This window comes from Capra hircus, chromosome 26 (assembly GCF_001704415.2).
Source record: "Capra hircus breed San Clemente chromosome 26, ASM170441v1, whole genome shotgun sequence".
Classification (NCBI taxonomy): domain Eukaryota; kingdom Metazoa; phylum Chordata; class Mammalia; order Artiodactyla; family Bovidae; genus Capra; species Capra hircus.
Genome location: NC_030833.1, coordinates 34,861,067 through 35,005,245, shown reverse-complemented (window position 1 = coordinate 35,005,245; position 144,179 = coordinate 34,861,067). Strand labels below are relative to the sequence as shown.

At 39.7% G+C, this 144,179-nt stretch overlaps 1 protein-coding gene and 1 pseudogene across 1 annotated transcript; one reads left to right on the top strand and one right to left on the bottom strand.

Moving 5' to 3' along the window:
* LOC108633308 (cytochrome P450 2C31-like) lies at positions 26,842-76,792 on the bottom strand. Its single transcript, XM_018041111.1, has 9 exons — positions 76,600-76,792; positions 69,679-69,841; positions 67,962-68,111; positions 62,639-62,799; positions 50,258-50,434; positions 49,168-49,309; positions 48,061-48,248; positions 29,514-29,655; positions 26,842-27,467 (listed from the first exon to the last, which is right to left on the bottom strand). Exons 1-9 carry the CDS (start codon positions 76,765-76,767, stop codon positions 27,286-27,288), a joined length of 1,473 nt encoding a protein of 490 aa, XP_017896600.1. The 5' UTR covers positions 76,768-76,792; the 3' UTR covers positions 26,842-27,285.
* On the top strand, positions 129,166-140,135 carry LOC102171759 (annotated as a pseudogene).

Genomic DNA, 144,179 nt, shown 5'->3' with positions numbered 1-144,179 from the left:
CATTGGAGTCCAAGAAGGAGAAAGGTAGGCAAAAGGAGTGAAGGATTTACTTAAAGAAATAATGGCTAACAGCTTCTCAAACTTGGAGAGAGATTTGGCTATTCAAGTTCATGAAGCAAATATATCACCCCAAAACTTCAATAGAAAACAATCTTCTCCAAAAACATGTATAATGAAACTACTTAAAATCAAAGATGAGAGAGCTTTAAAAGCAACAAGAGAAAACATATTTCTCTTAGAAAAGGGACCCAACCTTAAGGCTATTGAAATATTTCTCAACAGAGACCTTGCAGACCAGGTGATAATGGGATGATACATTCAAAGTTCTAAGAACAACAACCAAAAAAAAAAAAAAACTGCCAATGAAGAATGTTTTACCCAGTAAGGTTATTCTCCAGGAGTGAAGGCAAGATAAAGAATTTCCCAGTAAAAATAAACACAAAAGTAAACAAGTGGGGCCTGATTAAACTTAAAAGCTTTTGTAGAGCAAAGGAAACTATACACAAGGTGAAGAGACAGCCCTCAGAATGGGAGGAAATAATAGCAAATGAAACAAGTGACAAGGATTAATTTCCAAAATATACAAGCAACTCATACAACTCAATACCAGAAAAACAACCCAATCAAAAAGTGGGGGAAAGACCAAAACAAACATTTCTCCAAAGACGTACAGATAGCTAACAAACACATGAAAAGATGCTAAACATCACTCATTATTAAAGAAATTTAAATCAAAACTACAATGAGATATCACCTCACACCAGTCAGAATGGCCATCATCAGAAAGTCTACAAACAATAAATGCTGGAGAGGGTGCGGAGAAAAGGGAATTCTCTTGCACTGTTGGTGGACATATAAATTGATACAGCCACTATGGTAGACGGTATGGAGATTCCTTAAAAAAAAAAAAAAAAAACCTAGGAATCAAAGCACCATATGACCCAGCAATCCCACTCCTAGGCATATACCCTGAGGAAACCAAAATTGAAGAAGACACATATGTCCCATTGTTCATTGCAGCACTATTTACAATAGCTAGAACTTGGAAGCAACCTCGATGTCCATCAACAGATAAATGGATGAAGTTGTGGTACACACACACAAAGGAATATTCAGTTCAGTTCAGTTCAGTCGCTCAGTCATGTCCGACTCTTTGAGACCCCATGAATCGCAGTACTCCAGGCTTCCCTGTCCATCACCAACTCCTGGAGTTTACCCAAACTCATGTCCATTGAGTCACTGATGCCATCCAGCCATCTCATCCTCCGTCGCCCCCTTCTCCTCCTGCCCCCAATCCCTCCCAGCATCAGGATCTTTTCCAATGAGTCAACTTTTCGCATGAGGTGGCCAAAGTATTGGAGTTTCAGCTTCAGCATCAGTCATAAAAAGGAATGCATTTGAGGCAGTTCTGATGAGGTTGATGAACCTAGTACCTATTATACACAGTGAAGTAAGTCAGAAAGAAAAAGATAAATACCGTATACATGCATATATAGAGAATCTAGAAAAATGATATTGAAGAATTCATTTGCAGGACAGCAGTGGAGAAACAGACATAGAGAATAGACTTATGGGCATGGGGAGAGGGAAGGAGAGAGTGAGATGTATGGAGAGAGTAACATGGAAACTTACATTACCATATGAAAACTGGATAACCAATGGGAATTTGTCGTATGTCTCAAGAACTCAAACAGGGGCTCTGCATCAACTTAGAGCTGTGGAATGGGGAGGGAGAAGGGAGGGAGGCTCAAAAGGGAAGGGATATATATATACCTATGGCTGATTCATCTTGGTTTGACAGAAAACAACAAATTCTATACAGCAATTATGCTTCAATTTAAAAAAAAACAAAAACATTTTAAGTAAAGTGTAAAAAAAACAAGATCCTATTATATAGCAGAGGTAAGCATATTAACAAAAAGAAGAGTTTTCCATAAAGTAAAGCTGGGGGAATTTATCACCACTAAATGTGTCTTACAAGCAATTGTGAAAGCACAGCAGATAAACCATCAGCAAAACAAAAACAATCTAATGAATAGGAAAAAATAGCTGCAAATGATATTACCAATAAAGAGCTAATGCTCAAAATATATAAACAAAGAGAACAAGAGCGAAAATAAACAAACCTGACCTGATTAATCTTAAAAACTGTTGCACAGCAAATGAAACCATCAACAAAATGAAAAGGTAATCTACAGATAGGAAGAAAGTATTTGCAAATGATATGACCAACAATAGGTTAATATTCAAAATATATAAAACAATTTATACAACTTAATATAAAAAACCAAACCAAATCAAAAAGTGGGCAGAAGATCTGAACAGTCATTATTACAACGACACACTAGCACATAGGGAATTGATTACTGGCTAGATTGCTCTCTCACCTTTTGATTCCCCCTCTTCTTCTCCTGGTCACCTATATCTCTCTCCTCCCTCTTCTCTTCTCCATGTAACTCTGTGAACCTCTCTGGGTATCTCTCAGTGTGGAGAATCTTTTCACCATTAACCTAGATGTTTTATCATCAGTGCTGTATGGATGGAGAAGTCTTGAGGTTACTGTAAGGATAAGACTGAAAAGCAGAGGCAGGAGACTTAAGCCCCAAACCTGGGAACAGTAGAGAACTCCTGACTCCAGGGAACATTAATCAATAAGAGCTCATCCAAAAGCATCCATATCTATACTGAAACCAAGCTCCAACCAAGAGCCAACAAGTTCCAGAGCAAGACATACCACACAAATTCTCCAGCAACGCAGGAACAGAGCCCTGAGCTTCGATATACAGGTTTCCCAAAGTCACAACAAACCCACAGACATCTCAAAACTCACTACTGGACATTTCATTGTACTCCAAAGAGAAGAAATCCAGCTCCACCCTCCAGAACACTGACACAAGCTTCCCTAACCAGGAACCCTTGACAAGCCACTTGTCCAACCCCACCCACAGAGAGGAACCTCCACAATAAAGAAGAACCACAAACTGCCAGAATACAGAAAGGCCACCCCAAACAGCAATCTAAACAAGATGAAAACGCAGAGAAACATTCAGCAGGTAAAGGAACATGATAAATGCCCACCAAACCACACCAAAGAGAAGGAGATAGGGAGTCTACGTGAAAAAAATTTCAGAATAATGATAGTATGAATGATCCAAAATCTCGAAAACAAAATGGAGTTACAGATAAATAGCCTGGAGACAAGGATTGAGAAGATGCAAGAAATGTTTAACAAGGACCTAGAAGAAATAAAAAAGAGTCAGTCAATAATGAATAATGCAATAACTGAGATCAGAAACACTCTGGAGGAACCAACAGTAGAATAATGGAGGCAAAAGATAGGATAAGTGATGTGGATGATAGAATGGTGGAAATTAATGAAGCAGAGAGGAAAAAAGAAAAAAGAATTAAATGAAATGAGGACAACCTCAAAGACCTCTGGGACAATTTCAAATGCCCCAACATTCGAATCATAGGAGTTGCAGAAGAGTAAGACAAAAAGAAAGGCCATGAGAAAACACCTGAGGAGATGATAGTTGAAAACTCCCCTAAAATGGGGAAGGAAATAGCCACCCAAGTCCAAGAAACCCAGAAAATCCCAAACAGGATAAACCCAAGGCAAAACATCCAAGACACATATTAATCAAATTGACAAAGATCAAACACAAAGAACAAATATTAAAAGCAGCAAGGGAAAAACAACAAATAACACACAAGGGGATTCCCATAAGGATAAGAGCGGATCTTTCAATAGAAACTCTTCAGGCCAGGAGGGAATGGCAGGACATACTTAAACTGATGAAAGAGAAAAACCTACAACCCAGATTACTGTACCAGCAAGGACCTCATTCAAATATGAAAGAGAAATCAAAAGCTTTACAGACAAGCAAAAGCTCAGAAAATTCAGCACCACCAAACCAGCTCTTCAACAAACGCTAAAGGATCTTCTTTAGACAGGAAACAGAGAAAAGGTGTATAAACTTGAACCCAAAACAATAAAGTAAATGGCAATGGGATCATACTTATCAATAATTACCTTAAATGTAGATGGGCAGAACGGCCCAACCAAAAGACAAAGACTGGCTGAATGGATACAAAAACAAGACCCCTGTGTATGCTGTCTACAAGAGACCCAACTCAAAACAAGGTACACACACACACACTGAAGTGAAGGGCTGGAAAAATATACTTCATGCAAATGGAGACCCTAAGAAAGCAGGAGTAGCAATACCAATATCAGAAAAAATAGACTTTGAAATAAAGGCTGTGAAAAGAGACAAAGAAGGACACTACATAATGATCAAAGGATCAATCCAAGAAGATATAACAATTATACATATATATGCTCCCAACATATGAGCACTGCAATCTGTAAGGAAATGCTAACAAGTATGAAAGGAGAAATTAACAATAACACAATAATAGTGGGAGACTTTAATACCCCACTCACATCTATGGATAAATCAACTAAACATAAAATTAGCAAGGAAACAGGAACTTTAAATGATACAATGGACCAGTTAGACCTATTTGATATCTATAGGACATTTCACCCCAAAACAATGAATTCCACCTTTTTCTCAACTGCGTATGGAAACTTCTCCAGGATAGACCACATCCTGCACGATAAATCTAGCCTTCAGTTCAGTTCAGTTCAGTCGCTCAGTCGTGTCCGACTCTTTGTGACCACATGAATCGCAGCACCCCAGGCCTCCCTGTTCATCACCATCTCCCGGAGTTCACTCAGACTCATGTCCATCGAGTCAGTGATGCCATCCAGCCATCTCATCTTTGGTCATCCCTTTCCCCTACTGCCCCCAATCCCTCCCAGCATCAGAGTCTTTTCCAGTGAGTCAACTCTTCAAATGAGGTGGCCAAAGTACTGGAGTTTCAGCTTCAGCATCATTCCTTCCAAAGAAGTCCCAGGGTTGATCTCCTTCAGAATGGACTGGTTGGATCTCCTTGCAGTCCAAGGGACTCTCAAGAGTCTTCTCCAACACCACAGTTCAAAAGCATCAATTCTTCAGCACTCAACCTTCTTCATAGTCCAACTCTCACATCCATACTTGACCACAGGAAAAACCATAGCCTTGACTAGACGGACCTTAGTCGGCAAAGTAATGTCTCTGTTTTTGAATATGCTATCTAGGTTGGTCATAACTTTTCTTAGTAAATTCAAAAAAATTGAAATCATCTCAAGCATCTTTTCTGACCACAATGCAGTACGATTAGATGTCAATTACAGGAAAAAAACTATTCCAGCATATGGAGGCTAAACAACACACTTCTGAATAACCAACAAATCAGAAGAAATCAAAATATGCATAGAAACCAATGAAAATGAAAACACAACAACCTAATGTAGGAGATTTCTGGAGATTATGAGTGAAATGACATAAAACAAGACACACATACAAGAGACAGACACCACTCTGGCCAGAGGAAAAATAATAACTGCACAAGCAAGCAAGCTCACGGTCTATTTTTATATAGCCCCCCGGGGCAGAATTCCAGACTGTATGACCAAATTTGTTCAGTACAGCGCATGTGCATAAATGTTATCATACAGCAAAAGGGAGTGAAATTCCAGCTTACTGCGGAGTCTGTCCAGAGCCCTTATCACAAGAAGGGAATGTTCACTTATTTGCAAGGGACCATTAATCTCAAGGCTGTGTCCGTCTCCTTAGCAGAACATCCTGTTTGCACCAGCACATCTCCACTTTCCCTATTGACTGCATTAACCCTTCATCTCCCCCTTTTTTATTTTATTTAAGCCCTCGAGACATTTGTATCTATGTTCTGTAGAGCAAGGTGTAAAGCTGTAGGCGGCCAACCTCCAGCCTCGCCAGCCCCTCTTGAGGCTGTGCCTGTCTTAGGTTGCCCTCCTCTGAGGGTCTTACCCGTCATTGGCTATCCAGCCACCTTTTGGGGGCTAGGCGGAATCTCTCTAGATGATGGGCATCTAGAACTCTTTTTATTTATATGTCTCAGTTAATTTCTTGAAGGACTTATGTTAAATGGTACAGGTGTTATACAAAACTGAGAAGAAGTCCAATCACATTTCAACACACTTCGTGTAGATAAAACAGCTAATTGATCTCCAAGCCAGGAAATGGTATGCTGAAGATTGAGCACGTCGGTAGCAAGTTGTGTATCCAAATCTCGCTGTTCTTGTCATAACAAATGAGAGTCTTTATGCCAGTCCCGAACCAAATCAGCTATTTGAATTCCTTGGTGTAACGCAAGGTTTGCCATCACTGCTGTTGCAGTTACTGACGCAATTGCTAGAATCGAAGCAATGACCACACCAAGCATACGTCGAGATCGATGCAGCAAAGTCTGTACAGCGGTTACTAGATGAGAGACAGCAAAAGAATCTGACCATGGCCTAGTCAGATTTATAGGCAACCATACTTCTGTCCAAGCTTTAACAATTACTAACAAAAAATTGGAGTTACAGGCTCGTTTTTCAAATTCTTTCCACCAAGACTGATTTACACATTGAGTTAGATTACAATAATCACATGACACAGACTGCACAGTATCATTCCAGGTCCAATTCCCATATAACAATGCAAAAGGATATTTTACACATGCCATTGTGCAATAAGATTTATTAACATGTAAATTAACATAGAATGGACCCGAAGAGTCACCACTGTCCAAATTATAGTTTCCTGACCAGATAGTGAGATTACCAGAAACTGCCCATAGTTTCCAAATATCCCTTTGAATGTGTGGATATCCCTGCAATTGTAATTGAGGAGGGACAAGTGCAAATTGCTGCCATTTAATTGTTTCATTCTCATTACCCATTAAAGTGCTATTTGCACGATGCCACCTAAGAGATTTATTTGACCATTTTTCTAAGAATTGCCCATAATCTGGACTCCAATCTACAATGATAGACCCAGAATAATTCATGACTTTAAAGGGTCGATGACCTCGGCAACATTCCCATTCCAAAGATTCTAGAGAAGAAGAAGCAAAAGTTAACATTTTTGAACAAAGGGATCAGCCATTGTTGATTTTAATCAATCTTGCTGGGGTCCAAAACCTGTAATTATTAACAGAAATGAAAGCATACCCTCATCCCAGATATATTAATGATGCTGGGGTCCAGCCTTTCTCTTTATCTTTATACCAAATAGGCGTATTCAAGATCTTCTTGTCTTCTTTTTTCCCTTGAAAATGCAACTCTGCTGCTGATAGATTTCCCATGCTCCAAATATTCAAAAAATTTAGGGTAAGTAAGGTTTTATTCAAAATGTCTTTAGGTTTCATAAATCTCTCCTGTTCCCCCTTTTTTATTTTTTCAAGATATTCACGCAAGGTACGATTAGCTCTTTCAATGATAGCTTGCCCTTGACTAATATAAGGAATACCAAAAGTATGAGTTATATGATATTGGGATAAAAAGTGAGCTAATTTTGCAGATTGGTAGGCAGGTGCATTATCAGTTTTCAATTCAATTGGTAATCCCATAACTGCAAAAGAAGATAACAAATGAGTAATAACAGTGTCAGCCTTTTCAGAATGTAATGCAGTGGCCCATTGAAAATGTGTATACATATCTATAGTATGATGCACATATTTTTGTTGTCTGAAAGAATAAGTGTAAATTACATCCATTTGCCATATTTGATTTCCTTGTTGTCCTCTTACGTTGACACCTGGTGAGGTAAACGGTAAAGCAAAGGGTGCACATATGGAACAAGAACGAACAATATTTTGAGCTTGTTTTTGAGTAATAGCATGAGATTTCTTTAACCCTTTGGAATTGGTATGCTGTAAGAGATGTTCTTGTTTTGCTGCTTCTATAGGATAAAGTAAGGCATCAATTGTAGCATTTCTGAATGATAAGGGTCCAGGAAGGGTGGAATGTGCACGAATGTGAGTAAAGAAAATTAATTCTGAATGCTGCAAGAGCAATTGTTGTACTTGGTAAAACAATTTATCAATAGCTGTTTTAAGGGTCAGTGGAAGGGAGACATGGGGAAGCTGTAGGCAAGGGAGAACAGCATATCGAGAATCTGAAACAATGTTAATAGGAATTTGGGGAAAATCTTGTAAAACTAAATAGATAACCCACAATTCAGTGGGCTGTACAGAAGAAAATGAGTGGGGAAGAACCTTAGAACTTTCCAGGGACCAATATCCAGCAGTATTTTTATTTGCATCTGTAAAAATAGTGGGTCCCTTAACTGGAACATCTGAAATTGGGGATAAAGATATCATAGAGTTAGTCCGGAGAAAATCAATCAATTTAGAAGACGGATAATGATTAGAAAACTAACCTGGAAATGAGGCAAGAGAAAACTGTATTGGAGGGTTCTCAATGGTTGCAACTTCATAACTGGAAGGAAGAAGCTAGAAAGCAGGCTCAGATTAATGAAGGACAGAATCCCTCTGGTCCCCTCAAGGATAAATTAATGGGAGAGGGCCATTATCAGGCTTTAAGAGGACAGGGTCAATACTCTGATCAGGAGCTACAACAAGTCCACCAGGTCTTTTTACGAGCATGTCATCGTGTGGTGCTTACTGGCCATGCCTGGCCCTCCTTTGTTAAGACAATGCAAGGCCCCAATGAGCCATATACTGATCTTTTAGCAAGATTGAGGATGGCTATGGAAAGAGCTATAGGGAGGGATGAAATTTCAGAGATATTATTACAAACTTTAGCATTTGAGAATGTAAATACTGAATGCAAGCGTATACTGGGGACTTTTCCTCCTTGTCCTTCTGCCATCCCGCCTACCCCAACCCTTTTTGGCTCTTCCTAATGAACGAACAGGAGGATTGGGAAGTACTGGGTGACATATATTTTGGGAAATGCTTATCAAAGATTCTCGCCCTATTCTCTCCTTGATTATACAAGGAAAAAACTTTGAGGGACTAATAGACACAGGGGCAAACATTTCTCAATCTAATGGAATGATTAATTTGCCTTTTCCCAATGATTCCAGCATAGCCAAAACAAAGGGAGATTGAGGACCATATTGCGCTACTGCAGCTTTAAGATCTTTAAAAATTTTATATTCCAAAGGAGTGTATTGAATACTTATCACATTGCCATCTTGCTGTCTCTGGATGGGAAATAATTGTGGAGGATCAATAAAACCACTAAGGGGAGCAGGCAAGTCATCATCATTAAGCATAGACAAAGGAAAGGAGAACTGACAATGTGCCCTGCCCCACATCGGGTTGACCAACCACAGTGGGGAGAAGAGAAGCATAAGGAGGAGCAGAAGGCACAGATTTCTTCTCCTCCCTACTGGATCTCCACCATTCCTGAAATAGATGGGTCATTTCTTTAATCTCTTTCCCCTCCTCTGACGAAACTGAAGAAGCCTCTGATTCTGATTCTGAACTATCAGATGTTTCACCATTTCCAGAAGGAGGCTTACTTGTATCCTTACCTTCAGGCAATGCAGAAACCCCACCAACGTTTGGCACATCCTCATAAATTGTTTCTTCCTTCATTGAAGCATTAGATTTAATCTCATTATCAGTAGATAGCAAAGTCAAAGCCTGTATTACAGCATTACATAAAGTCCATAACTTCAAAGGGATCACATTACCCTTCTGATGTTGTTTTTTTAATTTTTTTGAATTATTTTCCATTTCTTCAAATTTAATTGTAACTTAGTTTGATATTGAAACCAATGACAATATTGCTCCACCAAGCGAAAGAGCTCACTCAATCAGCAAGTCGAGGCCTTAACGCCTATGTAGTGGAGAAGTCCTTTGACTAACTCCATGTACATGAATTCCCCTAGCAATTCTCCATGATTTTCTGAAAGTTCCCCTGCTAGGGTGAGGAATTCCCCAAGATTTTCCAGAAAGTTCCCCTGCTATGGATTTAAAATCCCCCCAGGGTTACTCACCCTTTCGGTTTCACTCGAGCCCCACGTTGGGCGCCAGGTGTAGGAGATTTCTGGAGATTACGAGTGAAATGACACAAAACAAGACACACATACAAGAGACAGACACCACTCTAGCCAGAGGAAAAATAATAACTGCGCAAGCAAGCAAGCTCACGGTCTATTTTTATATAGCCCCCCCCCACCCCGGGGCAGAATTCCAGACTGTATGACCAAACTTATTCAGTACAGCACATGTGCATAAATGTTATCATACAGAAAAAGGGAGTGAAATTCCAGCTTACTGCAGAGCCTGTCCAGAGCCCTTATCACAAGATGGGAATGTTCCCTTATTTGCAAGGGACCATTAATCTCAAGGCTGTGTCCATCTCCTTAGCAGAACATCCTGTATGCAAGCAGCACATCTCCACTTTCCCTATTGACTGCATTAAACCTTCAAACTAAAACCTGTGGGACTCTGTAAAAGCCGTGGTAAGGGGAAGGTACATAGCAACACAGGCATACATCAAGAAACAAGAAAAAAATCAAATAAATAACCTAACTCTACACCTAAAGCAACTAGACAAGGAACAAATGAAGAACCCCAGGGTTAGTAGAAGGAAAGAAATCTTAAAAATTAGGGCAAAAATAAATGCAAAAGAAACAAAAGAGACCATAGCAAAAATCAACAAAGCTAAAAGCTGGTTCTTTAAGAAGATAAATAAAATTGACAAACCATTAGCCAGACTCATCAAGAAACAAAGGGAGAAAAATCAAATCAACAAAATTAGAAATGAAAATGGAGAGATCACAACAGACAACACAGAAATACAAAGGATCATAAGAGACTACTATCAGCAATTATATGCCAATAAAATGGCCAACTTGGAAGAAATGGACAAATTCTTAGAAAAGTACAACTTATTAAAATTAAACAAGGAAAAAATAGAAAATCTTAATAGATCCACCACAAACATGAAAGCAAAACTGTAATCAGAAATTTTCCAGCAAACAAAAGCCCAGGTCCAGATGGCTTCACAGCTGAATTCTACCAAAAATTTCGAGAAGAGCTAACACCTATCCTACTCAAACTCTTCCAGAAACTTGCAGAGGAAATAAACATCCAAACTCATTCTATGAGGCCACCATCACCCTAATACCAAAACCAGACAAAGATGCCACAAAAAAAAGAAAACTACAGGCCAATATCACTGATGAACATAGATGCACAAATCCTTAACAAAATTCTTGCAAACAGAATCCAACAACATATTAAAAACATCGTACGTCAGGACAAAGTGGGCTTTATCCCAAGGATGCAAGGATTTTTTGATATATGCAAATCAATCAATGTAATACACCACAATAAAAAATTAAAAGATAAAAACAATTTAATTATCTCAATAGATGAAGAGAAAGCCTTTGACAAAATTCAACATCCATTTATGATAAAAAAAAAATCCTCCAGAAAGCAGGAATAGAAATAACATACCTCAGCATAATAAAAGCTATATATGACAAACTCACAGCAAACATTATCCTCAATAATGAAAAATTGAAAGCATTTCCCCTAAACTCAAGAACAAGACAAGAGTGCCAATTTTCATCACTACTGTTCAACATAGTTTTGGAAGTTTTGGCCACAGCAGAGCAGAAAAAGAAATAAAAGGAATCCGAATTGGAAAAGAAGAAGTAAAACTCTCACTGTTTGCAGATGACATGATCCTCTGCATAGAAAACGCCAAAGACTCCACCAGAAAATTACCAGAGCTAATCAATGAATATAGTAATGTTACAGGATATAAAACTAACACACAGAAATCCCTTGCATACCTATACAGTGACAATGGGGAAACAGAAAGAGAAATTAAGGAAACAATTCCATTCACATTGCAACTAAAAGAATAAAATATTTAGCAATATAGCTACCTAAAGAAACAAAAGACCTATATATAGAACACAATTTTAAAAAAAAAAACCTGCTGAAAGAAATCAAAGATGACACAGATAAATGCAAAAATATACCATGTTCATTGATTGGAAGAATCAAAATAGTGAAAATGAGTACACTACCCAAAGCAATCTATAGATTCGATGCAATACCTATCAAGCTACCAACGGTATTTTCACTGAACTAGAACAAAAATTTTACAATTTATATGGAAATACAAAAAACCTTGAATAGCCAAAGAAATCTTGAGAAAGAAGAATGAAACTGGAGGAATCAGCCTGCCTGACTTCAGGCTCTACTACAAAGCCACAGTCATCAAGACAGTATGGTACTGGCACAAAGACAAAAATATAGATCAATGGAACAAAATAGAAAGCACAGATATAAATCCATGCACTCATGGACACCTTAACTTCAACAAAGGACGCAAGAATATACAATGGGGAAAAGACAATCTCTTTAACAAGTGGTGCTGGGACAACTTGTACAACAATTCTTTTACAATCATTTGTAAAAGAATGAAACTAGAACACTTTCTAACATCATACACAAAAATAAACTCAAAATGGATTAAAGATCTAAACGTAAGACTAGAAACTATAAAACTCCTAGAGGAAAACATAGGCAAAACACTCTGACATAAATCACAGCAGGATCCTCTATTACCCACCTCCCAGAGTAATGGGAATAAAAGCAAAAATAAACAAATGGGACCTAATTAAACATAAAAGCTTTTGCACAACAAAGGAAACTATAAGCAAGGAGAAAAGACAGCCTTCAGAATGGGAGAAAATAATAGCAAACAAAGCAACTGACAAAGAATTAATCTCAAAAATATACGAGCAGGTCCTACAACTGAATTCCAGAAAGAAAAACCAAAAAACTGACCTAATCAGAAAATGGGCCAAGGGACTAAACAGATATTTCTCCAAAGAAGACATACAGATGGTTAACAAACGCATGAAAAGATGCTCAACATCACTCATTATCAGAGAAATGCAAATCAAAACCACAATGAGGTGCCATCTCACGCTGGTCAGAATGTCTGCTATCCAAAAATCTACAAACAATAAATGCTGGAGACGGTGCAGGGAAAATAGAACCCTCTTACACTGTTGGTGGAAATGCAAACTAGTACAGCCACTATGGAGAACAGTGTGGAGATTCCTTCAAAAACTGGAAATAGAACTGTCATACGACCCAGAAATCCCACTGCTGGGCATACACAACGAGGAAACCAGAATTGAAAGAGACACGAGTATCCCAATGTTCATCGCAGCACTGTTTATAATAGGAAGACATGAAAGCCACCTAGATGTCCATCAGCAGATGAATGGATAAGAAAGCTGTGGTACATATATACAATGGAGTATTACTCAGCCATTAAAAAGAATACATTTGAATTAGTTCTAATGAGGAAGATGTAACTGGAGCCTATTATACAGAGTGAAGTAAGCCAGAAAGAAAAACACCAATACAGAATACCGATGCATATATCTGAAATTTAGAAAGATGGTAATGATAACCCTGTTTGTGAGACAGCAAAAGAGACACAGATGTATAGAACAGTCTTTTGGACTCTGTGGGAGAAGGCAAGGGTGGGATGATCTGAGAGAATAGCATTGAAACACGTATATTATCATATGTGAAACAGATCACCAGTCCAGGTTTGATGCATGAGACAGGGTGCTCAGGGCTGGTGCACTGGGATGACCCAGAGAGATGGGATGGGGAGGGAGGAGGGAGGGGAGTTCAGGATGAGGAACACATGTACTCCCATGGCTGATTCATGTCAATGTGTGGCAAAAACCACTACAATAGTGTAAAGTAATTATTCTCCAATTAAAAAAAATTTTTAAAAAACAAAGACACACTAAAAGCTAACAAGATCATGAAAAGATGCTCAACATTCTTGATTAATAGAGAAATGAAAATCAAAACAATGAGATATCTCACACCTGTCAGATGGCTATCATCAAAAAGACCACAAGAAACAAATGGAGGAGATGTTAAGACGTAGGAATGTAAATTGGTGCAACCACTAAGAAAAATATCAATAGTAAAGAAGTTCCACACAGAGCTAAAATAGAACCAGCAATTCCACTCTTGGGTATTGTGTTGTTCAGTCACTAAGTCGTGTCTGAATCTTTGCAACCCCATGAACTGCAGCACGTCAGGCTTCCCAGTCCCTCACTATCTCCTAGAGTTTGCTCGAACTCATGTCCATGAGTCAGTGATGCCATCCAAACATCTCATCCTTTGTTGCCCCCTTCTCCTTTGGCCTTCAATCTTTCCCAACATTCATTCCCAGTGGAAAATTCGGAAAGAGATGGGAATACCAGACTACCTGACCTGCCTCTTGAGAAACCTGTATGCAGGTCAGGAAGCAACCGTTAGAACTGGACATGGAACAACAGACTTGTTCCCAACAGGAAAAGGAGTATGTCAAGGCTGTATATTGTCGCCCTGCTTATTTTACTTATATACAAAGTATATCATGAGAAATTCTGGGATGGATGAAGCCCAAGCTGGAATCAAGATTGCAGGAGAAATATAAATAACATCGGATATGCAGATGACACCACCCTATGGCAGAAAGTAAAGAAGAACTAAAGAGGCTCTTGATGACAGTGAAAGAGGAAAATGAAAAAGTTTGCTTAAAGCTCAACATTCAGAAAATGAAGATCATGGCATCTGGTCCCATCACTTCATGGCAAATAGATGGGGAAACAGTGGAAACAGTGGCTGACTTTATTTTTCTGAGCTCCAAAATCACTGCAGATGATGATTACAGCCATGAAATTAAAAGATGCTTACTCCTTGGAAAGAAAGTTATGACCAAACTAGACAGCATATTAAAAAGCAGAGACATTACTTTGCCAACAAAGGTCTGTCTGGTCAAGGTTATGGTTTTTCCAGTAGTCGTGTATGGATGTGAGAGTTGGACTATAAAGAAAGCTGAATGCCAAAGAATTGATGCTTTTGAACTGTGGTATTGGAGAAGACTGTTGAGAGTCCCTTGGACTGCAAGGAGATCCAACCAGTCCATCCTAAAGGAGATCAGTTCTGGGTGTTCATTGGAGGGACTGATGTTGAAGCTGAAACTCAACACTTTGGCCACTTGCTGTGAACAGCTGACTCATTTAAAAAGACCCTGATGCTGGGAAAGAGTTAAGGCAGGAGGAAAAGGGGGTGACAGAGGATGAGACGGTTGGATGGCATCACCGGCTCAATGGACATGGGTTTGGGTAGACTCCAGGAGTTGGTGATGGACAAGGAGGCCTGGCATGCTGTGGTTCATGGGGTTGCAAAGAGTCAGACATGACAGAGCGACTGAACTGAAATTTCCCAGCATTAGGATCTTTTTCGAGGAGTCTGCTCTTCATATCAGGTCACCAAAGTGTTGAAACTTCAGCTTCAGCATCAGTCCTTCCAATGATTATTCAGGGCTGATTTTCTTTAGGATTGACTGGTTTGATCTCTTTGCAGTCCAAGGCACTCTCAGCAGTCTTCTCCAGCACCACAATTCCAAAGCATCGATCCTTTGGTTCTCAGCCTTCTTTATGGTCCAACTCTCACATGCGTACATACATGACTACTAAAAAAGTCATAACTTTGACTCTATGGACCTTTGTTGCCAAAGTGATATTTCTGATTCTCAGTATGCTGTCTAGGTTTGTCGCAGCTTTTCTTCTAAGGAGCAAATGTCTTTTAATTTTAAAGGACATTAAAAATTCTCCACTCACCGTCTGCAGTGAGTGAGCCCAGAAAAGTAAAATCTGTCACTGTTTCCACCTTCCCCCCATCTATTTGCCATGAAGTGATGGGACTCGATGCCATGATCTTAGTTTTTTGCATGTTGTGATTTGGGCCAGTTTTTTCACCCTCCTGTTTCACCCTTACCAAGAGGCTCTTTAGTTTCTTTTCACTTTCTGCCATTAAAGTAGTATCATCTACATATATGAGGTTGTTGATATTTTTTCCTGGTGATCTTGGGTATATATTGAGAATAAATGAAAATCCTAATTTGAAATGATACATGCACCCCAATATTCCTAGCAGCACTATTTACAATAGTGAAGATTTGAAAGCAAGCCAAGTATCAGTCAACATATGAATGAATAAAGAAGACTTAGTATATGCATATAATGGAATATTGCCCAGTCATAAAAATAAGGAAATTCTCCCAATTACAGAAACATGGATGGACATTAAGTCAGACAAAGACAAATACTATATGATAACCATTATATGTGGAAACTAAAAAATAATACAAACAAATGTATATGTACAACAGAAAGAGACCTACAGATATATATACCAAGCTGCTGCTGCTGCTGCTGCTGCTGCTGCTGCTAAGTCACTTCAGTCGTGTCCGACTCTGTGTGACCCCGTAGATGGCAGCCCACCAGGCTCCCCCATCCCTGGGATTCTCCAGGCAAGAACACTGGAGTGGGTTGCCATTTCCTTCTCCAGTGCATGAAAGTGAAAAGTAAAAGTGAAGTCACTGAGTTGCTGGGGGCCAGCGTGAGGAACTCGGCCCATGGCAAAGGTCATAAGGAAGGAGGCTTGGCATACGCAAAGGTGTGATCAAGCCTCAGGAAACCCCCTGTTCCCGAGCATCTAACCCCAAAACCAGAGTACTTTACGGGGGGCTCTCCCCCATAACCGTTTCTCTTGGAGAAGGAGTAAACGTGCAGCTCAAAGGCAATAAAAATTCCTGGGCATGACAAGAGTGTTTCAGCTTACGGACTCCTCTAAAGGTTATCTAGCCTGCCTGTATAAGTTCGTCCAGCCACATGTGATTGTTTGCAGCCTCCCAATCTGAGAGGCACGAGATGTTTTAGACTTACTAAAAGCAAATTCTTTGGGGGAGTTAGAAATTGCTAGCATAGTGTGTTGGTTAGGAATTATATTGGTGAAGGGTTTTTTCATTTGTTGTGTCAATAATTGCTGCTAATTCCCTGCTCTGGGTGGGAAAAGGATGTTTCAGGTCAAACCTCTCTGCTGACAGACTAGCTTGTGTGACAGGATTATCCATACTCCTGCCACATGATTGTTTACTACCTCTTAACCAAGAACAGCACAGAGAGTTTTGGAGTATTTTGAGAGTCTTAATTAGCATAGGGCTGTTTCTTCTTGTTGAGTCAATGATTACCGCCAGGCCTTCATATCCTTAGGCACCTGGGAATATATTAATCAATGTATTTGGAATATAGCAAAGGAAATATAGTTTTTGATGTTAGCAATACTAGACTTTTTGAGTTAATGGATTTTCTCTTTTGTAATAGATCACTGTGCTTTGTTATAAATCACTGTGTCCTTGCTATGTAAAAATGAAACTTTATCATATCTTAAGACTAAATAGATCTTAAGGGGAGCATTGCTGAAAGGATTTTCATTTGTTGGGCTGATGTTTGCTGCTAAATCTCCATGTTCCCTACCCTTATAATGAATATAACTAACATATAGGATAAATAAGTATTAACCTTTAAGGCTAATCATGTTAACCTTGGGTTAAATAAATTCCTTTCTTGATTGTAACTCACTACACCCTCACCCTATAGGAATGTAACTTTATTTGGAGGGTGGTGCCTGGTTTAAGAAAAAACACCCTTGGAAGAAATAAGTTTTTTGGTTATCAGAAAGAAAGGATCATAAAATGTCAGCAGGTCTCACTCATGGCCAGAAGATGATGTACCTTTGTTATACGTTTATGTGAAGCACCTGATTTTGATAAAGGACAGGACTGCTGACTCCCACGTGATTCCGTATTCATCCCTATGTGTAACAAAAGGTATATAAGCAAACCCAAAAATTAAGAAATCGGATCAGTTTCCAGAAAGACTGATTCCCTCATGTCGCTTCTTTCTTGCTCCCATTTTTCTGACTGAATTCCCATCTGGAGCATGAATGCTATTCCACGTAATCCAGTTATTCAGCCTCTTTTTCTCCACTAATCTTCCTACTACACTATCCCTTTCTAATCTCTCTATATCTGTGATTAAATATGTATTTTCCCAAAGACACCGACTCCGTCCCCCCACCTTCGAGTCACCCTGGATCCACCGGGGCTGGACCCTGGCATTCTCCAATGCATGAAAGTGAAAAGTGAAAATCAAGTCGCTCAGTCATGTCCAACTCTTAACGACCCGATGGACTGCAGTCTATCAGGCCCCTCCATCCATGGGATTTTCCAGGCAAGAATACCGCAGTGGGTTGCCATTGCCTTCTCTATCTACATATGCTACCCCAATGTTCATCACAGCACTGTTTATAATAGCCAGGACATGGAAACAACCTAGATGTCCATCAGCAGATGAATGGATAAGAAAGCTGTGGTACATATACACAATGGTGTATTACTCGGCTGTTAAAAGGAATACATTTGAATCAGTTCTGATGAGATGGATGAAACTGGAGCCAATTATACAGAGTGAAGTAAGCCAGAAAGAAAAACACAAATACAGTATACTAACACATATATAAGGAATTTAGAAAGATGGCAATGACGACCCTGTATGCAAGACAGCAAAAAAGACACAGATGTGTATAACGGACTTTTGGACTCAGAGGGAGAGGGAGAGGGTGGGATGATTTGGGAGAATGGCATTGTAACATGTTATCATGTAAGAATCGAATCTCCAGTCTATGTCCGACACAGGATACAGCATGCTTGGGGCTGGTGCACGGTGATGACCCAGAGAGATGTTATGGGGAGGGAGGTGGGAGGGGGGTTCATGTTTGGGAACGCATGTACACCCGTGGTGGATTCATGTCAATGTATGGCAAAACCAATTCAGTATTGTAAAGTAAAATAGAAAAAAAAAAAAAAAGACATAGCAAAAAAAAAAAAAAAAGACCTACAGAAAATAAACCCAAAACAATTAAGAAAATGGTAATAGTATCATACATATCAATAATTACCTTAAATATAAATGGATTAATACACCAACCAAAAGACATAGACTGGCTGGGCAAATGAAAACATGTGCATGTATGCACTTCCACTCACCACATCACCCTGCTTGACTCCCCAAATTATATGTAATTATTTTACATTGTTAAGTTAACCATGTTCCCATTATGGCTTGCAATTGTAATTATCTTTTACTTTTTATCTGGCTATTGATTGTGAAAACTGATAAACATCTTTTACTATTGTGATTATGTAACTATTACTCACTTAATACCATTGTATCATGACTAGTCAACAGAAAAATAACAGAATTCTGTATCACCAAAGCTACCATTTAACAGAAAAACCTGTAATCACTTTAAATAAAAATAAAAATAAAAAATAAAATGGGCAGACGTTCTTATATATGAAATCTGAGAAGAAATTTTATGAATGAGCTTACGAACAAAACAGAGACTCACAGAGAAGGAACTCATGGTTACCAGAGGAAAGGGTTAATTAGAGAGTTTGGGATGGACATGTACACACTGCTATATTTAAGATAGATAACCAACAAGGACCTATGGTATAACATATGGAACTATGATCAATGTTTTGTGGCAAGCCTGGATGGGAGGGGTATTTAGAGGAGAAGGGTTACAGTATATGTATGGCTGAGTCTCTTCACTGTTCATCTGAAACTATCACAACATTGTTAAACAGCTATAACCCAATACAAAGTAAACAGGTTTTTTTTAAAATAGGCAGATGATCTGAACAAATATTTTTCCAAGGAAAGTTTCCAAATGGCTAGAGTAAATCATGAGAAATGCTGGGCTGGAAGAAGCACAAGCTGGAATTAAGATTGCCAGGAGAAATATTAATAATCTCAGATATGCAGATGACACCACCCTTGTGACAGAAAGTGAAGAGGAACTAAAAAGCCTCTTGATGAAAGTGAATGAGGAGAGTGGAAGAGTTGGCTTAAAGCTCAACATTCAGAAAACTAAGATCATGGCATCTGGTCCCATCATTTCAAGGGAAATAGACGGAGAAACAGTGGAAAGAGTGTCAGACTTTATTTTGGGGGGCTCCAAAATCACTGCAGATGGTGACTGCAGCCATGAAATTAAAAGAATCCCTGGAAGGAAAGTTATGACCAATCTAGATAGCATATTAAAAAGCAGAAACATTACTGTGCCAACAAAGGTCCATCTAGTCAAGGCTATGGTTTTTCCAGTGGTCATGTATGGATGTGAGAGTTGGACTGTGAAGAAAGCTGAGGGCCAAAGAATTGATGCTTTTCAACTGTGGTGCTGGAGAAGACTCTTGAGAGTCCCTTAGACTTTAAGTTGATCCAACCAGTCCATCCTAAAGGAGACCAGTCCTGGGTGTTCATTGGAAGGATGATGCTGAGGCTGAAACTCCAAAACTTGGGCCACCTCATGTGAACAGTTGACTTATTGGAAAAGACCCTGATGCTGGGAGGGATTGGGGGCAGGAGAAGAAGGGGACGACAGAGGATGAGATGGCTGGATGGCATCAATGACTCAATACACATGAGTCTGGGTGAACTCTGGGAGTTGGTGATGGACAGGGAGGCCTGGCATGCTGCGATTCATGGGGTCACAAAGAGTCGGATACGAATGAGTGACTGAACTGAACTGAACTGAACAGGTTTGTAAAATGATGCTCAGCATCCATAGTCATCACGGAAATGCAATAAAAAGCCATAGATAGGCATCTCCTCATACCTGCCTTAATGTCTATGATAATTTCGGAATAATTGTGGTAATCATTCTCAATGTATTCATATATAAAACCATTACATTGCACCTTAAATATGTTCTTTTCTGCTTTTTATTCTGGCATTCTTTCTCTTTTATTTCCATAAGTTTTCATCATACTTGCTATTTTAAGATAATTCCAATGCATAGATTTAACAGGTTTTTCTTTCTATTTGTCTACTTTTTATCTTCATACTTTTGTGTACATCTTGTTTTTTATGTCTTTTTTTTTATTTTTCCCTTGATAAAATATTAGTATAAAATACATGCAGTAAAGTGTATTATCCTTAAGTGTACATTTTGGTGAATTTTCACATATGTGTACACCTTCCTAAGCACCATCTACATCTAGAACATGGTCCTATACCACAGGAGGCTCTCTCACTTCCTTTTCCAGTCTCTCTACCCCAGAAAATCAATCACTTTTCTGACTTCTCTCAATGAAGGTTAGTTCTACCTATGCTGCTGCTGCTACTATGTTGCTTCAGTCGTGTCCGACTCTGTGCGACCCCATAGACGGCAGCCCACCAGGCTCCCCCACCCCTGGGATTCTCCAGGCGAGAACACTGGAGTGGGTTGCCATTGCCTTCTCCAATGCATGAAAGTGAAAAGTGAAAGTCAAGTGGCTCAGTCGTGTCCAACTCTTAGCAACCCCATGGACTGCAGCCTACCAGGCCCCTCCATCCATGGGATTTTCCAGGCAAGAATACCGCAGTGGGTTGCCATTGCCTTCTCCATCTACATATACTAGAAAAGAACAGAAACTGAATCTTACAGCATATACTTTTTGGTGTCTGGACTCTTTCATTTAACTTCATCTTGGGGATTCTTCCATGTTTCCGCAAGCTGCAGAGCAGTGTCTTTTTTTATTGATGGCAGTATCCTATTCCATGAATGTGATGTGATATATTTACCCACTGTTATGCTAATAGACACTGAGTTGATTCCAGTTTGGAGCTACTATAAAGAAAGCTATTGTGAACACTTTTTTCCATGTGTGATCTTAGATACAGAGTGACATTTTTCAAGGATATACAGCTTAAAGCCCTTGGGCTCCAGGACCAGGCAGATATTTAGCTTTAGAATATATGATTCAACATTTCAAGGTTTTGAAACAGTTTATCCTCCCACCAAAATGTATGGTAGGTCTAGTAGTACCACTTCCTCATGAATACTTGGAATTTTCAGGACTTTCATAAAATTCTGGTAGGTACATACTAGTAAACCATTGTGATTTTAATTTTTATTTCCCACATAACTAAAAATATTGAGTACCTTTCTTCATATTTATTGACCATATGGATATTCTTTTCTGTGAAGAATTTGTTCAAACATTTTGCCCATCTAAAAAAATATCTGAATGGAAGACTTTCATTTTACTGATGTAATCTGGATGTAAGTCCTTCATTGGATTTATTCAGTGTAAATATTTCTCCCAGACTCTGGCTAGTTTTTTGATGATATTAAATGATATCTTTTCCACACCCTCTCCAGCATTTATTGCTTGCAGATTTTTGGATCGCAGCCATTCTGACTGGTGTGAAGTGGTACCTCATTGTGGTTTTGATTTGCATTTCTCTAATAATGAGTGATGTTGAGCATCTTTTCATGTGTTTGTTAGCCATCTGTATGTCTTCTTTGGAGAAATGTCTATTTAGTTCTTTGGCCCATTTTTTGATTGGGTCGTTTATTTTTCTGGAATTGAGCTGCATAAGTTGCTTGTATATTTTTGAGATTAGTTGTTTGTCAGTTGCTTCATTTGCTATTATTTTCTCCCATTCAGAAGGCTGTCTTTTCACCTTGCTTATATTTTCCTTTGTTGTGCAGAAGCTTTTAATTTTAATTAGATCCCATTTGTTTATTTTTGCTTTTATTTTCAGAATTCTCCCTCCTACACTGTTGGTGGGAATGCAAACTAGTACAACCACTATGGAGAACAGTGTGGAGATTCCTTAAAAAATTGCAAATAGAACTACCTTATGACCCAGCAATCCCATTGCTGGGCATACACACTGAGGAAACCAGAATTGAAAGAGACACATGTACCCCAATGTTCATCGCAGCACTGTTTATAATAGCCAGGACATGGAAACAACCTAGATGTCCATCAGCAGATGAATGGATAAGAAAGCTGTGGTACATATACACAATGGAGTATTACTCAGCCGTTAAAAAGAATTCATTTGAATCAGTTCTGATGAGATGGATGAAACTGGAGCCAATTATACAGAGTGAAGTAAGCCAGAAAGAAAAACACCAATACAGTATACTAACACATATATATGGAATTTAGGAAGATGGCAATGACGACCCTGTATGCAAGACAGCAAAAAAGACACAGATGTGTATAACGGGCTTTTGGACTCAGAGGGAGAGGGAGAGGGTGAGATGATTTGGGAGAATGGGAATTCTAACATGTATACTGTCATGTAAGAATTGAATCGCCAGTCCATGTCTGACGTAGGGTGCAGCATGCTTGGGGCTGGTGCATGGGGATGACCCAGAGAGATGTTGTGGGGAGGGAGGTGGGAGGGAAGTTCATGTTTGGGAACGCATGTGAGAATTAAAGATTTTAAAATTAAAAAAATAAAAAACATTAAAAAATTTAAAAGAAAATTAATGAAGGAAATACCAATAAAATATAAACTTTAGTTAATAATAAAAAAAATAAATGATATCTTTTGAAGAAGAGGAATTTTTAAATTAATTTAAATAAAGACCAATTTATTGATCTCTTGCAATTAGTGCTTTTTGTTCTAATTTTGTTAAGAGTTTGTCAAGTTCAAAGTCATAATGACTTTCTCTTATGTTTCACAGCAGAGGCTTTATAGTTCTATTTTTCATACTTATGTCCATGATCCATCTCAAATAATTGTTTGTAAGCAACTTGTAAGAAACAAGGTGACTTTTTTCCTAATATTCATTTTATCTAGCATTAAGATTATTCTTTCCATTCTAATTAAGTAGCACTATCACATGGTCATATAGGTGTGAGTCTGTTTCTAAAGTTTCTTCTATTCTAGTGTATTTCAACTTGTTATTCTTGTGCAAATACCATATTGTCCTAATTATTATAGCTTTAAACTAAGTCCTCATATCTGGCGTAAGTCTTCTAACTTTATTCTTCTTTTTTCTTGATTATATTGATTATATTAGCTTCTTTGTATTTCCACACAAATTTTACATCAATTGATCAATTCAGAAGATCTAATATTTACTGAGAATTCATTGAATCTCTACATTGACAGAATTGACACTTAAACAATATTGATTTTTCTAAATTTATGGACATGGTATAACTCTATATTTGGGTATAATTTCTCCCAGCAAGGTTGTGAAATTTGAAGGATTGAAGTCTTTCACATTATTAGATTCAGCCCTAGATATTTGTGGGGAGTGGTTAGCTTATTTCATCAATATCATTATTTAATTATTTGATCTTAGTATAAAGCAATACAATTCATTTTTCTAATTCATTTTTTTTATTAACCTCATAGCCAGTTCTCAGGCCACTCTACTTTGCCATGAGCAGTGTACTTCTATTACATCCTCAGGTGTAACACTCTCAAGTTCTAAGGAGGACATGCTTCACAGTTTCCTTTGTTTATTTTTGTTTAGCAGCTCCTTGGAACTCACATAAAGTTTCTATTCTTTGTCATATATGTCCACTAAAGACCACTCAATTAGCTTAGTGCTCATCTAATAATTGGACAGATATTTCCTTACTAGTTTTAGGAGCCAAAACCGCACCTGCTATTTGCAACATACTTTTATATATATGTTGGAGCATGCCTTCAACATGCATCCAGGCACTTTATAGTTCTGCTGTATCCTTCACTTGCTTCTTGCACAGAACCTCCAGGTTTGCCAGAGGTGAGAGTTTAGGGTCTTCTCCAGTCTTTTCAGAACAATTGTAGATTTCTAATGTCTCAGGAGGGCACCCCAGGTGTTGCTAGTGGTAAAGAACCTGCCTGACAAGGCAGGAGACATAAGAGATGAGGGTTCAATCCCTCGATCAGAAAGATCCCCTGGAGGAGGGCATGGCAGTCCAATCCAGCATTCTTGCCTGGAGAATCCCATAGACAGAGGAGCCTGGCTGGTTATAGTCCTTAGGGTTGCACAGAGTCAGACACAACTGAAGTGACTTAGCACGCGCACACACACAGTGTCTCAGGAATTCATCAGGTTTTCAAAGCCTTCCATGAATATCTCATTCCTCAACTTTTCCTTTTAAGCTTTTTGGTTAGTGTACTGATTTCTATAGCTTCAGGCATCTACAATATTCAAAAATTGCCCCTGATTTTTTTCAACAAATGTGTCTGTGGAAAGGTTGTTCATACTGGGAAAGTTCTGAGATCAATCCTGAATATAGTCTTCCAGAGTGACCACAAGCATGTCAAATAATAATGATTCTCTGGGAACAGGATTTTGAAGGAGTTCCATCTCCACTCACTGCCTTCTGCTTGTGGCTGATATATTATTGATGATTTTCACCATGATTATAGTCTGTAGCTTTTCAAGGCTACCTCAAAGCTGGGAAAGGGAATAAGGCAAAACATGGCAAACCTCACTGTTATTACTGAGGTTTTTCCATTTTCGTGAAGAAACACTCCGCAGATTGATGCACGTCTTGGCTAATGGCCAAAGATCTGAAAAAGCAGACCTGATAATTTTTACTTGTGCTTTCATTGTTATATATCAGAGAGAATTATTAGAAGTGACTACTCCATACCATATTTGCTGACATCTTTCGGTCTAATTTTGAAAGGAAGTAATGAAAAGTGGATACTCCTACTTTTTCAAACTTACGGGAAATGGGTTCAATATTTCACCAATAATGAAAATAGTTTCTAGGATTTTTGAAACATCTTTTTTCAAAATTTTTCTCAATTTACAAAGAATGTATATCATAAAAAATGTTGACCATTATCAAATTTTGTACATTTACTGAGAAGGTCACTTGTTCCCTCAGCTAGGTTTGTGTCTATGCTACACATTGTACATCAAATAATGTAATCATAACATGGGGCTCGGGTTGACATTAGTTTTCTCCTGCAGAAAGTATGTTCCAGTAAGAGGAAAATGTTTAGGGGTGAATCAATGTATTTTAAGCAATGTTTAAAATTACTTAAAGATGAACTCTAGTCTTATAACTACTCTCCAACTTCAGGATTATTCTTAAGGCTTGTTTGCAGATCTTCATAACCTTCAGGCTTCAGCTGAAGTTGGAACATTTACTCGATCCTTCTTACTTGGTAAGCTCTAGACTCCAATTTTTTTTCCTATGAGCCCCCAGAAACTTCCAAAAAAATTTTTTTTGGTTTCTAAAGCTCCTACACAACATTTTATAGTCACCCATTCAGACTCTCAGCTCCTGATTTCAAATCAACAATCACTTCAAAGGTAAAATCACATCAAATAACAGGCTTCTTAATATGGATTTCCCAAACCCTCTGCTTTCTTGTCCCCAGAAACCCTCACAACTTTGAACACTCTTCCCTGCTGACAAATGTATATGTACATAGAAAAATACAGACATAAATATAGATGTTATATCAAGAAGGTTCTGGTCATTGCAATTTTATATTATTTGTAGATGATAAAATTTCCTACTTGAAAAATCCATGAAAGGTAACTAAAGTTACTAAATCTACCAAAGAATTCAGTTCTCAGCATATAAAATTGTTCGGTCAAATAGTCTTTCTATTACAGTCATGGCAGAAAAATAAAGAGATACATACTTTTTAGGGTATTATTCTTCAGTATTGATGAAAAAAAATGCACATATATGTGCAGACACTTCACTGCTAGCAAACTATCCCAAAGAGATAGTACAGGAATAATAAAAGATGTATGCAGGTAAGAACATTTCTACATTAACAAAAGTTCAAAATTAATCTAAATATCCTTGAACACTAAGATAATTTTTAAGATTTTTATAGGCATGAAATATGGTATTATGAGATACATTTATTTATATAGATTGTGAAAGTACCTGTTACTATAATCTAATGTCACCAAGAAGTCAGAGATATATTATAAATAATTCATACATACCCACAGAAACACACATGTATATTTCTCTGTGTGTTCAAATATAACCATAAATACATATTATTTTCCTTCTTTTTTGCTTTAATATGTCTGTATATCTGTAACTGGGTCTATGTGTGGGTCTGTGCTTAACAACTAGAAAAAAGAGAAAGGACAGCCTTGAAAATAACCAGCAAATGTAATTTTTATCTCATGTTATTCCCTCTAGCTGGAGCAATCTTCCCCTGCTTTCTTCCTGCATGTATGTATGTATGTGTATATATATATGTTACATATATAAAAACATATACATCACACATATAATTACACTTTAATGAACATTGAAGAAAACAGAAATTATACATGCCAAACTGTCAAGAGATTACTCCCCTGAAGGGAAAATAGCAGTAAGAGATGAGTATATTATACATATATATTTTTAACACATGTGATAATTTTCTACTCTAATTTTTAAAAAAAATCAAAATATGACATTTGTAAGGTATCTTTTGGCTGTAGATGAGATATAGCTTAAGATCTCAGTATAGAATTACAAAAAAACATTTTATTGAAGACAAAACAATGAACTGTATTTTGCAAAACTTGAACCAAATCTTAAAGAAAATCAGAAGAGACAGGGCTCAGGAATGTCACTCCTGACATTAAGGGAGAGGTGGACCATCAAGGGCAAAGAGCATCAGCTTGTGTAGACAGAGCTGGAGAGGCTCATTCTGCGATCTGGCAGCAGCCCTTTCTTCAGACTGGAATGAAACAGACCTCGTAGAAGTGTGGTAGAGAGCCCAACGCTTTCAGAAGTGGTGTAGTGTCAATATTCTTCGGATCAACCAGAGGTTTCAAGGTAAAATGCTGTAAAATGCTCACCAGAAGTAAAAACAGCTCCATGCGGGCCAGACCTTCTCCAGCACAAACTCTTTTTCCTAAAAATGAGACATAAATGAAATATTCACATAATTCTCATTTGACCTAGTGCCCAGGGAGGTGTAGATAAATATGAAATGAAAGACAAGAGCAAATAGCTAAATAAACTAAGGAAAGATGATAACCAATGGCTTTTCCTATTTACACCAAAGTCTGATCTGCTTCGTTCCCTCAGAACATATTTCTGTGTACATTCTATTCATTTTTAAAAATCTGTTCTGTACACCCATGTTGGAACTGCTTTCCTGAGTGTGAGCTGTGACAATTTTCTGTACTCACACACACACACAGATATACACAAACACAAAGACATATACACACAGAGACCTATATACACACACTTGCTCATCCCAATCGGCCTGAGACACACTGTACATTTTCATCTACCTCTAACACAGGTCTCAACAACAGGTTTAATTCTCCTCATCTGATTCCTAAAAATAATCTTTACCTTGCCATGTCCCTGCTTTAACACTATTTGAAGAGTTTACCACTATCAGGTATAAAAAGAAATGTCACAAACTAGACACAAGTATTACTACATGTTCAGAAATCCCCAGACACATAAGCTATTTCAAGTGTTAGGAATTTCCAGTCATTCCTCCAACTGAAATACTCGTCCCCTCAGCTCTGCCAGCTGAGATTCTCTACATCCTTCTAGATCCACCGCAGGCGTCATTTATTCTACACAAACTTCTTTGATCTATTCAGGCAGATATAATTTACTCCTTCACTGGTATTCCACAAGATTTATTAATGCTTCTAGTACAGAATATTTCACATGAAATCATAATTATTCCTCTGTCCCCACACACTGGAATATAAGCTCATAAGGTAAAGCCTTAGATCTTATAATGGTAGCACAGTGTCAAGACAAAAGCAATCCCACAAACCCTGTAAATTGAGCAGAAATCTTGAGCAGGCTCATTATGCAACAAGGGATCCAAAATTCAGGAAGAAGATAAGGAGATTAGCAGGTCTCTATGCGATGACCTCTGGGCATTGTTCACAGTCTGGGGATGTTTCTCCATCTTCCCAGATCCATTCTGTTTGTTTTTCTTTTGCACCTACTCTGTGTTTAGGAAGTTGGTTTCTTTGGGATGCATAACCCCAGTAGTTAGTTACCTTCTTCACTGTGTAAACTCAGAGGATTAAACATTGAGAAGGTTAGAGTATGCCCTCCCTCAGTGCCAGCCTGTTGGGCCACAGTTCCAGCAGTGGCTGTATTCTCCATCCTACAGACCCATCTCCTGCTGAGGCAGCCATTCTCTCTTCGCCAAAGATCTGCTTGGGTTCCAGCAACACCCTCCTTCTCCCGACCCGTTCAACATAGGAGGGTAACATTGTCCTACTGATGCTCATCCCTGAGTACCTGACCACTCCATGCCACTTTCCTTAATTGTGTCCGCACCTCTGAAAACAGTCTCTTCATTAAATTGTCTGAAGTATCCTACCTCTTTCTTTCAGGGACCCTGACAAATTAAAGGAAAATACTAAGTATAAAATATTTCTTCCTGCAAGAAAACTTCCTTTATCTTCCAACTACTCTGCCCTCTACCCTGGCCCTCAAAATGCAAGATTCAGGAGCTTCTCTCTCTAGGAGCCCACAGAAACACTTTGAAGAGTATTTTCTCTCTGGAGTATCCTTGCCTTTAACCTGCATTCCTCTTTCTTAAAGGAAGGATGCATCTGTTACTCACATTTGTATCTCTGGACATGAGTGAGCACGAGTCTACTACATATAAGGCATGTAGACTACATTCAGTGAATTCACTTCATTGAGTGAACTGACTTCTCAGGGCAGGGGAGAAAAGTCACAGTGGAACTAGACATCTAGGAGGAGCTCCTAGAAGACTCAGCAGTGGGTAAGAGAGCAGAAGTCAGGAAATACAGCCTCCAACCAATGAGAAATTATCTGCACTTTGGGAATGGTGCCTCTGGCCTCATGCAAATGACAATTTGTCCAGCCCAGACTAGCCTCCATGCAAAGCCCTTCCTTCTCTCATTTCAACACTGAAGTACAGACAAAAATGAAGCATGCTTGCCTGCTGAAAAAGCCATGAAGTAGTCACTCTTCTTAAAGTTACCACTTTTATCCAGGAAGTGACCAGGATCAAACTGCTCTGGGTTGGGAAACTCCTTGCCATCATGCAGGACAGAAGTCAGAGATGTTAATATGGTTGTGCCCTGAGATAAAGAGAAACAGATTAACTGTATTTTAAAAATGGTCATGGAGCTTGAAAAAAAAATACCTTCTCTAAACCTTTCCTCTTGTAGATGAGATGACTGAGGCACACACACAAAAAATTATTCTTTTCATGTCAGAGAACAAATTAATGACCAAGCCTGTGCTGTGCTTAGACCCTCAAGTCATGTCTGACTCTTTATGACCCCATGGACTATAGCTCACCAGGCTCCTCTGTCCATGGGGATTCTCCAGGCAAGAATACTGGAGTGCCATGCCCTCCTCCAGGGGATCTTGCCAACCCAGGGATCAAACCTAGGTCTCCCTCATTGCAGGCAGATTCTTTACTGTCTGAGCCACCAGAGAAGCCCAATGACCAAGACTAACAGATCTTAAATTCTATAATGCCAGTTCAGGGCACTGTTAAAACCTGACTCCAAGATAATCTTCTCCAGCTTGTAGCCTACCTACTGTGCTTGCTTTCCAGTAAATTAAAGGAGCTGCATTTTTCTTGATCAAAAAAAAAAAAAGTCATATTGTTTAAACGTGCTGATGTCACTTAAAATCTAACTCTCTTTGGAATCAAATATGGCATCTTCTTAAAAACTATATGAGTGGCCATATTTTTGACAACTATTTTCTTCTCCTACTAAGATGAGAAACTGGTATGCATACCCTCCTCCTGATATGTTTTTTCAATGTATTTGTTGAATATTCTTCTGGAAGTCGGATGGCATTTCTGGTTTCTTGTAAGGTTTTCCTAAACTCAAAGATACCATGTAACATGATGATTTAGAGTTTAGTTTTTAGAATCAGTTGAACATTTTTCTCTGCTAAATCAATCTTCATGACTATAGGCAAGTTTTTTTTTTTCAAGCATTTGCATGCCTCATTTTCATCACAAGTAAAACATAAACAGGGAATTCCTTGGTGGCTACGGTTCCATCTGTAGCTTAGGTTTAATCCCTGGTTGGGAAACTGAGATCTCACAAGTGGCTCAGCATGCCAAAAAAAGCTAAAGTGACAACAACAACAAAATAAATGATAAATTTGCATTATTTTATTATATAATGAGGTAATATAAGAAATACTTTTTAAACAGAGGTTATTACCACAGGCTAAAATGCTCAATAAGTAGAAATTTTGCTACTGTTATGATAACAATGATTTTATTCACAGTATCTTGGGATCATAATACTACAGAGACAAAATTCAAATTCAGATTCATCTGAATGCCTTCTTGTATACTGTATGGCCTTTCCAAATACATGATATACTTCCCACTCCAAAACGTCATGAATTGAAAGATGGACTGTCATTTCCATGTGGGCAAATAAATAAAAGAATCAAGATTGCTGGGAGAAATAAAAATAACCTCAGATACGCAGGTGACAACACCCTTATGGCAGAAAGTGAAGAGGAACTAAAAAGCCTCTTGATGAAAGTGAAAGGTAAAAAACTGACTTAAAATTCAACATTCAAAAAACTAAAGTCAGGGCACCCAGTTCATCACTTTATGGCAAATAGATGGGGAAACAACGGAAACATGACAGACTTTATTTTCTTGGGCTCCCAAATCACTGCAGATGGTGACTGCAGCCATGAAATTAAAAGACGCTTAGTCCTTGGAAGAAAAGCTATGATCAACCTAGACAACATATTAAAAAGCAGAGACATTACTTTGCTGACAAAGTTCCGTCTAGTTAAACCTATGGTTTTCCCATAGTCACATATAGAGTTGGACCATAAAGAACGTTGAGCACCAAAGAATTGATGCCTTTGAACTGTGGTGTTGGAGAAGAATTTTGAGGGTCCCTTAGACTGCAAGGAGACCAACCAGTCAATCCTGAAGGAAATCAGTCCTGAAAGTTCATTGGAAGGACTGATGTTAAAGCTACTTTGGCCACCTAATGCAAAGAACTGACTCATTCAAAAAGACCCTGATGATGGGAACAACTGAAGGCAGGAGGAGAAGGGGATGACGGAGGGTGAGATGACTGGTTGACATCACCAACTCAATGGACATGAGTTTGAGCAAGCTCCAGGAGATGGTGATGGACAGGCAGGGCTGGCGTGCTGCAGCCCATGAGGTCCCAAAGAGTTGGTCGTGAATGAGTAACTGAACTGACTGGAATAAAGGAGAAACTGAAGTTTCAGTCTTTCCGGAACCTCTTTGTTATGACACAGCAACTCCTGTTTTTCTGACCTGGGTGGGCTTAGAGATATGCCCTGAGCATGAAGTACAGGAAGATAGTATGGCCACAATACAAAGGTTTTCATATAAAGTTAATAAGTGACAAAAAATTTATCCTGGATGATGGGACCATCTGTTGCTGTTTAGTCGCTGAGTTGTGTCTGACTCTTTGCGACCTCGAGGACTATAGCCTGCCAGGCCACTCTGTCTGTGAGATTTCCCAGGCAAGAATACTGGGTTGGGTTGCCATTTCCTTCTCCAGGGGATCTTCCCATCTGAGGAAGATGGGACCATCTACTTCAAGGTATAACAGAGTAACTGCTTTTGAGTTGCCCTCACAAACGTGAAATATACATAAATACAGAGAGGAGGACTTCCCTGGTGGTTCAGTAGTGAAGAATCTGCCTGCCACAGGACATGGGTTTGATCCCTGGTCCGGGAACATCCCACATGCTTTGGGGCAACAAAGTCCATGCACTACAACTACTGAGCCCACATGCTCTACGGCCTGCATGCTGCAACAAGACAAGCCATTGCAATTAGAAGCCCAGGCACTGCACTAGAGACTAGCTTGTACTCACTGTAACTAGCAAGAACCCACACGCAGCAATGAAGACCCAGTGCAGCCAAATTAGATAATACTTTCTGAAGTCTACGGGGGAAAAAACATGAATTAACAGCTTTCCAGCATTGAACAAGAAGCAATCCAGGATTTTGAACTTTAATAAAGAGGAATTGATAGGCCCTATATTCACTCCTAATATACTTCAAAAACATTTTCCTCCTAGAGTGCAGGGAGGTGGCAGCCAAGCTAAGTGGGACCCTTTCTGAGCTAAGGAGACAGAGATCAAAACCTGATGCCTACAACTTATGAGGAAGGACACAAGTCAGGAAGAATCTATAAACAGGGAAGATCTCAAAAGTATACAAGACTATTCTCTATACCTTCATGTCTGTGGGTTGGGCAGCTTCAGGACCCCAATTAGAGTATGACTCCTGGGGAGGTGAGAACTGAAGGTGGATACCAGATACTGTACAGTGATAGAGAAGTTGAGGTTCCAACCCAGTGAGAGTGGAAAGAACTTTCCTGGCAACTCAGGTTTTCTGTCATGATTGATCCCTCAAATTCTAAGTTGTTGGATTAGTGAACCCACCCTGGACTATGGGTCATGCCCTAAGATTAAATCAAAAATTGAAATTAAATCACAGTGACAAACAATTATGGTAAGCTTAAGAGACTAAAGGACATCTGTCAGTAATTTAGCTGCCTATCAAAATACATTTCAGTGCCTTTTAATGAAAGGGTAATCCAGACACCCATAAGACATCATTCAAAATGTTCACTATACAACAGAAAATTTAAAATAAATGTGAAATGAAGGAAATGTGACCCAAATTTGAAGGAAAAAGAGCCAATAGAAGTAGAACCCATATTATCCTAGATATTAGAATTATCTAAGAACTACACAAGAACTACAAACCGTCTATCGTAAGTATATCCAAGTTCTTAAAGGAATAATTAATAACAAAAAATAAATGAGAAATCTCAACAGAGATTTAAAACTGTAAAAATAAAAATTCTAGAAATGAAGTTTTTACTGGATTGATTTAAAAACATTAGAGACTGCAAAAGAAAAGATTAGTGAATTTAGAGACATATCAATAGAGTAACAGCTGAGAAGCCCCTACTGGAAGAACTTTCCAACAGACAGTAATTATAAACTGTGAAATACACACAAACACACACATTCTGCAAGGTAGCCAAAAGCATGAAGATACTGAAGTGTAGAAAACATATGAGGAGAGAAAAAGATACTGGGTGAGTTTTCCATTTTAAAGATGTTATCATGAGGACAGGTCTCAGACAACAAAATATTGAGTGACTACAACATGGCCATAAGCCAAGTCTCACTGCTTTAAAGAATCAGTGACAACATTCACTGTACCTACTGCACAGAAACGAAAAAAAGGGGGTGGGGGGCGGGGAGGTAATACCATAAAAGAAAGAGCCAGAGAAGAGGACCCTTAAATTCCCTATATGAAATATCCCAGATCTCTGACAATCCTATAAGCCTTGAAATACATGTGGAATAAATTCCAGATAAGTACCCTAAAGTAAAAAAAAAAAAAAAAAACCTAAATTTAAAACTCAGAACTTTGAGTTGAGAACATAGTTAACCACCTGCTAAAACAAGCAAATGAACAAAGCTTGATGTTCCTCAAAGGACATAAATGAATCAAGAGTCCCTATGATATATCATTAAAAATATATAGGACAAAATCCAAAATAATTAGACACACATACATACAAACACACACACGCCAAGAAAATGTGACCCATATACAAGATAAAAAGAAAAACAACAGTAACACTAAGATAACAACAGTGATAATCAAATAAACAGATAAGAATTTTGAATCAGAGTCAAATCTTGAATTTATAATCATAACTGTTATATTCAGGGAAATGAAAAAATGTCTCAACATTAAGCAAAATATTAATGAATGAATGACCAAAATATAAATTGTAAAGAGAACCCAAATGGAAATTCCAAAACTAAAATTTATGGTTGATTATATTAATTATTAAATAAGCTTTACAATAGTTTGAAAGAAAAAGTGGTGAAGCAGAAGATAAATAAATAAAACTTTTTTCAGTCTGGAAAAAAGGAAAAAATTGAAAACAAATAAGCAACCAGAACCTAAGGAACTTTTTCAACAACACCATAAGGAGATTGGAGTACTAAAAATAAAGAAAAGAAAAGAAGTAAGAGAGGATGGGCAAAAAAAATTGAGAAAATAATGAAGAAAATGTAGACATCTACAATGTAGACAAATAGAATAAATAAAAACAAAACCAGACTTAAACATAAATATATTGTAGTTAAAATATAGTCGAATACACAGAGAAAACTTGAAGGCAGTCAAATAAAAATGGCCCATTACCTACACAAGAACAAGAATTCAAATGACTGCTGACTATTCATCAATAAAACTAGATTCCAGAAAATAGTAAAATGATAAAACTCTTAGAGGAGGACATAGGCAAAACACTTCCTGACATAAATCACAACAGGATCCTCTATGACCCACCTCCCAGAATACTGGAAATAAAAGCAAAAATAAACAAATGGGACCTAATTAAAATTAAAAGCTTCTGCACAACAAAGGAAACTATAAGCAAGGTGAAAAGACAGCTTTCAGAATGGGAGGAAATAATAGCAAATCAAGCAACTGACAAAGAACTAATCTCAAAAATATACAAGCAACTCCTCCAGCTCAACTCCAGAAAAATAAACGACCCAATCAAAAAATGGGCCAAAGGCCTAAACAGATATTTCTCCAAAGAAGACATACAGATGGCTAACAACCACATGAAAAGATGCTCAACATCACTCATTATCAGAGAAATGCAAATCAAAACCACAATGAGGTGTCATTTCATGCCAGTCAGAATGGCTGCGATCCAAAATTCTACAAGCAATAAATGCTGGAGAGGGTGTGGAGAAAGGGGAACCTCTTACCCTGTTGGTGGGAATGCAAACTAGTACAGCCACTATGGAGAACAGTGTGGAGATTCCTTCAAAAACTGGAAGTAGAACTGCCTTATGAACCAGCAATCCCACTGCTGGGGTTACACACCAAGGAAACCAGAATTGAAAAAGACACGTGCACCCCAATGTTCATCGCAGCACTGTTTATAATAGCCAGGGCATGGAAGCAACCTAGATGTCCATCAGCAGATGAATGGATAAGAAAGCTGTGGTACATATACACAATGGAGTATTCAGTTCAGTTCGGTTGCTCAGTCGTGTCCGACTCTTGGCAACCCCATGAATCGCAGCACTCCAGGCCTCCCTGTCCATCACCAACTCCCAGAGTTCACTCAGACTCATGTCTATTGAGTCAGTGATGCCATCCAGCCATCTCATCCTCTGTCGTCCCCTTCTCCTCCTGCCCCCAATCCCTCCCAGCATCAGAGTCTTTTCCAATGAGTCAACTCTTCGCATGAGGTGGCCAAAGCACTGGAGTTTCAACTTTAACATCATCCTTCCAAAGAAATCCCAGGGATGATCTCCTTCAGAATGGACTGGTTGGATCTCCTTGCAGTCCAAGGGACTCTCAAGAGTCTTCTCCAACACCACAGTTCCAAAGCATCAATTCTTCGGCACTCAGCTTTCTTCACAGTTCAACTCTCACATCCATACATGACCACAGGAAAAACCATAGCCTTGGCTAGAAGGACCTTACTCAGCCATTAAAAAGAGTATATTTGAATCAGTTCTAATGAGGTGGATGAAACTGGAGCTGATTATACAGAGTGAAGTAAGCCAGAAAGAAAAACACCAATACAGTATATTAATGCATATATGGAATTTAGAAAGATGGTAATGATAATCCTGTATGCCACACAGCAAAATAGACACAGATGTATAGAACAGTATTTTGGACTCTGTGGGAGAGGGAGAGGATGGGTTGATTTGGGAGATTGGCATTGAAATATGTATAATATCATATAAGAAACGAATCACCAGTCTAGGTTCAAGGCAGGATACAGGATGCTTGGGGCTGGTGCACTGGGATAACCCAGAGGGATGGTATAGGGAGGGAGGTGGGAGGTGGGTTCAGGATTGGGAACACGTGTACAACCATGGCGGATTCATGTGATGTATGGCAAAACCAATACAATATTGTAAAGTAATTAGCCTCCAAATAAAATAAATAAATTTAAATTTTAAAAAATGAAAAGAAAATAGTAAAATGAAATATTCAAAATACTAAAGTGAAAAAATTTATACTCAATTAACACAGTAATCTATATCCAGATATCCACCTGTTACAAACAAAATTTTATTGGAATACATCCCTGCCTATTTCTTAAAGTATTATCTATGGTTACCTTTATTCTACAATGGCAAGTTGAGACCACATGGTCCACAAAATCTGTATCACTACTTGGCCTCTTAAAGAGATGTTTGAAACCCTGTTTAGAGCAATAATTATAACACTAATGGCAGCTTTATCATATACATACATATTATACATGTGATAACTTTGGTATAAAGGTAGAGGAACAGGTTAAATAGTCATATATGATTGCAGTGTTCTTGTATTTTTTAATTTAATAGTTTAATTTTAATAAGATTGTAAAAATTTAAGAATATATATTGTAATCTCAAGACAAATCATTTAAATAATAGTTCAATGACAATAGATATTTACAATCCTGAAAAAAAAAATCTACTAATCCAGAGGAAGGCAGGATGTGAGAAGCAGAGAGATATAAAAAAGAGAGACAAACAAACAAAAAAACTATTATTTAAAAATACAGTTATTCCCAAGAGAAGACAGTAAAGGAGGAAGAGTAGAATTATGAACTTGGTGGATAAGCAGGATACAAATGATGAATCTGCAAATATAAACCCACCATATCAGTAATTATATTAAATTGCAATAAACTAAACACTCCAATTTTAAAAGTAGAATGCACTTAATAGACATATAAGGACAATCAATCCAAAAGCAATAGAACACATTCCCCTCAAGCACACATGAAACATTATCCAGAATAGATCATATGTTATGGCACAAAACAAGTATTAACAAGCTTTAGAAGACTGAAATCATATCAAGTATATTTCCAAACAAAATGTTAAAAATTGAGAAATTAATTATAAGAAAACTGGAAAATTCACAGAGATGTGTATATTAAACAATATGCTATTGAACAATCAAAGGATCAAAGAATAAATCAAAAGAGAATCAAAAAGTACCTTGAGACAAAAAAAAAAGGTAAATATGGCATACAAAAACTTGTGAAGTCAGGAAAAGAAAGAGAAAAGTTCAGTGATAAATGCCTACATTAAGAAATGAGAATGATATCAAACAAGCAACCTAACTTGACAACTCAAAGAATTAGAAAAAGAAGAAAAAACAAAGCTAAAGTCAGCAGAAGGAAGGAAATAGAAATAATAAAGTAAATAAAAGAAACAGAGAACAATAAGAAAAAAAGAGAGAGAGAGAGAGAGACTAAGAGCTGGCTTTTTAAAGCCACAAACAAAACTAACAAACCTTTAGCTAGACTTACCAAGAAAAGAAGAAATAAGACTAAAATAAGCAGAAATAAAAGAGAAAACATTATAACTGATACCAGACAAATACATACAATCATAATAAACTATTAATATAATGAGCCATACTTGAACAAATTGGAAAACTTAGAAAAAATAGATTCTTAGAAACCTACAACCTATCAAGAAAGAATCATGAAGAATTAGAAATCTGAATACATGAATCATGAGTAAGGAGATTGAACTGGCAATCATACACTCCCAAAACACAAAGTGCAGGACGAGACAGTTTCACTGATTAATTCTACCAAATATATAAAGAGAAATGAATAGCAATTCTCAAACTCTTCCAAAAAATACAAGAGGAAAGGCCACTTCCAAACTAACTTTGAAAAGCCAACATTACCCTTCTAAACCAAAAAGAATATTATCTGAAATGAAAATTATAGGCCAGTATCCTTGATATCTGGTTACATCACTGCATGGCTAATAGAAGGGGGGAAAGTGAAAAGAGTGACAGATTTTGTTTTCTTGGGCTCCAAAGTAACTCACTGCAGACAGTGACCACAGCCATGAAATTAAAAACCACTTGCTCCTTGGAAGAAAAGCTACGATAAACCTAGACAGCATATTAAAGAGCAGAGACATCATGTGGCCAACAAAGGTCCATACAGTCAAAGCTACGGTTTTTCCAGTTAATTATGTATGGATGTGAGAGTTGGACCATAAAGAAGGCTGAGTGCCAAAAAAATTGATGCTTCCGAATTGTGCTGCTGGAGAAGACTCTTGAAAAGTCCCTTGGACTGCAAGATCAAACCAGTCAATCCTAAAGGAAGTCAGCCCTGAATATTCATTGGAGGACTGATGTTGAAGCTGAAGCTTCAATACTTTGGCCACGTGATTTGAAGAACCAACTCATTGGAAAAGAAACTGATGCTTGGAAAAACTGAAGGCAAAAGGAGAAGAGGACAGCAAAGAATGAAATAGTTAGTATCACCACCTTAATGGACATGAATTTGAGCAAATTATGGGAGATGGTAAAAGTCAAGGAAGAGTGACGTACTGCAGTCCATGGAGATAAAGAGTCAGACACGACTTAGGGACTGAAAAATAAGAATCCTTGATAAACATAGGTGCAAAAATCCTCAACAAAATATTAGCAAACTGAATTGAAGAATACAGTAACAGGTGGATTTATGAGCAAGCTGGATTTATTCCAGGGATGCAAGGATGGTTCAACATGTGTAAATCAACTGGTGTGATAGAACTCATTAACAAAATGAGGAATAAAAATCATAGAATCCTCTCAGTTGATTCAGAAAAAAAAAAGCATTTGATGAAATTCAACATTCATTTATCATAAAAATTCTCAACAAAGCAGTATAGAGGGAAGGTACCTCAACCTAATACAAGCTATATATGGCAACCCAACAGTCAATATGATAACAGTGAAAAGGTGAAAACTTTTCCATTAACATCAGTAAGACAAAATCACCACTTATATTGAACAGAAGGAGTCAGGGTTTGGGAAAATTTTTCTTTTTTTTTTTTTTACTTTACAATATTGTATTGGTTTTGTCATACATCGACACGAATCCAACATGGGTATACACGTGTTCCTCATTCTGAACTGCCCTCCAACCTCCTTCCCCATACCATCCCTCTGGGTCATCCCAGTGCACCAGCTTAGAGCATCCTGTATCATGTATCAAACCTGGACTGGCAATTCATTTCCCTTATGATATTATATATGTTTCAATGCCATTCTCCCAAATCATGCCACCTTCACCCTCTCCCACACAGTCCATAATACTGTTCTATATATCTGTGTCTCTTTTCCTATCTCACATACAGTATTATCGTTACCATCTTTCTAAATTCCATATATGTGCGTTAGTATACTGTATTGGTGTTTTCCATTCTGGCTTACTTCACTCTGTATAATCGGCTCCAGTTTCATCCACCTCATTAGGACAGATTCAAATGTATTCTTCAAATGGCTGAATAACACTCCATTCTGTATATGTACCACAGATTTCTTATCCATTCGTCTGATGATGGACATCTAGGTTGCTTCCATGTCCTGGCTATTATAAACACTGCTGCGATGAACATTGGGGTGCACGTGTCTTTTTCAATTCTGGTTTCCTCAGTGTGTAACCCCAGCAGTGGGATTGCTGGTTCATAAGGCAGTTCTACTTCCAGTTTTTGAAGGAATCTCCACACTGTTCTCCATAGTGGCTGTACTAGTTTGCATTCCCACCAACAGGGTAAGAGGTTCCCCTTTCTCCACACCCTCTCCAGCATTTATTGCTTGTAGAATTTTGGATCGCAGCCATTCTGACTGGCATGAAATGACACCTCATTGTGGTTTTGATTTGCATTTCTCTGATAATGAGTGATGTTGAGCATCTTTTCATGTGGTTGTTAGCCATCTGTATGTCTTCTTTGGAGAAATATCTGTTTAGGCCTTTGGCCCATTTTTTGATTGGGTCGTTTATTTTTCTGGAGTTGAGCTGGAGGAGTTGCTTGTATATTTTTGAGATTAGTTCTTTGTCAGTTGCTTGATTTGCTATTATTTCCTCCCATTCTGAAAGCTGTCTTTTCACCTTGCTTATAGTTTCCTTTGTTGTGCAGAAGCTTTTAATTTTAATTAGGTCCCATTTGTTTATTTTTGCTTTTATTTCCAGTATTCTGGTAGGTGGGTCCTAGAGGATCCTACAGTGATTTATGTTGGAGAGTGTTTTGCCTATGTTTTTTTTTTATTTTTTTTTAATTTTTATTTTTACTTTATTTTACTTTACAATACTGTATTGGTTTTGCCATACATTGACATGAATCCACCGCCTATGTTTTTCTCTAGGAGTTTTATAGTTTCTGGTCTTACATTTAGATCCTTAATCCCTTTGAGTTTATTTTTGTGTATGGTGTTAGAAAGTGTTCTAGTTTCATTCTTTTACAAGTGGTTGACCAGTTTTCCCAGCACCACTTGTAAAAGTGATTGTCTTTGCTCCATTGTATATTCTTGCCTCCTTTGTCAAATATAAGGTATCCATAGGCGTGTGGATTTATCTCTGGGCTTTCTATTTTGTTCCATTGATCTATATTTCTGTCTTTGTGCCAGTACCATACTGTCTTGATGACTGCAGGTTTGTAGTAGAGCCTGAAGTCAGGCAGGTGGATTCCTCTAGTTCCATTCTTCTTTCTCAAGATTGCTTTGGCTATTCGAGATTTTTTGTATTTCCATACAAATTGTGAAATTACTTGCTCTACCTCTGTGAAAAATACCATTGGTAGCTTGATAAGAAGTGCATTGAATCTATAGATTGCTTTGGGTAGTATACTCATTTTCACTATATTGATTCTTCCAATCCATGAACACGGTATATTTCTCTGTCTATTAGTGTCCTCTCTGATTTCTTTCACCAGTGTTTTATAATTTTCTACATTTAAGTCTTTAATTTCTTTAGGTAGATATTTTTTAAGTATTTTACTTTCCTTTGCAATGGTGAATGGAACTGTTCCCTTACTTTCTCCCTCTATTTTCTCATTATTAGTATATAGGAATGCAAGGGATATCTGTGTGTTGATTTTACATCCTGCAACTTTACTATATTCATTGATTAGCTCTAGTACTTTTGTGGTGGAGTCTTTAGGATTTTCTATGTAGAGGATCATGTCATGTGCAAACAGTGAGAGTTTTACTTCTTGTTTTCCAATTTGGATTCCTTTCATTTCTTTTTCTGCTCTGATTGCTGTGGCATAAACTGCCAAAACTATGTTGAAAATTAGTGGTGAAAGTGGGCACCCTTGTCTTGTTCCCGACTTTACAGGAAATGCTTTCGATTTTTCACCATTGAGGATAACATTTGCTGCAGTTTTGTCATATATAGGTTTTATTATGTTGAGGTATGTTCCTTCTATTTCTGCTTTCTGGAGAGTTTTTATCATAAATGGATGTTGAATTTTTTCAAAGGCTTTCTCTGCATCTATTGAGAAAATCATATGGTTTTTATGTTTCAATTTGTTAATGTGATGTGTTACATTGATTGATTTGTGGATATTACAGAATCCTTGCATCCCTGTGATAAAGCCCACTTGGTCATGGTGTATGATCTTTTTAATATGTTGTTGGATTCTGTTTGCCAGAATTTTATTAAGGATTTTTGCATCTATGTTCATCAGTGATATTGGTCTGTAGTTTTCTTTTTTTGTGGCATCTTTGTCAGGTTTTGGTATTAGGGTGATGGTGGCCTCAGAGAATGAGTTTGGAAGTTTACCTTCCTCTGAAACTTTCTGGGAGAGGTTGAGTAGGATAGGTGTTAGTTCTTTAAATTTTTGGTAGAATTCAGCTGTGAAGCCATCTGGACCTGGGCTTTTGTTTGCTGGAAGATTTCTGATTACAATTTCAATTTCCGTGCTTGTGATGGGTCTGTTAAGATTTTCTATTTCTTCCTGGTTCAGTTTTGGAAAGTTGTACTTTTTGAAGAATTTGCCATTTCTTCCAAGTTGTCCATTCTATTGGCATATAATGGCTGATAGTAGTCTCTTATGATCCTTTGTATTTCTGTGTTGTCTGTTGTAATCTCTCCATTTTCGTTTCTAATTTTATTGATTTGATTTTTCTCCCTTTGTTTCTTTTTTTATTTTTATTTTTTATTTTTTACATGTATTTTATTTTTTATTTTTTTAATTTAATTTTTACCTTATTTTACTTTACAATACTGTATTGGTTTTGCCATACATTGACATGAATCCACCACGGGTGTATACGAGCTCCCAATCCTGAATCCCCCTGCCACCTCCCACCCCACAAGCAACTTATGCAGCTCAATTCCAGAAAAATCAACGACCCAATCAAAAAATGGGCCAAAGAACTAAATAGATATTTCTCCAACGAAGACATATGGATGGCTAACAAACACATGAAAAGATGCTCAGCATCACTCATTATCAGAGAAATGCAAATTAAGACCACAGTGAGGTACCATTTCACACCTGTCAGAATGGCTCTGATCCAAAAGTCTACAAGCAATAAATGCTTGAGAGGATGTGGAGAAAAGCTAATCCTCTTACACTGTTGGTGGGAATGCAAACTAGTACAGCCACTATGGAGAACAGTGTGGAAATTCCTTCAAAAACTGGAAATAGAACTGCCATACGACCCAGCAATCCCACTGCTGGGGTTACACACCGAGGAAACCAGAACTGAAAAAGACACGTGCACCCCAATGTTCATCGCAGCACTGTTTATAATAACCAGGACATGGAAACAACCTAGATGTCCATCTGCAGATGAATGAATATGAAAGCCGTGGTACATATACACAATGGAGTATTACTCAGCCATTAAAAAGAATAAATTTGAATCAGTTCTAATGAGATGGATGAAACTGGAGCCGATTATACAGAGTGAAATAAGCCAGAAAGAAAAACACCAATACAGTATACTGATCATATATATGGAATTTAGAAAGATGGTAATGATGTTCCTTTGTTTCTTGATGAGTCTGGCTAATGGATTGTCAATGTTATGTATCCTCTCAAAGAACCAGTTTTTGGCTTTGTTGGGTTTTGCTATGCTCTCTTTTGTTTTGGTTTGGTTTGTTTTGCATTTATTTCTGCCCTAATTTTTAAGATTTCTTTCCTTCTACTAAACTTGGGGTTCTCTCTTCCTTTCTTTTCAAGTTGCTTTAGGTGTAACATTAGGTTATTTATTTGACTTTTGTCTTGTTTCTTGAGGTATTCCTGTATTGCTATGAACCTTCCCCTTAGCACTGCATTTACAGTGTCCCACAGGTTTTGGGTTGTTGTGTTTTCATTTTCATTCTTTTCTATGCATATTATGATTTATTTTTTGATTTCTTCTGTAATCTGTTGGCTATTCAGCAGCATGTTGTCAGCCTCCATATGTTGCCATTTTTAATAGTTTTTCTTCTGTAATTGAGATCTAATCTGACTGCATTGTTGTCAGAAAAGATGCTTGGAATGATTTCAATTTTTTTGAATTTACCAAGGCTAGATTTATGGCCCAGGATGTGATCTATCCTGGAGAAGGTTCTGTGTGTGCTTGAGAAAAAGGTGAAATTCATTGTTTTCGGGTGAAATATCCTATAGATATCAATTAGGCCTAACTGGTCTATTGTATCATTTAAAGTTTGTGTTCCCTTGTTACTTTTCTGTTTAGTTGATCTGTCCATAGTTGTGAGTGGGGTATTAAAGCCTCCAACTATTATTGTGTTATTGTTAATTTCCCCTTTCATACTTGTTAGCATTTGTCTTACATGTTGCAGTGTCCTTATCTTGGGTGATTAGATATTTATACTTGTTATATCTTCTTCTTGTATTGACCCTTTGATCATTATGTAATGTCCTTCTTTTTCTGTTTTCACAGCCTTTGTTTTAAAGCCTATTTTATCTGATATGAGTATTGCTACTCCTGCTTTCTTTGGGTCTCTATTTGCGTGGAATATCTTCTTCAAGCCCTTCACTTTCAGTCCGTATGTGTCCCCTGTTTTGAGACAAGAGACAACATATATAGGGGTCTTGTTTTTGTATTCATTCACCCAATCTTTTTTGGTTGGGGCATTCAGCCCATTTACGTTTAAGGTAATTATTGATAGTATGATGCCATTGCCATTTAATTTTTGTTTTAGGTTTGAGTTTATACACCCTTTTTGTGTTTCCTGACTAGAGAAGATCTTTAGCATTTGTTGGAGAGCTGGTTTGATGATGCTGAATTCTCTCAGCTTTTGCTTGTCTGTAAGCTTTTGATTTCTCCTTCATATTTGAATGGGATCCTTGCTGGGTACAGTAATCTGGGCTGTAGGTTATTTTCTTTCATCATTTTTAGTATGCCCTGCCCTTCGCTCCTGGCCTGAAGAGTTTCTATTGAAAGATCAGCTGTTATCCTTATGGGAATCACCTTCTGTGTTACTTGTTGTTTTCCCCTTGCTGCGTTTAATATTTGTTCCTTGTGTTTGAACTTTGTTAATTTGATTAATATGTGTCTTGGGGAGTTTCGTGTTGGGTTTATCTTATTGGGGCTCTCTGGTTTTCTTGGACTTGGGTGATTATTTCTTTCCCCATTTTAGGGAAGTTTTCAACTATTATCTCCTCAAGCATTTTCTCGTGGTCTTTCTTTTTGTCTCCTTCTTCTGGAAATCCTATGATTCGAATGTTGGGGTGTTTGACATTATCCCAGAGGTCTCTGAGATTGCCCTCATTTCTTTTAATTCATTTTTCTTTTTTCCTCTCTGATTCATTTATTTCTATCAACCTATATCCTACCTCACTTATCCCATCTTCTGCCTCTGTTATTCTACTTGTTCCCTCCAGAGTGTTTTTGATCTCATCTATTGCATTATTCATTATACATTAAGTCTTTTTTATTTCTTCTAGGTCCTTGTTAAACCTTTCTTGCATCTTCTCAATCCTGGTCTCTAGGCTATTTATCTGTGATTCCATATTGATTTCAAGATTTTGGATCATTTTCACTATCATTATTCTGAATTCTTTATCAGGTAGGTTCCCTATCTCTTCCTCTTTTGTTTGGGTTGGTGGGTATTTATCCTGTTCCTTTACCTGCTGAGTATTCCTCTGTCTCTTCATCTTATTTATATTGTTATGTTTGGGGTGGCCTTTCTGTATTCTGGCAGTTTGTGGAGTTCTCTTTATTGTGAAGGTTCCTCGCTGTGGGTGGGGTTGTACGGGTGGCTTGTCAAGGTTTCTTGGTTAGGGAACCTTGTGTCGGTATTCTGGTGGGTGGAGCTGGATTTCTTCTCTCTGGAGTGCAATGAAGTGTCCATTAATGAGTTATGAGATGTCAGTGGGTTTGGAGTGACTTTGGGCAGCCTGTTTATTGAAACTCAGGTCTGTTTTCATGTGTTGCTGGAGAATTTGTGTGGTATGTCTTCCTCTGGAACTTGTTGGCCCTTGGGTGATGCTTGGTTTCAGTGAAGATATGGAGGCGTTTGATGAGCTCCTGTTGATTAGTGTTCCCTGGAGTCACGAGTTCTCTGTTGTTCTCAGGATTTGGACTTAAGACTCCTGCTTCTGGTTTTCAGTCTTATTTTACAGTAGTCTCAAGGCTTCTCCATCTATACAGCACCGTTGATAAAACATCTCTTTCCAAAGACAATGGGCTGCTTTTCTGGGTGCCTGATGTCCTCTGCTGGCATTCAGAAGTTGTTTTGTGGAATTTACTCAGCGTTCAAATGTTCTTTTGAATTTGTTGGGGAGAAAGTGGTCTCCCCGTCTTATTCCTCCACCATCTTAGGACTGACCCCCACAGTTCAGGAAAATTCTTCTTAAGATGTAAGAGAATTGGGTATGTTTAAATGCTAATGGAAAGGAGCCAACAAGGAAGGAGAGAATAAAGAAAAAATGAGAATGATTATTTGAGGAAGAATGCTCAAACTATCACACAATTGCACTCATCTCACATACTAGTAAAGTAATCCTCAAAACTCTCCAACCAGGCTTCAGCAATGCATAAACTGTGAACTTCCAGATATTCAGGCTGGTTTTAGAAAAGGCAGAGGAACCAGAGATTAAATTGCCAACACCTGCTGGATCATTGAAAAAGCAAGAGTTCCAGAAAAACATCTATTTCTGCTTTACTGACTACGCCAAAGCCTTTGACTGTGCAGATCATAATACCATGGAAAATTCTGAAAAAGATGGAAATACCAGACCACCTGACCTTCCTCTTGAGAAACCTGTATGCAAGTCAGGAAGCAACAGTTAAAACTGGACATGGAACAACAGACTGATTCCAAATAGGAATAGGAGTACGTCACGGCTGTATATTGTCACCCTGCCTATTTAGCTTCTATGCAGAAGGAAGGAACATCATGAGGAACACTGGGCTGGAGGAAGCACAGCTGGAATCAAGATTGCCAGGAGAAATATCCATAACCTCAGATATGCAGATGACACCACCCTTATGGCACAAAGTGAATAAGAACTAAAGAACCTCTTGATGAAAGTGAAAGAGGAGAGTAAACAAGTTGACTTAAAGCTCAACATTCAGAACACTAAGATCATGGCATTCAGTCCCATCACTTCATGGCAAATAGATGAGGAAACAATGGAAACGGTGGCAGACTCTATTTTGGGGGGCTCCAAAATCACTGCAGATGGTGATTGCAGCCATGAAATAAAAAGACGCTTACTCCTTGGAAGGAAAGTTATGACCAACCTAGACAGCATAATAAAAAGCAGAAACATTACTTTGCTAACGAAGGTCTGTCTAGTCAAAGCTATGGTTTTTCCAGTAGTCATGTATGGAAATGAGAGTGGGACTATAAAGAAAGCTGAGCACTGAAGAAATGATGCTTTTGAATTCTGTTGTTGGAGAAGACTCTTGAGAGTCCCTTGGACAGCAAGGAGATCAAAGCAGTCCATCCCAAAGGAGATCAGTCCTGGGTGTTCATTGGAAGGTCTGATGTAGAAGCTGAAACTCTAGTAATTTGGCCACTTGATCCAATGAACTGACTCATTCGAAAAGACCCTGATGCTGGGAAAGATTGAAGGCAGAAGGAGAAGGGGATGACAGAGGATGAAATAGTTGGATGGCTTTACTGACTCAATGGACGTTAGTTTGAGTGGACTCTGATAGTTGGCGATGGACAGGGAGGCCTGGCGTGCTGCAGTCCATGGGGTCACAAAGAGTCAAACATGAATGAGCAACTGAACTAAACTGAACTGATTGAGTTGGTGACAATAATATTACCCTGAGGGGCTGCATGGTCTTCCAGAAGGGATCAGTAGCTCAAATGCAGGTAGCGAGGAAGAAAACTGTTGCATTAGACTTTTGACAAGTGAAACAGGGAGGTGCTTACTGACTGAGTGGTAAAAGTAATAAAACCTACAATGGAAAATAAGGATTGGACAGAAGAGCAGCCTAATGAACAGGCAATGTACTAACAATGTACTGAGAATCCTTTGGGAGTCTAAGCACTGTTGTATTTATTAAAATATATCTACAAACTAAAAGGAAAGAAGCATGTGGTCAGAGGGTGAAATATCTGAGACATGACTGTGCAATAATGTAGACAATTAGGCAATCTATGCATCTATTGCTGTGATAGTTGAAACCTAAGAGTCTTAATGAGAAGTATAGATGAAATACCTTTTACCTTGGGAATAAGATATTCTCTGAATTCAATGTCCTGAGCTGCTGCATGGGGTAGGTTGTTGGGGACAAGGTCAATGTATCTCTGGATCTCGTGGATCACAGCATCTGTGTAGGGCATGCGGCTCCTGTCCTGCATGCAGGGACTCCGGTTTCTGCCTACCACACGGTTAATTTCTTCCTGGACTTTAGCTGGAAGGTAGAAATCAGAATTTATGTCAAGTGACAAAGATATTTTTTATCTTCTTAATCATGATTACATTGTGGTAGGATATGGAGAGAAGGAAAAATTACATGTGTCCAGGGGATCTTCTCAACCCAGGGAATGAACCCACATCTCTTATGTCTCACATGCACGTTGGCAGATGAATTCTTTACCACTAGCGCCCCCTGGTAAGCCTGAAAATATATATACATATAACTGGTTCACTTCGTTGACAGCAAAAACTAGTAGAACATTGGAAAACAATTAAACTCAAAAAACTAAAAATAATAGGTCTTAATAGGTCAAAGCACAAAGCATGATAGAGTAAAGGAAATATTCTCTTAGATGAGGACTGAATAAAGAAAAAAGGGAGGATGAAAAAATACATTTTGGGGAAATTTTTTTTGGTCAAAAGGGTGTATTTGAACAGAATTTTTGTGTATAACTTTGTAGTCTAAAGAGTGAGGTTTTTTGATGAAGAAAGATTGTGATTTTGTTGAGTCAATCCTTCCACTGCAAATGCATCTGAGTAGAATTAACTTTTGACAAAAGTACATTTATCTGGACTTGGAAGGGTTATCAAGCAATATCATTGTAGAGAAGATTCTTAACCATCTGAGCCACCATGGAAGCCCTACTGCACCTGACCTGATGCAAACCAAGGATACTCCATCACAGTAGGGAGGACAGTGATCTATGCCCTCCATAACTCTGCTACTGGTTAAATATTTCATTCTCCTGTTTTACTATACTCCAATTTGAATGCAATTCATACAATGATAGGAAAATGTACTAAGGAAGTTTTTCTTGTATATCTTCTAGGCAGATGAAGAGTAGAAAAGTCATCAATGTTGCCTGCCAATTTCTAACCAAAAATTTCATCCTGTCCATCATCTGTGATACTACCTGTGACCTCTGGGTGCTTCAGCAGGAGCAGCAGTCCATATCTCAGAGTGACGCTTGTTGTCTCTATTCCAGCAGTAAGCAAATCCCATAAACTAGTGATCAAGTTGTCCATGGTAAACTCAGACTGTTTATTGTGTTTCTCCTAGCAATGATGTATTAGGATTACTTAATAAGTAAAAACAACTTACAAGTAACTTACAATAATTCTATATAACAATATAATTTTTTAGGTTTCTTTATTTGACAAATTAACCAACCATTAGAAAATATTAGAGATGAAGGTAAAGTTAGATGTATTGTTAGAATTTCTTCAATTAAAATATAACCAAAGTTAAACTTCCAACAAGTCCTTTCTGATTCCTCACTTTCTCACCCAATGGAGTAAATCAGTTCTTCAGTCATTTCTTTCTAATCTGACTCTTATCAAATCATCATTGCTACTCACCATCAGTTCAGGCATCTATTGTCTATTTCATCATATCTGAATTTCTCACTCAGGCCTTCAGAACTACCTATCCTCAAACTGAAACACTATTCCCAAATTCATCAGTCATTAAACCCACGACAATTCCTCAGTTACTATCAAGACAATCTCTTTAAAACTTCCACACACTTCATCACTACACTTATCTTTCCCTGAACCAATTTTGTCATCTCTGCTAATCCTCAAAACCTATTTCATCTGTTTCCTACTGTCTTTCCAAGAGTAAGCCTTTCTAGATGCCCATCCATTTCTGCCTTCTCTCATTTCTTACATCACCCATTCATGGAATTTATTTAATGAAAGAGAATATACTATCTATCACTTATCTTGAATGTGTGTGTGTGTGTGTTTCAATCTGTTCTCAAATAAAGAACCAGCTTTAACATGGTAAATGTACAAACTTCCAAGCAATTTTCAGTAACAATGCAGAAATAATTCAAGACACCCAGTACAGTTTGCACAACAATAAGTTGCACAGGCAATGAATATATCTTTAAGAGGAGCATTTGTTTTAATAAACTGATTCCACTGAGAAGAACAAAGCTATTCATGTATTGCATCACTCCACCTACAAAGATGAAATAGCAAGTCTGGGTCCCCTTTTACCTTTTCCATTTTAATCAGGAAGTAATCAATAAAGTCTTGAGGGTTATTGAGGTCCAAGGACTCTTGGTGTTCCTTTATTTTCTCCAAAATAAACTTTCTTTGCTCAGTCATGTTTTTAAATAATGTGTTATGACTCCCTGGGAGATAATGTAGTAAAGAGGGGAAAGCATTGTAGAGCTGGAAAAGAAAAGAAACAGTCAATTCATTCAGCAAACATTTACAAACCCATATTATGGTGCAGACATATTGCTATTAAATGAGTAAATAAAGATGAGTAAGATATGCTCCTTGCACTGGAACCCATTTGGGATTTGAAGGAGAGGGAACTGATGAAATGGCCTGAGTGACAATATGCACAGATTACCAACTAATTTCAAAACCATTCGAATTATTTTCCTAACCACAACTCTGAAGATATTCGGGATCATACCACATCTTTCCAAATGAGGGTACTGAGGGTCAGAAAGGATAGTCAACCAGTCTAAGTCACAAAACTGGTGACAGAGGTAGAATCTAGTGTTTATCCCAGTTTACACTACACACATGTCTACAGAGAGTCACCTAAACAGTGTACAGGGATCATATACTTTTTCTACATTTATTTTTATGAAAACATATTAACAGTTGACACATATTATATTAGTTTCAGGTATACAATATGCCAGGAAATTTGGAAAACTCAGCAGTGGCCACAGGACTGGAAAAGGTCAGTTTTCATTCCAATCCCAAGGAAAGGCAATGCCAAAGAATGCTCAAACTACTGCACAATTGCACTCATCTCACACGCTAGAAAAGTAATGCTCAAAATTCTCCAAGGCAGGCTTCAGCAATACGTGAACCGTGAACTCCCTGATGTTCAAGCTGGTTTTAGAAAAGGCAGAGGAACCAGAGATCAAATTGCCAACATCCGCCGGATCATGGAAAAAGCAAGAGAGTTCCAGAAAAACATTTCTGCTTTATTGGCTATGCCAAAACCTTCGACTGTGTGTATCACAATAAACTGTGGAAAATTCTGAAAGAGATGGGAATATCAGACCACCTAACCTGCCTCTTGAGAAATCTGTATACAGGTCAGGAAGCAACAGTTAGAACTGGACATGGAACAACAGACTGGTTCCAAATAGGAAGAGGAGTACGTCAAGGCTGTATATTGTCACCCTGCTTAATTAATTTCTATGCAGAGTACATCATGAGAAACACTGGACTGGAAGAAACACAAGCTGGGATCAAGATTGCCAGGAGAAATATCAATCACCTCAGATATGCAGATGACAACACCCTTATGGCAGAAAGTAAAGAGGAACTAAAAAGCCTCTTGATGAAAGTAAAAGAGGCAAGTGAAAAAGTTGGCTTAAAGCTCAACATTCAGAAAATGAACATCATGGCATCTGGTCCCATCACTCCATGGGAAATAGATGGGGAAACAGTGGAAACAATGTCAGACTTTATCTTTTTGGGCTCCAAAATCACTGCAGATGGTGAATGCAGCCATGAAATTAAAAGACGCTTAGTCCTTGGAAGAAAAGTTATGACCAACCTAGGTAGCATATTCAAAAGCAGAGACATTACTTTGCCAACTAAGGTCCGTCTGGTCAAAGCTATGGTTTTTCCTGTGGTCATGTATGGATGTGAGAGTTGGACTGTGAAGAAGGCTGAGCACCAAAGAATTGATGCTTTTGAACTGTGGTGTTGGAGAAGACTCTTGAGAGTCCCTTGGACTGCAAGGAGATCCAACCAGTCCATTCTAAAGGAAATCAACCCGGGGATTTCTTTGGAAGGAATGATGCTAAAGCTGAAACTCCAGTACTTTGGCCACCTCATGAGAAGAGTTGACTCATTGGAGAAGACTTTGATGCTGGGAGGGATTGGGGGCAGGAGGAGAAGGAGACGACCTAGGATGAGAAGGCTGGATGGCATCACTGACTCGATGGTCACGACTCTGAGTGAACTCCGGGAATTGGTGATGGTCAGGGAGGCCTGGCGTGCTGCGATTCATGGGGCGGCAAAGAGTCGGACACGACTGAGCGACTGAACTTAACTGAACTGATGTCCATAGTTACATCAGTCCATCTTAGGATCGCTAGCAGTCATCAGATCAAGAAGAGCGTCACATACGATTGTTGTGGTGAAGAGTTGAAGAAAGTCCTTTCCTTGAAGCGGAGAAACCCACCATGGGAAGCTTTCGATTGATAAGGAGATTGAAAAGCTGAAAGCTGAGTCACATGGTTAATTTTAAGGCTTCAGAATCTATAACAATGTCTGTGTGTAAGAAGGGTCTTCCATAGATACATTCAAAGTGGGACAGACCTTCCTTCTTAGGGGCAGTTCAAGCCTTCATTAAAGCTAAGGTAGAACTTTAAACCAACTGTCTTATGTTCCCTGAGTTAGCTTACACAGATGCCTCTTAATTATGGCATTAGCCTTTTCAACTTTTACTGAAGATTGGGGTCTTTAGGAATGTGTAAGTGATATTCTATTCATAGAGTTTTCCACGCCCCTTGAGTTATAGCAGCTTTGAAGACAGAGCCACTGTTGCTGTGAACTTTAGAGTTTAAGATCTCACTTACACCATGAGAAGTCAGTACAATAAGATTTTGCCCATTAGTCAACTTATGAGCTATAAACGTTAGCAAAACAATAGTAGCAATTACCCTTAAGGAAAGTGGCCATAAGCTTTTTTTTTTTTTTTTTACTAAGGAACAAACTAAACTCTGATCCTATGGGCAAGCTCAAAGCAGGAGCCTGCCAGAGAACAGTTAGTCTGAAGAGGCTTAAAAGCCTTTTCAGTCTCTGGGGCCCTGACCAGCTTGTCAGTTACGGCCTGCTGAGTCTCAGTTATAAGTTTATATAAAGGCCAGGCAAGTTTTCCATAACCCAGAATCCAAATGTGACAGTAGCCTGTAATGCCCCAAAATCCTCTCAATTATCTTAAAGTCATATTTGGCTCATTTAGGAATTTCAGACAATAAAGTATAAGGATTAGGCACTTACTATTTGTATATCTTGAATAAGTCTCCATTTATCATTTGACATTTTTACCTCCAAAATAGGAGAGGAGTGTTACATGGACTATTACAGGGAATTAACAGCCCCTTTCCTTTAAATCTTCAGTGATGTGTTTTAACCCTTCCTTAATCTCAGGCTTTAGTGGGTACTGCTTTTGATGTGAAAATAGGTGAGGGTCTTTGAGCTTGATAACGACAGGAACAGCATTTTGCATTCAACCCTCCGTTTTTCCATCATCCCACACTTTAGGGTCTATATTTTGTCCAATTAATGGGAGAGAAAGAGCAGGCTCCATATTCATGAAAACAGAGGCCTGGACCTTGTTCAGTATATCCCTCCCCAGAAGCAGTGAAGGATATTCTGGCACGATTAGAAACTCAAGAAAATAGCACAGAGTTCTAGTTGTAGTTTAAAGGACAACTGAGATAATAAGGTTTGGCGTATCCAGACAGTCCCATTACAGTAGTGGATCAGGAGGAAAGAGGACAAGAGGCTTCAGTGAGCACTGAGAAGGTTGCCCCAGTGTCCAAAAGAAGTTGACTGATTGGCCCCACACAGTTATTAATACCCCGGGTTCCTCAGGTGTAATTAAGATGGGAGCTTGTGTGGGGACCCCTGGGCACCTTCAGTCCCAATTGTCTTGAGATTCCAAACCCTGGGGCCTACACCTTGGAAGGTAGTCTCTTCTCCATTATGGTCCTTTGCAGACTGGACATGGAGCTGGGGGCGGCTTATATGCCTCATGCCAATCCCACTTGAGATGCCCCTCCTTTCCACAGTAATAACAAGTCCATCCCTTTTCACCTGGGTCCCTCTGGGCATTTTTCCTCAGGCTGTTTCAGAGTGGATCTAACAGCCATGCTGGGGCTTTAGTCTTTTGCCTGGTTCTTTTTTGTCTCATTTTCCTCCTCATATTCTCCACCAAAATATACTGTCTGAGACACTGCAACAGTTGTTCTAAAGACTGATTTGGGCCGAACACCTGTTTTTGTAACTTATGGCAGATATCTGGAGACGACTGAGTGAAAAAACTACCTTTTAAGATCATTTCTCCCTCTGTAATTTCAAGATCAACATCAGCAAACTTGCGGAGAGCCCCCTGTAGTCTATCTAGGAATTTACCAGGAGTTTTCTTCTCTCCCTGTTCTATGTCAGTCAACTTAGCATAGTATAAAGTCCTTGGGCACGCCTGAGTCCTTCAAGAATACATCCGGCAATCTGGCTCTGTTATTGGAACCACTTGGCTCCCAGTAGGAAGGAGGGCTATTTCATGCTCCCTCTTTCCCCTTGCCTTCAAGCCATTCATCTCCAAAAGTAGTAGCTTCCCCCAAAACTCGAGTTTTTGAATCAAGAGTCAGTGTCTTTCCCAAGACATACATTATATCTCTCCAAGTAAGGTCATAAAGTAAAGTTAATCCCATAAAACCTTCTATGTACTTTTTGGGTACTCTAAATAGTCTCGATCACAGTTGGAACTGTTGGAATTTCTACTGAGACTAAGGCCACCCCTCCTGGAAGGGTACCCTGATTCTCAGCCTATTCAGTTGGGAGCCCCAGATACAGGGGCAAAGTAAGAGAACAGGAGGCAGCTGAAGGCTTCACACCCAAATCAGCACACTTTGTACATAAGTCTGGCATGTCTTGCAGAGAGATAAAGAGCAACACATATGCCACTTCAACCCATTTCCTTTGTTTTCTACAGAACTGGTCTAGTTGTAAAATGGTATCATAATTGAGAGACCCTTTAACTGGCCAGTGTTCCCCATTTTCCAAAGGATGATGTGGCCATTCAGTATCACAGAAGAAGAACCAGGCATGTGTTTTTTAAACTCTGGGGATCAAACTTGTCCCAAGTTTTTTAACGTTTTAAAAGAGTGGTTCTGGAACTGTTAGCTCCCATCTGTAAGAGAGAAAAAAGCTGCATCCATGGCTGTGTCTTCTTTCCACCGGAGGCGTCCCTCCCTGCTCTAGATGGGTGTGCAGACAGGCTTTCCACTGAAGCTTTCCTTCCCTGGACAGACTTAGTCTGTCCCTTACTGACGAAGGCATCTTACTCATCCCTCCCTGTTCTACCACCAAGGTGGGGTGGAGATGCACCAGGGGTAGACCTGATGGCATCCCAGATTGATTTCTAGTTCCTTACCACCAAGACCTTTGTTTGATTTGCCAAGTAGTTTCCCAGAATGTTTCCCAAGCTAGGACTACTAGAGGAAGCATCCATCTTATGTGTGCCCATGTACATTCCTAAATACAGTCCTGACTGCAGTAGAAGTGGTGAGTCATAAAGAGACAAACAACAACCAAGATGTCCCTTCTGAGTGTCACCATGCCAGTATATGTGATAGCAAAAGAGGTGGTAGAGGGCTGGCCAGTGAGGAAAAAGTTATTTTCGTTCTCAAGCTACTAGATCCAATTCTTCCAGTTCCTTTCCACAGATTCCACAAAAGGAATATCTAGGGAGTTGAGCAGAAGCCACTGGAGAGCTTTCTCTGGTCTGCTAACAGCTAGCACTACCAAAGGAAGAAGCCCATTGCACTTCCAATCTGAACAGATCATGCAATTCCCAATTGATATCCTCAAAAACCTCATGGGACCAGAAGTGCTTTTATCCACATAGATAGGAGGCACAGCCATGACAAAGACTCACTTTTAGGACTGTGGGCCCTGAGTCAGGCAGTCAAGAGAGTGACCTCTAGCCTGAGAGACATTCTTGGAGCTAGAGCTCCTGCTCACTCCCAAACATGCTCTTCTAAATTTTGCCCTCTAGCAAGGCTAGGCGCTTCCATACTTGGGGTCTATACATAGTATGGGCATGAATCCCAGTTCCCTTGATAGTCTATGATCCGACAGATTAGGTTCAGAATCAGTTCAGTAGCTCAGTCGTGTCTGACTCTTTGCAACCCCATGAACCGCAGGACGCCAGGCCTCCCTGTCCATCACCAACTTCCTTAGTCCACCCAAGCCCATGTCCATCGAGTTGGTGATGCCATCCAACCGTCTCATCCTCAGTCATCCCCTTCTCTTCCTGCCCTCAATCTTTCCCAGCATTAGGGTCTTTTCAAATGAGTCAGTTCAGTTCAGTTCCGTTCAGTCATTCAGTCGTATCCTACTCTTTGCGACCCCATGAATCGCAGCATGCCAGGCCTCCCTGTCCATCACCAACTTCCGAAGTTCACTCAGACTCACGTCCATCAAGTCCGTGATGCCATCCAGCCATCTCATCCTCGGTCGCCCCCTTCTCCTCCTGCCCCCAATCCCTCCCAGCATCAGAGTCTTTTCCAATGAGTCAACTCTTCAAATGAGGTGGCCAAAGTATTGGAGCTTCAACTTTAGCATCATTCCTTCCAAAGAAATCCCAGGGCTGATCTCCTTCAGAATGGACTGGTTTGATCTCCTTGCAGTCCAAGGGACTCTCAAGAGCCTTCTCCAACACCACAGTTCAAAAGCATCAATTCTTCGGCCCTCAGCCTTCTTTGCAGTCCAACTCTCACATCCATACATGACCACAGGAAAAACCATAGCCTTGACTAGATGGACCCTAGTCAGCAAAGTAATGTCTCTGCTTTTGAATATACTATCCAGGTTGGTCATAACTTTTCTTCCAAGGAGTAAGCATCTTTTAATTTCATGGCTGCAGTGACCATCTGCATTGATTTTGGAGTCCAAAAAATTAGTCTGACACTGTTTCCACTGTTTCCCCATCTATTTCCCATGGAGTGAGGGGACCAGATGCCATGATCTTCGTTTTCTGAATGTTGAGCTTTAAGCCAACTTTTTCGCTCTCCTCTTTCACTTTCATCAAGAGGCTTTTTAGCTCCTCTTCACTTCTGCCATAGGGTGGTGTCATCTGCATATCTGAGGTGATTGATATTTCTCCCAGCAATCTTGATTCCAGCTTGTGTTTCTTCCAGTCCAGCATTTCTCATGATGTACTCTGCATAGAAGTTAAATAAACAGGGTGACAATATACAGCCTTGACGTACTCCTTTTCTTATTTGGAACCAGTCTGTTGTTCCATGTCCAGTTCTAACTGTTGCTTCCTGACCTGCATACAGATTTCTCAAGAGGCAGATAAGGTGGTCTGGTATTCCCATCTCTTTCAGAATTTTCCACAGTTTATTGTGAGGCACACAGTCAAAGGCTTTGGCATAGTCAATAAAGCAGAAATAGATGTTTTTCTGGAACTCTCTTATTTTTAACATGATCCGGCGGATGTTGGCAATTTGATCTCTGGTTCCTCTGCCTTTTTGAAAACCAGCTTGAACATCAGGGAGTTCACGGTTCATGTATTGCTGAAGCCTGCCTTGGAGAATTTTTTGAGTATTACTTTACTAGCATGTGAGATGAGTGCAATTGTGCAGTAGTTTGAGCATTCTTTGGCATTGCCTTTCTTTGGAATTGGAATGAAAACTGACCTTTTCCAGTCCTGTGGCCACTGCTGAGTTTTCCAAATTTGCTGGCATATTGAGTGCAGCACTTTTACAGCATCATCTTTCAGGATTTGAAGCAGCTCAACTGGAATTCCATCACTGCCACTAGCTTTGTTCCTCACATGCTTTCTAAGGCCACTTGACTTCACATTCCAAGATGTCTGGCTCTAGATTTGTGATCACATCATCATGATTATCTGGGTCATGGAGATCTTTTTTGTACAGTTCTTCCGTATATTCTTGCCACCTCTTATTAATATCTTTTGCTTCTGTTAGGTCCATACCATTTCTGTCCTTTATCGAGCCCATCTTTGCATGAAATGTTCCCTTGGTATCTCTAATTATCTTGAAGAGATCTCTAGTCTTTCCCATCCTGTTGTTTTCCTCTATTTCTTTGCATTGATCACTGAAGAAGGCTTTCTTATCTCTTCTTGCTATTCTTTGGAACTCTGCATTCAGATGCTTATAACTTTCCTTTTCTCCTTTGCTTTTGCCTCTCTCCTTTTCACAGCTATTTGTAAGGCCTCCCCTGACAGCCATTTTGCTTTTTTGCATTTCTTTTCCATGGGGATGGTCTTGATCCCTGTCTCCTGTACAATGTCACAAACCTCATTCCATAGTTCATCAGGCACTCTATCTATCAGATCTAGTACCTTAAATCTATTTCTCACTTCCACTGTATAATCACAAGGGATTTGATTTAGGTTATACCTGAATGGTCTAGTGGTTTTCCCTACTTTCTTCTATTTCAGTCTGAATTTGGTAATAAGGAGTTCATGATCTGTGCCACAGTCAGCTCCTGATCTCGTTTTTGTTGACTGTATAGAGCTTCTCCATCTTTGGCTGCAAAGAATATAATCAATCTGATTTCGGTGTTGACCATCTGGTGATGTCCATGAGTAGAGTCTTCTCTTGTGTTGTTGGAAGAGGGTGTTTGCTATGGCCAGTGCATTTTCTTGGCAAAACTCTATTAGTCTTTGCCCTGCTTCATTCCGCATTCCAAGGCCAAATTTGCCTGTTACTCCAAGTGTTTCTTGACTTCCTACATTTACATTCCAGTCCTCTATAATGAAAAGGACATCTCTTTTGGGTGTTAGTTCTAAAAGGTCTTGTAGGTCTTCATAAAACCGTTCAACTTCAGCTTCATCACTGTTACTGCTTGGGGCATAGACTTGGATAACTGTGATACTGAATGGTTTGCCTTGGAGACGAACAGAGATCATTCTGTCATTTTTGAGATTGCATCCAAGTACTGCATTTCAGACTCTTTTGTTGACCATGATGGCTACTCCATTTCTTCTGAGGGATTCCTGCCTGCAGTAATAGATATAATGGTCATCTGAGTGAAATTCACCCATTCCAGTCCACTTTATTTCGCTGATTCCTAGAATGTTGATGTTCACCCTTGCCATCTCTTATTTGACTACTTCCAATTTGCCTTGATTCATGGACCTGACATTCCAGGTTCCCATGCAATATTGCTCTTTACAGCATCGGATCTTGCTTCTATCACCAGTCACATCCACAAACTGGGTATTGTTTTGCTTTGGCTCCATCCCTTCATTCTTTCTGGAGTTATTTCTCCACTGATCTCCAGTAGCATATTGGGCACCTAATGACCTGGGGAGTTCCTCTTTCAGTAGCTTATCTTTTGCCTTTTCATACTGTTCATGGGGTTCTCAAGGCAAGAATACTGAAGTGGCTTGCCATTCCCTTCTCCAGTGGACCACATTAGCTCCTCACATCTGGTGGCCCAGGTATTGAAATTTCAGCTTCAACACCAGTCCTTCCAACGAACACCCAGTACTGATTTCCTTTAGGATGGCCTGGTTGGATCTCCTTGCAGTCCAAGGGACTCTCAAGAGTCATCTCCAACACCACAGTTCAAAAGCATCAATTCTTCAGCACTCAGCTTTCTTGACAGAGTAGGTTCAGTTCAGTTCAGTTCATTTCAGTTGCTCAGTCATGTCCGACTCTTTGCGACCCCATGAGTTGCAGCACGCCAGGCCTCCCTGTCCATCACCAACTCCCAGAGTTCACTCAGAGTTGTGACCATCGAGTCAGTGATGCCATCCAGCCTTCTCATCCTAGGTCGTCCCCTTCTCCTCCTGCCCTCAATCCCTCCCAGCATCAGAGTCTTTTCCAATGAGTCAACTCTTCGCATGAGGTGGCCAAAGTACTGGAGTATCAGCTTTAGCATCATTCCTTCCAAAGAAATCCCAGGGTTGATATTCAGAATGGACTGGTTGGATCTCCTTGGAGTCTAAGGGACTCTCAAGAGTCTTCTCCAACACCACAGTTCAAAAGCATCAATTCTTCAGCACTCAGCCTTCTTCACAGTCCAACTCTCACATCCGTACATGACCATTGGAAAAGCCATAGCCTTGACTAGACAGACCTTAGTCGGCAAAGTAATGTGTCTGCTTTTGAACATGCTGTCTAGGTTGGTCGTAATTTTTCTTTCAAGGAATAAGCGTCTTTTAATTTCATGGCTGCAGTCACCATCTGCAGTGATTTTGGAGCCCAAAAAGATAAAGTCTGACACTGTTTCCACTGTTTCCCCATCTATTTCCCATGAAGTGATGGAACCGGATGCAATAGTAGTTCTAATTCCCCAGGCAGTTATGGAATGGTCAAAAAGACCAGAAAAAATTTGACCAAGAAAGGAAAGTTCACTCCACACGCTTTGCCCATTTCTGGCCACTCCCCTCGAAGAGACGTTGAGTACCTCTTGGCATTGGCAGGTCAGCATAAACCCGCAACAAGTCTCCCCTTTGGGGAGCTGACTTCGGTCATTATGAGGCACCTCAAAACCACAGAACAGGGCTCATCACTTGCTTCGTGCAGGGCATGTCATTCATTCACACAAGCACACCATAGCGTTAGTAAAGTAAAGCAAAAAAATGTGTATACTAAGAAAGCAGAGAGGCTAGAGCTCTTGAGTGTTTTGACCTTGTCCTGAAAATCCCGGAAGTGCCCCCAAGATGATAGCTTATGGTGAACTGTGTCGGATTCGTGATCTCAGAAGAAGATTTAGCTTCGGGACCAGGGACCATTCTTGATCACTCAAGAGCTTTTGTGTAGCAGTTTTATTAAAGAAAGAAAAGGGACAGAGAAAGCTTCTGACATAGACACCAGAAGCGGGATGGAGAGTGCCCACTCTTTTTCTAGTTTTATGTGTAAGGTTAGATTGCTCATTTGGTATTTTTCTGGTTTCCTGAGGTAGACCTGTTTCACTATAAACTTCCCTCTTAGAACTGCTTTTGTGAGTCACATAGATTTTGGAATGTTGTGCTTCCATTTTCATTTCTCTCAGGGTATTTTGACTTCCTCTTTGACCCATTGTTGTTTAGTAGCAGCTAACAATATATTCAACAGCATATTCAGCTCCTATGTGTTTGTGTTTTTTCCAGGTTTTTTTTTTTTTTTTCTGTAATTGATTTCTCGTTTCATACCATTGTGGTCAAAAAGATCCAGAGGGATTGTTCGGGGAGGGAGGAGGGAGGGGAGTTCCGAATGGGGAACACATGTATACCCATGGTGGAATCATGTTGATGTATGGCAAAAACAATACAATATTGTAAAGTAATTAACCTCCAGTTAAAATAAATAAATTTATATATTTTTTTAAAAGATGCTCAATAAAATTTCAATTTCTTGAATTTACTGGCACTTGTTTTGTAACATCATATGAATCTTGGAAAATGTTTCATGTGTACTTGAAAAGAATGTGTATTCTGCTGCATTTGGATGGAATGTTGTATATAAATCTATCAAGTCCTTTGTGTCTAATGTGTTGATTAAGGCCAATGTATCCTTATCAATTTAGTTTGGCTGCTCTGTCCATGGGGCTGCAAAGAGTCGGACATGACTAAGTGACTGAACTGAACTGTTCTGTCCATTGATGTAAATGATGCTTTAATGTCTCCTAGTATTATTGTATTACTGTTGATGACTCCTTTTAAGTCTGTTCACACCATACCATTTTTTAAATGAAGAAACTATACCAGAAAGACTAAGGAAATGCCTATATTACCTAACTTACTTTTATTTAGGCATTTTACATCTTCAGAAATGTACACATTCATTTGACCATCATAGTCCTAGAGTTTACAGAATCCTTTTTAAATAGTATCTTCATGACTTAATACCCTCAGTAGGTACTGAAGAAATTTATTCAGCTGCTATCTTAGAGAATCAAGAAATCTAGTTTTTGTATCTAACTCATTCTTCTTTTGGTTAGGTTACTTTGAAAATAAGCTCAGTATTTCCAGGTGAGCTTTCTGTTCCATAGACTACTTGCTCTCTAGAGTCCTTCCCAGGTAGAAAACATCATAACATTATGATCCATGGAATTTTAGTTGTTAGTAGTACAACATAGGTTATTGTTTTTTTTTTCTGACAGTTTACTAATAGTAAAAATACAATGTATATACATCCTATTTATACACATAAAGATCAAGGGAAAAAAGATTTCTCAAAAAAAGGAAAAACCTTGCTATAATTGTTGCACTATTTTTTATTACTATTCTTATATTTTGTTTACAAATTCATTTCAATAAATTAAATTGCTTTGATAACTCATTGCTGTTCCTGCTGCTAAGTCACTGCAGTCATGTCTGACTCTGTGCAACCCCAAGGATGGCAGCCCACCAGGCTCCTCTGTCCCTGGGATTCTCCAGGCAAGAATACTGGAGTGGGCTATCATTTCCTTCTCCAATGTATGCGAAGTTGCTTCAGTCATGTCTGACTCTGTGCAACCCTATGGACAGCAGCCCAACAGACTCCTCCAGCCACAGGATTCTCTACGCAAGAATACTGAAGTGAGTTGCCATTTCCTTCTCCATGATAACTCACTAAGAGGTACCAAACAATAGCACAAAGAAATGTGGTAATCACTTTAGATAAAAAGTTATTTCTTATTTAAAGAGAACGTTGACCTTACCTCAATCCAGGGGGTGCTTACAATTTTTGCATTTTCATGAATATACTTTGCCAAGGTTAGAAAATTTTCATCACTGTATTCAAAACGATTCTGGAATATAATGGAGCAGATCACATTGCAGGGAGCATAGCTCAGAAGTAAAGTAGGATCACATGGAGATCCTAAAAAACAATATATGAAAGTTGGAATATAATTTTCAAATAAATCATAGTTTACTGTATAAAATAATGGAGAAAGGTTAATTTCTAAGATTTTTTTATTATTAGAACAACCTGGACCTGCCATCATCACTATAAATTCAACATGCTTAGAGAGTTGGACAATAAAGAAGGCTGAGTGCTAAAGAATTGATGCTTTCGAACTGTGTTGCTGGAGAAGACTCCTGATAGTCCCTTGGACAGCAAGACTAAGCCAGTGAATCCTGAAGGAAATCAGTCCTGAACATTCATTAGTGCTAAAGCTAAAGCTCCAGTATTTTGGCCATCTGATCCGAAGAGCTGATGCATTGGAAAGGACTGTGATGCTGGGAAATACTAAGGGCAAGATGAGAAGGGGCTGACATGAGTTTGAGCAAACTCTGGGAGGTAGTGAAGTACAGAAAAGCCTGGCATGCAGTAGTCCATGGAGTTGCAAAGAGTAAGACATGACTTAACAAATGAACAACAACAACAAAATAAAATTGTGTTTCCCTAAGCAAAATTATCTAATCCTGTGTAATTTATTTATTAAATTTCTCCCAATTATTCTATTTATATCATTCTCCAATTAAAGTCACAAGGTAATACACAAGAAGGAGATCATTTCGAAATGTTTTTAAAATCATAAAATTTAGCTCTTAGTGTTGATAGTCTTCAAAATACCCAGAAGAAACTGACCAATATAATACGAAGGTAAGGAAACTGAGGAGAATTGAAATCATATTTTACAAAATGCATTGAAAAATGTTGAGTGTGCTTTTCTCTCAGAAGACAATAATGAGAGGGACTGAAGACTGGAGATCGCGTCAAGAAAATCAGAGATACAAAAAGAACATTTCATGCAAAGATAGTCACAATAAAGGACAGAAACGGTAAGGACCTAACAAAAGCAGAAGATAGTTAAAAGAGGTAGCAAGAATACAAAGAAGAACTACACAAAAAAGATCTTAATGACCCAAATAACCACGATGGTGTGGTCACCCACCTAGAGCCAGATATCCTGGAATGTGAGTCAAGTTGGCCTTAGGAAACATCACCACAAGCAAAGCTACTGGAAGTGATGGAATTCCAGTTGAGAAATTTCAAACCCTAAAAGATGATGCTGTAAATGTGCTACACTCAATATGCCAGCAAGTTTGGAAATTCAGCAGTGCCCACAGGACGGGAAAAGTTCAATTTTCATTCTGATCCCAAAAAAAGGCAATGCCAAAGAACGTTCAATCTACCACACAGTTGCACTCATCTCATACACTGCAAAGTGATGTTCAAAATTCTCCAAACAAGGCTTCAACAGTGTGTGAACCATGAACTTCCACATGTTCAGACTGGATTTAGGAAAGGCAGAGGAACCAGAGATCAAATTGGCAACATCAGTTAGATCATAGAAAAAGCAAGAGAGTTCCAGAAAAATATCTACCTCTGCTTTATTGACTAGACCAAAGCCTTTAACTGTGTGGATCATAACAAACTGTGGAAGATTCCTCAAGAGATGGGACTATCAGACCACCTTACCTGCCTCCTGAGAAACCTGTAAGCATGTCAAGAAGCAACAGTTAGAACTGGACATGGAACAACAGACTAGTTCCAAATCGGTAAAGGAGTACATCAAAGCTGTATATAGTCACCCTGCTTATTTAACTTATATGCATAGTATATCATGTGAAATGCTGAGCTGGGTGAAGCTCAAGCTAGAATCAAGATTGCAGGGAGAAATGTCAATAACCTCAAATATGCAGATGATACCACACTTATGGCAGAAAGGAAAGAAGAACTAAAGACCCTCTTGATGAAAATGAAAGAGGAGAGTAAACACGTTGGCTTAAATCTCAACATTCAGAAAATTAAGATGATGGCATCTGGTCCAATCGCTTCATGGCAAATAGATGAGGAAAGAATGGAAACAGTGACAGGCTTTATTTTGGGGGGCTCCAAAATCACTGCAGATGGTGACTGCAGCGATGAAATTAAAAGACGCTTGCTCCTTGGAAGAAAAGCTATGACCAACCTAGACAACATATTAAAAAAACAGAGACATTACTTTGCCAACAAATGCCTGTCTAGTCAAAGCTATAGTTTTTCCAGTAATCATGTTTGGATATGAGAATTGGACTATAAGGAAGCTGAGAGCTGAAGAATTGATGCTTTTGACTGTGGTGTAAGAGGAGACTCTTTAGAGTCCCTTGGACTGCAAGGAGAACAAATCAGTCCATCCTAAAGGAAATCAGTCCTGAATATTCATTGGAAGGACTGACACTGAAGCTAAAACTCCAATACTTTGACCATCTGATGAAAAGAATTGACTCATTTGAAAAGACTCTGATGCTGGGAAAGATTGAAGGCAGGAGGAGAAGGGGATGACATAAGATGAGATGGTTGGATGGCATCATCAACTCAATGGACATGAGTCTGAGTGGACTCTGGGAGTTGGTAATGGACAGGGGGGCCTGGCGTGCTGCAGTCCATTCGGTTGCAAAGAGCCGGACACGACTGAGCAACTGATCTGAACTGAACTATAAACAGGTTAACAATATAAAATAGAGAATATGACACCATTTTTTGTTGTTTGAGTCCTGGCAACTTTTAAGCCTTACTTTTTCTTCTTCTACTCACACATGGACTAGCTGATGTGATTGCTTCTTTGGCACAAACAGGAAGTTTAAACCACACAAACCCTGATCTATACATTGGAACCCTCTTCCCCACTCCAGCCCCTAACCACTGTAAAAATTCCAAGCTGGTATCCTTTTCCAGCTTTCTCCAGGTATTTTTCAGTCGGTTTTCTAGCTACTGTGCCATACCCCGAAAGCCTCATTATGTGAGTAATAGAACTTTTCATATCCTATTGAGATGTGTGTATCACTACCAACCTCTACAGCTGTACTAAATTTTCAGTGGGAAATCCATCCTGCTTCTGCCTGGTGACTAGTACCACAACACTTTACTACAGAATGAAAAAATTTAGTAGGGACCCAAAAGTAGAAATTACAAGAAAAAATGTTCTGCCCAACGTGTGAAATAAACTTACAACAGTTAGTTAACCAGTGACAAACTGGGCCACCCCAAGAGAATGAGGTCTCCATAGTTCGGTGGATTCGAGCAGTCTGGGTGGTCATAGGAAAGGAAGCTGAGAGAAGGTCATATTCACTATGGGAAAATTTAACCAGTTAATAATAATCTGTTTAAAAGACACTTGCTCCTTGAAATAAAAGTTATGACAAACCTAGATAACATATGAAAAAGCAGAGACATCAGCTTGCTGACAAAGATCCATCTAGTCAAAGCTATGGTTTTCCCAGTGGTCATGCATGGATGTAAGAGGTGGATCATAAAGAAGGCTGAGTGCCAAAGAATTGATGCTTTCCCATTGTGATCCTGGAAAAGACTCTTGAGAGTCCCTCAGGCAGCAAGGAGATCAAACAAGTCAATCATAAAGGAAATCAACCCTGAATATTCATTGGAAGAATGACGCTGAAGCTGAAGCTCCAATTCTTTGGCCACCTGATGGTAAGAGCCAACTCTGATGCTGGGAAAGGTTGAGGGCAGGAGGACAAGGGGGTGACAGAGGATGGGATGGCTGGAGGGCATCACCAGCTTAATGTACATGAATTTGAGCAAACACTTGGGGATATTTACTGAAAAACATTGAAGCCTGGTGTGCTGTGGTTCATGGGGTGACAGTCAGGTATCATTTAGTGACTGAACAACAACAACATGTTAAAACCCAGTATTTATTGATTTATTAATTGCATTTCCAAAATTTTACTTTAGAAAATAATCAGGAGTGTTCAATGATTAATATAGATTGCATTGTTTAAGACTGTTAGCAACAAAAAACTGAAAGCAATCTATTTGGCCTAAAATAAATTATAGTACATCCAAAATAATGAACTACTATTCTATTTTGTTAACAATATTCATGATAAACATTTAAAAATTAATCATGTGAAAATATTTACTTAATATGTTAAATTTGAACAAAAGAGTAGAGAACAATCTATGCAGGATGAGCCTTGTGTTCTTCTTCTGCCAGATTTCCCACCCATTCCTAGATAATATGGACCAAATTCAAATGAGTTCATTGACACTTTATTGCCATCTTGAGAAACTTACTCAAAAGAAGAAACCCAAATCATGCAAATATTTGTAATAATTGCATTATTTATATGAGTAACACCAAAAACTGAGGGGCAAAACCGATCTGGACAATAATATAACACTGATTTAAAAAAAAAAAAAACTTGAAGTTTAGCACCATTTAGAATATAGTGTTATTAAGTTCATAATGTTCTTCAAATTTAAACATTTTGTTTTACAAAAGCGCAGTCTTAAGATCCTCGTCTTACTCCTTCCCTGTCAAGTCAGGAGACGCACCCCTTTCTCTCCTATCCCCTCTTCCTGTCCTGCGTGGGCATCCACACATGTGGATGTGTGCTACTGAAGCTCCCTCCCCTCACACCCACAGGGGAGATGTAATACAGGCTACTCAGAGAGGGATTTAGTGGAAGCCCACACCTGAACCACTAATTTTGTTTCAGTTTTACTAAGATATCACTGATAGACAGGACTGTTCAAGTTTAAGGTGCTATATAGCATAATGACATGACATGCATATGTTGCAAAATATTTGAAATGCTTCTCAAGAAGTTACCAGAGAACTTAGACTTTCAAGTTACTAGCATATTACCAGAATCCATGTTCTCCTCATCTTCCTGTGCACACAGCTAACCACATTCCCCAGCTCCTTGTACATTTAGGTGTGGCCTTGTGACTGAGTTACAGCCCATGGGATATGAAAGAACTGTTGTGTGTGAGTGCCATATCTCACCTATTAAAAACATTATTTGTTCTTTTCTTTCTTCTTTACTACCACCCCCACCCCCCCGCTCTACCATTCAGAGATGAACTCTGGGAGCCACAGGAAGGCATTCATATGTTGAAGGAATCAAAGGTCGTGGAAACCAGGTGCTTGAAAAGGCCATTAAGCCAGCAACTTCACCTCCTACTACTGTCATGGGAGCAGAAAGTCAACTTCTGTTGTATTTGAGCCGTTACCACTCTGTAGTCTACTTGTAATAGCATTTGGTCTACCCCAGCAGTTACTGCTAATTACATAAAGAAATACCCACCATTGGTTTTTTTTAATGCTTCCACCAAACACAAGGCTTCCTCTTGAATTCTGTGTTCAATAGTCCTCTTCCCCATCCCCATATTCCTCAAAACCATGAGGGAGAAACGTCGAGTTTGCTTCCATTGTTCTCCATTGCTGAAAGCAATTCCTATCAGGATGAAAACCAAAAATAGAGAATCATCCATTGCCATGAATTCTAGCTGAGAGTCTTTAAACCAGGAAATAACAGGACACTTCAGCCAGGATTAAACATAGTAGTGACAGCCTCAGGAATTCCTATCGGGCCCTTCATTTCCTGCCTCCTCCTCTTTTAACCCAGCTTGTAGCTTACTGTCAAGACTCTTGGTTTTACATATTACTACACTCTTCCTTATCCATTAGCTCCTGCAAAATTCAGAACAATGCTAAGAACCAAGTGTTTTTTCTCCAGTTTACTTATGAGGATGCTGAAAATCATAGAGGCAAAATGCTTGCTCTTTGATGATTCAGCTAACAATCCATAGAGTCCAAGTTATAGGTTAAGTTTTCAGGATTGATTTGTGCACTGAAAATGAACTGTAGGAGAAACAACAAAAGAGTCAATTCTTAAGACAGGGATAAACAGCACTTGCGTATTGAAAGGAAGCTCATGAAAATCTATCCCTCGAGTAAGGGACATGGCCATAGCTCTTCCCATTTTGACATTTTCCCTCTATTTGCTAATCTCTTCCCCAAAATACGGATGTCTTCCCATGTTCTACCCAGTGGGTCCCTGCCACACGCTTCTGACAACCCCACAGCTAGGCTAGGTCTATAATACAAAGCATAAAGCACAAAAATGCTCTAAAAAGAGGGTCATGTGGAAACACAATAAATATAAATTAGAATATTAAAGAAAACCTTCTGAAATCAAATACATGCACTGTCTGTCATCTGTCTTTGACATTGTACCAAGAAAGTTCAATGTCACACTTCCAGAGCCAAGGACAAGATCAGAGGAAAAGAAAATGCTCATAAGGACCTTGCCAAATAAGACCTTAAAGAACAATGTAAAGGATGAAGTGACCCTATTCAGACATTATTTTTGTAAGAAGCCAGTGACTCACAGAGTATGGGACAGTTTAAGGTCTAGCTATTAAAACACAGATGACCAATAGAGCAAGTATTTGATTTCAAAAGATTTTATTTAATATTCTAATTTATATTTATTGTCTTTCCCCATAACCCTCTTTTCAGAGCATATTTGTGCTTTATGCTTTGTATTACATTCTAGTGGATAAAAAAATTTGTTTTGCTTTTTTTTTCTAACAAGAATAGGAAATTGAATGCAATGTACATACTTCAAACTTTTGTTGGTTCCATGAATATATTATGCAAGCTTCCAAAACTAGTCTCTTAGCAACCATGACTCAGGCCAGAAAGCAAAATATTCAATAAATAGGATAATTTATTGTCATTTTCCTCCTTTCTTTTTCTCTCTGTCTCTTTCTCATTTTCTTACCTTGCCATAATTTATTATAGAACATTAGTGGTTGGAAGATTTGTTTTCACTGCACTTAATGTTTCATTCAGACTGTGTCATCTTCATAATTTTAAATATGGATTAATGATCCATAGAAAACTGTTTAATGATGATGCTTTAATAAACTTCTCTATTACCTATAATTTCTCAATTCCTTAGCCTATTTGAATCTTTCAACCTACAATTCCCACACACTCCCCAAATAGATGCATACCTAATCCCTTGTTGATGTTGTCTACCACTGGTAAACTACCTCTGCCAGAAAATTCCTCACTCTGATCAATCAGGACTTGCTTCACTGCTTCATATCCATGCAACACCACAGTGGGCTTCATGCCAAAATACAGAGTGAACACAGGACCATAATCTTCTGCTAGCTGGAAAAGGAACAGGGGATGCAAGAACAGTGAGCATTTCAAAACTGAAAATGTGGATAATGTAGGAAAATGTAGATAAGGTGGGAAATATTTTTAATCTTCTTAAGATTCACCCATTATAAGAGTTTTCAATATCCAGAACAAGTAATTTAATATGACATCACTTGACTACAATGGTAATTATCATTATATTATTAGGAATACTGTAATTATTATCATCACCATCAACAGTTATTCTTTATTCAGCTCCTACTCTGTGACAAAGGCCATAGTATGAATTTTATTAGTATTATTCTATTAAGCTTTTTTCTGCTAAACCTATCATTGCTCCTTCCTTCTTATAGTGGCAATAAATGATATGTTTCTTCTGTTTAAAGGAAGGTGCTCCATCTCTCGCACAAGCAGGCTAATACCATCCCCTCATCATCCATTCTCCACATCTTTAGCACCAGAGACCTCTAAACCTTCAAAAGACACAAGGACGTAGCCACAGACATTTTCCATCTTCCCAGTGTGATGATGTAAATAAGTTTCCACGAACTGAGATAAGCAGAAGGGATGTGCACAAATTCTACACTGGCATAAATGGGTGACAACACATTTCTCCAAATATCCATAGGTTGAAATGACAGCATGGAGATGACCCCTCTGTGACTGCAAATGAGAACAACAGCCTTAGAGCGCAGGATGGTAAACCACAAGACTGAGAAGATCTGGTTCTCTGAAAGACCTGGTGGAGGAGAGGCAGCCCAGCAGCACTTAACTCTATGCCTTCTATGTGGAAGGCAGAAATAAACTGTCTTCCTTAAGTCACTGCATTATTGTGGTCTTTCTGTCATGGCAGTTTATTTAGTGTACTACATGGTATAGACTCACTCTTTCAACTTGTCCAATATTTGAGTTCTTTTGCTACCTTATAATTCATTCTCCCTACAGCAACCCATTTCACAAAGCATATGTTAAAGAACACCATATTGTTACGCTAAAGACCAATATTCTTAAAATCCCTGTAAGATCTACATACTCTGGTCCCTTCTTACCTGCCTAATCTCATGTCACACCATGCTCTAACCTACTCTCTGGGCGACAAATTGGTCCTCTTTCAGACATTCCAATAACTAAGTCTGCTCCAGACTGAAAAAAAAGATGGAACAAACATTTACCTGTATTTTATCCAGTTAATGTCTAATTATTTTTCAGATCTCAGCTCCAATTTCACTTCCACAGAGAACCCTTACTGACTATGCCTCCTACCTGTAATCCTTTAAACTACATCACCTTTTTCTACCGTGTTCCTATTACATGGTTTGTAATCATGCACTTATTTGCATGATTGTTTCATAAATACATGCCTACCATCTAGACTGTAAATTCCGTACTGCTCACTCTTTTTTGTTTGTTTTAATTCACTGCTTGGATAGTTAAAGAACCTGCCTGCCATGTGGGAGACATGGGTTCAGTCCCTAGGTTGAGAAGATCCCCTGAAGAAGGGAAGAGCTACCCACTCTAGTATTCTTGCTTGGAGAATTCCATGGACAGAGGAGACTGGCTGGTGGGCTACAGTTCATGGGGTTGCAAAGAGTAGGACAAGACTGAGTGATTAAATTTTCACTCTTTCACTTTGAAACTTTCCAGCATCTGACACACCTGGGACTGAAAATAGGCATTCAGTACCTTGTTAAGCTCAGGTATTAAAATTTGTGCATGATAATTATTATTCACGGTTTAAAGAAATAGAAATTAAAGCTCAGAGATTTTTAAAATTTGACCAAGGCTGTGAGTTAACAAGTGTATGAGCTGGGGTGCTAACACAATCTCTTCAAAACCAGAGTCTGATATACAGAAGGAGGAGCTTCCAGGGGAGGTACTCTCATAACTTCCTTTCCCAGAGAAGTCAGATTTCAGATAATTCCTTCAAGATTTAAAGAGCTATAGAACAGTTATTCATTCATTGACCAAATACAACAAAAACTGTGAGATCTCTTGAAACTTGGTTATTTCCTTGATTTCAAATCAATGTATTCTTTCAGGAAATTTGGGGGTTGTTACTCTGTAACTATGCACTCTTTAAAAATTAAAGCAATTTCATTGCCATTAGAATTCACCAAAAATAAATGCTATAAAGGACACATAGGTCCCAACATGGACAGAGAATTCCTACTTTTGACAATATCAGCAATGATCTCATTGATCTCACTCCATTCTGGCAACCTTTAACTGTATACCATCTAAAATCATATCTGGGTGTCATACATCATGGACAAGTGGGATTAATCCCAGGGATGCAAGTATGGTTCAATATTCTCAAATTAATCAATGCTATACACGACATTAACAAATGGAAAAATAAAATCATATGATAGTTCAATAGATGTAGAAACGTTTTTTATAAAATCCGATATCCATTTAAGATTTAAAATTCTCCACAAAGTTGGTATAGAGGCAACATACTTCAACATAATTAAAAAATCGTGTATATGATAAGTCTACAGCTATCATCATCATACTTCACAGTGAAAAGCTGAAAGCATTTTCTCTAAAATCAAGAACAAGACAAGGATGCCCATTCTTGCCAATTTTACTTAAAATATCATATTAGAAATCAAAGCCATAGCAATCAAAGAAACAGAAATAAAAGGAATTGAAATTGAAAATAATGAGGTAAAACTGTTCTTATTTGTAGATGACACAAGACTATCTATACCAAATTCAAAGTTCAGTTCAGTCACTCAGTCATGTCCGACTGTTTGCAACTCAATGAACTGCAGCATGCCAGGTCTCCTTGTCCATCACCAACTCCCGGGGTTTACTCAAACTCATGTCCATTGAGTCAGTGATGCCATCCAACCATCTCGTCCTCTGTCGTCCCCTTCTCCTCCTACCCTCAATCTTTCCCAGCATCAGGGTCTTTTCCAATGAGTCAGCTCTTAGCATCAGGTGGCTAAAGTATAGGAGTTTCAGCTTCAACATCAGTCCTTCCAATGAATATTCAGGACTGATTTCCTTTAGGATGAACTGGTTGGACTCCTTGCTGTCCAAAATTCTAAAAATCCCAACAAAAGTCTTCTAGAGCTCATGAATGAATTTGGAAAAGTTTTAGGATAAAAAATTAACATACAGAAATCTGTTCCATTTCTAAACACTAAGAACAAACTATCAGAAAGAGAAATTAATAAACCAATCCCATTTATCATCACATAGAAGAGAATAAAATTCCAAGCAATAAATCTAATTAACCAAGGAAGTAAAAGACATGTACTCAGAAAACTGTAAGATGCTGATAAAAAAAAAAGACAATACAAATAGATGGGAAGACATAACATGCTCATGGACAAGGAAAGTTAATATTGTTATAAAGAACATACTACATATTATTCAAGGAAATCAACAGATTCAAAGCAAATCCTGCCAAAATGCCAGTGTAATTTTCAAAGTACTACAACAGGTAATTCTAAAATATGTATGGAAACGCAAACGATCCCAAGTAGACAAAGATATCCAAAGAAAGAACAGAACTGAAAGTACCATACTCCCTGATGTCAGACTGCAGTACAAAGTTACAGTAATCAAAAAGAATTGTACTGGCACAAAAATGGACACAGGTCTATGGAGCAGAACATATATCCCAGAAAATAACCCACACTTACACGAACAACGAATCCGTGAAAAAAGACACAAAAACATACAGTGGGGAAAAGGCAATTTCTTCACTAAGTGGTGTGAGGAAAACTAGACAGCTACATGTAAAAGAATTAAATTAAAATATTTCACATGCTAGTAAGGTTAGGCTCAAAATCTTTTAAGATAGCTTCAGCAGCACATGAATAGACACCTTCCAGATGCAAAAGCTGGGTTTAGAAAAGGCAGAGGAACTAGAGATCAAACTGCCAACATTCACTGGATCATAAAGAAAGCAGGTTCAGTTCAGTTCAGTCGCTCAGTTATGTCCAACTCTTTGTGACCCCATGGACTGCAGCACGCCAGATCTCCCTGTCCATCACCAACTCCCAGAGTTTACTCAACCTCATGTTCATTGAGTCAGTGAAGCCAACCGACCATCTCATCCTCTTCCAGGAGAAAGCAGGCGAATTCCAGAAAAATATCTACGTCTGCTTCATTGACTACACTAAATCCTTCCACTGTGTGGATCACGACAAACTGAAAAATTCTTAAAGAGATGGGAGTACCAGACCACCTTACCTGTCTGCTGTGAAACCTGAATGTGGGTAAAGAAGCAGCAGTTAAAACTGAACATGAAACAATTGACTGGTTCAAAATTGGGAAAGGAGTAAAACAAAGCTGTATATTGTCACCCTGCTTATATGGAGAGTATATCATATGAAATGCTGGGCTGGATGAATCATAAGCTGGCATCAAGGTTACCAGCAGAAATATCAATAACCTCAGATATGCAGATGATACCAATCTAATGGTAGGAGGGAAGAGGAACTATAGGAGGGTGAAAGAGAAAAGTGAAAAAGCTGACTTAAAACAGCATTCAAAAAACAAAAATCATAGGATCTGGTCCCATTTTTTCATGGCAAACAGAAGGGGAAAAGTGGAAGTAGTGACAGATTTTATTTTTTGGGTTCCAAAATCACTGGGGACAGTGACTGCAGCCATGAAATTAAAAGATGTTTCCTCCTTGGAAGAAAAGCTATGACACATCTAGGCAGCATATCAAAAATCAGAGACATCACTTTGCTGACAAAGGTTCATATAGTCAAAGCTATAGTTTTTCTAGTAGTCATGTATGGATGTGAGAGGTGAATCATAAAGAAGACTGAGCACTGAAGAACTGATGTTTTTGAATTGCGGTATTGGAGAAAACTCTTGAGCCCCTTGGACTGCAAGGAGATCCAACCAGTCCATCCTAAAGGAAATCAGTCCTGAATATTCATTGGAAGGACTGTTAATCAAGCTAAAGCTCCAATACTTTGGCAACCTGATGGGAAGAGCCAAATCATTGGAAAAGACCCTCATACGGAGAAAGACTGAAGACAAAGGAGATGAGGGTGGCAGATGCTGAGATGGTTAGATAGCACCACTGACTCAATGGACATGAGTTTGAGCAAACTCCAGGAGATAGTGGAAGACAGAGTATCCTGGCATGCTGTAGTCCATGGGTCGCAAAGAGTCAGACAAGACTCAGTGATTGAACAACACAGAAACAAACATTTTCTCATACTATATATAAATCTTAACTCAAAAATGGTGGAAGACTTAAATGTAAGACCAGAAACCGTAAAACACCTGGAAGGAAACATAGGCTGTATACTCCATGACATGACTCATAGCATGTATTTTTGGATCTGCCTCCTAGTGAAGTGAAAGTGTTAGTCACTAAGCTGTGTCCAAGTCTTTGCGACCACCTAGACTGGACTGCAAGGAGATCCAACCAATCCATTCTGAAGGAGATTGGTCCTGGGTGTTCTTTGGAAGGAATGATGCTAAAGCTGAAATTCCAGTACTTTGGCCACCTCATGCAAAAAGTTGACTCATTGGAAAAGACTCTGATGCTGGGAGGGATTGGGGGCAGGAGGAGAAGGGGATGACAGAGGATAAGATGGCTGAATGGCATCACCGACTCGATGGACGTGAGTTTGAGTGAACTCCGGGAGTTGGTGATGGACAGGGAGGCCTGGCGTGCTGCAATTCATGGGGTCACAAAGAGTCAGACATGACTGAGGGACTGAACTGAACTGAGACTGTAGCCCACCAGGCTCCTCTGTCCATGGAATTCTCCAGGCAAGAATTTTGAAGTGGGTAGCCATTCCCTTCTCCAGGGGATCTTTCTCAACCCAGGTATGGAACTCAGGTCTCCCACATTGTGGGCAGATTCTTTGCCAACTTCACCATAAAAGAGAATGAAATTTTGCCATTTGCAATAACATAAATCAATCTGGAGGGCATTACACTTAGTGAAGTAAGTCAGACAGAGAAGGAAAAATACTCTATGTTATCATTTTTATTTTTTAAAATAAAATGAATAAATTGAACAGAATATAAACAGGCTCACATACATAGAGAATAAACTAGTGGTTACCAGTGGGCAACAAGAAAAATGGAAGGGGAAATGAGCAGAAGGGGATTAAAAACTATAGACTACTATGTATAAAACAAATAAACTACAAGGGTAAATTGTTCAGCACAGGGAATACAGCCTATAATTTATAATAAATTTCAAAGGAGCATAATCTATAAAATTCTCTATATTCTCACTTGAAACTAACATAATATTGTAAATCAACTTTAGCTCAGTTGAAAATAAATTAACAGGGTTCCCCTGGTAATCCAGTGGTTAAGAAACTGCCTCACAATGCAAGGGAATCTGGTTTGATCCCTGGTCTTGGAAAACCCCACATGTTGCAGACAACAGGTCTGAGTGCCACAGCTACTGAGCCTATGCTCTGGAGACTGTGAAGGGCAACTACTGAAGCCCACGAGCCACAGAGTCTGTCTATTGCAACAAGAGAAGTCATGGCAAGGAGAAGCCCGCACACTACAACTAGAGTGTAGTTTCTGCTTGCCACAACTAGAGAAAGCCTGTGCACAGTAATGAAGACCCAGCACAGCCAAAAATAAAAATAAATAACAATGAATAAATAAATAAAACCATGTCCAGGTGTCCAATGGGAACTCCCCTTTAAAACCGCTTTTAACAAACATGTTGTCTGGGACTATGTAGTCTGGGACAAAACATAGGGCAGTCTTATTTACTCATTACAAACAACTGGAGGAAAAGTAATCATACTTGCCTTGCTTATGGATTTGCTGAAATCCTTAACATTTATCTGGAGAATATTTCCAACAATTGGGAGAGGAGTGGGCCCAGGTGGCAGCTTCCCTTTGGCATGCCTCTGATTCCATAGAAAAAGGAAAATCAAAATAGAAAGACAGATCACCAGAACTACAAAAAGATCCATTGGTGCACTTTGTGTAAGGGCAACTGAAAGTTTACAATTCAAACACGTTATAAAAACTAAGTGCAAAGGAAAAAACAAACAAACTAAGTGCAAGCTTATCACCAAACATGCAATAAGTCTTGAACTTTTAAATAAATATTGCTTTATCATCAGTGCACTTTGGCTTGTCAATAGATATTTAAACAAAAGGTTACATTAGTATTGATAAACATGTAAGTTTCAATGGAAATCTCAACTAAACATTATTTCACTTTCACAGAGATGGCCATATTTTACTAGTAAAATTGAAGCTATCAGAGTTTCAAAGGACTGGAATTCACAATCACAACAAATGATGAGAGTGTCTCTGCTCATCATTAAGCAGAAAAAGAAGCACTCTCTTAGAGCTTTTTCTCATAAAATCCATGGAAAGGCCAGGTGAAAACAGAAGAAGGGGCAGGACAAATAAAGAAAGGAATAGGGGGCTGGTCTTATCTTAGAAAAGAGTAGAGTTATCCCACTAGTTCTCACAGAGCCCTTTTTTGGTGCCAGGAGTTCTGACACCACTTGCTTCCAGAGGAGATGCTGGTCAGCAGACAGTAGACAGGAACAGGAATAACAAGTCAAGGAAAGAAGTCACTCAAAGACATCAGTGGAAGGTCCCGTGGCTGCATATCACCCTCCCCGCTGCTGTGCATACCCATTTCCAATAAGGATCACATAGCCAGAGCAAACATTCTATGTTCACACCTAGGTGAAAAAATACACTCCAGCAGTCAATACTATAAATATTTGAAAATGTCTAGAAACTCACAGATGTGAACAAAATTCCAAGACTCAAAAGATATTTGACGACCTCCAATTGCATAATAAGCATCAAACTTAAAAGTCAGAAAACTATTCCTTGAAGGACTTAACTTAGTGAAAATGGAATAGTTAAGATAAGTGTATCATCAGATAAATTTAGCCATGGAAAAGAAAAAGTTATTAGAAAACTGAGAGGTTCTTGGTAATTAAGTATGTGGTGGCAAAAAATATTTTTCAATAAATGGATACGCTGAGTAATAAAATAGATTTAGTTCCATTTTCACTTATTTTAAACAGCAGTAAGATTTAGCAGTAACATGGGTTTCCACAAAGGTAGAGTACAAAATAGTAATGATGAAAACATTAAACAAATTAAGTAGTATAGGAAATAGTTCTATCAATAGAAATCCTAGTGACTTTATCACAGGAGTTTTGAGGAGAGAGAAAAATAAGCAAACAATAATAAGAAAAGGAAATTGAATACATTTTTCCTACAATGATGAAAAATCCAAAGAATCCACCAAATTCTAGACAGGATTACAGAGAAAAGATCCACACTCCCAAAATCTTGTGAAGCATGAGAATAACAAGGGAAAATAAAACCCTGGAAACTTTTAAAGAGAAAAAGAAAGTTACAAAGAGAAAAGAAATAAAGGAAGTTACAAAGAATGAGACTCAATTTAGAATAAATCTTTCCTTACACAATGCTTATAAATGATTAAAAACAGTCAAGTAAAATCTTCAAAAGCTCAATAGGAAATGATTTTCAAAATTATTATTCTATACCGGATAAACTCAATTCAACCATAAGGTCAAAGTATAGACATTTGGGGGCCTTCCCTGGTGGTCTAGTGGCTAAGACTCCATGCTTCCACTGCAGGGAGCACGGGTTCAATCCCTGGTCAGGGCACTAAGGTCCTGTGCTCTGTTGTAGAGCCCAAAATAAAATAAGTAAGAAACATATAGGCACTTTTGGACATGTGAACATTCAGAGTTTTATAATCTTGAAATCATTTCTGAAATAATTACCTGAAGAAAAACTCCAAAAAAAATAAAAACATATCCCCAAAAGGGGAGAAAGTGGGACACAAAATTAATGATGTACAAAAGGCAAGCAAAACTTTTGAGTCTAAATAATAACTGAGAATGTGGTAGCAAAGCTTAAAGAAATTATCAAGTTATTTTTCATAAGGAAAAGAGGGCTAAAATTCTAGATGTTTCTAACAAAATATGCAAGCTGATATAGAGGGTAGGAAGTTGTCAGCATTTAGAGAGTGGTCTGTCTTATTCTAGTAAGGCTATCAATAGTAATTCTAATTTTTAATTATATAGAAAGATACAAGCACTTACAATACCAAAATTTTGCCTAAAAGTTTAAAATACACCTAAAATAAAATATCTTTCCTTTTAATAGAAGAAAAGCAAAATGAAATGAAGAAAGCTTGATCAGTCCAGCTAAGGACAATATAAAAGAATGAAGTCTATTAAGCATGAGGTAAAAATCATCAAGTGAGGCTCTATGACTTCTCATTTCCTGCAAAGACTGCATGGGTTTTTATCAGAAGCACCTCCTGAATATACAGCCCAAGACCAGTATGGACCGAAGAAATATGAAGGCTAAAAGTGAATTCTGTGTACAAAAATCAAGTGCAAACAATAGCAATGATGAAAATTACCCCAAAAGTTGTATGGAAAATGGTTCTAGAATGTCCTTTATTGCTAGCAAGTACATCAACAACAGTTATTTCAGGTATATCTGGATACTTAGTTTGAATAACATTTAATTAATTAATTTAGGTAATACATGCATGCTAGGTCACTTCAGTCATGTCTGACTCTTTGCAATCACATGAACTATAGCCCACTAGGCTCTTCTGTCCATGAGATTCTCCAAGCGAGAATACTGGCGTGTGCCGGGGGCCAGCGTGAGGAACTCCGCCCATGGCAAAGGTCATGAGGAAGGAGGCTTGGGAAACCCCCTGTCCCCGAGCATCTAACCCCAAAACCAGAGTCTGTTTTATGCTCTCACCTACACCTCTGACTTTACGGGGGGCTCTCCCCCATAACCATTTCTCTCAGAGAAGGAGTTAACTTGCAGCTCTAAGTCAATAAAAATTCCTGGGCGTGACAGGTGTTTCAGCTTACGGGCTCCTCTGAAGGTTATCTAGCCTGCCTGTATAGGTTCGTCCAGCCACATGTGATTGTTTACAGCCTCCCAACCTGAGAGGCACGAGATGTTTTAGACTTACTAAAGGCAAATTCTTTTGGGGAGTTAGAAATTATTAGTATAGTGGGTTGGTTAGGAATTATATTGGTGAAGGGTTTTTTCATTTGTTGTGCCAATAATCGCTGCTAATTTCCTGCCCTGGGTGTGACAAGGGTGTCTCAGGTCAAACCTCTCTGCTGGCAGACTAGCTTGTGTGACAGGATTATCCATACTTCTGCACACTACTCTCAACCATAAACAGCACAGAGAGTTTTGGAGTATTTTGAGAGTCTTAATTAGCACAGGGCTCTTCTCATTGTTGAGTCAGTGATTGCCACCAGGCCTCCATATCCTTAGGCAACTGGAAATATATTAATCAATGTATTTGGAATATAGCAAAGGAAATATAGTAGTTTTTAAGGTTAGCAATACTAGACTTTTTGAGTTAATGAATTTTCTCTTTTGTAATAGATCACTATACTTTGTTATAAATCACTGTGTCCTTGCTATGTAAAAATGTAACTTTATCACTATCTTAAGACTAAATAGATCTTAAGGGGAACATTGGTGAAAGGATTTTCATTTGTTGGGCTGATGTTTGCTGCTAAATCTCCATATTCCCTGCCCTTAAAATGAATATAACTAGCATATAGGAGAAATAGGTGTTAACCTTTAAGATTAATCATGTTAACCTTGGGTTAAATAAATTCCTTTCTTGATTGTAACTCACTACACCCTCACCCTATAGGAATGCAACTTTATTTGGTGCCTGGTTTAAGAAAAAACACCCTTGGAAAAAATAAGATTTTTGGTTATCAGAAAGAAAGGGTTGTAAAATGTCAGCAGGCCTCATGGCCAGAAGATGATGTAAAACCCCTGAGATATTTTTTTATGTAAAGCACCTGATTTTGATAAAAGTCAGGACTGCTGACCCCCGCGTGACTCTGTATTCATCCCTATGTGTAAAAAAAGGTATATAAGCAAACCTAAGAAGTAAAGAAATGGGATCAGTTTCCAGAAAGACTGATTCCCCCATGTTGCTTCTTTCTTGCTCCCTGTTTTTCTGGCCGAATTCCCATCTGGTGCATGAGTACCCACCAAGCCTGCTAATTTTGCCTAGGCTTCTAAGATCGGACCGGGGGACCTCAGTGCCTCCTCTCCTTCAGGAGGATGGGAAGATGCCTGTGGCCTACATAGGTGGTGATTGGTATTCCATGTAAACCAAGTTATTCAGCCTCTTTTTCTCTGCTAATTTTCTAATCCCTCTCTATCTGTGATTAAATAAGTTATTTCCAAGGACACCAACTCTGCCCCCACCTTCAAATCACCCTGGATCCACCGGGGCTGGACACCAGCAGGAGTGGGTTGCCATGCCCTCCTCCAGGAAAAATGCCCAACCCAGGGATGGAAACCAACTCTCTTATATTTCCTGCATTGGCAGGCGGGTTCTTTACCATTAGCACTACCTGGGAAGCTCAATGTAGTTAATAAACACTTCCTAAAAGCCTGCAGTGCAGGAGACCTGGGTTCGATTCCTGGGTTGGGAAGATCCCCTGGAGAAGGAAATAGCAACCCACTCCAGTATGCTTGCCTGGAAAATCTCATGGACAGAGAGCTGCAGTCCATGGGGTTGCAATGAGTCGGGCACAACTGAGCGACTAACACTAACATTAATATTTAAGAAGCCTAATTTTATAATAAAACTCAACTATCATATAACCAACAAAATAAGATTGATTGAGGAAATATTTTACTGGCTCTTTTGTGCCAGATATTTCCCACCCAGTTAGCTCACTTGATCTTCATAAGATGCTTTGAACAGAAATGTTTCAGCTGAATTACCTGATACCTCCCTGCCCAGTTAATAAAAAGTAGAGATGGAATGGAACCTAAGATATCTGCCACACCACATATGCCAAGTATAACTTTAAAAAAGAAACTGGTGTGGGGCGGTCGTAAGATGGTGGAGGAATAGGACGGGGAGATCACTTTCTCCCCCACAAATTCATCAAAAGAACATTTAAACACTGAGTAAATTCCACAAAACTTCTGAATGCCGGCAGAGGACATCAGGCGCCCAGAAAAGCAGCCCAGGGTCTTCGAAAGGAGATAGGAAAAAATATAAAAGACAAAAAAAGAGACAAAAGAGGTAGGGACCGAGCTCCATCCCAGGGAGGGAGTCTTAAAGAGAGAGAAGTTTCCAAACGCCAGGAAACACTCTCACTGCCGAGTCTGTGGCGAGCTTTGGAAGCACAGAGGACAACTTAACTGGGAGGAAAAATAAATAAATAATTAAAACCCACAGATTATGTGCCCAGCGGTAACTCCCCCGGCAGAGAAGCAGGGCAGATGCCTGCACCCGCCACTAGCGAGCGGGGGCTGGGCGGGGAGGAGCGAGCTGCATTGCTTAGAGTAAGGATGGGCCTGAATACCCCAAGGGCAATCTGAAGGAACTACCACGCGAAAAGCCCTAACCTAAGACACCACCAGGCCTGCACACAGAACAAAGGACTGAACAGTTGCCCGCTGCAGATCATCCCCTTGCAGTGACAGGCAGCCAGAGCCAGAAGGGTGCAATCACAGCCCCAGAGACATATTATCTACCAAACTGCAAGCAGGCCTCTTTGCTAAGACTTTTTGGGGTTCTGGACAGTCAACATCTGCCTGACAAGGTGCGCTGGTTGTACACCCAGAAAACCGAGTGGCAGGGATGGGGGAGGCGATGAGCCGCAGGGACTGCGCTCGCCAAAGACCTCATCACCTGAGCTGCTCAGACCTGGGAAGCGCACAAAACGCAGGCCCAACCAAGTCTGCGCCTCTGAGGACTACCTGAGTGCCTGAACCTGAACGGCTTAGACCTGGGAGGTGCATGAAGGCCAGGGCCGGCCTTGGACGGTTCCCGGTGGAGCAACCTAGAGCCTGAGCAGTGTGGGCAGGGAGGGCACACGCGCCCTGAGCAGGGGCAGACCCAGTGTGCCTGAGACACTGCAAGCACATGCCATTGTTATTTGTTTGCAGCATCCCTTCCTCCACACAGCATGACTGAACAAGTGAGTCTAAAAAAGTGTCCACCACTGCCCCTTTGTGTCAGGGCAGAAAACAGACAATGAAGTGACCAGCAAACAGAAGAAGCTAAAACAGAGTGTTGGAAGTGACAGATGCAATAGATTAAAACCCTGTAGTAAGTACCGACTACATAGGAAGGGGACTATAGATCCTGAGAAATATAAGCCGGACCAAGGAACTATCTGAAAATGAACTGACCCCACACTGCCCACAACACCACCAGAGAAAGTCCTACATATGTTTTTACTATTTTTACAATCATTCTTTTTTAATTTTTTTAATTTTTAAGTCCTCTGTTACTCCTTTAATTTTCATTTTTATACCTATTACTTTGCAAAAAGAGAGAGAGAGAGACCCTATTTTTTAAAAGCAAATTTCATATTTTTAATATAATTTTTGCGACTTTTTCTTTTCTTTTCTTTCATATTATATTTTTGAAAATCCAACCTCTACTCTAGATTTTTAATTTTTGCTTTTTGGTATTTGTTATCAATTTTGTACCTTTAAGAACCCAACCATCAGTACCCATTTTTACTTGGGAGCGAGATTACTGGCTTGACTGCTCCCTCCCCCTTTGGACTCTCCTTCTTCTACACCAGGCCACCTCTATCTCCTCCCTCCCCCTTCTCTTCTTTACCCAACTATGTGAATATCTTTGCGTGTTCCAGAAGGTGGAGAACACTTAAGGAACTAATTACTGACTGGATCTGTCTCTCTCCTCTTGATTCTCCCCTTTATCCTCCACCACTGTCTCATTCCTCCCTCTTCTCTTCTCTGTATAACTTCATAACATTTCTGAGCAGTCCAGACTATGGAGCGCACATAAGTAAGTGATAACTGGCTAGCTTGCTCTCTCCACTTTTGATTCCGCCTCATCTCATTTGGGTCACCTCTAACTCCCTCCTCCCTCTTCTCTTCTCCAAGTAACTCTGTGAACCTCTCTGGGTGTCCGTCACTGTGGAGAAACTTTTCATCTTTAACCTAGATGTTTTATCAACGGTGCTGTATAGATGGAGAAGTCTTCAGACTACTGTAAACATAAGACTGAAAACCAGAAGCAGGTGGCTTAAGTGCAAATCCTGAGAACACCAGAGAACTCCTGACTCCAGGGAACATTAATTGACAGGAGCTCATCAAACACCTCCATACTACACTGAAACAAAGAACCACCCAAGGGCCAACAAGTTCCAGAGCAAGACATACCACACAAATTATCCAGCAACACACGAACACAGCCCTGAGCTTCAATATAAAGGCTGCCCAAAGTCACTCCAAACCCACTGACATCTCATAACTCATTACTGGATACTTCATTGCACTCCAGAGAGAAGAAATCCAGCTCCACTCACTAGAACACCAACACAAGCTTCCTTAACCAGGAAACCTTGACAAGCCACCCGTACAGCCCCACCCACAGTGAGGAAACTCCGCAATAAAGAGAAAGCCACAAACTGCCACAATACATAAAGGCCACCCCAAACACAGCAATATAAACAAGATGAAGAGACAGAGGAATACCCAGCAGGTAAAGGAATAGGATAAATGCCCACCGAATCAAACAAAAGAGGAAGAGATAGGGAATCTACCTGATAAAGAATTCCAAATAATGATAGTAAAAATGATCCAAAATCTTGAAAACAAAAATGGAATCATAAATGAATAGCCCGGAGACAAGGACTGAGAAGATGTAAGCAAGGTTTAACAAGGACCTAGAAGAAATAAAAAAGAGTCAATATATAATGAATAATGCAATAAATGAGATCAAAAACACTCTGGAGGCAAAATAGAATAATGGAAGCAGAAGATAGGATTAGTGAAGTAGATGATAGAATGGTAGAAATAAATGAAACAGAAAGGAAAAAAGAAAACCGAATTAAAAGAAATGAGGACAATCTCAGAGACCTCCAGGACAGTATTAAACGTCCCAACATTCGAATCATAGCAGTCCCAAAAGAAGAAGACAAAAAGAAAGACCATGAGAAAATACTTGAGGAGATAATAGTTGAAAACTTCCTTAAAATGGGGAAGGAAATAATCACCCAAGTCCAAGAAACCCAGAGAGTCCCAAATAGGATATACCCAAGGTGAAACACCCCAAGTCACATATTAATCAAATTAATCCATCCATGGGATTTTCCAGGCAAGAGTACTAGAGTGGGATGCCACCGCCTTCTCCAATTAACCAAATTAACAAAGATCAAACACAAAGAATAAATATTAAAAGCAGCAAGGGAAAAACAACAAATAACACACAAAGGGATTCTCATAAGGATAACAGCTGATCTTTCAAAACTCTTCATGCCAGGAGTGAATGGCAGGACATACTTAAAGTGATCAAAGAAAATAACCTACAGCCCAGATTACTGTACTCAGCAAGGATCCTATTCAAATATGAAGGAGAATTCAAAAGCTTTACAAACAAGCAAACCTGAGAGAATTTAGCACCACCAAACCAGCTCTCAAACAAATGCTAAATAATCTTCTCTAGACAGGAAACAACAAAGGGTGTATAAACTCGAACCCAAAACAATAAAGTAAATAACAATGGTATCATACTTATCAATAATAACCTTAAACATAAATGGGTTGAGTTCCCCAACCAAAAGACAAAGACTGGCTGAAGGGATACAAAAACAAGACCCCTGTATATGTTGTTCATAAGAGACCCACCTCAAAACAAGGGGCACATACAGGTTGAAAGTGAAGGGCTGGAAAAAGATATTACATGCAAAGAGAGACCAAAAGAAAGCAGGAGTAGCAATATCCATATCAGATAAATAGACTTTAAAACAAAGGCTGTAAAAAGAGACAAAGAAGGACACTACATATTGATGAAGGATTGATCCAATAAGAAGATATAAGAATTATAAATATATATGCAACCAACATAGGAGCATCACAATATGTAAGACAAATGCTAACAAGTATGAAAGGGGAAATTAACAATAGTACAATAATAGTGGGAGACATTAATACCCCACTCACAACTATGGATAGAAAACTAAACGAAAAAGTAACAAGGAAACACAAACTTTAAATGATACAATAGACCAGTTAGACCTAACTGATATCTATAGGACATTTCACCCCAAAACAATGAATTTCACCTTTTACTCAAGCGCACACGGAACCTTCTCCAGGATAGATCACATCCTGGGCCATAAATCTAGCTTTGGTAATTTCAAAAAAATTGAAATCATCCCAAGCATCTTTTCTGACCACAATGCACTACTATTAGATGTCAATTACAGGAGAAAAACTATTAAAAATTGCAACATATGGAGGCTGAACAACTCGCTGCTGAATAACCAACAAATCACAGAAGAAGTCAAAAAAGAAATTAAAATATGCATAGAAATGAATGAAAATGAAAACACAATAACCCAAAACCTGTGGGACACTGTAAAAGCAGTGCTAAGGGGAAAGCAATACCGGCACACCTCAAGAAACAAGAAAAAAGTCAAATAAATAACCTAACTCTACACCTAAAGCAACCAGAAGAGGAAGAAATGAAGAACCACAGGCTTAGGAGAAGGAAAGAAACCTTAAAAATTAGGGCAGAAATAAATGCAAAAGAAACAAAGGGGACCAAGCAAAAATCAACAAAGCCAAAAGCTGGCTCTTTGAGAAGATAAATTAAACTGACAAACCATTAGCCAGACTCATCAAGAAACAAACGGAGAAAATCAAATATATAAAATTAGAAATGAAAATGGAGAGATCACAACAGACAACACAGAAATACAAAGGATTATAAGAGACTACTATCAGTAATTATATGCCAATAAAATGGACAACTGGGAAGAAAAGGACAAATTCTTAGAAAAGTACAACTTTCCAAAACTGAACCAGGAAGAAATAGAAAATCTTAACAGACCCATCACAAGCATGGACATTGAAACAGTAATCAGAAGTCTTCCAGCAAACAAAAGCCTAGGTCCACACAGCTTCACAGCTAAATTCTACCAAATATTTAGAAAAGAGCTAATACCTATCCTACTCAACCTCTTCCAGAAACCTGCAGAGAAAGGTAAACATCCAAGCGCATTCTATGAGTCACCATCACCCTAATACCAAAACCTGACAAAAATGTTACAAAAAAAGAAAACTACAGGCCAATATCACTGATGAACACTGATGCAAAAATCCTTAACAAAATTCGGGCAAACAGAATCCAACAACATATTAAAAAGATCATACATCATGACCAAGTTGGCTTTAGCCCAGGGATGCAAGGATTCTGTAATATCCACAAATCAATCAATGTAACACACCACATTAACAAATTGAAACATAAAAACCATATGATTATCTCAATAGATGCAGAGAAAGCCTTTGACAAAATTCAACATCCAATTATGATTTTAAAAAAAAAAACTCCAGAAAGCAGGAATAGAAGGAACATACCTCAACATTAAAAAAGCTATATATGATAAACCCACAGGAAACATTATTCTCCATGGTGAAAAATTGAAGTATTTCTCCTAAAGTCAGGAACAAGACAAGGGTGCCCATTTCACCACTATTATTCAACATAGTTTTGGAAGTTTTGGCCACAGCAATCAGAGCAGAAAAAGAAATAAAAGGAATCCAAATGGAAAAGAAGTAAAACTCTCACTGTTTGCACATGACATGATCCTCTACATAGAAAACCCTAAAGACTCCACCACAAAATTCAGTTCAGTTCAGTTCAGTTGCTCAGTCATGTCAGACTGTTTGCAACCCTATGAATCGCAGCACGCCAGGCCTCCCTGTCCATCACCAATTCCTTGAGTTCACTCAGACTCATGTCCATCGAGTCCGTGACGCCATCCAGCCATCTCATCCTCTGTCGTCCACTTCTCCTACTGCCCCCAATCCCTCCCAGCATCAGAGTCTTTTCCAATGAGTCAACTCTTTGCGTGAGGTGGACAAAGTACTGGAGTTTCAGCTTCAGCATCATTCCCTCCAAAGAAATCCCAGGGTTGATGTTCAGAATCGACTGGTTGGATCTCCTTGCAGTCCAAGGGACTCTCAAGAGTCTTCTCCAACACCACAGTTCAAAAGCATCAATTCTTCGGCGCTCAGCTTTCCTGACAGTCCAGTTCTCACATCCATACATGACCACAGGAAAAACCATAGCTTTGACTAGACGGACCTTAGTCGGCAAAGTAATGTCTCTGCTTTTGAATATACTATCTAGGTTGGTCATAACTTTTGTTCCAAGGAGTAAACGTCTTTTAATTTCATGGATGCAATCACCATCTGCAGTGAGTTTGGAGCCCCAAAAAATAAAGTCTGACACTGTTTCCACTGTTTCCCCATCTATTTCCCATGAAGTGATGGGACCAGATGCTATGATCTTCATTTTCTGAATGTTGAGCTTTAAACCAGCTTTTTCGCTCTCCTCTTTCACTTTCATCAAGAGGCTTTTTAGCTCCTCTTCACTTTCTGCCATAACGGTGGTGTCATCTGCATATCTGAGGTGATTGATATTTCTCCCAGCAATATTGATTCCAGCTTGTGTTTCTTCCAGTCCAGCGCTTCTCATGATGTACTCTGTATATAAGTCATATAAGCAGGGTGACAATATACAGCCTTGACGTACTCCTTTTAATATTTGGAACCAGTCTGTTGTTCCAAGTCCAGTTCTAACTGCTGCTTCCTGACCTGCATATAGGTTTCTCAAGAGGCAGGTTAGGTGGTCTGGTAGTCCCATCTCTTTCAGAATTTTCCACATTTTATTGTGATCCACACAGTCAAACGCTTTGGCATAGTCAATAAACCAGAAATAGATGTTTTTCTGGAACTCTGTTACTTTTTCCATGATCCAGCAGATGTTGGCAATTTGATCTCTGGTTCCCCTGCCTTTTCTAAAACCAGCTTGAACATTAGGGAGTTCACGGCTCACATATTGCTGAAGCTTGGCTTGGAGAATTTTGAGCATGACTTTACTAGCATGTGAGATGAGTGCAATTGTGCGGTAGTTTGAGCATTCTTTGGCATTGCCTTTCTTTGGGATTGGAAAGAAAACTGACATTTTCCAGTCCTGTGGCCGCTGCTGAGTTTTCCAAACTTGCTGGCATATTGAGTGCAGCACTTTCACAGCATCATCTTTTAGGATTTGAAACAGCTCTACTGGAATTCCATCACTGCCACTAGCTTTGTTCGTAGCGATGCTTTCTAAGGCCCACTTGACTTCACATTTCAAGAAGTCTGGCTCTAGATTAGTGATCACATCATCATGATTATCTGGGTCATGAAGATCTTTTTTGTACAGTTCTTCCATGTATTCTTGCCACTTCTTCTTAATATCTTCTGCTTCTGTTAGGTCCATACCATTTCTGTCCTTTATCGAGCCCATCTTTGCATGAAATGTTCCCTTGGTATCTCTAATTATCTTGAAGAGATCTCTAGTCTTTCCCATTCTGTTGTTTTCCTCTATTTCTTTGCATTGATCACCGAAGGAGGCTTTCTTATCTTCTTGCTATGGAACTCTGCATTCAGATGCTTATATCTTTCCTTTTCTCCTTTACTTTTCACCTCTCTTCTTTTCACAGCTGTTTGTAAGGCCTCCCCAGCCATTTTGCTTTTTTGCATTTCTTTTCCATGGGGATGGTCTTGATCCCTGTCTCCTGTACAATGTCATGAACCTCATTCCATAGTTCATCAGGCATTCTATCTATCAGATCTAGGCCCTTAAATCTATTTCTCACTTCCACTGTATAATCATAAGGGATTTGATTTAGGTCATACCTGAATGGTCTAGCCGTTTTCCCTACTTTCTTCAAATTGATTCTGAATTTGGTAATAAGGAGTTCATGATCTGAGCCACAGTCAGCTCCAAGATCTGAGCAGTCATTATTACAAAGACACACTAGCACATAGGGAATTGATTACTGGCTAGATTGCTCTCTCACCTTTTGATTCCCCCTCTTCTTCTCCTGGTCAGCTCTATCTGTCTCCTCCCTCTTCTCTTCTCCATGTAACTCTGTGAACCTCTCTGGGTGTCTATCAGTGTGGAGAATCTTTTTACCATTAACCTAGATGTTTTATCATCAGTGCTGTATGGATGGAGAAGTCTTGAGGCTACTGTAAAATAAGACTGAAAAGCAGAGGCAAGAGACTTAAGCCCAAAGCCTGAGAACAGCAGAGAACTCCTGACTCCAGGGAACATTAATCGATAACAGCTCATCCAAAAGCATCCATATCTGCACTGAAACCAAGCTCCAACCAAGAGCCAACAAGTTCCAGAGCAAGACATACCATGCAAATTCTCCAGCAACTCAGGAACAGAGCCCTGAGCTTCGATATACAGGTTGCCCAAAGTCACAACAAACCCATAGACATCTCAAAACTCACTACTGGACACTTCATTGAACTCCAGAGAGAAGAAATCCAGCTCCACCCACCAGAACACCGAAAAGCTTCCCTAACCAGGAAACCTTGACAAGCCATTCGTCCAACCCCATCAAGAGAGAAGAACCTCCACAATAACGAAGAACCACAAACTGCCAGAATACAGAAAGGCCACCCCAAACAGCAATCGAAACAAGATGAAAACGCAGAGAAACATTCAGCAGGTAAAGGAACATGATAAATGCCCACCAAACCAAACCAAAGAGGAGATAGGGAATCTACCTGAAAAAAATTTCAGAATAATGATAGTATGAATGATCCAAAATCTTGAAAATAAAATTCAGTTACAGATAAATAGCCTGGAGACAAGGATTGAGAAGATGCAAGAAATGTTTAACAAGGACCTAGAAGAAATCAAAAAGAGTCAATCAATAATGAATAATGCAATAACTGAGATCAGAAACACTCTGGAGGGAACCAACAGTAGAACACAGGAGGCAAAAGATAGGATAAGTGAGGTGGACGATAGAATGGCAGAAATTTATGAAGGAGAGAGGAAAAAAGAAAAAAGAATTAAATTAAATGAGGACAATCTCAAATAACCTCTGGGACAATGTCAAATGCCCCAACATTTGAATCATAGGAGTTGCAGAAGAACAAGACAAAAAGAAAGGCCATGAGAAAACACCTGAGGAGATGATAGGTGAAAACGTCCCTAAAATGGGGAAGGAAATAGCCACCCAAGTCCAAGAAACCCAGAGAGTCCCAAAAAGAATAAACCCAAGGCAAAACACTCAAGACACATATTAATCAAATTAACAAAGATCAAACACAAAGAACAAATATTAAAAGCAGCAAGGGAAAAGCAACAAATGAAAGACAAGGGGATTCCCATAAGGATAACAGATGATCTTTCAATAGAAACTTTTCAGGCCAGAAGGGAATGGCAGTTCAGTTCAGTTCAGTTGCTCAATCATGTCTGACTCTTTGTGACCCCATCAATCGCAGCACGCCAGGCCTCCCTGTCCATCACCAATTCCCGGAGTTCACTCAGACTCAGGTCCATAGAGTCAGTGATGCCATCCAGCCATCTCATCCTCTGTCGTCCCCTTCTCTTCCTGCCCTCAATCCCTCCCAGCATCAGAGTCTTTTCCAATGAGTCAACTCTTCACATGAGGTGGCCAAAGTACTGGAGTTTCAGCTTTAGCATCATTCCTTCCAAAGAAATCCCAGGGCTGATCTTCAGAATGGACTGGTTGGATCTCCTTGCAGTCCAAGGGATTCTCAAGAGTCTTCTCCAACACCACAGTTCAAAAGCGTCAATTCTTCAACGCTCAGCTTTCCTGACAGTCCAACTCTCACATCCATACATGACCACAGGAGAAACCACAGCTTTGACTAGACGGTCCTTAGTCGGCAAAGTAATGGCTCTGCTTTTGAATATACTATCTAGGTTGGTCATAACTTTCTTCCAAGGAGTAAACGTATTTTAATTTCATGGCTGCATTCACCATCTGCAGTGATTTTGGAGCCCCAAAAAATAAAGTCTGACACTGTTTCCACTGTTTCCCCATCTATTTCCCATGAAGTGTGGGACCGGTTGCCATGATCTTTGTTTTCTAACTGTTGAGCTTTAGGCCAATTTTTTCACTCTCTTTCACTCTTGCCTAAAATGGGGAAGGAAATAGCCACCCAAGTCCAAGAAACCCAGAGAGTCCCAAACGGAGTCAACCCAAGGCAAAACACCCAAGACACATATTAATCAAATTAACAAAGATCCACTTTCATCAAGGCCCACTTTTATCAAGAGGCTATTTAGTTCCTCTTCACTTTCTGCCATAAGGGTGATATCATCTGCATATCTGAGGTTATTGATATTTCTCCTGGCGATCTTGATCCCAGCTTGTGTTTCTTCCAGTCCAGCATTTCTCATGATGTAATCTGCATATAACTTAAATAAGCAGGGTGACAATATACAGCCTTGACATACTCCTTTTCCTATATGGAACCAGTCTGTTGTTCCATGTCCAGTTCTAACTGCTGCTTCCTGACCTGCATATAGGTTTCTCAAGAGGAAGGTCAGGTGGTCTGGTATTCCCATCTCTTTCAGAATTTTCCACATTTTATTGTGATCCACACAGTCAAAGGCTTTGGCATAGTCAATAAAGCAGAAATAGATGTTTTTCTGGAACTCTCTTACTTTTTCCATGATCCAGCAAATGTTGGCAATTTGATCTCTGGTTCCTCTGCCTTTTTGAAAACTAGCTCAAACATGTGGAAGTTCATGGTTCACATATTGCTGAAGCTTGGCTTGGAGAATTTTGAGCATGACTTTACTAGCATGTGAGATGAGTGCAATTGTGCGGTAGTTTGTGTATTCTTTGGCATTGCCTTTCTTTGGAATTGGAATGAAAACTGACATTTTCCAGTCCTGTGGCCACTGCCGAGTTTTCCAAATTTGCTGGCATTTTGAGTACAGCAGTTTCACAACATCATTTTTCAGGATTTGAAACAGCTAAACTGGAATTCCATCACCTCCACTAGCTTTGTTCGTAGCGATGCTTTCTAAGGCCCACTTGACTTCACATTCCAGGATTTCTGGCTCTAGATTAGCGATCACACCATCATGATTATCTGGGATGTGAATATCTTTTTTGTACAGTTCTTTTGTGTATTCTTGCCACCTCTTCTTAATATTATCTGCTTCTGTTAGATCCATACCATTTCGATCCTTTATCAAGCCCATCTTTGCATGAAATATTCCCTTGGTATCTTTAATTATCCTGAAGAGATCTAGTCTTTGCCATTCTGTTGCTTTCCTCTATTCCTTTGCATTGATCACTGAAGAAGGCTTTCTTATCTCTTCTTGCTATTCTTTGGAACTCTGCATTCAGATGCTTATATCTTTCCTTTTCTCCTTTACTTTTCACCTCTCTTCTTTTCACAGCTATTTGTAAGGCCTCCCCAGACAGCTATTTTGCTTTTTTGCATTTCTCTTCCTTGGGGATGGTCTTGATCCCTGTCTCCTGTACAATGTCACGAACCTCATTCCATAGTTCATCAGGCACTCTATCTATCAGATCTAGGCCCTTAAATCTATTTCTCACTTCCACTGTATAATCATAAGGGACTTGATTTAGGTCATACCTGAATAGTCTAGCGGTTTTCCCTGCTTTCTTCAATTTGAGTCTGAATTTGGTAATAAGGAGTTCACGATCTGAGCCACAGTCAGCTCCTGGTCTCGTTTTTGTTGACTGTATAGAGCTTCTCCATATTTGGCTACAAAGAATATAATCAGTCTGATTTCGGTGTTGACCGTCTGGTGATGTCCATGGGTACAGTCTTCTCTTGTGTTGTTGGAAGAGGGTGTTTGCTATGACCAGTGCATTTCTTGGCAAAACTCTATTAGTCTTTGCCCTGCTTCATTCCGTATTCCAAGGCCAAATTTGCCTGTTACTCCAGGTGTTTCTTGACTTCCTGCTTTTGCATTCCATTCCCCTATAATTATTTTTTGGGTGTTAGTTCTAAAAGGTCTTGTAGGTCTTCATAAAACCGTTCAACTTCAGCTTCTTCACTGTTACTGATTGGGGCATAGACTTGGATAACTGTGATATTGAATGGTTTGCCTTGGAGATGAACAGAGATCATTCTGTCATTTTTGAGATTGCATCCAAGTACTCTTGCGTTTTGGACTCTTTTGTTGACCATGATGGCTACTCCATTTCTTCTGAGGGATTCCTGCCCGCAGTAGTAGATATAATGGTCATCTGAGTGAAATTCACCCATTCCAGTCCATTTTAGTTCACTGATTCCTAGAATGTCGATGTTCACTCTTGCCATCTCCTGTTTGACCACTTCCAATTTGCTTTGATTCATGAATCTAACATTCCAGGTTCCTATGCAATATTGCTCTTTACAGCATCAGACCTTGCTTCTATCACCAGTCATATTCACAGCTGGGTATTGTTTTTGCTTTTTCTCCAACCCTTCATTCTTTCTGGAGTTATTTCTCCACTGATCTCCAGTAGCATATTGGGCACCTACTGACCTGGGGAGTTCCTCTTTCAGTATCCTATCATTTTGCCTTTTCATACTGTTCATGGGGTTCTCAAAGTAAGAATACCAAAGTGGTTTGCCATTCCCTCCTTCAGTGGACCACATTCTGTCAGACATCTCCACCATGACCCACCCGTCTTGGGTTGCCCTGCGGGCATGGCTTGGTTTCATTGAATTAGACAAGGCTGTGGTCCTAGTGTGATTAGATTGACTAGTTTTCTGTGAGTATTGTTTCAGTGTGTCTGCCCTCTGATGCCCTCTTGCAACACCTACCATCTTACTTGGGTTTCTTTTACCTTGGGCGTGGGGTATCTCTTCACAGCTTCTCCAGCAAAGCACAGCCACTGCTCCTTACCTTGGACGAGGGGTATCTCCTCACCACCGCCCTTCCTGACCTTCAACGTGGGATCGCTCCTCTAGGCCCTCCTGTGCTCACGCAGCCACCGCTCCTCAGGTTGCTCCTCCCGGCTACCACCCCTGGCCTTGGGTGCCGCCTCTGGCCTTGGGAGCTCCTCAGGGCCACCGCCCCTTGCCTCGGGCATGAGGTGGCTTCTCCCAGCCGCCCCTGACCTCGGACTTGGGTAGTTCCTCTCGGCCTTTCCTGCGCCATCACAGCCTGGCTCTCTCAGCCACTACCCCTGACCTCTAACGTGGGGTAACTCCTCTCAGCCGTGCTCAGTGCACTGGGTCCCAGCTGCCTTTGCTCAGTGCGCTGGGTCGCAGCTGCCCACACTCAGGGAATGGCAGGACATACTTAAACTGATGAAAGAGGAAAACCTACAACCCAGATTACTGTACCAAGCAAGGATCTCATTCGAATATGAAGGAGAAATCAAAAACTTTACAGACAAGCAAAAGCTCAGAAAATTCAGCATCACCAAACCAGCTCTCCAACAAATGCTAAAGGATCTTCTCTAGACAGGAAACACCAAAAGGGTGTATAAACTCAAACCAGGGTGTACAAACTCAAACCAAAAATAATAAAGTAAATAGCAATAGGATCATACTTATTAATAATTACCTTAAATGTAAATGGGCAGAATGCCCCAACCAAAAGACAAAGACTGGCTGAATGGATACAAAAACAAGACCCCTGTATATGCTGTCTATAAGAGACCCAACTCAAAACAAGGTGCACACACACACTGAAATTGATGGGCTGGAAAAACATACTTCATGCAAATGGAGACCAAAAGAAAGCAGGAGTAGCAATACCAATATCAGAAAAAAAGAGATTTTGAAATAAAGGCTGTGAAAAAAGACAAAGAAGGACACTACATAATGATCAAAGGATCAACCCAAGAAAATATAACAATTATACATATGAATATGCACCCAATATAGGAGCACTGCAATCTGTAATGAAATGCTAACAAGTATGAAAGGAGAAATTAACAATAACAAAATAATAGTGGGAGACTTTAATACCCCACTCACAACTATGGATAGATCAACTAAACAGAAAATTAGCAAGAAAACAGAAACTTTAAATGATACAATGGACCAGTTAGACATACTTGATATCTATTGGACATTTCACCCCAAAACAATGAATTCCACCTTTTTCTCAAGTGCACACGGAAACTTCTCCAGGATAGATCACAGCCTGCATAATAAATCTAGCCTTAGTAAATTCAATAAAATTTAATTCATACCATGCATCTTTTCTCACCACAATGCAGTAGATGTCAATTACAGAAAAAAAAACTTTTAAAAATTACAACACATGCAGGCTAAGCAACACACTTCTGAATAACCAACAAATCTCAGAAGAAATCAAAATATGCATAGAAATGAATGAAAATGAAAACACAACAACCTAAAACCTATGGGACTCTGTAAAAGGTGTGCTAAGTGAAAGGTACACAGCAATACAGGCATACCACAAGAAACAAGAAAAAAGTCAAATAAATAACCTAACTCTACACCTAAAGCAACTAGAAAAGGAAGAAATGAAGAACCACAGGCTTAGTAGAAGGAAAGAAATCTTAAAAATTAGGGCAGAAATAAATGCAAAAGAAACAAAAGAGACCATAGCAAAAATCAACAAAGCCAAAAGCTGGCTCTTTGAGAAGAAAAATAAAACTGACAAACCATTAGCCAGACTCATCAAGAAACAAAGGGAGAAGAATCAAGTCTATAATATTGGAAATGAAAATGGAGAGATCACAACAGACAACACAGAAATACAAAGGATCACAAGAGACTACTATCAGCAATTACATGCCAATAAAATGGAAAACTCAGAAAAAATGGACAAATTCTTAGAAAAGTACAATTTTCCAAAACTGAACCAGGAAGAAATAGAAAATCTTAACAGACCCATCACAAGCACAGAAATTGAAACTGTAATCAGAAATCTTCCAGCAAACAAAAGCCCAGGTCCAGACGGCTTCACAGCTGAATTCTACCAAAAATTTAGAGAAGAGTTAACACCTATCTATGACCAACCTAGACAGCATATTCAAAAGCAGAGACATTACTTTGCTGACTAAGGTCCGTCTAGTCAAGGCTATGGTTTTTCCAGTAGTCATAAATGGATGTGAGAGTTGGACTATGAAGAAGGCTGAGTGCCGAAGAATTGATGCGTTTGAACTGTGGTGTTGGAGAAGACTCTTGAGAGTCCCTTGGACTGCAAAGAGATCCAACCAGTCCATTCTGAAGGAGATCAGCCCTGGGATTTCTTTGGAGGGAATGATGCTAAAGCCGAAACTCCAGTGCTTTGGCCACCTCATGTGAAGAGTTGACTCATTGGAAAAGACTCTGATGCTGGGAGGGATTGGGGGCAGGAGGAGAAGGGGACGACAGAGGATGAGATGGCTGGATGGCATCACTGACTCAATGGATGTGAATCTGAGTGAACTCCAGCAGTTGGTGAAGGACAGGGAGGCCTGGCGTGCTGCGATTCATGGGGTTGCAAAGAGTCAGATACGACTCAGCAACTGAACTGAACTGAACTGAACTGAACACCTATCTTACTCGAACTCTTCCAGAGAATTGCAGAGGAAAGTAAACTTCCAAACTCATTCTATGAGGCCACCATCACCCTAATACCAAAACCAGACAAAGATGCCACAAAAAAAGAAAACTACAGGCCAATATCACTGATGAACATAGATGCAAAAATCCTAAACAAAATTCTAGCAGAGTCCAACAACGTATTAAAAAGATCATACCTGGAGAAGGAAATGGCAACCCACTCCAGTGTTCTTGCCTGGAGAATCCCAGGGACGGGGGAGCCTGGTGGTCTGCCATCTATGGGGTCGCACAGAGTCAGGCACAACTGAAGTGACTTAGCAGCAGCAGCAGCAACATTCCATTGAATAGACCACATTTGATTTACCCACCCAGTATGATAGACATTTAGTTTCCAGTTTTTGGCTGTTTTGAATAATGCTGCTACAAACATTCCTGTACAAGATTTTATATAGACACATTTTCATTTCTCTTGGGCATATACTGAAAAGTAAATATGGTACCATGTTTAATCATTTGAGAAACTGTCATATTGTTTTCCAAAGCAACCATTTTACATTCCCAAAAGAAATTAAGGGGTCCAGTTCCTCCACATCCAGGCCACTTTTTTTTTGTAGTCCTGGGTTTTTGTTCTGTTTTCCTAGTTACAGTCATTTTGATTGGGTATAGAGTGGTTATCTCTTAGTTTTCATTTGTATTTTTCTGATGCTGAATATCTTTTCATGTGTTTATTGGCTGTTTGTGTATCTTTAGAGAAATGTCATTCAGATCCTTGGCTCATTTTTTAAGAAGACTTTTTCACATTGAGTTGTATATGTTCTAGAGTCAAGCCCTAAACAGATATCTGACTTGCAAATAAATATATTCTTCCATGCAAAAATAAAAATAAAAATAAAAAGATCATACCATGACCAAGTGGGCTTTATCTCAAGGATACAAGGATTCTTTAATATCTGCAAATCAACCAATGTAATACACCACATTAACAAATTAAAAGATAAAAACAATTTAATTATCTCAATAGATGCAGAAAAAGTCTTTGACAAATTTCAACATCCATTTATGATAAAAATCCTCCAGAAAGTAGGACGAGAAGTAACATATGTCAGCATAATAAAAGCTATATATGACAAACTCAAAGCAAACATTATCCTCAATAATGAAAAATTGAAAGCGTTTCCCCTAAACTCAAGAACAAGAGAAAAGTGCCAATTCTCATCAATACTATTCGACATAGTTTTGGAAGTTTTGGCCACAGCAGAGCAGAAAAAGAAACAAAAGGAATCCATATTGGAAAAGAAGAAGTAAAACTCTCACTGTTTCAGATGACATGATCCTCTACATAGAAAATGCCAAAGACTCCACCAGAAAATTACCAGAGCTAATCAATGAATATAGTAATGTTACAGGATATAAAATTAACACACAGAAATCCCTTGCATACCTATACAGTAACAATGAGAAAACAGAAAGAGAAATTAAGGAAACGATTCCATTCACCATTGCAACTAAAAGAATAAAATACTAGGAATATAGCTACCTAAAGAAACAAAAGACCTATATATAGAAAACTATAAAACACTGGTGAAAGAAATCATAGAGGACACTAATAGATGGAGAAATATACCATGTTCATGGATCAGAGAATCAATATAGTGAAAATAAGTATACTACCCAAAGGAATCTATAGATTCAATGCAATCCCTATCAAGCTACCAATGGTATTTTTCACAGAACTAGAACAAAAATTTTACAATTTATATGGAAATACAAAAAACCTCAAATAGCCAAAGCAATCTTGAGAAAGAAGAATGAAACTGGAGGAATCAACCTGCCTGACTTCAGGCTCTACTACAAAGCCACAGTCATCAAGACAGTATGGTACTGGCACAAAGACAGAAATATAGATCAGTGGAACAAAATAGAAAGCCCAGAGATAAATTCATGCACCTATGGACACCTTAACTTCAACAAAGGAGGCAAGAATATACAATGAGGAAAAGACAATCTCTTTAACAAGTGGTGCTGGGAAAACTGATGAATCACTCGTAAAAGAATGAAACTAGAACACTTTCTAACATCATACACAAAAATAAACTCCAAATGGATTAAAGATCTAAATGTAAGACCAGAAACTATAAAACTCCTAGAGGAGAACATAGGCAAAACACTCTCCAACATAAATCACAGCAGAATCCTCTATGACCCACCTCCCAGAGTAATGGGAATAAAAGCAAAAATAAACAAATGGGACCTAATTAAATTTAAAAGCTTTTACACAATGAAGAAAACTATAAGCAAGGAGAAAAGACAGCCTTTAGAATGAGAGAAAATAAGAGCGAACAAAGCAACTGACAAAGAATTAATCTCAAAAATATACGAAAAGCTCCTACAACTCAATTCCAGAAGAAAAAAAATGACCTAATCAGAAAATCAGCCACGGGACTAAACAGATATTTCTCCAAAGAAGACATACAGATGGCTAACAAACACACGAAAAGATGCTCAACATCACTCATTATCAGAGAAACGCAAATCAAAGCCACAGTGAGGTACCATCTCACGTTGGTCAGAATGTCTGCTATCCAAAAGTCTACAAACAATAAATGCTGGAGAGGGTGCTGCGAAAAGGGAACCCTCTTACACTGTTGGTGGAAATGCAAACTAGAGAAGGAAATGGCAATGCACTCCAGTATTCTTGCCTGGAGAATCCCATGGACGGAGAAGTCCATGGGGTCACAAAGAGTCAGACACGACTGAACGACTTCACCTCACCTACAGCCACTATGGAGAACAGTGTGGAGATTCCTTCAAAAACTGGAAATAGAACTGTCATACAACCCAGCAATCCCACTGCTAGGCATACACAACGAGGAAACCAGAATTGAAAGAGACACGAGTATCCCAATGTTCATTGCAGCACTGGACATGGAAGCAACCTAGATGTCCATTGGAGATGAATGGATAAGAAAGTTGTGGTACATATACACAATGGAGTATTACTCAGCCATTAAAAAGAATATATTTGAATCAGTTCTAATGAGGTGGATGAAACTGGAGCCGATTATACAGAGTGAAGTAAGCCAGAAAGAAAAACACCAATACAGTATACTGATGCATATATATGGAATTAAGAAAGATGGTAATGATAACCTTGTATGCGAGACAGCAAAAGAGACACAGATGTATAGAACAGTCTTTTGGACTCTGTGGGAGAAGGCAAGGGTGGGATGATCTGAGAGAATAGCACTGAAACACATATATTATCATATGTGAAACAGATCACCAGTCCAGGTTCGATGCATGAGACAGGGTGCTCAGGGCTGGTGCACTGGGATGACCCAGAGAGATGGGATGGGGAGGGAGGAGGGAGGGAGGTTCAGGATGGGGAACACATGTACTCCCATGGCTGATTCATGTCAATGTGTGGCAAAAACCACTACAATAGTGTAAAGTAATTAGCCTCCAATTAAAATAAATTTTAAAAAAAAACAAAGACACACTAAACACTAACAAGATCATGAGAAGATGCTCAACATTCTTGATTATTAGAGAAATGAAAATCAAAACAATGAGATATCTCACACCTGTCAGATGGCTATCTGACAAAAGACCACAAATAACAAATGTTGGAGCAGATGTTAAGAGGTAGGAATGTAAATTGGTGCAACCACTAAGAAAAATATCCATAGTAAGGAAGTTCTACACAGAGCTAAAATAGAACCAGCAATTCCACTCTTGAGTATTGTGTTGTTCAGTCACTAAGTAGTGTCTGAATCTTTGCAACCCCATGAACTGCAGCACATCAGGCTTCCCAGTCCCTCACTATCTCCTAAGTTTGTTCAAACTCATGTCCATTGAGTCAGTGATGCCATCCAATCATCTCATCCTCTGTTGCCCCCTTCTCCTTTTGCTTTCAATCTTTCCCAGCATTCATTCCCACTGGAAAATTCTGAAAGAGATGGGAATACCAGACCACCTGACCTGCCTATTGAGAAACCTGTATGTAGGTCAGGAAGCAACACTTAGAATTGGACATGGAACAACAGACTTGTTCCAAACAGGAAAAGCAGTACGTCAAGGCTGTATATTGTCACCTTGCTTATTTAGCTTATATGCAGAGTACATCATGAGAAATGCTGGGGTAGATGAAGCCCAGGCTGGAATCAAGATTATAGGAGAAATATAACTAACATCAAATATGCAGATGACCCCACCCTATGGCAGAAAGTAAAGAAGAACTAAAGAGGCTCTTGATGACAGTGAAAGAGGAGAGTGAAAAAGCTGGCTTAAAGCTCAACATTCAGAAAAATAAGATCATGGCATCTGGTCCCATCACTTCATGGCAAATAGTTGGGGAAATAGTGGAAACAGTGGCTGACTTTATTTTGGTGGCTCTAAAATCACTGCAGATGGTGACTGCAGCCATGAAATTAAAAGATGCTTACTCCTTGGAAGGAAAGTTATAACCAAACTAGACAGCATATTAAAAAGCAGAGACATTACTTTGCCAACAAAGGTCTGTATGGTCAAGGCTATGGTTTTTCCAGTAGTCGTGTATGGATGTGAGAGTTGGACTATAAGGAAAGCTGAACGCCAAAGAATTGATGCTTTGAACTGTGGTGTTGGAGAAGACTCTTGAGAGTCCCTTGGACTGCAAGGAGATCCAACCAGTCCATCCTAAAGGAGATCAGTCTTGGGTGTTCATTGGAGGGACTGATGTTGAAGCTGAAACTCAACACTTTGGCCACTTGCTGTGAACAGCTGACTCATTTGCAAAGACCCTGATGCTGGGAAAGAGTTAAGGCAGGAGGAGAAGGGGGTGACAGAGGATGAGATGGTTGGATGGCATCACCGGCTCAATGGACATGGGTTTGGGTAAACTCCAGGAGTTCGTGATGGACAGGGAGGCCTGGCATGCTGCAGTTCATGGGGTCGCAAAGAGTCAGACATGACAGAACAACTGAACTGAAATTTCCCAGCATTAGGATCTTTTTCGAGGAGTCTGCTCTTCATATCCGGTCGCCAAAGTGTTGAAACTTCAGCTTCAGCATCAGTCCTTCCAATGATTATTCAGGGCTGATTTCCTTTAGGATTAACTAGTTTGATCTCTTTGCAGTCCAAGGGACTCTCAGCAGTCTTCTCCAGCACCGCAATTCCAAAGCATCCATCCTTTGGTTCTCACCCTTCTTTATGGTCCAACTCTCATATGCATACATACATGACTACTAAAAAAGTCATAGCTTTGACTGTATGGACCTTTGTTGCCAAGTGATATCTCTGCTTCTTAGTATGCTGTCTAGTTTTGTTGCAGCTTTTCTTCTAAGGAGCAAATGTCTTTTAATTTTAAAAGACATTAAAAATTCTCCACTCACCATCTGCAGTGATTTTGGAGCCCAGGAAAGTAAAATCTGTCACTGTTTCCACCTTTCCCCTATCTATTTGCCATGAAGTGATGGGACCCGATGCCATGATCCTAGTTTTTTGCATGTTGTGATTTGGGCCAGCTGTTCACCTGAAACTATCACAACATTGTTAATCAGCTATAACCCAATACAAAGTAAACAGGTTTTTTTTTTTTAATGGGCAGATGATCTGCACAGACATTTTTCCAAAGAAAGTTTCCAAATGGCTAGAGTAAATCATGAGAAACGCTGGGCTGGAAGAAGAACAAGCTGGAATTAAGATTGCCAGGAGAAATATCAATAATCTCAGATATGCACATGACACCGCCCTTGTGGCATAAAGTGAAGAGGAACTAAAAAGCCTCTTGATGAAAGTGAATGAGGAGAGTGGGAAAGTTGGGTTAAAGCTCAACATTCAGAAAACTAAGATCATGGCATCTGGTCCCATCACTTCAAGGGAAATAGATGGAGAAACAGTGGAAAGAGTGTCAGACTTTATTTTGGGGGGCTCCAAAATCACTGCAGATGGTGACTGCAGCCATGAAATTAAAAGAATCCCTGGAAGGAAAGTTATGACCATTCTAGATAGCATATTAAAAAGCAGAGACATTACTTTGCCGACAAAGGTCCATCTAGTCAAGGCTATGGTTTTTCCAGTGGTCATATATGGATGTGAGAGTTGGACTGTGAAGAAAGCTGAGGGCCAAAGAATTGATGCTTTTCAACCGTGGTGCTAGAGAAGACTCTTGAGAGTCCCTTGGACTACAAGGAGATCCAACCAGTCCATCCTAAAGGAGACCAGTCCTGGGTGTTCATTGGAAGGATGATGCTGAGGCTGAAACTCCAAAACTTGGGCCACCTCATGTGAACAGTTGACTTATTGGAAAAGACCCTGATGCTGGGAGGGATTGGGGGCAGGAGAAGAAGGGGACGACAGAGGATGAGATGGCTGGATGGCATCAATGACTTGATACACATGAGTTTGGGTGAACTCCAGGAGTTGGTGATGGACAGGGAGGCCTGGTGTGCTGCGATTCATGGGGTCACAAAGAGTCGGATACGAATGAGTGACTGAACTGAACTGAACTGAACTGAACAGGTTTATAAAAAGATGCTCAGCATCCATAGTCATCACGGAAAGGCAATAAAAAGCCATAGATAGGCATCTCCTAATACCTGCTTTAATGTCTATGATAATTTCAGAATAATTATGGTAATCATTCTCAATGTATTCATATATAAAATCACTACATTGCACCTTAAATATGTTCTTTTCTGCTTTTTATTCTGGCATTCTTTCTCTTTTATTTCCATAAGTTTTCATCATACTTGCTATTTTAAGATAATTCCAATGCATAGATTTAACAGGTTTTTCTTTCTATTTGTCTACTTTTTATCCTCATACTTTTGTGTACATCTTGTTTTTTATGTCTATTTTTTTTTTATTTTTCCCTTGATAAAATATTAGTATAAAATACATGCGGGGGGGCGGTCCCAAGATGGCGGAGGAATAGGACGGGAAGACCACTTTCTCCCTCACAAATTTCTCAAAAGAACATTTCAACACTGAGCAAACTCCACAAAACAACTTCTGAATGCTGGCAGAGGACATCAGGCAACCAGAAAAGCAGACCATTGTCTTCGAAAACAGGTAGGGAAAAAATATAAAAGATGAAAAGAGAGACAAAGGAGGTGGGGAGGGAGCTCCATCCTGGGAAGGAAAGCCTGTCCCGGGAAGGAAATTTTAAGAAGAGAGGTCTCCAAACACCAGGAAACACTCTCCCTGCCGAGTCTGTGGTGAGCCTTGGAAACACAGAGGGCAACATAACAGGAAGGAAAAATAAATAAATAATTAAAACCAACAGATTACAAGCCCAACAGTAACTCCCCCAGCGGAAAAGCAGCACAGACTCCTGCATCCGCCACTAGCATGTGGGGGCAGGGCAGGGAAGCGCGGGAGGTGCTGGCTGCAGAGATTTGTAAGAATCGGGCAGGAATGCCCCACACGTAACCAGAACGATCTAACTTGGGCTAGCAAACCAGACTATGGGATAGCTACCACGCGAAAAGCTCGAACATAAGACACCGCCAGGACCAAGCACAGAACAAAGGACAGAACGGAAATAGCTGGCTGCAGACCATCCCCCGCCGGGGACAGGCAGCCAGAGCAGTAAGGGCTGGAAAGAGGCAATTGCAGCCCCGGAGACTCTACCTACCAAACTGCAAGCAGGCTTCTTTGCTAAGACTTCTGGGGGTGCTGGACAGTCACCATCTGCCTCACAAGGGGCACCAGCGGTCCACCCAGAAAACTGAGCAGCAGAGACAGAAAAGGCGACAAGTCGCAGCGCCGGCGCTCGCCAAACGCCTGAGCTACTCAGACCTGGGAAGGGCGCAAAACGCAGTCCCAACCGAATCTGAGCCTCTGAGGGCTACCTGAGCACCGAACCTGAGCAGCTTAGACCGGGGAGGTGCACACAGCCTAGGGCCGGCCTCAGACGGTTCCCGGCTGAGCATTGTAGAACCGGAGCGGTTTGTGTGCCGCAAGAAGGGCCAGGCCCAGCGGGGCTGAGACACTGTGTGCACATGACAGTGCTCTTTGTTTGCAGCATCCCCCGCTCCCCACAGAGCAACTGAACTAGTGAGCCTAAAAACCCAGCAAACAGAAGCAGTTAAACAGAGGGAACCGCCTTGGAAGTGACCCCACACTGCCCACAACATCAGAGAAGGGCCAGAAATATCTTTACTATTTTTACAATCATTGCTTCCCCCCCTTTCTTTTTTCTTTTTTTCTTGCTTTTTTTTTCTAACTTTTTTTTAATTGTTAAGTCTTCTATTTCCCCTCTAATTTTTATTTCTATAACCTACTATTACTTTTCAGAAAAAAGACTATTTTTTTAAGGCAAACACCATATATAGTCTTTATGTGGTTGTTGGAGTTTTTTAATAATTCTTGTGGCTTTTTTTTTCTTTTTTTTTTTCCTTCTGCTTCATTTCTTTAATATTGTATTTTTGAAAATCCAACCTCTACTCTAGATTTTTAATCTTTGCTTTTTGGTTTTTGTTGTCAATTTTGTACATTTAAAAACCCAAACTTCACTACCCAGTTTTACCTGAGAGTGAGATTACTGGCTTGACCACTCTCTCCTCCTTTGGACTCTCTTTTTTCTCCACCAGGTGGCCTCTGTCACTTTCCTCCCCCATCTCTTCACTATCCAACTCTGTGAATCTCTGTGTTCCAGACGGTGGAGAACACCTAAGGAACTGGTTACTGGCAGGATTTGTCTCTCTCCTTTTCATTCCTCTCTCTTATCCTCCTGACCACCTCTGTCTACTTCCTCCCTCTCCTCTTCCCTGTAAAACTCCGTAAATACCTCTGAGCGGTCCAGACTATGGAGCACACATAAGGAAGTGACTACTGGCTAGCTTGCTCTCTCCTCTTTTGATCTCACCGCATCTCATTCCAGTCACCTCTAACTACCCCCTCCCTCTTCTCTTCTCCATGTAACTCAGTGAACCTCTCTGGGTGTCCCTCAATGTGGAGAAACTTTTCATCTTTAACCTAGAGGTTTTATCATCAGTGCTGTATATATGGAGAAATCTAGGGGCTACTGTAAAAATAAAACTGAAAACCAGAAGCAGGAGGCTTAAGTCCAAAGCCTGAGAACATCAGAGAACTCCTGAATCCAGGGAACATTAAGCAATAGGAGCTCATCAAATGCCTCCATACCTACACTGAAACCAAGCTCCACCCAAAGGGCCAACAAGTTCCAGAGCAAGACATACCACTCAAATTCTCCAGCAACACAGGAACACACCCCTGAGCTTCAATATACAGGCAGCTCAAAGCTACTCCAAAACCTTTGATGTCTCATAACCCATTACTGGTCACTCTACTGTACTCCAGAGAGAAGAAATCCAGCTCGACCCACCAGAACTCCAACACAAGCCTCCCTAACCAGGAAACCTTGACAAGCCACTGATACAACGCCACCCACAGTGAGGAAGCTCCATAATAAAGAGAACTCCACAAATTACCAGAATATTAAAAGGCCACCCCAAACGCAGCAATATAACCAAGATGAAGAGACAGAGGAATACTCAGCAGGTTAAGGAACAGGAGAAATGCCCACCAAACCAAGCAAAAGAGGAAGAGAGAGGGAATCTACCTGAGAAAGAATTTCGAATATTGATAGTGAAAATTATCCAAAATCTTGAAATCAAAATGGAATCACAGATAAATAGCCTAGAGACAAGGAGTGAGAAGATGCAAGAAAGGTTGAACAAGGACCTAGAAGAAATAAAAAAGAGTCAATATATAATGAACAATGCAATAAATGAGATCAGAAACACTCTGGAGGCAACAAATAGTAGAATAACGGAGGCAGAAGATAGGATTAGTGAAATAGAAGATAGAATGGTAGAAATAAATGAATCAGAGAGGAAAAAAGAAAAATGAATTAAAAGAAATGAGGACAATCTCAAGACCTCCAGGACAACATGAAACACTCCAACATTCGAATTATAGGAGTCCCATAAGAAGAAGACAAAAAGAAAGACCATGAGAAAATCCTTGAGGAGATAATAGTTGAAAACTTCCCTAAAACGGGGAAGGAAATAATCACCCAAGTCCAAGAAACACAGAGAGTTCCAAATAGGATAAACCCAAGGCGAAACACCCCAAGACACATATTAATCAAATTAACAAAGATCAAACACAAAGAACAAATATTAAAAGCAGCAAGGGAAAAACAACCAATAACACCCAAGGGGATTCCCATAAGGATAACAGCTGATCTTTCAATAGAAACCCTTCAGGCCAGGAGGGAATGGCAAGACATACTTAAAGTGATGAAAGAAAATAACCTGCAGCCCAGGTTACTGTACCCAGCAAGGATCTCATTCAAATACGAAGGAGAAATCAAAAGCTTTACAGACAAGCAAAAGCTGAGAGAATTCAGCACCACCAAACCAGCTCTCCAACAAATTCTAAAAGATATTCTCTAGACAGGAAACACAAAAAGGGTGTATAAACCCGAACCCAAAACAATAAAGTAAATGGTAATGTGATCATACTTATCAATAATTACCTTAAACGTAAATGGGTTGAATGCCCCAACCAAAAGGCGAAGATTGGCCGAATGGATACAAAAACAAGACCCCTCTATATGCTGCTTACAAGAGACCCACCTCAAAACAAGGGATGCATACAGACTGAAAGTGAAGGGCTGGAAAAAGATATTCCACGCAAATAGAGACCAAAAGAAAGCAGGAGTGGCAATACTCATATCAGATAAAATAGACTTTAAAACAAAGGCTGTGAAAAGAGATAAAGAAGGCCACTACATAATGATCAAAGGATCAATCCAAGAAGAAGATATAACAATTATAAATATATATGCACCCAATATAGGAGCACCACAATATGTAAGACAAATGCTAACAACTATGAAAGGGGAAATTAACAATAGTACAATAACAGTGGGAGACTTTAATACCCCACTCACACCTATGGACAGAGCAACTAAACAGAAAATCAACAAAGAAACGCAAACATTAAATGATACATTAGACCAGTTAGACCTAATTCATATCTATAGGACATTTCACCCCAAAACAATGAATTTCACCTTTTTCTCAAGTGCACATGGAACCTTCTCCAGGATAGATCACATCCTGGGCCATAAATCTAACCTTGATAAATTTTAAAAAATCGAAATAATTCCAAGCATCTTTTCTGACCATAATACATTAAGATTAGATCCCAATTACAGAAGAAAAATTCCAACATATGGAGGTTGAACAACACACTTCTGAATAACCAAAAAATCACAGAAGAAATCAAAAAAGAAATCAAAATATGCACAGAAACTAATGAAAATGAAAACACAACAACCCAAAACCTGTGGGACACTGTAAAAGCAGTGCTAAGAGGAAAGTTCAAAGCACTACAGGCATACCTCAAGAAACAAGAAAATAGTCAAATAAATAACCTAACTCAACACCTAAAGCAACTAGAAAAGGAAGAATTGGAGAAACTCAGAGTTAGTAGAAGGAAAGAAATCTTAAAAATTAGGGCAGAAATAAATGCAAAAGAAACAAAAGAGACAATAGCAAAAATCAACAAAGCCAAAAGCTGGTTCTTTGAAAGGATAAATAAAATTGACAAACCATTAGCCAGACTCATCAAGAAACAAAGGGAGAAAAATCAAATCAATAAAATTAGAAATGAAAATGGAGAGATCACAACAGACAACACAGAAATACAAAGGATCATAAGAGATTACTATCAGCAATTATATGCCAATAAAATGGACAATGTGGAAGAAATGGACAAATTCTTAGAAAAGTACAATTTTCCAAAACTGAACCAGGAAGAAATAGAAAATCTTAACAGACCCACCACAAGCATGGAATTGAAACTGTAATCAGAAATCTTCCAGCAAACAAAAGCCCAGGTCCAGACGGCTTCACAGCTGAATTCTACCAAAAATTTCAAGAAGAACTAACACCTCTCTTACTCAAACTCTTCCAGAAAGTTGCAGAGGAAGGTAAACTTTCAAACTCATTCTCTGAGGCCACCATCACCCTAATACCAAAACCTGACAAAGATACCACAAAAAAAAAAGCTACAGGCCAATATCACTGATGAACATAGATGCAAAAATCCTCAATAAAATTCTAGCAATCAGAATCCAACAACACATTAAAAAGATCATACACCATGACCAAGTGGGCTTTATCCCAGGGATGCAAGGATTCTTCAATATCCGCAAATCAATCAATGTAATTCACCACATTAACAAACTGAAAAATAAAAACCATATGATTATCTCAATAGATGCAGAGAAGGCCTTTGACAAAATTCAACATCCATTTATGATAAAAAACTCTCCAGTAAGCAGGAGTAGAAGGAACATACCTCAACATAATAAAAGCTATATATGACAAACCCACAGCAAACATTATTCTCAATGGTGAAAAATTGAAAGCATTTCCCCTAAAGTCAGGAACAAGACAAGGGTGCCCACTTTCACCACTACTATTCAACATAGTTCTGGAAGTTTTGGCCACAGCAATCAGAGCAGAAAAAGAAATAAAAGGAATCCATATTGGAAAAGAAGAAGTAAAACTCTCACTGTTTGCACATGACATGATCCTCTACATAGAAAACCCTAAAGACTCCACCACAAAATTACTAGAGCTAATCAATGAATATAGTAAAGTTGCAGGATATAAAATCAACACACAGAAATCTCTTGCATTCTTATACACTAATAATGAGAAAGTAGAAAAAGAAATTAAGGAAACAATTCCATTCACCATTGCAACGAAAAGAATAAAATACTTAGGAATATATCTACCTAAAGAAACTAAAGACCTATATATAGAAAACTATAAAACACTGATGAAAGAAATCAAAGAGGACACTAATAGATGGAGAAATATACCATGTTCATGGATTGGCAGAATCAACATAGTGAAAATGAGTATACTACCCAAAGCAATTTACAAATTCAATGCAATCCTTATCAAGCTACCAGCGATGTTTTTCACAGAGCTAGAACAAATAATTTCAAGATTTCTATGGAAATACAAAAAACCTCGAATAGCCAAAGCAATCTTGAGAAAGAAGAATGGAACTGGAGGAATCAACTTGCCTGACTTCAGGCTCTACTACAAAGCCACAGTCATCAAGACAGTATGGTACTGGCACAAAGACAGACATATAGATCAATGGAACAAAATAGAAAGCCCAGAGATAAATCCACACACATATGGACACCTTATCTTTGACAAAGGAGGCAAGAATATACAATGGAGTAAAGACAATCTCTTTAACAAGTGGTGCTGGGAAAACTGGTCAACCACTTGTAAAAGAATGAAACTAGATCACTTTCTAACACCACACACAAAAATAAACTCAAAATGGATTAAAGATCTAAATGTAAGATCAGAAACTATAAAACTCCTAGAGAAGAACATAGGCAAAACACTCTCAGACATAAATCACAGCAGGATCCTCTATGATCCACCTCCCAGAATTCTGGAAATAAAAGCAAAAATAAACAAATGGGATCTAATTAAAATTAAAAGCTTCTGCACAACAAAGGAAAATATAAGCAAGGTGAAAAGACAGCCTTCTGAATGGGAGAAAATAATAGCAAATGAAGCAACTGACAAACAACTAATCTCAAAAATATACAAGCAACTTATGCAGCTCAATTCCAGAAAAATAAACGACCCAATCAAAAAATGGGCCAAAGAACTAAATAGACATTTCTCCAAAGAAGACATACGGATGGCTAACAAACACATGAAAAGATGCTCAACATCACTCATGATTAGAGAAATGCAAATCAAAACCACAATGAGGTACCACTTCACATCAGTCAGAATGGCTGCAATCCAAAAATCTGCAAGCAATAAATGCTGGAGAGGGTGTGGAGAAAAGGGAACCCTCCTACACTGTTGGTGGGAATGCAAACTAGTACAGCCACTATGGAGAACAGTCTGGAGATTCCTTTAAAAAATGCAAATAGAACTACCTTATGACCCAGCAATCCCACTGCTGGGCATACACACCGAGGAAACCAGAATTGAAAGAGACACATGTACCCCAATGTTCATCGCAGCACTGTTTATAATAGCCAGGACATGGAAACAACCTAGATGTCCATCAGCAGATGAATGGATAAGAAAGCTGTGGTACATATACACAATGGAGTATTACTCAGCCGTTAAAAAGAATTCATTTGAATCAGTTCTGATGAGATGGATGAAACTGGAGCCAATTATACAGAGTGAAGTGAGCCAGAAAGAAAAACACCAATACAGTATACTAACACATATATATGGAATTTAGGAAGATGGCAATGACGACCCTGTATGCAAGACAGGAAAAAGGACACAGATGTGTATAACGGACTTTTGGACTCAGAGGGAGAGGGAGAGGGTGGGATGATTTGGGAGAATGGCATTCTAACATGTATACTATCATGTAAGAATTGAATCGCCAGTCTATGTCTGACGCAGGGTGCAGCATGCTTGGGGCTGGTGCATGGGGATGACCCAGAGAGATGCTGTGGGAGGGAGGTGGGAGGGGGTTCATGTTTGGGAACGCATGTAAGAATTAAAGATTTTAAAATTTAAAAAAAAAAAAAGAAACAACTGACAAACAACTAATCTCAAAAATATACAAGCAACTTATGCAACTCAATTCCAGAAAAATAAATGACCCAATCAAAAAATGAGCCAAAGAACTAAATAGACATTTCCCCAAAGAAGACATACGGATGGCTAACAAACACATGAAAAGATGCTCAACATCACTCATTATTAGAGAAATGCAAATCAAAACCACAATGAGGTACCACTTCACACCAGTCAGAATGTCTGCGATCCAAAAATCTGCAAGCAATAAATGCTGGAGAGGGTGTGGAGAAAAGGGAACCCTCCTACACTGTTGGTGGGAATGCAAACTAGTACAACCACTATGTAAAACAGTGTGGAGATTCCTTAAAAAATTGCAAATAGAACTGCCATATGACCCAGCAATCCCACTTCTGGGCATACACACAGAAGAAACCAGAATTGAAAGAGACACATGTACCCCAATGTTCATCGCAGCACTGTTTATAATAGCCAGGACATGGAAACAACCTAGATGTCCATCAGCAGATGAATGGATAAGAAAGCTGTGGTACATATACACAGTGGAGTATTACTCAGCCATTAAAAAGAATACATTTGAATCAGTTCTGATGAGATGGATGAAACTGGAGCTGTTTATATAGAGTAAAGTAAGCCAGAAAGAAAAACACCAATACAGTATACTAACACACATATATGGAATTTAGAAAGATGGCAATGATGACCCTGTATGCAAGACAGCAAAAAGACACAGATGTGTATAGCAGAATTTTGGACTCAGAGGGAGAGGGAGAGGGTGGGATGATTTGGGAGAATGGCATTGAAACATGTATACTATCATGTAAGAATCGAATCACCAGTCTATGTCCGATGCAGGATACAGGATGCTTGGGGCTGGTGCACGGGGATGACCCAGAGGGATGTTGTGGGGAGGGAGGTGGGAGGGGGGGTTCATGTTTGGGATCACATGTACACCTGTGGTGGATTCATGTCAATGTATGGCAAAACAAATACAGTATTATAAAGTAAAATAAAGTAAAAATTAAATTTAAAAATAAAAAAATAAAATACATGCAGTAAAGTGTATTATCCTTAAGTGTACACTTTGGTGAATTTTCACATATGTGTACACCTTCCTAAGCACCATCTACATCTAGAACATGGTCCTATACCACAGGAGACTCTCACTTCCTTTTCCAGTCTCTCTACCCCAGAAAATAAATCACTTTTCTGACTTCTCTCAATGAAGGTTAGTTCTACCTATGCTGCTGCTGCTACTATGTTGCTTCAGTCGTGTCCAACTCTGTGTGACCCCCATAGACGGCAGCCCACCAGGCTCCCCCACCCCTGGGATTCTCCAGGCAAGAACACTGGAGTGGGTTACCATTGCCTTCTCCAATGCATGAAAGTGAAAAGTGAAAGTGAAGTTGCTCAGTCGTGTCCAACTGTTAGCGACCCCATGGACTGCAGCCTACCAGGCCCCTCCGTCCATGGGATTTTCCAGGCACGAGTACCACAGTGGGTTGCCATTGCCTTCTTCATCTACCTATGCTAGAAAAGAACAGAAACAGAATCTTACAGAATATACTTTTTGGTGTCTGGACTCTTTCATTTAACTTCATCTTGGGGATTCTTCCATGTTTCCACAAGCTGTAGAGCAGTGTCTTTTTTTATTGATGGCAGTATCCTATTCCATGAATGTGATGTGATATATTTACCCACTGTTATTCTAATAGACATTGAGTTGATTCCAGTTTGGAGCTACTATAAAGAAAGCTATTGTGAACACTTTTTTCCATGTGTGATCTTAGATACAGAGTGACATTTTTCAAGGATATACAGCTTAAAGCCCTTGGGCTCCAGGACCAGGCAGATATTTAGCTTTAGAATATATGATTCAACATTTCAAGGTTTTGAAACAGTTTATCCTCCCACCAAAATGTATGGTAGGTCTAGTAGTACCACTTCCTCATGAACACTTGGAATTTTCAGGACTTTTATAAAATTCTTGTAGGTACATACTAGTAAACTATTGTGATTTTAATTTTTATTTCCCACATAACTAAAAATATTGAGTACCTTTCTTCATATTTATTGACCATATGGATATTCTTTTCTGTGAAGAATTTGTTCAAACATTTCACCCATCTAAAAAAATATCTGACTGGAAGACTTCCATTTTACTGATGTAATCTGGATGTAAGTCCTTCACTGGATTTATTCAGTGTAAATATTTCTCCCAGACTCTGGCTAGTTTTTTGATGATATTAAATGATATCTTTTGAAGAAGAGGAATTTTTAAATTAATTTAAATAAAGACCAATTTGTTGATCTCTTGCAATTAGTGCTTTTTGTTCTAATTTGTTAAAAGTTTGTCAAGTTCAAAGTCATAATGACTTTCTCTTATGTTTCACAGCAGAGGCTTTACAGTTCTATTTTTCATGCTTATGTCCATGATCCATCTCAAATAAGTGTTTGTAAGCAACTTGTAAGGAACAAGGTGATTTTTTCCTAATATTCATTTCATCTAGCATTAAGATTATTCTTTCCATTCTAATTAAGTAGCACTATCACATGGTCATATAGGTGTGAGCCTGTTTCTAAAGTTTCTTCTATTCTAGTGTATTTCAACTTGTTATTCTTATGCAAATACCATATTGTCCTAATTATTATAGCTTTAAACTAAGTCCTCATATCTGGTGTAAGTCTTCTAACTTTATTCATCTTTCTTCTTGATTATATTAGCTTCTTTGTATTTCCACACAAATTTTACATCAATTGACCAATTCAGAAGATCTAATATTTACTGAGAATTCATTGAATCTCTACATTGACAGAATTGACACTTAAACAATATTGATTTTTCTAAATTTAAGAACATGGTATAACTCTATATTTGGGTATAATTTCTCCCAGCAAGGTTGTGAAATTTGAAGGATTGAAGTCTTTCACATTATTAGATTCAGCCCTAGATATTTGCAGGGAATGGTTAGCTTATTTCATCAATATCATTAATTATTTGATCTTAGTATAAAGCAATACAATTCATTTTTCTAATTCATTTTTTTAATTAACCTCGTAGCCAGGTCTCAGGCCACTCTACTTTGCCATGAGCAGTGTCCTATTACATCCTCAGGTGTAACACTCTCAAGTTCTAAGGAGGACATGCTTCACAGTTTCCTTTGTTTATTTTTGTTTAGCAGCTCCTTGGAACTCACATAAAGTTTCTATTCTTTGTCATATATGTCCACTAAAGACCACTCAATTAGTTTAGTGCTCATCTAATAATTGGACAGATATTTCCTTACTAGTTTTAGGAACCAAAACAGCACCTACTATTTGCAAGACACTTTATATATATGTTGGAGCATGCCTTCAACATGCATCCAGGCACTTTATAGTTCTGCTGTATCCTTCACTTGCTTCTTGCACAGAACCTCCAGGTTTGCCAGAGGTGAGAGTTTAGGGTCTTCTCCAGTCTTTTCAGAACAATTGTAGATTTCTAATGTCTCAGGAGGGCACCCCAGGTGTTGCTAGTGGTAAAGAACCTGCCTGACAAGGCAGGAGAAATAAGAGATAAGGGTTCAATCCCTCAATCAGAAAGATCCCCTGAAGGAGGTCATGGCAGTCCAATCCAGTATTCTTGCCTGGAGAATCCCATAGACAGAGGAGCCTGGCTGGTTATAGTCCTTAGGGTTGCACAGAGTCAGACACAACTGACGTGACTTAGCACGCGCACACACACGCAGTGTCTCAGGAATTCATCAGGTTTTCAAAGCCTTCCATGAATATCTCATTCCTCAACTTTTCCTTTTAAGCTCTTTGGTTAGTGTACTGATTTCTATAGCTTCAGGCATCTACAATATTCAAAAATTGCCCCTGATTTTTTTCAACAAATGTGTCTGTGGAAAGGTTGTTCATACTGGGAAATTTCTGAGATCAATCCTGAATGTAGTCTTCCACAGTGACCACAAGCAGGTCAAATAATAATGATTCTTTGGGAACAGGGTTTTGAAGGAGTTCCATCTCCACTCACTGCCTTCTGCTTGTGGCTGATATATTATTGCTGATTTTCACCATGATTATAGTCTGTAGCTTTTCAAGGCTACCTCAAAGCTTGGAAGATAGAAGGGAATAAGGCAAAACATGACAAACCTCACTGTTATTACTGAGGTTTTTCCATTTTCTTGAAGAAACGCGGCAGATTGATGCACGTCTTGGCTAATGGCCAAAGATCTGAAAAAGCAGACCTGATAATTTTTACTTGTGCTTTCATTGTTATATATCAGAGAGAATTATTAGAAGTCATTACTCCATACCATATTTCCTGACATCTTTTAGTCTAATTTTGAAAGGAAGTAATGAAAAGTGGTTACTGTTACTTTTTTCAAACTTACAGGGAATGGGTTCAATATTTCATCAATAATGAAAATAGTTTCTAGGATTTTTGAAACATCTTTTTTCAAAATTTTTCTCAATTTACAGAGAATGTATATCATAAAAAAAGTTACCATTATCAAATTTCGTACCTTTACTGAGAAGGTCACTTGTTCCCTCAGCTAGGTTTGTGTCTATGCTACACATTGTAAATGCAATGATAACATGGGGCTCAGGGTGACATTAGTTTTCTCCTGCAGAAAGTATGTTCCAGCAAGAGGAAAATGTTTAGGGGTGAATCAATGTTATTTAAGCAATGTTTAAAATTACTTAAAGATGAGCTCTAGTCTTAAAACTACTCTCCAACTTCAGGATTATTCTTAAGGCTTGTTTGCAGATATTCATAACCTTCAGGCTTCAGCTGAAGTTGGAATATTTACTCGATCCTTCTTACTTGGTAAGCTCTAGACTCCAATTTTTTTCCTATGAGCCCCCAGAAACTTCCAAAAAAATTTTTGGTTCTAAAGCTCCTACACAACATTTTATAGTCACCCATTCAGACTCTCAGCTCCTGATTTCAAATCAACAATCACTTCAAAGGTAAAATCACATCAAATAACAGGCTTCCTAATATGGATTTCCCAAACCCTCTGCTTTCTTGTCCCCTGAAATGCTCACAACTTTGAACACTCTTCCCTGCTGACAAATGTATATGTACATAGGCATGTATTTGTGTGTGTGTGTGTCTGTGATGAGCCAGACAGAGGAAGGAAAATACAGACATACATATAGATGTTATATCAAGAAGGTTCTGGTCATTGCAATTATATATTATTTGTAGAAGATAAAATTTCCTACTTGAAAAATCCATGAAAGATACCCCATGCGCAAGGTAAGATGGTAGGTGTTGCAAGAGGACATCAGAGGGCAGACACACTGAAACCATACTCACAGAAAACTAGTCAATCTGATCACACTAGGACCAGAGCCTTGTCTAACTCAATGAAACCAAGGCATGCCCCCAGGGCAACCCAAGACGGTGGGTCATGGTGGAGAGGTCTGACAGAATGTGGTCCATTGGAGAAGGGAATGGCAAACCACTTCAGTATTCTTGCCTTGAGAACCCCATGAACAGTAGGAAAAGGCAAAATGATATGATACTGAAAGAGGAAGTCCCCAAGTCAGTAAGTGCCCAACATGCTACTGGAGGTCAGTGGAGAAAGAACTCCAGAAAGAATGAAAGGATGGAGCCAAAGCAAAAACCATGCCCAGCTGTGGATGTGACTGGTGATAGAAGCAAGGTCTGATGCTGTAAAGAGCAATATTGCATAGGAATCTGGAATGTCAGGTCCATGAATCAAGGCAAATCGGAAGTGGTCAAACAGGAGATGGCAAGAGTGAACGTCAACATTCTAGGAATCAGTGAACTAAAATGGACTGGAATGGGTGAATTTAACTCAGATGACCATTATATCTACTACTGCGGGCAGAAATCCCTCAGAAGAAATGAGTAGCCATCATGGTCAACAAAAGAGTCCAAAATGCAGTACTTGGATGCAAACTCAAAAATGACAGAATGATCTCTGTTCGTCTCCAAGGCAAACCATTCAATATCACAGTTATCCAAGTCTATGCCCCAATCAGTAACAGTGAAGAAGCTGAAGTTGAATGGTTTTATGAAGACCTACAAGACCTTTTAGAGCTAACACCCAAAAAAGATGTCCTTTTCATTATAGGGGACTGGAATGCAAAAGTAGGAAGTCAAGAAACACCTGGAGTAACAGGCAAATTTGGCCTTGGAATGTGGAATGAAGCAGGGCAAAGACTAATAGAGTTTTGCCAAGAAAATGCACTGGTCATAGCAAACACCCTCTTCCAACAACACAAGAGAAGACTCTACACATGGACATCACCAGATGGTCAACACCAAAATCAGATTGATTATATTCTTTGCAGCCAAAGATGGAGAAGCTTTATACAGTCAACAAAAACAAGACCAGGAGCTGACTGTGGCTCAGATCATGAACTCCTTATTACCAAATACAGACTCAAATTGAAGAAAGCAAGGTAAACGCTAGACCATTCAGGTATGACCTAAATCAAATCCCTTATGATTATACAGTGGAAGTGAGAAATAGATTTAAGGGCCTAGATCTGATAGATAGAGTGCCTGATGAACTATGGAATGAGGTTCATGACATTGTACAGGAGACAGGGATCAAGACCATCCCCATGGAAAAGAAATGCAAAAAAGCACAATGGCTGTCTGGGGAGGCCTTACAAATAGCTGTGAAAAGAAGAGAGGCGAAAAGCAAAGGAGAAAAGGAAAGATATAAGCATCTGAATGCAGAGTTCCAGAGAGTAGCAAGAAGAGATAAGAAAGCCTTCCTCAGCGATCAGTGCAAAGAAATAGAGGAAAAGAACAGAATGGGAAAGACTAGAGATCTCTTCAAGAAAATTAGAGCTACCAAGGGAACATTTCATGCAAAGATGGGCTCGTTAAGGGACAGAAATGGTCTGGACCTAACAGAAGCAGAAGATATTAAGAAGAGGTGGCAAGAATATACAGAAGAACTGTACAAAAGAGATCTTCACGACCCAGGCAATCATGGTGGTGTGGTCACTAATCTAGAGTCAGACATCCTAGAATGTGAAGTCAAGTGGGCCTTGGAAAACATCGCTAAGAACAAAGCTAGTGGAGGTGATGGAATTCCAGTTGAGCTGTTTCAAATCCTGAAAGATGATGCTGTGAAAGTGCTGCACTCAATATGTCAGCAAACTTGGAAAACTCAGCAGTGGCCACAGGACTAGAAAAGGTCAGTTTTCATTCCAATCCCAAAGAAAGGCAATGCCAAAGAATGCTCAAACTACCGCACAATTGCACTCATCTCAGACGCTAGTAAAGTAATGCTCAAAATTCTCCAAGCCAGGCTTCAGCAATACGTGAACCATGAACTTCCTGATGTTCAAGCTGGTTTTCAAAAAGGCAGAGGAACCAGAGATCAAATTGCCAACATCTGCTGGATCATGGAAAAAAGCAAGAGAGTTCCAAAAAAACATCTATTTCTGCTTTATTGACTATGCCAAAGCCTTTGACTGTGTGGATCAGAAGAAACTGTGGAAAATTCTTCAAGAGATGGGAATACCAGACCACCTGACCTGCCTCTTGAGAAACTTGTATGCAGGTCAGGAAGCAACAGTTAGAACTGGACATGGAACAACAGACTGGTTCCAAACAGGAAAAGGAGCACATCAAGGCTGTGTATTGTCACCCTGCTTATTTAACGTCTATGCAGAGTACATCATGAGAAACGCTGGACTGGAGAAACACAAGCTGGAATCAAGATTGCCGGGAGAAATATCAGTAACATCAGATATGCAGATGACATCACCCTTATGGCAGAAAGTGAAGAGGAACTAAAGAGCCTCTTGATGAGGGTGAAGGTAGAGAGTGAAAAAGTTGGCCTAAAGCTCAACATTCAGGAAACGAAGATCATGGCATTTGGTCCCATCACTTCATGGCAAATAGATGGAGAAACAGTGGAAACAGTGTCAGACTTTTTTTTTTTTTGGCTCCAAAATCACTGCAGATGGTGATTGCAGCCATGAAATTAAAAGACGCTTACTCCTTGGAAGAAAAGTTATGACCAACCTAGACAGCACATTCAAAAGCTGAGACATTACTTACCTGATTAATGTCCATCTAGTCAAGGCAATGGTTTTTCCAGTAGTCACGTATGGATGTGAGAGTTGGACTGTGAAGAAAGCTGAGCGCCGAAGAATTGATGCTTTTGAACTGTGCTGTTGGAGAAGACTCTTGAGAGTCCCTTGGACTGCAAGGATATCCAACCAGTCCATTCTAAAGATCAGCCCTGGGATTTCTTTGGAAGGAATGATGCTAAAGCTGAAACTCCAGGACTTTGGCCACCTCTTGCAAAGAGTTGACTCATTGGAAAAGACTCTGATGCTGGGAGGGATTGGGGGCAGGAGGAGAAGGGGACGACAGAGGATGAGATGACTGGATGGCATCATTGACTCAATGGACGTGAATCTGAGTGAACTCCAGGAGTTGGTGATGGACAGGGAGGCCTGGCGTGCTGCGATTCATGGGGTCGCAGAGTCAAACACGACTGAGCGACTAAACTGAACTGAACTGAAAGTTTCTGGAAGAGTTTGAGTAGGATAGACGTTAGCTCTTCTCTAAATTTTTGGTAGAATTCAGCTGTGAAGCCGTCTGGTCCTGGGCTTTTGTGTGCTAGAAGATTTCTGCTTACAGTTTCAATTTCCATGCTTGTGGTGGGTCTGTTAAGATTTTCTATTTCTTCCTGGTTCAGTTTTGGAAACTTGTACTTTTCTAAGAATTTGTCCATTTCTCCCAAGTTGTCCATTTTATTGGCATATAATTGCTGATAGTAATCTCTTAGGATCCTTTGTATTTCTGTGTTGTCTGTTGTGATCTCTCCATTTTCATTTCTAATTTTATTGTTTTTATTTTTCTCCCTTTGTTTCTTGATGAGTCTGGCTAATGGTTTGTCAATTTTAGCCTCTCAAAAAAACAGCTTTTGGCTTTGTTGATTTTTGCTATTGTCTCTTTTGTTTCTTTTGCATTTATTTCTGCCCTAATTTTTAAGATTTCTTTCCTTCTACTAACCCTGGGGTTCTTCATTTCTTCCTTTTCAAGTTGCTTTAGGTGTAAAGTTAGGTTATTTTTTTGACTTTTTTCTTGTTTCTTGAGGTATGTCTGTATTGCTATGAACCTTCCCCTTAGCACTGCTTTTACAGTGTCCCACAGGTTTTGGGTTGTGTTTTCATTTTCATTGGTTTCTATGCATATTTTGATTTCTTTTTTTTATTTCTTCTGAGATTTGTTGGTTATTCAGCAGCATGTTGTTCAGCCTCCATATGTTGGAATTTTTAATAGTTTTTCTCCTGTAATTGACATCTAATCTTACTGCATTGTGGTCAGAAAAGATGCTTGGGATGAGTTCAAGTTTTTTTAATTTATCAAGGATAGATTTATGGCCCAGGATGTGATCTATCCTGGAGAAGGTTCCGTGTGTGCTTGAGTAAACGGTGGAATTCATTGTTTTGGGTTGAAATGTCCTATAGATATCAATCAGGTCTAACTGCTCTATTGTATCATTTAAAGTTTGTGTTTCCTTGTTTATTTTCTGTTTAGTTGATCTATCCATAGGTGTGAGTGGGGTATTAAAGTGAAGTGAAGTGAAGTGAAGTCGCTCAGTCATGTCCGACTCTTTGTGACCCCGTGGACTGTAGCCCACCAGGCTCTTCCATCCATGGGATTCTCCAGGCAAGAATACTGGAGTGGGTTGCCGTTTCCTTCTCCAGGGGATTTTCCCAACCCAGGGATCAAACCCGGGTCTCCCACATTGCGGGCAGACGCTTTAACCTCTGAGCTACCTTTTTGTTATTGCTAATTTCCCCTTTCATACTTGTGAGCATTCGTCTTACATACTGCGGTGCTCCTATGTTGGATACATATATATTTATAATTGTTATATCTTCTTGGATTGATCCTTTGATCATGATGTACTGTCCTTCTTTGTCTCTTTTCACAGCCTTTGTTTTAAAGTCTATTTTATCTGATATGAGTATTGCTACTCCTACTTTCTTTTGGTCTCTGTTTGCATGGAATATCTTTTTCCAGCCTCCACTTACAGTCTGTATGTGTCCCTTGTTTTGAGGTGGGTCTCTTGTAGACAACATATATAGGGGTCTTGTTTTTGTATCCATTCAGCCAGTCTTTGTCTTTTGGTTGGGGCATTTAACCCATTTATGTTTAAGGTAATTATTGATAAGTATGATCCCATTGCCATTTACTTTATTGTTTTGGGTTCAAGTTTATACACCCTTTTTGTGTTTCCTATCTAAAGATCCTTTAGCATTTGTTGGAGAGCTGGTTTGGTGGTGCTGAATTCTCTCAGCTTTTGCTTGCCTGTAAAGCTTTTGATTTCTCCTTCATATTTAAATGAGATCCTTGCTGGGTACAGTAATCTGGGCTGTAGGTTTTTTCTTTCATCACTTTAAGTATATCCTGCCATTCCCTCCTGGCCTGAAGAGTTTCTACTGAAAGATCAGCTGTTATCCTTATGAAATCCCCCAGTGTGTTGTTTTTTTCCCTTGCTGCTTTTAGTATTTGTTCTTTGTATTTGATCTTTGTTAATTTGATTAATATGTGTCTTGGGGTGTTTTTCCTTGGGTTTATCCTGTTTGGGACTCTCTGGGTTTCTTGGACTTGGGTGATTATTTCCTTCCCTATTGTAGTGAAGTTTTCAACTATTATCTCCTGAAGTATTTTCTCATAGTCTTTCTCTTTGTCTTCTTCTTCTGGGACTCCTATGATTTGAATGTTGGGGTGTTTAACATTGTCCCAGAACTCTCTGAGGTTGTCCTCATTTCTTTTAATTTGTTTTTCTTTTTTCTTCTTTGTTTCATTTATTTCTACCATTCTATCCTCTACTTCACTAATCCTATCTTCTGCCTCCATTATTCTACTATTTGTTCCCTCCAGAGTGTTTTTTATCTCATTTATTGCATTATTCATTATATATTGACTCTTTTTTATTTCTTCTAGGTCCTTTTTAAACCTTTCTTGCATCTTCTCAATCCTTGTCTCGAGGCTATTTATTTGTGATTCCATTTTGTTTTCAAGATTTTGGATCATTTTCACTATCATTATTTGGAATTCTTTATCAGGTAGATGCCCTATCTCTTCCTCTTTTGTTTGGTTTGGTGGGCATTTATCCTGTTCCTTTACCTGCTGCACTGTCTCTTCATCTTGTTTATATTGCTGTGTTTGGGGTGGCCTTTCTGTATTCTGGCAGTTTGTGGAGTTCTCTTTATTGTGGAGTTTCCTCACTGTGGGTGGTAAGTGAGTAAGTAAGTGAGTAAGTAAGTGAAGTCGCTCAGTCGTGTCCGACTCTTTGCGACCCCATGGACTGGAGCCTACTAGGCTCCCCTGTCCATGGGATTCTCCAGGCAACAGTACTGGAGTGGATTGCCATCTCCCTCTCCAGAGTGGGTGGTAAACCACTATTAAAAATTTAAATAATGTGCCTAGAATTTTAAAGTGCTTTTTTAAAAGAAAATAAATGAGTTTTCTTAATTAAAAAATAGTAATCTTTTTTAATTTATTTATTTTTAATTGAAAGATAATTGCTTTACAATATTTTGTTGGTTTCTGCCATACATCAATATGAATCAGCCATAGGCATACTTATGCCCCCTCCCTCTTGAACCTCCCTCCCACATCCCACCGTATCCCACCCCTCCAGTTAAGGGGATGAGGGAGCCATTGAAACAAATGGAGAGAGTAACACAGAAACACATACACTACCATATGTAAAATAGATAGCCAGTGGGAATTTGCTGTATGACTCAGGAAACTCAAACCAGGGTTCTGTAGCAAAAAAAATAATAATAATCTTTTTATTTGTAGAACCCTGAAGTTTATGAGCATTTCTGAGGCTATCTTATTATTTGAATCTCATAATCAACTCATACAACAAATATTTTAAAATTCATTTTACAGATGAGGCAAGTGAGAATCAGAACTGAAGGACTTCACCCAAATTTCCATTCCTAAGACATGGTGACGATTCCAGCTCTGGTCTTATAACTTGTGAACTCTGCATTGGAAAGTATTTCAATTTGTTTACATTCCACATTTGTTGAGTAATTATGATGTATCTTACAATCTCATTTTGGCATAAAAATCTGTTTAAAATTAGTTATTGAGTCATTAATTTCACCATGATTAAATAAAAATGAGAGTTCAGAACAATTTGGCCCTTTGTAATACTTAGAATTTCAGGAAGCCAGGATTCAAAGATTCAAAGAACTTAATTTCAAAGAAATGCAGTTATTAGCTGTACCATCCCATACTTAATATCCACTGCCTTAGGACATTTCTGGTCTTGAAAGAAGAGTAGATTTTTTAAATGATTATATTTCTTCTCTCACTCTCTCTCAATCTCTGGTACTGGAAAAATAGCAAATTTTAAAACAATTTTACTCTTCCTCTCTCTTGCTCGCTTGCCGGGGTCCAGCCCCGGTGGATCCAGGGTGATTCGAAGGTGGGGACGGAGTCGGCGTCTTTGGAAAAATACATGTTTAATCACAGATATAGAGAGATTAGAAATGGATAGTGTAGTAGGAAGATTAGTGGAGAAAAGGAGGCTGAATAACTTGGATTACGTGGAATAGCATCCATGCTCCAGATGGGAATTCAGCCAGAAAAATGGGAGCAAGAAAGAAGCGACATGGGGGAATCAGTCTTTCTGGAAACTGATCTGATTTCTTTATTTTTGGGTTTGCTTATATACCTTTTGTTACACATAGGGATGAATACAGAGTCACGCGGGGGTCAGCAGTCCTGACCTTTATCAAAATCAGGTGCTTCACATAAATGTATAAAAAAAAAGGTCTTAGGAATATTACATCATCTTCTGGCCATGAGTGAGACCTGCTGACATTTTATGATCCTTTCTTTCTGATAACCAAAAAACATTTCTTCCAAGGGTGTTTTTTCTTAAACCAGGCACCACCCTCCAAATAAAGTTACATTCCTATAGGGTGAGGGTGTAGTGAGTTACAATCAAGAAAGGAATTTATTTAACCCAAGGTTAACATGATTAGTCTTAAAGGTTAATACTTATTTCTCCTATATGCTTAAAGGTTAATACTTATTTCTCCTATATGTTAGTTATATTCATTATAAGGGTAGGGAACATGGAGATTTAGCAGCAAACATCAGCCCAACAAATGACAATCCTTTCACCAATGCTCCCCTTAAGATCTATTTAGTCTTAAGATATGATAAAGTTACATTCTTACATAGCAAGGACACAGTGATTTATAACAAAGCACAGTGATCTATTACAAAAGAGAAAATCCATTAACTCAAAAAGTCTAGTATTGCTAACATAAAAAACCACTGTATTTCCTTGTCTATATTCCAAATACATTGATTAATATATTCCCAAGTGCCTAAGGATATAGAGGCCTGGCAGCAATCATTGACTCAACAAGAAGAAACAGCCCTATGCTAATTAAGACTCTCAAAATACTCCAAAACTCTGCGCTGTTTATGGTTGAGAGGTAGCAAACAATCATGTGGCAGGAGTATGGATAATCCTGTCACACAAGCTAGTCTGTCAGCAGAGAGGTTTGACCTGAGACATCCTTGTCCCACCCAGAGCAGGGAATTAGCAGCAATTATTGACACAACAAATGAAGAACCCTTCACCAATATAATTCCTAACCAACACACTATACTAATAATTTCCAACTCCCCAAAAGATTTTGCCTTTAGTAAGTCTAAAACATCTCATGCCTCTCAGATTGGGAGGCTGTAAACAATCACATGTGGCCGGACAAACCTATACAGGTGGGCTAGATAACCTTCAGAGGAGTCCGTAAGCTGAAACGCTCTTGTCACGCCCAAGAATTTTTATTGCCTTGGAGCTGCACGTTTACTCCTTCTCCAAGAGAAACGGTTATGGGGGAGAGCCCCCCGTAAAGTCAGAGGTGTAGGTGAGAGCATAAAACAGACTCTGGTTTTGGGGTTAGATGCTCGGGAACAGGGGGTTTCCTGAGGCTTGATCACGCCTTTGTGTATGCCAAGCCTCCTTCCTCAGGACCTTTGCCATGGGCGGAATTCCTCACGCTGGCCCCCTGCATATCCCCCTTTTTTGTTTAATTTAATCAGGTGCAGGTCAGTTGAGAGCTTCTGAATGCTCTGCCGAAGAATCCTGACAATTCAAGGAAGAATGATTATAAGAAGCAAAATTAAAGCACCAATGGCAACATAACTGAAGACATTAGACAGAATATTTTTTTCCAGAAATAAAATTAGAGGTGTGGAAAAAGTCATTAGCGGCTCCAGCGGCAGTAAAATTCAAACAAGAGTGTTCTAAAGTCTGTATCTGATTATGAAGTTTTCCTAAGTCCAGGCCAATGTCAGAGCTGTTCCAAACACCTGAAATATGATTTTTAACTTTTTCCCACTCATAATCTGTCTCGTTTACTTTCAAAGATGTCATGCATATCCACCGGTAATCAGCATGGCATGACAGCACCATTTTCACTTTAAGAGCTAACAACTCAGTCCCAATATGCATTGTTGCCTCCTCTAAGGCATCTACCCTCATCTCTAGTTTTCTGTCTATAATTTCCTGATTTGCCAGCGTTAAAGAGACATTTTTTGACATAGTATCAACATATTGATCAGTATGCACCTGTTGAGACAATGAAACTGCTGCTACAGTAACAGAAGTGATCGCAGCTATCAAAGCTGATATCCCCAAAATAAGTAAGCCCACAACTCATCGTGTTCGCATCAAATCCTGCAGTTGCGACAACACAGCAAGACCATAATTGTCATCTCTTCTAGTAATTCTTTTGCCTAAGAAACTTGTGTCTTAACTTTTTCTATGCAGCCTTTCTGGGTGCTCATATGCCTGGCCATTTTACTCTTCACAGAAGGAAGAACACATAGAAATGATTGAGGTGGAACAGATCTTAGAAATCATATAATTAAATGCCTTATTTCCAAATTTTAAGAGCAATGTGACAATGGTTCAGAGAGGCATACTTCTGCATCTAGTCACACAGAGGGGTAAAATCAGAACTGCCAGTTGAAAAGTCTTTGCTTCTCAAATACAAGGTGTTTTTAATCATGTGAATCTGAAGAAATTGTATACATAATATTAAACGTAGGAAATACTTGCTATTAAATATTAACTTCTAGTACACAAACATGAGAAAGCTGAAAGGTTATGAAACTTTGTGATAACTTGTCTTACCCCAGATAGTAGGGACCTCAAAGTTTAATAGGCAACAATGTTTTACCAGATGCCCTCAGGCAGAGTTCAAAAAGCACTAGGTTGTTAATCAAAGACATACTCTCTTGCTCTTTGCTCTCAGTGACCATTAAAAGAATATGTGGGAATATTTGAGTACAGAATTTACTTTCTAAGTCTCTTACCAGTATTCTAATTTGTGAATAGGTAGAGGACGGGTGTTGCTGCTGCTGCTGCTGCTGCTAAGTCGCTTCAGTCATGTCCAACCCTGTACGACCCTGTACGACCCCATAGACAGCAGCCCACCGGCCTCCCCCGTCCCTGAGATTCTCCAGACAAGAACACTGGAGTGGGTTGCCATTTCCTTCTCCAATGCATGAAAGTGAAAAGTGAAAGTGAAGTCGTTCACTCATGTCCGACTCTTAGTGACCCCATGGACTGCAGCCTGCCAGGCTTCTCCGTCCATGGGATTTTCCAGGCATTAGTGGAGGTTAAAAATCATGCCACCACCCCCCGTCCCGAGTCAGCAGTGTTCAGTGCCAAGAAGGAACCTCCCAGCTATAAAGAGTTCCCCTCACCAGGAAAGGGAGAGAAGACTGAGCAACAGGCTTCTCCAGCCTCTGGGGTCACTGTACAAATGTTCTGCTTTGATTTCACCCTACACAGACTCACAAAGCTGAGATGTATAAGGATGGTGAGGAACAAGAAGAAAAGCAGGGGTTACTAATCGCAGCCACATGGTGGGGGTCACTGCAGTTCATAGTGACCTACTCAGGAGACAAACTCAACAGATTTAATCACTGATTAAACCAACATGCTGCAAGCCACCTGGCATCTGCAGCAGACGAGATCAGCTTTTGAATCAGAAGTATTCACTGTATTCACATTCACATTTGTGAATTCAAATATTCACATATTCACAAGTATTTGCTGATGCAGCTACTAGAGTCCCTCCCCACTCCCTGTCCCCAGACCCCAGCCAGAGACCAAGAACCACAAAAAGCCAGCTCAGGTTTCTGAGGCTATGTGTGTACAAGATGCAAGCCTAGAACCCCCTGGCTGATACCCACTGTTGGGCATACACTTAGACTAACCCAACCCCTCCAACTGAGCACCTGCATGCCCGCAATCTGAGCCCTGTCTGTGGTCTCCACTGCAGTGCACATGTCTAGGGGAAAAGTTTGCAGCTGTGGAAGAGCACACTAATAGCCAGGACCCCTGCAACTGCCAGTGAGCCCTCAGTTGGCCCAATCCTTGCTGCCTACCCCAGCCCCTACACACTGTATGTGTGCTTGCACCCAGCCTCTGCCCCAACAAAAGACCACAACTGGCCCCTGCAGCTGAATCTGTGCCCACCACCAGCTCTGGCCACCACCAACACCTGTCCTGATTCCTGGTCTCTGGGCCTTGAGTTACTACTATGAGTAGTAGTAACTGACCCCTATTGCCCTTGCTACCACTATGGAAGCCCAGCAGTGCTCACTGAGGTTCATATAGTTGTCAGTGTTGTAGACTCCAGTGCCTAAGCTGAGCCTTCCCAGACCCAACTGTATATATATATATTTTTTTAATGTTGGAGTATAATTGCTTTACAATGTTTTGTTAGTTTCTGCTGTACAACAGAGTGAATCACCTCTATGTATACATATATCCCCTCCCTTTAGAGCCTTCCTTTGTTGTTGTTGTTGTTCACTAAGTCATCTCTGAATCTTTGTGATCCCATGGGCTGCAACACATCAGACTTCTTTGTCCTTCTCTGTCTCCTGGAGTTTGCTCAAATTCATGTTCATTAAGTTAGTGGTACTATCTAACCATCTCACCCTCCATCACTCTCTTCTCCACCTGCCTTCAATCTTTCCCCCCATCAGGGTCTTTTCCAATGAGTCGGCTCTTACCACCAGGTAGCCAAAGTATTGGAGCTTCAGCTTCAGCATCAGTCCTTCCAATGAATATTCAGGGCTGACTTCCTCTAGGAGGAGTGACTGGTTTGATCTCTTTGCTGTCCAAGGGACTCTCAAGAGTCTTTTCCAGAATCACAATTGGAAAGCATCAATTTTTTGGCACTCAGCCTTCTTTATGGTCCAACTCTCACATCAGTACATGACTACTGGAAAATCCATAGCTTTGATTAGACAGACCTTTGTCAGTAAAAAAGTGGTCCACCAGAGCAGGAAATGGCAAACTACCCCAGTCTTCTTGTCGCCAGAATGCCAGAATGAATAGTGTGAACAGGCAAAAAGATATGACACTGGAAGATGAGCCTCCCAGGGAGAAAGGTATGCAAATGATACTGGGGAAGAGCAGAGGGCAATTACTAATAGTTGCAGAAAGAATGAAGAGGCTGGGCCGAAGCAGAAATGACACTCAGTAAAGTAATGCTCAAAATTCTCCAAGCCAGGCTTCAGCAATACATGAACCATGAACTTCCAGATGTTCAAGCTGGTTTTACACATGGCAGAGGAACCAGAGATCAAATTGCCAACATCCACTGGATCAGCGAAAAAGCAAGAGAGTTCTAGAAAAAAATCTATTTCTGCTTTATTGACTATGCTAAAGCCTTTGACTGTGTGGATCATAGCAAACTGTGGAAAATTCTGAAAGAGATAGGAATACCAGACCACCTGACCTGCCTCTTGAGAAACTTGTATGCAGGTCAGGAAGCAACAGTTAGAACTGGACATGGAACAGCAGATTGGCTCCAAATCAGGAAAGGAGTACATCAAGGCTGTATATTGTCACCGTGCTTATTTAATTTATATGCAGAGTACATCACGAGAAACGCTGGGCTGGAGGAAGCACAAGCTGGAATCAAGATTGCCGGGAGAAATATCAATAACTTCAGATATGCAGATGACACCACCCTTATGTCAGAAAGTGTAGAAGAACTAAAGAGCCTCTTGATGAAAATGAAAGAAGAGAGTGAAAAAGTTGGCCTAAAGCTCAACATTCAGAAAACTAAGATCATGGCATCTGGTCCCATCACTTCATGGGAAATAGATGGAGAAACACTGGAAAGTGTCAAATTATTTTTTTGGGGGGGTGCTCCAAAATCACTGCAGATGGTGACTGCAGCCATGAAATAAAAAGAAGCTTACTCCTTGGAAGGAAAGTGATGACTAACCTAGACAGCTGACTAAAAAGCAGAGACATTACTTTGCCAACAAAGGTCCATCTAGTCAAAGCTATGGTTTTTCCAGTAGTCATGTATGGATGTGAGAGTTGGACTATAAAAAGAAAGCTGAGTGCCAAAGAATTGATGCTTTTGAACTGTGGTGTTGGAGAAGACTCTTGAGAGTCTCTTGGACTGCAAGGAGATCCAACCAGTCCATCCTAAAGGAGATCAGTCCTGAGTGTTCATTGGAAGGACTGATGTTGAAGCTGAAACTCCAATACTTTGGCCACCTGATGGGAAGAGCTGACTCTTTTGAAAAGACCCTGATGCTGGGAAAGATTGAAGGCAGGAGGAGAAGGGGATGACAGAGGATGATTGGATGGCATCACCAACTCAATGGAGATGAGTTTGAGAAAACTCTGGAAGTTGGTGATGGACAGCGAGGCCTGGCATGCTGCAGTCTATGGGGTTGCAAAGAGTCGGACACAACTGAGTGACTGAAGTTAACTGAACTGTGGATGTGTCTGGGAGTGAAAGTAAAGTCTGATGCTGTAAAGAACAATACTGCATAGGAACCTGGAATGTTTGGCCCATGAATCAAGGTAAATTGGATATGATCAAGCAGGAGGTGGCAAGAGTGAATATCAACATCATAGGAATCAGTGAACTAAAATGGACAGGAATGGGCAAATTTAATTCAGATGACCATTTGGAAATATGGTCAACATTTATACTCAGTTGAAGGCTGGAGAAGAAGGGGACGGCAGAGGATAAGATGGTTGGATGTCATCACTGACTTGATGGACATGAGTTTGAGCAAGCTCCAGGAGTTGGTGATGGACAGGGAAGCCTGGCGTGCTACAGTCCATGGGGTCGTAGAGTCAGACACTACTGAATGACTAAACTAAACTGACCTTAAACTGACACATTAATTCATTCTAGATGCATAATATCCCAATGAAGTAAGTACTGTAGCAAGGCATTACATTTAACAGATGAAAACATAGAGTTCCAGAGACTAACTGACATGCCCAAAGTCACATGGCTAATAAGCACCAGAGTTGAGCTTTGAATTGATGGACTGGCTCCAGAGTCTGATTTCTTAACTATTAAACAACCAGATGCCACCTCTAAATCAGATAGGTCTGAGAATTCCCTGGCGGTCCAGTGGTTAGGACTCCATACTCTCACTGCCAAGGGCCCAGGTTTTATCCCTAGTTGGAGGATTAAAATTTCACAAGCCATGTGACCAGTAAGTAAATAAGTAAATAAATATCTCTATGTGAACTGGTGTGAAACCACCTCCAAGTTATCCTGGTAACTTGAAAACCAGGGTACAGATCAAGAGGCATAATAAGTAACATTTATGATCAAAGATGCCTAATTTAGTTTGATAATTATTTCCCCTAAATTTTATGAAATGTGTTTGTTGGCATCCAATTTGCTCTTGTCCACTTGGAAAGTTTTCTGACTCAAAATCTTTACTGATGGTTAGATCACTCACAGGCATGCAGGCAATCATCCTTTCTCTGTCTCTCTCTCTCTCTCTCAGAATTTTCAAGGTTTTGAATCTCAGCACCAAACTTTGTGATCCTTGTGCCTTGAGATATTTTTTTTCTTTCATTGTGCTAACAGCTTGGTGGACACTTTCTATCTAGATGCCTGTATGTGGAAGTCTTTTCTCTAGACCGATTTAGTTTCTCTATGGAAAAAAAATCCTACAATATTCTCTTAGTTGCAGGATTACTGGGAGTAGTATGGAGGAAAGGGCTAAGGACCTCAGAATTCAGTACAAACACCATGGCCCAAGGTCCCTATTTTCATCCCTGTACCTCATTTTGCCTTCACTCTGCAAACTGTCCCAGATCCTAAGTATCTTTATTCCCCTTCCACACAATTTTTCCAGTTAATCCAGCCCCCACTTAAGTCATTCAGACCTTGCCCACCTCCATTTAAGTACTCAAATAGAGCATCTCTTTCCTCATTACTGAAATTTCCCACACCATTGTCTGCTTTCTTCCAAGTAAAGTAAGTTAAGTATTAGTATCACTCAGTCAAAATCGCTCTCTTAATTAGGGCCAACTAGGAAATCCTCTTCAGAGAAGGCAATGGCACCCCACTCCAGTACTCTTGCCTGGAAAATCCCATGGACAGAGGAGCCTGGTAGGCTGCAGTCCACGAGGTCGCTAAGAGTCGGACACGACTAAGTGACTGCACTTTAACTTTTCAGTTTCATGCATTGGAGAAGGCAATGGCAACCCACTCTAGTGTTCTTGTCTGGAGAATCCCAGGGACGGGGGAGCCTGGCGGGCTGCCATCTATGGGGTCGCACAGAGTTGGACACGACTGAAGCGACTTAGCAGCAGCAGCAGCAGGAAATCCTCTTAATCAATCCAGAGACCACTCAGGTGGAAAGTTCCCACCTTCTCAATTAAATCTTATGTATTCCTTCCTTTTAAAGTATTTCTCCTATGGCATTCTAACATGTATACTATCATGTAAGAATTGAATTGCCAGTCTATGCCTGACACAGGATACAGCATGCTTGGGGCTGGTGCATGGGGATGACCCAGAGAGATGTTATGGGGAGGGAGGTGGGAGGGGGGTTCATGTTTGGGAACGCATGTAAGAATTAAAGATTTTAAAATTTAAAAAATAAAAAACTAAAAATAAATAAATAAATAAATAATAAAGTATTTCTCCTCCATTGGCTTCTTTGGGCCTGTCCAACTAATTCTAGTTCCTTCATCATCAAACTTCATCATCAAACATGAAAGTGAAAGAGAGTGAAAAGTTGGCTTAAAGCTCAACATTCAGAAAACTAAGATCATGGCATCCAGTCCCATCACTTCATGGCAAATAGATGGGGAAACAGTGGAAACAGTGGCCGATTTTATTTTTCTGGGCTCCAAAATCACTGCAGATGGTGATTGCAGCCATGAAATTAAAAGACGCTTACTCCTTGGAAGAAAAGTTATGACCAACCTAGATAGCATATTAAAAAGCAGAGACATTACTTTGACAACAAAGATCTATCTAGTCAAGGCTATGGTTTTTCCAGTGGTCATGTATGGATGTAAGAGTTGAACTATAAAGAACGCTGAGTGCCGAAGAATTGACACTTTTGAACTGTGGTGTTGGAGAAGACTCTTGAGAGTCCCTTGGGCTATGAGGAGATCCAACCAGTCCATTTTAAAGGAGATCAATCCTGGGTGTTCACTGGAAGGACTGATGCTGAAGCTGAAACTCCAATACTTTGGCCACCTCATGCGAAGAATTGACTCATTGGAAAAGATCTGGATGCTGGGAAAGATTGAGGGCAGGAGGAGAAGGGGACAACAGAGGTTGAGATGGTTGGATGGCATCACCGACTCGATGGACATGGGTTTGGGGGGACTCTGGGAGTTGGGGATGGACAGGGAGGCCTAGCATGCTGTGGTTCATGGGGTCACAAAGAGTCAGACACGACTGAGCAACTGGACTGAACTGAACATCATCACACTTCTCTGCACCTCCATGGCTGTAGTGGTTGTCTGGACCCTCAAAATGCTCTGTCTAGAAATGGAGACCTCCAGCACCTTCTGAGCTCCATCCTGATAATATTCCAAACCATTTTTGAGAACTCCTGCATAATTTCTGTCAAAAATCATCTGTACTCACATTATTTTATCACATCTTCTTGCTCAAATTATATGTAATCATGTTGCTGTTTGGTAGAAACCAATGCAATACTGCAAAGCAATTATCCTTCAATTAACAATAGATAAATTTTTAAAGTAATTAGCTTCCAATTAAATAAATTTAAAAAATAAATAAATAAAAGTTTCAAATGGGTAACTAAAGAAAAAGAATATATGTTGGCCCTGCAATCAGAAAAAAAAATATTTCTACCTAATCAAATTAAAATTTTTTAACTCAGTATTCAGATTACTTTCTAAATGCCAGCTTCAACTTCATATCAACCCAAGCCCCAGCTTTACCAAATCATTTAAAGCCCTTTGCTCCATCTACTCAGTCTCTTTGCCAATCTACTTGTCCAGAGTTCAGAATAGTTTCACCCATCTGAAATTTCCTTTCCTGTCCTCCATGACCAATTTATATCATCACTTCCTTTAAGATTTCACTATGTTCAATCACCAATTATAGCTTCACTTTAGAGTATTAGCTGCTTCTTAAAAGTTATGATTCTTTCATCCAAGATGTAAGAATATGTATACTCTGCCTTTCTTCAGTGAGACCTCCACCACTTACAAAACAGGGACTGTGTCTTACAATTTAATAACATTAACAACACTGAAAATCTCCCATGATGCTTGGAGCAAGTCCATGCACACAGTAGCTGCTGAAATTGCCTGTCACATAGTATCTACCCAATCACCTAAATGCTTCCAGAAAGAATTAACTGATAAACTTTATACATCAGTTCACATTTTCCCTGTTCCATTTTAACCAGAAAGAGTCAAAGAAGTTCCAATGATTGTTAGTGTCCATGAATTTTTCTATTCATTTAACTCTCTCCAAGACAAAACTATTTGAACCAGCAGTATTGCTAAATAACTTATTATAGCTTCCCTGGATATGGTAAGCTTAATAGGAGAAGCCTCACATATCTATTTTTTTTTTAAATAAGCTTATTGAGCACATTTATACCTACACCAAGCACTGCACAAGGCTTTGGGACTATGAAAGTATTTATTGACAAGGTCTCTACCCTTGAGGCAAGACTTTTACTATGCATATAAGATAATTCTCTATACTGGATTTTTTGGGGGAAAAAGACTAATTAAAAACAGAATCATTTCTTACACTCATATGTCCTTTTGCTGTCTATAATTAATTCACTCCAATTGTTTCACTTTTTAAATCAATTGTTACACAGTCCTGAGATATTAGCTGTTATGAATTATTACAGTGCCGAATTAGCAGATTAAAACAGGGGTTAAGAAAAATTATGCAACTCTCTACAGAGCACATAGCTAAATTAGCGTTCTTTCTATTTCTACAAGATGACTCAGGAAATGGAATCACATTTCAGAAATAGGAAACTTTCTAAGATGTCATGAATTCCAACTTCAGATGAAACAACCATGGGCCACAGTAGATAAGTGATTTCTCTTGGATCACTTAATTACTAATTATGTAGAGTACAAAGCATGTCAGGTCAGCATGGGGTAAAACTGTGACATGTGCCTCTGATTCCAATATATCCAATCATTTTAACATTTCCCAACCCAGCTACATACTTGGAGGCTGCCAAGGTCCCAACTGGAGCATCCCAACCCAGTCTAAGTCAGTATCACTTCCCACAAAGTTTCTCCTTCCCCAAAGCCCAAGTGTCCTCTGTTCAAGATGGAGCTTCCTGCTCTCTGGGGTAAGATCAGTTAAGTAGTTTGAAGATCAGGTATCTGAAGTGTTGTTTAGAAGGTAACCCCATGGAAATGGAAGCATTTCAACAAGGTAATTGGGCCACTACTGACTGGTCTAGGCAGTCCTTTGAAAGTCCAAGAATACTTTATGGATCCTTGAAGTGAAAGTGAAAGTCGCTCAGTCCTGTCCAACTCTTTGAGACCCCATGGACTATACAGTCCATGAAATCTCCAGGCCAAAATACTGGAGTGGGTAGCCCGTCTCTTCTCCAGGAGATCTTCCCGACCCAGGAATAGAACCAGGGTCTCCTGTATTGTAGGTGGATTCTTTGTCAGCTGAGCTACCAGAAAGCAGAGCCTCAGAGTAGGGTGGAAAAATTGACAGAAGGCCTATAGTCATGGGTTATAGCCCTATTTCCTACTCTTGTTTTCTCAAAAAACTTTAAAATATTTGCTTCCAGAGTTAATTTCTTTAACAATTAAAGAACAGAATTAAGTATCCCCAGGGTCTTTTCCATATGGTAGCCTCTGAGTTCTGGGCAGGATTTTTGTGTTAAAACACTAGAAGCCACAGGTTGGTTTAGATAATATTTAGATTTGGACAAGAAGAGAACATGAAAGATTGCTCGGGAATAAAATGACTTGGCCTCACTTGGACTCATGGTAAGCTCAGACTCTTGATGCTTTCAGTTAGGAATTTCTTTACCAAGTTAATAAAACTTTGATCTTTGTAATCAAAATGGTTCTGGAAAAGTTGTGCCTGTTGCTCTAGAATAAAAACTAGGAAGAATGAGAAGAAATTACTAAAAGCACGTTTATTTTTATTTTCATCTTTGGTACAAAAAGAAAGTAAAATAAGATGTTTTGCTTTGTCTTTTTGAACTACAAGCATAGGTAAGAAAAGGAGGGGTAGGAAGCGTTCTGGATTTCTTGTTTCAATGAACCAAAAAGCATATTGCCTTTCCAGTAAAAGCCTTTCAGTTCCACTTTAAAGGGAAATGCTCGCCATCTTGTGAAATTTTAGGATATTGCCACATAGGCCCATGACCAGAACACAGTGATTTTAAACACTTTAATACAGTTTAAATTTGACCTTAATTTTAGCTTAATTCCTCTTTTTACAAACAAACTTATAAGGAATAAGAAATGTTTTTTTTTAATATAGAGAAATTGCTTACCAGTGAGGAGAGGGAAGCAGAGAAGGGCAATATAGGAGCACAGGATTAAGAGGTACAAACTATTATGTAGATTTTAAAAAAAAAAAGCGACAAGCATATAAAGTACAACACAGGAAATATAGCCAATATCTTATGATAACTATAAATGGAGTGAAAGTGAAGTCACTCAGTTGTGTTCAACTCTTTGCGACCCCATGGACTGCAGCCTACCAGGCTCCTCCATCCATGGGATTTTCCAGGCAAGAGTACTGGAGTGGGTTGCCATTTCCTTCTCCAGAGGATCTTCCTCACCCAAGGATCGAACCTGGGTCTCTCGCATTGTAGGCAGACACTTTACCATCTGAGCCACCAGGGAAGACCCAGTAAATGGAGTATAACCTTTAAAAATTGCAAACCACTATATTGTACACTTGTAACTTGCCTAATATTGTACATCAACTGTACTTCAATTTTTCAAAGACTTTTATGGAAAAGTGCACCTGTAAAGTATTACTATAATAATATGCTAAAAACTGATTTTTACTATCTCTTCCTTCATTTAGATTGAAAAATGAACTCAAAAAAGAGGAGGAACAATTTGTAATGCAAGATAACAATCAGAGCAACTATGTGAGTCAAGTCCAGATCCTTGCCTGAGCAAGAACCATATGGGTTATTAGAGTTGGTCTTGGGGGCTGAAACATTACCACTAAAGTTTTAACCCATTATCTAGTATGAATTTAAGATAAGCAGTCCTGATACCAGAACCAAATTATAGACCATGAAGAAAGTGAAACCAATGATTCTTAAATATATATACTTATACCCTGGTATTTATTAGTGAGTAATCAAATAAATTTATGTTATTAATTTTCATTTAAAGAAAAAAAAACACATGTGATTAGGTTTGCCCTGACTGGTACCTAGACAACAAAATCCATTAAAAGGTAGTATTCCTTGTTTAGTCTGTAAGTCTGTCCAATTTTTGCAACTCCATGGACTGTAGCCCTCCAGGCTCCTCTGTCCAAGGGATTTCCCAGGCAAGGATACTGGAGTGGGTTGCCATTTCCTCCTCCAGGGAATCTCCCTGACCCAGGCACTGAACCCTGTGCCTCTTGCTTGGCAGGTGAATTCTTTGCCACCAAGCCACCTGGAAAGCCCCAAAAGGCACTATAATTTGGCACCAAATCACCATAGGCATAGACACAGAGAAAAACATGCAAACGTGTGTCTGGTCATACAAGTACAATCTTAACATAAAAGATGGTAAATGCATCTTGTGTATATGCTTGTTTTATGCTTATTAGGATATGATAATGTCATTCCAACAAATTCCACAAAAAATAGTCACAGGTAGCTAACACACAATTATTCAGTAAGAATACAGAACTGTATTCTGTAACTGTTGTGAAAACACATTCAGCTCACTTACTGGTGTCCAGAGAACTAAATAAGGTGCTGGGTCTAACTCGCCAGCCACCTACGCCAGACAAGACTATCATCTGCATCTGCCATCCAGCTACAGCACGTGGTCCCTTGAGGTGGCCCTAGGCACTGCAGCGCTCCACTGTGCCCGCCATCTTCAGAAAGGCCGCAAAGAAATAAACCAGAACCGGTTACAACTAGTAAGGCCTAAGATGGTGGAAGATTTGCCTTCTAGTAGACCCCTGAGCCTTATTGTGCACTCATTGTAATACATTAGCATAAGTTAAGTGACACACCCACCAGCGCTAAGATGATGGACAATCACCATGCCAACAGCTGGAAATGCCCAGACAAGGACTGAAAAGGAGTATTGCCTCAGTTCCCATCCAAACCACACCTCTGTTCTCAGATTAGTCATAAATGTTCCTCCTGCTACTTCCAGTTCCTCTGTTTAACCTCAACTCTCCTATATAAATGGTGTCTCTTCCCAAATCTGGTTGAGAAGTTGATTTGTGAACCAGGTTCCTACTCCATCCTTGGCCATTGAATAAAGCTTGTGTCCTTCCAGTCTTAGCACCAGTTTCGTTATTGGCTGTGCAAATATTATGGAAAAAAAACTTCCCTGGCCAAGACAAGGGGTGTTGGTGGGTGCTAGGACACTGGCACAGGTAGAACCAATTTGGTAACAGATCAGAATTTCAAATTCACCATAAGAAGTTTTCTCTGTGCTGAAAGAGGTTTACCTAAAAGAGGTACCACTGACATAAGACCTCTGCAGCTGCTCAGAACTCACTTCCTGTGCAGCCTGCCTTGGGACTTTTGTGTTGCAGGTGCCAAGCCCAAGGAACCAGGGCCCGCTTCTCCCATCCTGGCAGACTGGGCCTGATTAAGAACTGAGTGCACGATCAAGCGTGTTTTATGGAACATCTGGAAGGTGTCACCAACAGAAACAGATGTCCCCATAAGAACTACAGCTCCATTATTTCAAGATGCATGATTGTAATAGCAATAATTTGCCTGATGGCCTAGAACTCTCCACAGCCATCATTCACGTCCATAGAAAGGGAAGGAACAAATAGGTACCACTGTTACTGAGCCCAAGTTCCTTCTGCTGGTTGCACAACAGGCTAATAAATCAGGAAACCAGTTGTTGGGACAAGCAATAATAACTTTAATTGGAAAGCTAGAAGACCAAGATGGCAGACTAGCATCTCAAAAAACCATCTTCCTTCAGTCCAAATTCAGGCTCCTTCTGTATACAAGTGGGGGAAGGGACCCACTTTGGCACCATCCAGTGGCTAAGCCAGGCCACTAAGGGTAACTGTGCTGTGCTAAGTCCATTTCAGTCATGTCTGACTCTTTTGTGACCCCCATGGATCCTAACCCACCAGATTCTTCTGTCCATGGTATTCTCCATGCAAGAATACTGGAGTGGGTTGCTGTCCCCTCCTCCAGGGGATCTTGCTGACCAAGGGATTCAATGGAGTCTAGGCGGGATCTTTACCACTAACGCCACCTGGGAAGTTAATTGACAGTTGTTCACTAACTGTTGCTTGCTTGGGGGAGGGGCCCACGGTTGCACCAGCCAATGGATGCCCCGGCCCCGCCAGCAATGTCAGCCGCCAGCCCTTGGTGGAACCAGGCACGCAAGCGGCTGGGACAATTGTGGCCATGTAGAGGTGCTTGACTAGTCCATCAAGCATGATCACCGTCTGAGTCAGTGAGTGCTGTGGGCTCAGCCCACCTCTGACCCCACCAGCCAGTCTGTGACGTCCGAGGTGGCCCCAAGCTGGTGCCCCCCAGAGTGGAGCTCCTGCCTGCTGGCTTGTGCAGGGGGTGGGCAGCAGGAGTCTGGTGAGATAGCAGCAGCTAGGTACAGAGAGGTACCGCGAGGTACCGTGACAGAGTGGCCCCTGACTCAATGGAACACATAGGTGGGCCCCAGGAAGGGAAGGGCACATCAGGCCTCAGGTTCTGATTTGGGGGGCCACCACTGTATCACCAATGAGAGAGTATGAACTGATCAACTTAATACACGGTGTTTTGAGAGACACTGACAAAATACAATGACAGATACATTGACTATACCCAGTTCACAAATCATGAAGTAGGCATGATTTGGTGATAACTTTCCTCCTTATATGCAAATGTGACCCATTATAATGTGATGGAACACTTTCAGTAACTCCAAATAATTCAGTTCCAAAATACCGCTCGGATATTTTCATAAAGACTTGAAGCAGTTTGTTACAGTAGGGTGAGAAAGAGAAACCAAGAAAAATAAAAGGAGGAGAAATGGGATATATTGTAGTCTCCAAGCACTATTAAATCTCTTATTGGGCAAAGGCTTGATTCAAGAAACATTTTAAGAAGATTAGACAGGGACTGCCCTGGTGGTCTAATCATGATCTCTTTGCTTCTACTTCAGGGGGCCCAGGATTCTATAATTGGTCAGTTCAGTTCCATAGCTCAGTCATGTCCAACTCTTTGCGACCCCATGAACCACAGCACACCAGGCCTCCCTGTCCATCACCAACTCCCGGAGTCCTCCCAAACCCATGTCTATTGTGTCAGTGATGCCATCCACCCATCTCATCCTCTGTCGTCCCCTTCTTCTCCTGCCTTCAATCTTTGCCAGCATCCGGGTCTTTTCAAATGAGTCAGCTCTCTGCATCAGGTGGCCAAAGTATTGGAGTTTCAGCTTCAACATCAGTCCTTCCAAATGAACACCCAGGACTGATCTCCCTTAGGATGGACTGGTTGGATCTCCTTGCAGTCCAAGGGACTCTCAAGAGTCTTCTCCAACACCACAATTCAAAGGCATCAATTCTTCAGAGCTCAGCTTTCTTTAGATTCATTTTAGCTATCAGTATGTAAGAGCCCACACTGTGGTCTTTCCTCCCACCTCAAGGCTATGCTTACCTGTGTTTCAGCAATGACTGACCTTCACCCCAAGCCTTGAACAAGAGTCTCTAATCCTAGAGAGGGCTTGTCACCTTTTCCCCTAGGCTCCAGGCAGGAATGAAGTGGACAACTTGGTTTTTTAACTCCTGTTTCTCCTGTAGCATCTTCTTTTAAAAAAATTATTTATATACTTATTTATTTGGCTGCACCAGGTCATAGTTGCAGCATGTGGGATCTAGTTCCCTGTCCAGGGACCAAACACAGGCCCCCTGCATTGGGAACATGGAGTCTTAGCCACTGGACCACCAGAAAGGTACCCTATGCTTAACTTTTAATTGGTGGTTGACCAGTTGGACTACAAAGAAAGCTGAGCACTAAAGAATTGATGCCTTTGAATTGTGGTGTTGGAGAAGACTCTTGAGAGCCCCTTGGACTCCAAGGAGATCCAACCAATCCATTCTAAAGGAGATCAGTCCTAGGTGTTCATTGGAAGGACTGATGTTAAAGCTGAAATTCCAATACTTTGGCCACCTGATGTGGAGAGCTGACTCATTTGAAAAGACCCTGATGCTGGGAAAGATTGAAGGCAGGAGGAGAAGGGGACGACAGAGGATGAGATGGTTGGATGGCATCACTGACACAATAGACATGGGTTTGGGTGGACTCCGGGTGTTGGTGATGGACAGGGAGGCCTGGTGTGCTGCGATTCAGGGGGTCACAAAGAGTCAGACACGACTGAGTAACTGAACTGAACTGAACTGAACTGACCATTTCACTATTTCTTGTCTTTTTTCAAAAGAATCAATAAAGCCAAACAACAAGAATCCAGTTTCACTGTTCTTACAATTACAAAGTTGTCCATGTTTTTCCAATGCCTTGTGCATTCCTTTCCACAAATAAGCCAAACTCATTCTCCATTGGTGAATATTTTAATAATTGCCCTCCTCTATTGCATCAGGCAGTGTGTCTACTTCATGATTGGTTTTGATTTCCTGTCCCATCTTGTTGTCTGCTTAGTCATCATCAATCCTGACCAACCCCCCCGCCCCGCCCCCGAGGCTGTCGTTTACCCATCCATCTCCCCTCCCCCGTCCCCCCACTTGCTCTGGTCATAGCCATGCTGTGGTCCACAGCGTGTGGTCCACAGCGTGTGTCCCCTTAGTCGAGTTTGTGCTTTGTCTTCATGTCTCATTAAATGGTGTTTTTCCTCCATAGCAGTAAGTTGAACTGGTGTATCACTATGCAGTTACAGGAGAAGGCAATGGCAACCCACTCCAGTACTCTTGCCTGGAAAATCCCATAGATGGAGGAGCCTGGTAGGCTGCAGTCCATGGGGTCGCACAGAGTCGGACACAACTGAAGCGACTTAGCAGCATTGCATCAGGGCACCTGCACTGTACACCAGCAGTGACAGGGCACTCATTTCCGGACAGGCAGCAGGTGAGCTAGCTCTAAATCCTACCTTAGCATCTGCTTTCATGGACCACTCCCAGTACATCATCATGGGTTAGTATATAGGTTTATTAGGGAGGATTTTTAGGATCCTCACCGCGGGTAGGAGACAAAGTCAGGCCAAGCAGAAAGACAGATGAGATACAATGCAGCTTAACAAAGGTGTGGGGAACTCTGAAGCTATCACAGGCTTCCAGAGTCACCTAAAGTTGGGGTCTTGGCACTTTACACCTCGATATTGATCAATCATTGCATGTGTTATTCAGGAAAAGGGAATGACATTGCGTAATGAAGAAGAGGGCTGATAGCTGATGTCTGTCAGTTGGCAGTACATCCAAAAGCTGGGCAAATAAGCCCTTTGGTCCTGCGTGAAGACAGATTGGGACAGCATCACCCACTACCTATTGCAACAGTCTACAACACCCCACAAGGCCTGGCCCCTGGGTTCCTCTTCAAAAGTATCTGCAACGACACTCCCTTTTTTCACTTCCTCTGGGCATACTGGCTTCTCTCTTGTCCCTGGAACACACCAGCCTCAGGGCCTTTGCATGTCCTGCTCCCTCTGCCTTGAATGCTCCTTCCCCACATGGCCCTGTGGCTCCCAGGCTCAGATGTCCCTCCTCAAAGAGGGTACCTGACCCTCAGCTTAAAACAGTCCACCCATCCATGTCACTTTTCCCCTTGCTCTGCTCTGTCTTTCTCCATGTTGTTTCTCACTCTCTTACCATGAATTATACTTGTTTCTTTATTGTCTGTCTCCCCCTGCAAAGCAAGCCCCATGAGGGCCGGGCTGTGACCTATCTTGTCCACTATTATGGGTCCTGCCCTGGATCAGTGCCAGGCACAGGGTCAGGACTCAGCAGAAGTTAGGGAAGTGGATCAAGTCCCTCTCTCCTCCTCCCTGCACCCTCTGGATGCTCCTATGAGGTTAGAGACACCCCCAGGGCTGTGCCAGGAAAATGGGCAACCTGACTTCCTGGGCCCAGATCGCCTCCTGCCTCTGAGTCTCAGCTGCTTTATCAGAAGCCACCACTCACTGAGGAAGAGGGACAGGGTGCCCAGTGGAACCAAAGAGGAACTACCAGGTTGTGGTACAATTTATCAATAGAGATGGATTGGTTTGGATGTAAACAAGTTGTAATTTGTGAGAACTAAAGGCAGCACACCAGGCTTCCCTGTCCTTCACCAACTCCTAGAGTTTGCTCAAACTCATGTCCATTGAGTTGGTGATGCCATACAACCATCTCATCTTCTGTCATCCCCTTCTTCTCCTGCCTTCAATCTTTCCCAGCATCAGAGTCTTTTCCAATGAGTCAGTTCTTTGTATCAGGTGGCCAAAGCATTGGAGTTTCAACTTCAGCATCAGTCTTTCCAGTGAATATTCAGGGTTGATTTCCTTAGGACTGACTGGTTTGATCTCCTTGCAGTCCAAGGGACTCCAGCCTTCAAATAACATACCAGCCAGGTTCATGTATGATACATAGAGTTCGCACTTGCAAGTACTTACTTATATGGGAAAGTTATACTAAAGGAGATGTCACCCTCAACTGGCCAAGATAGGGTTCTTTTGACCTTTTTTTTTTTTTTTTTTTTTGCATATACAGCTAGAGAAAGCCAGTTATAAAATCAGATAGACTGAATGAAATGTTTAGTTTGATTATATTTAGCTTCTAAAAGAGGAAATGATAATGTAATTTCTTTGCAGGACACCAACAAAAACCCGCCTGAAAACATCAAAATTTCAAAAGGCCACTGATGCAGGCCAGGCCCCTCCTTCTGTTCCTCCCAGTTCCTCTAAGTGTCCACAGTATCC

Coding starts and splice junctions, on each gene's coding strand:
- LOC108633308 (XM_018041111.1), bottom strand. CDS start 76,767: ATGGATCTTTTTGTAGTTCTGGTGATCTGTCTTTCTATTTTGATTTTC. Junction 69,842..76,599: donor TCAGCAAATCCATAAGCAAG/GCAAGTATGATT, acceptor TTCCTTTTCCAG/CTAGCAGAAGATTATGGTCC. Junction 27,468..29,513: donor CTTCATGGCTTTTTCAGCAG/GCAAGCATGCTT, acceptor TCTCATTTTTAG/GAAAAAGAGTTTGTGCTGGA.